This window comes from Martes martes, assembly GCF_963455335.1.
Source record: "Martes martes genome assembly, chromosome: 11".
NCBI classification, from domain to species: domain Eukaryota; kingdom Metazoa; phylum Chordata; class Mammalia; order Carnivora; family Mustelidae; genus Martes; species Martes martes.
In genome coordinates this window covers 54,387,230-54,531,408 of record NC_137899.1, presented here as the reverse complement: position 1 = coordinate 54,531,408, position 144,179 = coordinate 54,387,230, and positions in this window count along the sequence as shown.

Here is a 144,179-nt window from a genome sequence, read left to right as displayed (position 1 = left end):
TTCTAATGCACATGATCCACTAACCACACTTTGAGAAACAAATCTAAAAGTTATCTGCCAGTCAATCAAAAAGAAATCCCAAAAAGATATAACTGAATCACAAAACACAATTTTAAAACTTGGAGGGTAATACCACATATACGCACACACTCCTATGCTTCTAACTTTGGAAGCGAGAACCATGATTGCTAAATACCGAAAACCACTCTAGCATTCTTTCTCCACAGAGGGGAAGTAAAATCAATTATTGTGGACTGAATGGTGTCCCGTCAAATTAATATGTTCAGGACCCAACTCTGAACATGACTACATTGGAGACATGGCTTTTGAAGAGGTAATTAAGGTTAAATGAGGTCATAAGCATGGGCCCTAACCCAGTAGGATAGACATACTTATTAGAAGAGGCAGACACAGCCCACATAGAGGAAAGGCCAAGTGAGCTCACACAGAAAAGGGGGCCATCTGCAAGCCAACAGGAGAGTCTTTACAGAAACTAACCTTGGTGGCACCTTGATCTTGGACTTCCAGCCTCCAGAAATGTGAAAAAATAAATTTCTGTTGTTTAAGCCACCCACCCAATCTATAGTAGTCTATTATGGCAGCTGACTTAATACATCTATCACTTTTTTTTTTTTTTTAGAGTTTGACTTACTTTGTTTTATATTAACATATATTGTTTGTTTCAGGGGTACAGGTCTGTGATTCATCAGTCTTACACAATTCACAACACTCACCATAGCACTTAAAACCATAAGAGACTCTTAATCTCAGGAAACAAACCGAGGGTTACCTCTATCATTCTTAAAAATAGAATATATCTATGGCCTAAATATTTTGTCTATTAACTGGAAATTATTGATGAGAACATAACCATTTGTCTCTGAAAGAAAATTTCTAAGAAAAAAAAGGTTTTCACACTTATAGATAATTTTTTTCTTTTAATAATGCTTTGGTTTTGGTATGGTATTACATACATTAAAAGTTCTTGATAAAAATGTATTATTTTAAAAAAGGTGAACAGACTAAAAAAAAAAAAAACTCTTCTTAGATTCTTCAGAGAAATGATGTCACAGGACAAACTACTGCCCCAAACATTAGATAGATAAACAAGTGGATACCAAGAATCACAAGTTACTCAAGTAGAAATCCACAAGCAGAAACCACTTGTAAAAACCAGTGCTGCTGTAGGAAAACCTGAACTGTGATTGACAAATTGCTGAAGCTTTGGTGTGGATAAGTCTGAGAGTTAAAAACTCCAGTCATATGGCAACCCCACACTTTCATGACTTTTACCTCTAGGAGTTCTACTAAGTTCTCATAGTAAATATTAAAGGGAAAAAAAAACCCTTCTTGCTTCAGCCAGGGGGAGGGAAAATGATCATTTTGAAATACTCTTCTCAACAAGTACTATCCTCAAGAGAAACTATTTTAGGAGAACATAACCTGTCAAGGTTGTTTCAGAGTCTAACCAAGCTGAAGGAGGGGAAACACCCAACTCCAGCCCCCTCTAGCCATCCTGTCCTTCGTAACCAGGAGGGAAATTGAGAAGCCCTCGTGGAGTTCACAGCCCAGAGACACAGCCTGACTACAAAACTAAGCTCTAATCACAGGACTATAGACCGCTCCCCCTCCCTGACATACTTCACCACCACCTCACTCCATACCTATTTAGTTTAGTTTAGTCTTTTTGTGATGTAATATATTGTGCTTGCCCTTCAACGAAAAATTACAAGGTATAATAAAAAGCAAAATGCAGTTGACAGAGACAGAATAAGCATTAGATCCAGATTCAGATATGGCAAGGATATTGGAATTATCAGATTGGGAATTTAAATCAACTATGGTAATATGCTAAGGGCTCTAATAGATAAAGTAGACAGTATGCAAGAACAGAGGGGCAATGTAAGCAGAGAGAAGGCAATTTTGAAGTGGAAGAATCAAGGAAATGCTCGAGACCAAAGCCACTGTACAAATATGAAGAATGCCTCTTTGATGGGCTCATGAGTAGTCTAGACATGGCTGAGGAAAGGATCTCTGAGCTTGAGGATATATCAATGGAAACTTCCCACAGTGAAAAACAAAAAGAAAAAAAGACTGAAAAAAAAAAGTAACTGAATATCCAAGAACTGTGGGACAACCATAAAAGGTTTAAAATACGGATAATGGGAATACCAAGAGAAGGAGAAAGAAAGAAAGAGAGAGACAGACAGAGAGAGAGAGAGAGAGAGAGGCAAAGAAAGAAACAGTGGGAGGAAGGGAGAGAGGGAGGAAGGGTGGAAGGAAAGGAGGGCAGAATGGAGGGAGGGAGGAGAGAGAAGAAATATCTGAAGAGTATTAACTGAGAATCTCTCTAAATTAATGTCAGATACCAATCCATAGATCTAAGAAGCTCAGAGAACACAAAGTGGGATAAATGCAGAAAAGGTGGGGGGGAAGACTTCTGGGCCTATCACGTTCAAACTGCAGAAAATCAAAGATAAAGAAAAAAATCCTGAAAAAAGATGGAGAAAAAAAAAAAAAAACACCTTAACTATAGAGAAGCAAAGTTTTAGAGAAGGAAGAAGTGAAGAAGAAACAAAAACTTTTATTTTTCTTATTCTTACTCTAACAGCTAACAGATATTCAAAATAATAATAACAACAATATGTCTGATGGTTATAGCTTATGTATAAGTGAAGTGAATGGCAACTATGTTAGAAATATTTTGCTATTGTAAGGTTCCTGTACTACCCTTGAAGCAGTGTAGCATTATTTGAAAGTAGACTCAGATCAGTTGTACACATATATTGTGAACTCAGGGTAATTACTAAAAAAGAAAAAAAAAAGTATAATTGATCTACTAATGAGAGAAAAATCATATCAAATGCTCAGTTAAAACCACAAAAGGCTGGAGCGCCTGTGTGGCTCAGTTGTTAAGTGTCTGCCCTCTGCTCAGGTCATGATCCCAGGGTCTGGGATTGAGCCCCTCATGAGGTTCCCAGATCAGCGGGAAGCCTGCTTCTCCCTCTTCCACTCCCCCTGCTTATATTCCCTCTCTCGCTGTCTCTCACTCAGCAAATAAATAAATTCTTTAAAAAATAAGAAATAAAAAATAAAATCAAGAAAGGCAAAAAAAGAGAGGAAGACTAAAACAGGAACAAAGTATAAGGGCAATGAACTGAAAACGGTAACAACTATGGTAAATGTGAATTCAACTAGGAGCTTTATTCATAATTGCCAAAACGTGGAAGCAACCAAGATTTCCCCAATAGGTGAGTGGATAAATAAACTATGGTAAAACCAGACAATGGAATATTATTTGGCCCCAAGAAGAAATAAGCTATCAAGCCATGAGAAGACATGGAAGAATAATAAATGCATATTATTAACTGAACCAAGCCAATCTGAAATGCATATTATTAACTGAACCAAGCCAATCTGAAAATGCTACCTTTTAATCATTTGAACTAGATGACATCCTGGAAAACACAAGAGTAAGGAGAGAGTAAAAAGATCACTGGTTGCCAAGGGGTAGGGGAAAGAGAGGGATGCATAGAGGAGTACAGAGGATTTTCAGAAGAACTGAGTTAGAGACAGTGATATGCCAGAGCCTGCTCCCAGCTTACTAGATTTGACTGTTCAATATTCAGGAATTTTGTGTGTTGGTTGGTAAAATACTATATTATACCTTGAAACCCCTGAAGTACAAGTATTTATACCAAAGAAGTTGGAAAAGTCTACAAATAAGGTTTGGGCTTCTTCCCCCCTCTTCAAAAAGTAGTCCACCAGCACACCACTGATCAGAGACAAAATTTGAGAGCTATAAAAAGGAAAGAAATGGGAATGATTACATTTTCTGCATAGTTATTTACTTTGAGGTCTATCAATATAAGCTAGGTATATATGTAAAATACCTTTAATCCTCACCCTAGGGGCAATTAGTTAGCATTTGAAGTAATCTAATCATGAATACACACTCTAGCAATCGTTCTAACTTGTATGTTAGGTATTATTATAGAAGTCTGCATCAGAGGTGTATTAGAATAAGAAATGTTAGAAATATTTTTTGTTGATGCTAGTGTGCTGAAATGAGTGGTGTTCATGATACACAGGGGTTAGAACAGGTAATAAAAACCCAGCAAGCTCTCTGGACAATATTCTTGACTCTGTCTTGGAGTGAATCTTCCATCAAGGTATTTGTTAAAATGTTTGAGGAGAGAAAGTAGAGACGTCATCCTCTTACAATAACCAGTTTTAAAAACTGTTTTTGTGCCTTCTTGATAATGAATGGATATATATTAGGCATTGCATTAAGCTCTGCTTTTACTGTACTATATACCTGGAAGCAGTGTATGAGGAAGACATCTTCTTTGAGACAATGGTAGCTACCAATTTTTGTCAGAAGAATCTGACAAGTTTTGGCCAGCCATTTTGACCGAGCTCAGTTTATGATGGAGGTGAATAAGAGTTGACAGAGAATTCAAAGCTTCAGTCCCTTACTCATATAAGTCCCCCCAAAAGATTTTTGTCTCCATGATGCCCTGTGTCTTACATATCACCTTAAGATTAATCTTTTAATTATGATATTCTTCCACTTTAAAACCTTCCATGATATTCTAGTAATTTAAAAAACTACATTTCTTAATCAAGTATTCAAAATTACTCATCTGGTTTTAACCTAAATTCCCAACTAAATGTCTCACTTCTTTCTTCATTCTAGCCAGACTGCTTTGAAACACACTCTGTGCTTTCCTTTGTAAGCAACTGTGCTCTTTAATAATGCTTTACCTTGGAGATTCTCAAAGTGTTGCCCCAGGACTAGCAGTATCAACATTGCCTGGGGAATTTCTTAGAAATGCAGATTCTTGGGTCCCATCTGAGACCTGCTAAATCCTAAACTGAGAGGGTAGTCCAGTAAACTGTATTTTAATGAGCCCTCTGGGTGATGTTGATGAGTATCTTGAGAACCACTGACCTGATCTGTTCTGCATAGTCTTTCGTTGAACATCAGTTGAGCCCTTTAGATCAAACTTTAAGATCCAGATCAGACCTAGCCCCTCTGTGAAGTCCCTATCATCAGAAAACCTGAATTATTCTTTGTTTTATACCACATATTACTGACCTGTTTAATTTTTTAAGACATCTATCTCATGTTCAGCTAGACTGTAAGTAATACAACCATGTCAAGACCATGAAGGTCATGACTTCAGTGTGAAATGAAATCCCCAGATCAGGAGGCAGGGAAGCCAGGATAGAAAAAGCAAGAGGAGAGAAAACAAAAAAGAGTCTAGGACTTGAAGAATGCTGGAGTTTCCCAGGTCTGTGTTCCATCAGAGGATGCTGAGGTGGCTTAAAGTACAGAAAAACAAAACCAAAAACAAACAAACAAACAAAACAGGTTAAATTGCTGGGTTAGATCCTGAAAGAGAGGATTCCAGGGTATAATATCTGTCCTTTTATCCCAAAGAAAGTCCTCTACACATTTCCACTGACCTAGACTAAAACTGCCCACTCAACAAGACAGAGGTACAATTTTTCTCCCCAAAATAACAAAATTATTTTTTCTGATTATAAAAATAATATCCAATCACTGCAAAAATTCAAATAACACAGAGAATCACAAAGGTTATCACTCCAAATTCTATCCATGACAGAGATCTATTGTTTGTATTTTGGTGGTCATCCTTCCAGATGATCTCAACAATATGCCATGACATCAATAATTATAGGGCACGATAAACACTGTAAACACATGTGTAACAACATTCATCTCATTGTCCCTCTCCATCGATGATCTTGGTGACCAAGTGCACTGTCAATGAGCAGTCCTATCTTGACAGGGATCTTTTTTCAGTGAGCAATGTGTTTCAAAATTAAGCTTAAAATATTTAGTAAACCATGTTCTGAACAGATAGTGTTATCAGCCAGGCTTTGATGTTCCACTTTTAGAGCACAGGCATTATGTGCTCTAATTATGTAGCATAATTTTTAAGGCCTCTAGAATTTTTGAAATGGGAAATGAGCATGAGTTTCAACTTCAAGTCACCAGCTGCATTAGTCCCTAATGGGAGAATTGACCTGTGAAGCCAGGCATTGGCTTCTCCTCTCCAGCTATGAAAGTCCTAGCTGGCATCTTCTCCAAAAGAAGGCTGTTTTGTCTACATTGAAAATCTGCTGTTTAGGGCAGCCACCTTCATTAATTATCTCAGCTAAATCTTTGGATAATTTGCTGTGGCTTCTACATCAGCACTGACCACTTCACCTTCTACTTTTAAGTTATGGAGACGGCTTCTTTCCTTAAACCTCAGGAACCAACCTCCTCTAGCTTTAAACTTTCCTTCTACAACTTCCTCCTCTCTCAGTTTTTAAAAAAATGTGAAGAGTTAAGACTTTGCTCTGGTTTAGGCTTTGGTTTAAGGGAATGTTGTGGCTGATTTGATCAGTTGTCCAGAGCACTAGAACTTTCTCCATACAGCAATAAATCTGCTTCCGCTTCTTGTCATTTGAGTATTCACGGAAATAGCACTTTTAATTCCTTCAAGAACTTTTTCTTTGCATTCACAACTTGGCATCCATAATTGTTTGGCACAAAGGCCTATCTTTCAGCCTAACTCTGATTTCAACATTCCTTCCTTGTTAAGCTTAATCATTTCTAGCTTTTGATTTAAAGTGAGACCTGTGACTCTTCTTTTCACTTGAACACTTACAGGACATTGTAGGGCTATTAAGTGGCCTGATTTCAATACTGCTGTGTCTGAGGGAAGAGGGAGGCCAGAGAAGAGGGAGACCCAGAATGGCTGATGGTTGGAACAGTCAAAAGACACACACACTTATCAATTAAATTCAGCGTCTTAGGTGACTGCAGGTCATGAGGCCCCGAAACAATTGTAGTAGTAACATCAAAGATCACTGCTCACAGATCACCACAGCAAAGAATAATGAAAAGTTTGAAATAGAGCAAGAATTCCTGAAATGTGACACAGAGACACAAAGTGACCATATGCTGTTGGGAAAATGGCGCCAGTGGAACTGCTCGACCCAGGATTGCCACAAACCTTCAATTTGTCAAGAACACATGTGCAAAGTACAGTGAAGTGAAGCACGATGAAATAAGGTATGCCAGGAGCTGTGTCAGGTGCGGCCACAAAAACACATTACTACTCATCTTCACAGCAATTCTGCATGGTAAGAATTATCTCATTTTTATAGATGAGAGAAGAGTGGGCTTCTTCAATAAATGATTTGCCTAAGGCCACCACCCAACCAGTAAAGGGAGAAGGAACTTTCATTATTAAAAACCCCACTATGTTCTAGTTGTTTTATATACTTCTTTTTCCATGTAATCCTTACAGCAACCCTGTGAGGTAGCTGTGATCTCTAATGTAGGTGGGAAAATGGGCTTATGGCACTTTCCACCCCCTCTATTTTCAGGCACATGGGAGGCCTAAGTGAATAAATACATGAGTAGCCGTGCCCCTCAGCAAAATACGGACTTCCCTACGGACACAAAATAGCCACTTAATTGTCTCATCAAACTTCTTACCTCCTTCAAGAAAGTCTAAGTGTACAGGTCTAAGAAACAAAAGGAAAAAAACACAAGTGATCCCTTTCAGTCATTTTCAGATGTCCCTCATCTCTTGTAAAGAATGATAAAGGTGTCATATCAAGGGTGGGAGGGAGGTGTACCTAGCAAATACATTACCTTAGTACATAGTTTTCTCTCAAATTTAATCCTAAAATAATTACACATTATTTACAAATTCCAAGATGTTATCTCACTGTATCATGTTCTCCATAATAAATAAAGACTAATGTTTAAAAGACGATGAATAAGACAAATAATTTCAAGGCCAAATATGTGTCACTTGTAGATTAAATTTGCAAATCTATTCATTTAGTATGCTCAATTGGGAAGACGGGAGATACAGAGTTAGTCCCCTAAGTGACCTTTTCCTGAGAAATAATTAATTGGCATGTGCTGTGCTTTGTTAAAGAAAGCAAACACCCTTCATGAATATGAATTTAATGCCTTTTGAAGCAAATAGAACTAGATTTTTTTTTTTAACCACCTCTCCTTTCTTTTTTAGGCTGTGTATATTTTGAGAAACCTAACAAAATTCTACATAGTCAAAATAGGTTTTCACAAACAAAAAGCTTCTAGAAACAGTCTTCTATTCATGAACACTTATTATTCCACGAACAATGATTGGACATGTGACCACAATGTGTAACTCATGTGCAAGGTATTCAGAATGCCTCAGAAATGAGCAATGTTTAAAAACACAGGATTTACCACCACCATTCATAGAAGCCAAAGACAGAGCTACAGACAAAACTAGATGTTCTGTTTCTACAGCAGAAGGAAACATAAAGTATTACAATGTTGATATTTAATGCAGAATACAAATAAGAGGGAGGGGATATCGCACCTGCCTTGTCCTCCCCTTCCTCTCTTCCTGAGGAGAAAAAGGCAAAACCTGCAAGACAGGGCATGTTTGGGAGTTTATGATGGCAAATGCAGCAAACAACCACGAAACCTCTAATTCTTAGATTCTCTGTGTGTGTGTGTGTGTGTGTGTGTGTGTATTAGGACACTTAGAAGAACTATGGTTTCTCAAAACATTGTGGGAAAACTTGATGTGCAAGAAGTTTTAAAACTGAGAAAGTCTACAGAGAATTTTAAAGTGTCCACAAAAAAATTAAGAAAAAGAAAGAGCGAGAGAGGGAGGAAGAAAGGGAGAGAGACAGAGAGAGAGAAGAAGGGGGAGGGGAGAAAGGGGAAAGAGGGAGGTGGAAGAGGAGGGTGAGAGAGAAAAAGGGAGAGAAGAAAATTAGTCTTCACAGAGTTTATTATGGAAGGAAAAATGCTTGATAGTTACCATTTGCCCAAACTCTTCAAGACAAATGAGTCTATCTTCTGATGAAGGAGACGGAGAGAGAGAGAGACAGAGAGATCGAGAGATTGAGAGACGGAGAGACAAAGAGAAGAAGAGAGAATGGCTCTGTCCATTTTAAAGTTAATCAGTATCCACGGTGATGTATTTCTCCAAAATAATAAAATAGATGAAGCAGGAGCTAAGGGAGAAAGGAGGGCAGCCATTTTACCTCCCCCCCAAACACCCCCATTCAGATGAAATATACATAACGTAAGGAAGGGCGGCTGGCAAGTAGCCACAGGAAGAGCACCTGGAAGATTAAAGCTGTGGCCATAACATTAACAAAGTACAGACCAAACTGAATTAATGAGCACTGGAGATAGACATTCAGTGGAGTCTTAATTTATTTTCCTTTTCTAGCTCATCCTTTAAGAAAATGACAGTGTCTTCTTATCGATTTTACACTCAGAGATCAATCAGAATTGCCCTGACTCAGACAAAATTTACAGCAGTCTCTGACACCGCCCCGAGCATGTGGGCCCAAACAGACATTACAAGGAAGCAATAGATCATGTTTGTATGTAGAGCTTGACATGCTTAAAAATAAGCTAATCTGTAGTGGAATTTCCTTCTTTTTGACAAGTTGTTCTGCCCAGCTCTTCGGCCCCTTGTTATGAATTTCTCTCCCAGCTCCACTATTAATTATAACATGCGAAAAGGATTCATGCATTTAGGCCCTGAGGGAGGTCATCTGATCTGCAGTTTTAGATAAAATATAAACTAACAGATCACTCCTACTTAAACAATATGAAATGTCACTCTGAGGCACTCCATAAAAAAAAAAAAGCTAGAGGTGTTCCGTCAAGAGCTATGATCAATTCTGACAACCCAACAATATCAGGGCTAAATGATGGGCCTGTACATTCCTAAACAGCCCCCAGTGGAAATTGCTGTATCCGGAAGCTCTTTTGTGCAAGTAACTAGCTGTATTAAATGCAATAATTACAGAAAAGACACTGACTGTGGCGCTCAGGCAGTTGTTGGCTAAGCTGACTTGTTTCCACACCACCATTTATCTCGTAACTGGGGCTGCACACTGACTTGACACAGTGGAGGGCAAGTCTAGGGAGCTTCCCCTTCCAAGTGCACAAGAGGCTCTGGCTCACAGCGGACCAGTGGAGACAATTTGCTCAACAGGGACAGAGGAGAAACATGAAAACAGTTGCTTGGGGGAAATGCATTTAGTGTGTGGCTCTGACTGGAATGGGGCTGTGTCTGCCAACAGCTCAGCTACAGGGAAAGCCCTGGCTGGAGAGATGAAAGACCTGCTTCTATGCAAAGCACATGGATCCAACCCCCGGGGGCTGGGGTGGGGGGACAGGCGCTGAGCAAACCTCAGTGGAATCCACCCAGGGAGGTTTGGAATCCAAACCTCAGTGGAATCCATCCATCAAACTAGTTGACACATGTGAAGACGATGTTGCTCTACGTTGGTGTCTGGAAGGAAATGAAGCCATTGAGGTATGGGAATATCCACCTTAGCCAAGAAAGTGATCTGGAGCAGTTTGGGAGATGTCTGTGAAATCACTGAGGGAGGCGTTTGACCGTACTGCAAAGGAATTCACACTAACTTTAAAGCACACATAGTTATTCTCTTGTATAGGGAGCAACGTTGCAATCCTCAGAATTTTATTCTTAAAGTTATCTTAAAAAAAAAAAAGTCTACCCACTCAAACATATCAATCTTAGAAATATTCATTTATTTATTTTTAATTTATATATACATATATATATATTTAAAGATTTTATTTATGTATTTGACAGAGAGAACGAGAGAGCACAAGCATGGGGGAGTGACAGGCAGAGAGAGAAGCAGGCTCCCCACTGAGCAAGGAACCCAATGTGGGACTTGATCCCAGGACCCTGGGATCATGACCTGAGCTGAAGGCAGATGCTTAACAGACTGAGTCACCCAGGTGTCCCCAATCTTAGAAATATTTAAATTGTTAGGAAGGTAAGTCTACAAAGGACTTCTTAAGTTCCTATAAAAGAAAACACCATTGATTTACACTCCAGATATTTCAAGGAAAAGGTTTTTGTTTTGCTTTGTTTTGTTATAAAAACAGCCACACTTGGACTCTGAAATTTTATTTTGCCAGGAGATAATAAATTTCCAATAGCAACAAATGTAATTTAAAACTACTTACTGAAAAACCCCTCAGTGCCAGCCTCTGATAGACCCCGAGGATACATGTGAAGAAGTTATAGCTACTTTCCTAGGCTGAATGCAGTGGGGAAAAGGGACAGGTCAACAGTGATCTTAATTCATTGTGATAAGTGTTCCATAGAAGTGTGCAGTGCTATAGAAACACAGCTGAGAGGGAACAAAACTGCCTGGAGAAGAAAGAGGCTTTCAAGAAAAAGAACCAAGAGAAAATACAAGTTCATCCGGACCTTGAAGGATGAGCAGGAATTTTCCAAGGTGACCTGGGAGAAAGGGGAGGAAAGGTGTCCTTGTTGGTAGGAACAACATGAGCAAAGACAGGCACGGAGATGTGAGAATGTGTGCTAAGGTCCTGCAGTGGGAAGAACTTAGGGAGACCAACAGAACAAGGGATAGTAGGGTACAAGCATAGGTACACACACACAGGAACTTGTCTAGCTGTGGCTTGGGATGACTGTTTCCCAGAATGCAAAAGTGTCAGAGCCAGAAGGGTCCATTAGGCAACTCACTGCAGAGGTGATGAGGACACAGGTGTGATAGTTCAGTCAAGGGATGACTTGGGATAAGCTCTCATCTCCAGGAGGGCTGCTACATTTATATGCCCGCCCCCCCCAAAGCTCTTTCTCTATCTGGGCTCACTAGTTTCTCCTGCTCAGAATTTTACAAATACCCGTTTTCTCCCTGTGAGTGATTTTGCTGTGCTTGTTCTAGACAAAGAGAAGAGATCCATGATCCCTGAGAGCAGTGAGGATGTGCAGTGGCTGAGAGCCTAGACTCTGGAACCATGATGATTCAATGCTGGGCTCTGCCTCTTATTCATGGTTTGACTTGGGGTAAGTTATTTACTTTGCTATTCCAGGGTGTCATCCAATATAAAATGACAATATCAGCACCTACCTTTTAAGACTGTTTGAGGATCCAATTAATGAATGCATTAATGTTTAGGATAGCATCTCAATTGCCAGATCTCTTTTGTCAAATCTGAGAAGGGATTTCAAAACTAGCATAATGGAAAAATGATCTAGATCTAAATATTATAATATGGTCAAATATGTTGACCAGTGATTTCAGGGACGTCTCTCAAACTGTTCCAAATCCTGTTCTTTCTTAAGATGAATATTCTGGTACCTAGCTAGTATCCTTCCAGGTATATCTAAATATCTTGATGTAAATATTGCTCTACATGATGACTCAGATCCATTTTAATACATATCAGAGGTGTTAGAAAATAACATGGTCTCAAAAGTGAGGTTGCTGAGTCATGGCAGGTGAAACCCAAAGGAAACAAAAGGGGTAATTAAAAACTGTCAGGGCAGACACAGTGCTGTTATTTGCCTCCCCCACATCTGAGCCGGAGGAAACCCAGCAAAGTCGCTGCCATAGAGAACTGGAGACTCTCCAGAGAGGACATATTCTAGAAGACAAGACACTGACAGAGTCACAGTAGATCAATTCTGAAAGGCAAAAAAGAGAGCTGGTTTCACCGTATCAGTATGAACGTATGAACATGGCGTTTAAATATAGGACTTTGTCTTAATTGATGACAAATAAGATGAAGTACCAAGGACCCTGTAGTAGAAACGCTAAAAGGTTTCCATAGACAATAGTGTTAAGAAGTAGCCCTACCAACCCTTTGTCCTTCTAAGTTATCTTTTTCTTCTCTGGATTTAGAACTATGGCTTCCCCAGGTGTGCTATTTGACATTGTTAATCTGACTGGGAATTCTGCAAAGTGTACCAGACCTTTATCATCTCCACCCTCTGCTCCCTGTGTAATGCTACGTTTCCAACTCTACACGCACACTGTCCTTATCATATGACCTACTCCTATTCCCAGCCCCTTCTTTAGCTCCCGCCACCACCACAAAAAAGGCAAGAGCAGTTACCTAGTTTCGACAAGGGTCTGTGAAAGCAAAGCTTGGAGGAGGAATTCACATTCTTTGCCTGTAGCAGAGTTATTCATTTCTCTTGTTCTCTAGAATATTACAAATTCTTCTCCCTGGATGTAAGTGAATTCAGATTTAGTTCCCAGGTAAGAATTTAGATAATTTGAAAACTTCAAATTCTATCATATATATGTGACTGAGAAAAGTGATTTATGAACTTGCAAACTGGAAATAAGCAGATGTGAGTCATGTGACACCTATGAGGAAAGTTAAGTTGAAATCAAGAGACTTGCTTTCTAAATTCTGTCTTATTTTGAAAACCAGCTGAACTAGTGGATTTCACATTTTGAAGTTTGATTTTAAAATGAAACTAAGACATAGTAATTGCCTACATTTAACACATGCTATGGATTCAATAAACATATATTGAATGAGTGCTTCTGGTTTCTAAAATAGCAAGTGATTCTATTATGAATTTTTAGTTGTTTTACTTTTTATCAAAGTAGAAGGTCTCCAATAGTATACTTGAACACAAGTCAAATATATAACTAATTCAATGTCTACTATCATTTATAATAAAATTAATGTTGACAAAATGGAGGGCAAGCAACATGAGTATCAATTATTTTTAGATTTTGTGAGGCGCGGAGACCCAGTCTTCCTTCTACAAGTGCTCAGTTCCAAAAAATCAAATATTAATTTATGTTACCATTGAAGCATGGCTAGGTAACCAGTACTTATGTGATGACATAATTGTCAGGCTTGCAACTCACGAGCCTTGAACCAGTTTCTTCTTACATAGGAGCATATTTATACTCTCCTCGGTATATATTTTACCTTGGTGGTTTTCTTACCTTCATTCATTCATTTCTAATTGTGGTAAAAAAAAAACATAATGAGCATCTAACCATTCTTAAGTACACAGTTCAGCACTATTAGGTGTATTCACGTTGTTGCACGACGATTACCACCACCCATCCACAAAACTCTTTTTCATCTATAAAACTGAAACTCTCTACCCACTAAACAATGACTACCCGTCTTCCCCTCTTCTCAGCTTCTGGCAAGTACCGTTCTACCTTCTGTCTCCATAATTTTGACAACTCTTAATTGCCTCATCGAAGTGGAGTCATACAGTATTTGGTTTGGTCTGTATGTGCCTGGCTTGTTTTCATTTAGCAGAATGAGATTCTATTTCATACACATTAGGATGGCTACTACCAAAAACCACAAGGGGCATCTGGATGGGTCAGTTGCTGGAGCGTATGATTCTTGATCCCCTATGAATTTGAGCCCCATGCTGGGCTTAGAGATTACTTTAAAAAAATAAAATCTTAAAAAAATTACTTCTAGGGGCACCTGGGTGGCTCGGTCTGTTGAGCGTCTGCCTTCAGCTCGGGTCACAATCCCAGGGTCCTGGGACCGCGCCCTGCATTGGGTTCCCTGTTCAGTGCGGAGCCTGCTTCTCCGTCTCCCTCTGCCTGATTTCCCTCTCCTTCTGCCTCCTGCTTCCCCTGCTTGTGCTCTGTCAAACAAAATAAATAAAATCTTTTTTAAAAATTACTTCTTGGGTTGTCTCGGTGGCTCAGCCAGTTAAGCATCTGTCTCCGGCTCAGGGCATGATCTCAGGGTCCTAGGATTGAGTCCCCATGTCCCTGCTGAGAGGGAAGCCTGCTTTCCCCTCTCCCTTTCCCCTTTCCGCCGCTTGTACTCTCTCTCTCTCTCTCTCTAATAAACAAATCAAATCTTAAAAAGAAAATGCCTCTACAAAACCCAGCAAATAGCAAGTGTTGGCAGGGATGCAGGGAAACTGGACCACTTGTGCCCTGCCGGTGGAATGCGAAATGGTGCAGCTGCTGTGGAAAACAGTATGATGGTCCCTCAAAAATTCAAAATAGAACTACCATATAATACAACAATTTCACTTCCAGGCATTTACTCTACAGAATTGAAAGCAGGGACTCAAACAGGTATTTATATATCTGTGCTCATAGCGGCACTATTTACAGTAGCTGAAACATGGAAGCAGTCCCAGGGTCCACCGATGGAGGGATGACTGCACACGCACAATGTGGTTTATGACTAAAAGGGAATGTTATTCAGCCTTTAAAAAAGAATGAAATTCTGACATGTGCCATGACATGGACACACCTTGAGGACGAGAACTGATTTCTGCAGCTTGAGATCACAGCCATCTCCCCCACCCTTCAGGCTGTTGTGGATACCAAGTGAACTATACCCTCCTGAACTAGTGATAGCGGACAAGGAAGGCAAAGGAGTCAAGCGCTTATTTTCCCTCTCACCTCTTCATCTGTGTAAAAGGAATACACAGATGTTTTCATTTTCCCAGCCAAATGATGAAAAAGTCACTCTTTTTTCCTCATCTAGCCTCGTGAGAAATATTAAGGAGCATTTCCTTTGTTAGACTCAATGAACCCTATACTCATGAAAACCACGTGGTTTGTGGTGAGTACTCTGAAGTAATGGATGTTGGATAGTTTCTTCTTCATTCTAACTTTATGACTTTTGGGTTTTATCTTATATATTTATATATTCTATCAATACAAGTTCAATTTTTTAACTTCTGAGTTAAATGTTGTGAAGTTCCAAAGGAGAAAGAACTATGCAACAGAGAGACTAACATACTTAATTAAACATAACTTGTCCCCCAGTCACAAAATTCAATAATGTTTGGCTGTGTACCATGTAACCATACCCGGTTTAATTTAACTCAGTGCTACTACATACGAATCGTAAGGGTCTGGTCCAGAAGGTGATGAGATGAAGTTATATTCATTAATTCATTCTTTTTGAAAATTTAACCACCAATATATGTTGATAACTTCATGTGTTCTCAATTTGAGTCGGCTGGTAGAGCCTGATCTTACCCTTGTCCTAAGAGATATTTCCATATGGTCATTACACTTCCCATAAAATTCTATTTCCATTCATTTGTCCTATTATGTTCATTTGTCTTATGAAATCATTATTTTATCTTGTCTCTTCCGAATGAAGTTCTATTATTTTAGTCTCTCCGTTGACTATATAAAGCATCCTTTCTGTTGCAAGAGATAACAAAAAAATGATGTTTCTGAAATATTTCATATGTTAATTTCAACTAATCCTACTTGATTTTCTCTCATGTAAAATGTTTCCTGTTTACCAATTAAGTTTGTTCGCCTTCTTTAGTAACCTAATTGATACTCACTAGCAGAACGTAAACAATCCCAAATTTAAAAAGCACAAGGGATGTAGAAAATTATTTAAATTCACTAATTTGCCACAAGTCCCTTCCCAGAGGTTTCCTTTCTCTCTGCCCCTTTTGCCATTTGTTCTCCTGGTGATTCAGACTCTTCTGGAACTTCAAGTGAAACTCCCATATGGCTATTGTTCCATTTTATTTTCTCTATGCTAATGTTTGCCCAAGATGCAAATACTTGGGAAGTGCCTTAAGTTATGAGTTGGATGTTCTTAAAAAATGAGTGAAATGATAAACTCTAACTTACTTTATTTTACTATTTTTCTCCTATCAAGCAATCAATACATATTCATTGTAGAAAATGCAGAAAAAGAGAAATAAGGATCCAAATCATCCATAATCTTAAAAAATTACACCCAGAAATGATCACTGACAATAGTGTATGCAATTCTGGTCTTTTTATGCATTATGTTTATGGATGTTTAAATAGATCTATGTTAATGTTTTTAATGAGATAATAATGTAAAGCTGTTTTGCATCCTTTTTTAAAAAGTAAATACTTTTTCACTAATATCTTTCTTATTTGACAAACATGTTCATTTATTTTTATCATGGAAGGGGTATACTTTATTTAACTAAATTCCTATTATTGGTTTTGTAGGTTATATTGAAGTCTTTGATATTATAAACTATTGACATCATCGATTAAGTTTTGCACATTATCTTCACTATTTCTCAAGTGCACTATTCTACAGAGTGAAAATATTTAACAAAAGAAAATGTCAGCAATTTTTTAGGGGACTCTCTCTATCCTTTCTTGAAGAATAATCAAGGCAATGATAAACTGAGCCCCTAAGTATCTTTCTGAGTATTTTTCCTTCCTATGAAGTCAGAGTAAAATCGATTGAGACCTTTTTGACTCCCCGTTTTCTTCCAATGCATGGCAGTCCCAACTTTGGGAAATCATAATGGCAGAGGAAGCAACAGGTGCTTAGAAATGTAGACTGAACTATATAAAATTGACATTGTTGGAGGCCAAAAATGGCCGGAGATAGGCAATTTTATTTTGTTTGAAGTTAAGTCATTTAATCTAATAGTACAAAGGCTTTTTCTCCAGTCCACCTCATTGAGAGAATTTTGCTGCTATCCTGTGTTTTGGTGTCCTGAGCAATTTTTATTTGGGGGCCTGTGATAGAAAACATTGTTTATCATGTCAACAGTAGGCAACTGGCTTTTTACAGTATATGCAGTAAGTCAGATAAAATACACTCCCCAACCGCAAATAGGTTCTGGGTACGTTCTGAGTGATTCTAAGTTGTAGCAAAGGAGAATAAACTTAGTTTGAAGATGTACATGCTAGTTGAGAGGATGTTCTGATTTTATTTTAAGGAAGAAACTGCCTCAAAGTAGTCTTGGGCATTCTGAGCCTTCTATACAGATAGATGCCAGCAGTTACACTGTTGGCTCAGAATTTACAATTATGGAAATTCCACATTGGCATGCTCTGCGGGCCAACATAAAGGTACTGCAACGTATGCCTATGAAAGAAAATACAGAACTTTCATGCATTGAATGAGCAAGGCTTGACAGGCAGCTCCATTTTGATATGGGTCATGCCGCTGATAACTACCGCGCTTTTTAAAGGTTACATTTTAAAGGTTACATTAATGTTGAAGTTGTGCATGAAGATGAGTACCCTGTGTAACCATAAGCTTTATATTTCATTCATCTCTTGTCATCTTAAAAATATAGTTAGTGATACAAATGGGACATAACATTTTGAAGAGCTCACTTGGTATGATAAAGACTTACCCAACCAAAGCACCATTTTTTTCTGAGTAGTAATTCCATTAAGGGGAAAAAAAAAATCCATATGACCTTATTTCTTTCGTGTCTGCTTTCAATCATACCACAATATTATGAAACAAATTGCTACTAACAGTGAGACTGTCATATTCAGGAATGAAATGGGTAAGCCCATGGAGGCAAGTGATTGGCACAGTGCAAGTTTCCTTTTATCAATCACACCACTCAACAAAATACCAATGTTTTAAAGGGCTCTACAAAGTCATGAACTCAGAGGTACCCAATTATTGAACACTAGGATGTCTTCATGGAGGTTCATTCTGGAGCTCACCAATAACCAGATTAGAAATTCGATAGCTATAGATCATAATTCTTGCCCACAAAAGCTAGCTCACTTTCAAGGAGACACTGAATTTCATAGGGTACCGGTATTCTATAAAATGGAGAGGAGAGTTTCCAGTTTCACTATAAAAATATGTAGTAATAAAATCAACCTGATAAGGCATGAACCCAGAGTCTTCAAACCTGCATTGATTAATAATATAAGAATTTTCATAAATCTCTCCACATACATACTTTTTAAATTTTTTAAAAAGATTTTATTTATTTATTTGATAGCGAGAGATCACAAGTAGGCAGAGAGGTAGGCGGGGCGGGGGGAAGCAGGCTCCCACTGAGCAGAGAGCCCGATGAGGGGCTTGATCCCAGGACCCTGAGATCATGACCTGAGCTGAAGGCAGAGGCTTAACCCACTGAGCCACGCAGGCACCCCAACACACTTTTTACTTCGATAAGTTTTTAAAGTGATTCATCCATTCAACAAATATTTATGGAGCACCTCTTGTGTACTAGGCACTATGCTAGATGTTGAAGATAAAACAGGGAGCTGAACAGACATAACCTCCTTCTGATTATGAAAACAGAAAAACACCGAACTGGGAGTAAAACTGCGAAACACATGGAGTCTTTGGTTTCATTTCTGATCCCCATTGCTCACCAGTAGTCCCCAGATCAAAGTTTAAGATTCTTTTAGTGAGCTAGGTGGTTTTCAAGCTCTGTTCACTGCGGTCCTACAGCACTTTGGGTAAGAAATGTGGGAGGAGTGAAGGGTGCTGAGCAGGGTCTATGGGAACCCTGACTATCCACCTCAGATTCCAACGTCACAATTCCACTTTTAATTGTTTTTACATACCACGAAGATTTTAGTTGGGCGATGACTGTACTTCGCTATTTGTTAGGAAAAAGAAGAAACTCTCCAGATTTAAAAAAAAACAAAAACAAAAACCTTTTATCTTTCAGATAGGGCTACTGAGAAAGTGAGTAATAAATAGGCTTATTAAAGGTGTTGAAATAGTAACACACCAAGGGTTTGAACCCAGGCGTCCAAAGAATCAGTGTAAGGCTTTCTGTACTTTGCTCTCCAGTTGCTTAGGCAACTGCCTGTGGAGTAACTTGCAATTTTTAGCTTTTGAAAATTATAATCTTAGAGCTAGAAAAATGTTAAGAGTTATCTAATGCAAGCCCCCTTATGCTAAGTAACAGTGTTTTTCCAACTGTGGACTATGATCATTAGTTGGTCAAGAAGTTGATTTAGCAGGCAGTAACTAGCATATGTATCTTTTAAAATGAGAGAGAATAGAACAGAAAATACCAGAACGCACACTGTTGTGGGATAAGACTAAGAGTTATTTCACAAAGCCTGTGTATAAATGTGTAAAAGATATATACACACATATGCACATATAGAAAAATTTATGCACAGGTAAATACATATATGTGTGTATGTATATATTAGTATATATAAGGTCATGAATAAAATAAATAAAATGTATTTTTTTGCTGTGGGTCATGGTCAAAAAGGTTCAAATACCACTGACACCTAGAAACCCCTTTCCCATTACTGTTAAGACAAAGACTCCGGTAACAGAGCCGTGGAGCTCTCATTCCTTCTTCAGCAACTGTTTCTAGTTCTACTAAACCAAGACAGCCATAAAACATTATCCCTTCATGATATTATTATTATTATTATTACTATTTTGCCAATTAACCATTCCTCATTTCTTCAGTAGGTCCCCCTATGATAATTTCCAGATCTTTCTCCATCCTAGATGTTGTTAATGGCCTTCTCAGAAGGAGATGTCCTTAATTTCCAATGAAGCTCTTGTTAGAATCAGCTACATAATGAAAACAGGGAGGCTCCTGTTCAAAAATTATTAAGACTTTCAGAACAGGGACTGCAGGACATTAAGCCGAGCATGGAGTACTTATAGGCACTGGACCTATAAGGACCCAGTTTGACCACACAGGCAACGTGCCCATGAAGCGGGCCCTGCCTCGAGGTCCAGTCTGCCTCTCAGAAGGTACCCTGGGTTTTTGTTGCTGGTGTTTCAAGAATACTTCCTCTATTACCACAGCTCAGACCCCCGGAGCTGGTTATTTCCAGGGTGAGCTGAGGCTGTAAAAGGTCTTTACCTACAGAAAATGCAGCTAGTCTCCTAGCACACTGGGAAGAATTCAGCCTGCTTTGTACATTCTCATTTGCCCTGGCCATACCACCCCCTTGCATCTCTGCTCCTCAGACATGGAGGTCTTTGATGTGAAATTTCATGCTCAGTCTCATGGTAGCCAGACTCATGAGTTATGCCATGCTCAGGGTTCCAGGGACAGCAGTGTTCAGCTCGCCTGGCTACCAAGTTCATTTCTAAAATGCTATGTTCAAGCAATGAGTTGCTCATTAAAACACCCCAAGTTGCTAAGATATCCCTAAGACAGATGTTTTGTAAAAGGTCCCAGCAAATCCGTGAAAACCCAACACTTCATCAAGACTAAATGGGATATTACTTAGAAAGATGGCTATGACAAGTCTATCTCACACTAACAAATAAACCAAGATAAGGTCATTTCATCCTAACATGACGAAAGCAATCAGGTCTTTATCTTAGAAGGATATCATGAGTAAGAGGTCTCAATCTTTTATTTTAGGAATATTATTCTAAATTGCAAATATTTTAAAACACAGGCCAGTTGAAATTTAGGATAAATATTCACTGAATATCAAAATGCAGGATAGGGACCAAAGTCAAATGAACTATATTCTTTAAAAAAATCATTATTATGAAATTTACCTTACATCTACTAAAGCAAGTAGAAAAAAGTATTGGTGTATGAAATTTAATGTATTCAATTTATTGGTACACTTTTTATAATGGACTGTTCTAGGTAATATAAATTATGTTCTTGGGTCTGCACTTGTTTGCTGTTTTCCCACTGTCATTTAAACATAGATTGTTCTAGGGATGACTGAGTGGCTCAGTTTGTTGAGCATCCAACTCTTGATCTTGGCTCAGGTCATAATCTTGTAGTCCTGGGGTAGAGCCCTGCAGGGGCCCTGTGCTCACCTGGGATTCTCCTCGAGGACTCTTTCCCCCTCCCTCTGCCCACCCCCCCACACCCTTTCTCTCTCTCTAAAATAAATAAATAAATCTTTTAAAAAATAAACATAGATTATTATCACAGTACCATATTTAATTAAAAGAAAATTATTTTAATGCTGCATTCTAAAAGAAGTCTCTGTTGTAGTTGGCCCCAATGCCTGCCACGAGACTATGAGGCTCTAGAGAGGAGCTGTGGCTCTCACGATGAGTCCCCACAGTGTTGGACTCACAAAAAGTCCTTGGCAGGTATTTCCTGAATGACTGAATGGATTCCTCCACCCAGGCCTCCACGATTTGGAGATTCTCCTTGCTGAGAAATCATCATTCTGGTTCACACACATTTTTTGGTATAAGAAAAGTAATTATGCATTTTGGGTTTTGGAACAGCCTCCCAAATAACTAAACATAAATGGCAGGCATCTCCAATATTTCTCTCCTTCATGATCCTCTTAAATGTGTTAAATAGAATGGGAGACTGCATCATTCAAGACTTAGAAGTAGTAGGTTAAATTTGTTTTAGGGTCCATCTCCCTGGATCTTAACACCCTTCTCCCTCCTGAGTCTTGCCAGTTAGCTGCTCAGCTAACTGAAGATAAGCCCTTGAGAAATCCACCTTAAGGGAGAGAAAGGCAGCATTTCTATGTACAGGTCTCCATCAATAGCCTCTTGTCGGGTGGAAATCTGCTTATATGGAGATACCAGGGCCATCTACTACACCATTATGTCCATGATGTTTGCCACCCAGAAGGTGAAATGTAAGGAATCCTTCACGGACGAAGAGCCAACTGAAAAAAAAAAAAAATTGTGTGTGAAGACAAGGACTATACTGATTCCCAGGCAGGGACATACTTGTGTAAGAAGTAATCTCACAGAAACTGCTGGAGAATTCTGGGGCACCTGGCTGGCTCAGTTGGAAAAGCATGGGACTCTTGATCTGAGTCATGAGTTCAAGCCCCACATTGGGTGTAGAGATTACTTTTAAATAAATAAATAATATTTAAAAAGAAAGATAGAAACCCATGGAGAATTCTAAATCCTTTTGTGCATGATCAGGCACTTGGGCTTTCCCTTCCCTTCTCTTTTCTTCCCTTCTTTCTCTCCCTATGTCTCTCCCTCTTCTTCCCCATCCGCTTCCTCGTTCAGTGGGAAGGCAGTAATGACTTGCAGACTACCGAAGTTAGAACCCCACATCTACCACTGACAAACCATCTGATTTCAGAAATTTTGCTTAATCTCTCTGAACCTCAGATTCCTTGTTTATTAAGTGAGGTGACAAAAGTACCTAGCTCATACAGTTATTGGGACTAGCAAACAGATTAATACCACCAAATACTTAGTGCAGTGCTTGACTCATGATAAACCCTACATAAATGTTAAACCCTGTTTATTATTATTACCAGCATACCAAACAGTTACATTCGCCCTAAAACAAAGAGAGCCAATGAACTAACTGTTTTTCTCAGAACTGTCTATCCTATTCCACCAATTTTATTAAATCTTCTCTATGGCAAACTATTTCCATCTGTCCTTAAATTACACAACCATTCTGAGGGTGAACCACAGTGAAAAAATCATTCATTCATTGGACATAAGAGATGTGAGCTGTTTTTTGTGGCAGTGTTTCACAGTTTATCTTCTTATAGAGAAGGCATGAAGGCCAAGTGACCTCAGAGAATTTCTGCTTCCTTAGCAGTATTATCTGTGGTGAAAGTGCACTGCATCATACAGGCTATAAAACAAACAAACAAACAAAAAAACCCACAACAACTTAGTGTCTATGAGAGGTCAGTTGGTACCTGCATGGTCAGTCTAGTTTATTTCTTATTTCTTATTTCTAATGGATGCCGTTAGTTATCAGGAGTCTGTGATGAGAGAGGAGGAACAACCCTCGCCATTCACGCCCCAAAGGAGCACTAGGAATGGTAGCAGGTCCTGCAGCACAAAGGACACATCACAAGAGCTAGGGGTCTAAAACTGCGGGCAGCATGAAAACTTTAAATACACTCTTTTTTGTTGGTCAGTGAAAGAAACATATTGAGCCTGCTCAGGATACTTATTAAAAAAAGATGCCAGAAATTCTCAGAGAAATGATCCTTTTCTAAGCTGATAGTCCCACCCTACCCACACCTCAAACCCAGTATCTGTCTGTCTTTGTGGTAAATCCAGAAATTGGTATATGAGTCTATATAAAGGGGAATCTAAGCCTCTTGCTTTTTTCCTAGTTTTCCCTATATTTTGGTTACTGGGCCTTATCTATGAACCCTCAGGGATAGAACACACAGTGAACAGTCATTTAAAAGAATAGAGAAGACGGACAAGTGTGCACTGGTTGCCCATGGCAGAGTGAGGATTAGGATATTGAGCAGGAAAACACCTAGGTTTTGCTTAAATCAGTGTGGCAAATGTCTCACGTACAATCTCCAAGAACATTTCATTGGTGCTGTAATTTATCTGCAGATCACTTGAAGTAGAACCAACAACTCCTAATCCCCCAACCTTATTCTAGCCATGTCCCACCCCCCCCACCACCACCCCCCTTCCCCCACCCTGCTCATTACAAGAAAGGAGTCTATTCATTATTCTTACTGCAATTACTTTGAAAGATCTTTGGACCAGAATGAGGTGGTTCCAACGATCAACAAACAAACTCCAACAACAAACCCTAGAGTGTTTCATTTCATAGAGGGATGAGATGGACTGGATAGATATTTACTATACTCAACAGCATTCAAGAGCCTTTCTGAAGGAAGGAAGGAAAGAAGAAAAAGAATTTGAACATCTGAGTTTCTTAGAGTTTTGCATGTAAAACATGAGCATCAGTGCCAGATCCTAATCATATATAAAGAGATGAAAGAGTGAAAGATACAGGGACTGCTGGGCACTCTCCATCTCTTTCCTCCATAACTACTTAAAATATTCTGGAAAATGCAGAGTATGTGCCAGCCAACCAGCTTTGCCTCCATAGCTCGAGAAAGAAAAAGCAGAAACTGGGAAACAAAGCTCTTTAGGTGGCAGGTCCCAGGTTCTGGAGCTGGATGGCCCAGGTTCATATCCCAGATGCATCACTAATTCGCTGCGTGCCCTTGCGTCAGCTTCTAGGTCTCCTCGGCCTCAGTTGCTTCATCTATAAAATGGGAATAATAATCATACCTTCTCCATAGGACTGTTAGGAGGAATCAAAGAGACGAGCCAGTTAAAGCAATTAGCATAATGCCTGGCATTTCATAAACCTGGACCATCTTCGCTGTCGTAATCACCATCCACCTGACCATCACGGGAGTCGGTACTGCTCTAGAAAGATGAACGATGAGAGTGATAGTTCATGACCAACCCCTGACTGTAACGTTCCCAGTAATAACTGCAGTCTGTGCTAGCCCATGAGTTTTTCCCCTCTCATAATCCTCCACTGCCCACCATCCAACAAAAGAAAAATTGTCTTACAAGTCTTCCACAATAGTTATTTAACAAAGTCCCTCCACAAGGTGAGAATTTTTCTGAGTCCTGCTCCCAGTTAACGGGACACTTATTTTTAAGTCTATGGTTTGAAAAACCAATTAAACACCCAAGAAAATGTCATTCTGTCATCTATAAATATGTGACCACATTTAAAGTTAGGAAATCGAATCAGGGGTCTAATTGTTCCAGAAGAATATACGTTGCTGACAGAAAATAATAACTGTATTAGACCTCAATATCACAGTGAAATTGGTTGTTATGAACACTTGCAGAAGCAGCAGATAATAAACACATTTCTTTGCTTTCAAAGAATAAGATGCTGCGCTGTAAATAAATCATTACATTACATCAAAGGTACTAAAATCAACAATCACCTGATCATCATTGGCAAGCCTTGTCTGAACTCCATTTTTTTCCTAATTAAATGAGAAAAGAGAGTAAAAGAAATCTTTGCACAATGTCCCTCACACAAAAGAGTTTCTAACTGTAGGGGGTAGAATGATGCATCCATTTCCACTTACTGTATTAGGGAACGACTAAATTACTTGGAGCTCCCTTTCTGCACGTACACTTATGAGTAATGATATAATTTTCTAAATCACATAAAAATACATAAACAGGATTCACGACAGTTCCATGCCCTATCTTTATGAGAATCCATGTGGGCGTTAATTTTATAAACTGGTTCTTAAGGGAATTTTAAAAAGAGGCTACCTTTAGTTCTGTTGCAAGCCAGGCTACACGTCTGTATTGTACATATGTTAAGCTTTGGACGTGCAGAATGGTCATGTTTTGCTGTGTTTTGGCACCTGCGTGCAGAACCTGAGATCTTAAAAATTCACTATTTCTCAGCGCTCACAACTTTTCTTACAAAATTAAGCTTTCATTGCCAGTCTTAATATTTGAGTCATTGAAAGCTCCTTTTTAAATGGTGAGTGACCATAAAACCAGCAACGCGAGTTTCATTTTAATTGATTTTTGTATCTTCATCACCACTCCTTAAAAAGAATCTTGTCTTATTACTAGAGATAATGTATGTGTCAAAAAAGAAGCCTCAAATGCACTTCCTGTGCACTTGACAGGGTGACAAAATATTTCTCCTATCCTTTCCTAATTGAGCTGCAGTACAAAGGAGGACATTATAATAATATTAATAATAGTTACATGGATATTTGTAGGTACTGTGTAACCCTTCAGTCCATTTTCCCAGACAATAGTGGCTACAAAGAGGCTTCAAAATAGAACATCGCACAATATGAATGCCACTTTTTTCTATCTTACATTTTAAAAACATCATTGAAATCAGAAAGTTCATTTACAAAGGACTGGCAGTTGCAATCACAGCAATAATGTAGTGCTGAGAAAAAAAGGGTAATTGGTTTGGTAAAGATCGCTTTCCATTACACCATAAAGCACTACACAATAGGAAAGGTCGCCAATTAAGCAATCATGAATACCAAGTACTGAAGCTGATGAAAATAGGGCAGTGGTTTAAATAGATTTGCAAGCAATTTACCTTTTCACAATGTTGGCAATCTGATGCAATTTGCTTGCAATTTTGTCTGCTTTCAGTAGCACTCGAAGCTGACACTACACAGACCAAATGGCAAAGAGGCCCTGCATAGAAAATGTAAAACTATCTTGGCTGCATCAGGAAACCAGAATGGTGGTTCATCAGGAAAATTACAACAATTAACATAAGTGCTGCAAAAATCAACACTTTAAATGTCACACTCACTAGTCTGTCCAAAGACTGTGAAAGTACCATCCCCATTGCCGGACTAACAGTAAATATGAAGCAATCACCACCAAACCTTGGGGCTGATGGCTTTACAATTGATGTGACATTCTCTGAGTGATAAAATAGCCTCTCATTTTACAAAAGTAAGTATTTTTCTTTTTTAGACTTAACCTGGATTATGTCAACACAAAATTTACGTTTAATTTTTTTCAACTTTTTCGACAAAGCCATCTTGGGCCTGGGTGGGTGTAGTTGGTCTTGACATTTAAAAAATAACTTTATATTTCAGAGAATTAGAGCCAAGTTGATAAAAAATAATCCCTCCTCAAATATTGATCTGGTGCTTTCAAATGTAAATCATGTTCCAGATTTATGTCGAAAGCTGTTATACTGTGTGAGGTACAGTGTGTCTGACCAGAGCCTGTTTTATTATCTTACAGAGGGCTCCAAAAAAGCGTCTGTGGATATTCCCGGGAGGACTGGCTGGAATTACAGATGCCATCACATATCTATATCAATGTATTCCCAGCTAAAAGTTAGACACCTTGAAAATAATTGATAACTTCTTCTTTGGCATCCATGGTTTGAGAAGCTATAAATTTGTCGGGCTTTGAGGGGAATTGGCTTATAGTGTAAACCTAATGATTTCTCAGTGAACTGGGAGGATCCAGCAGGGAGAGAACAAGAGTGGAGTGTCAGAAAATCTAAGTTTAATTTTCATCTCTATATGGGCTGACTGGGGGAGTTATTTTAGGTCTGTGTCTACGGAGGGCCCACCTTCCATTTTTGAGGGAATTGGCTGATTTTTTCAGCTTACGAACAAAGTTGGACTTCCCCCCCATGAACTTCTCTGCCTTGCTTGAGCTTGGACACCATGATTTCCATGCCAGAAGAGAAAGGACAGTATCCCACATGCATTGGTGTGACACACACGCCAAGAAGAGTGAACGATTTTATTAGGAGCTGAATGAAAAGGCCCCTTGTAATCACAGGCACCCTGTCCCCTGTTCACTCTCACTGCACAACAGGGCTCGTCTTCCACTTCTTCTTAGTCTATAAAAAGTCATTTCTTACGAGGGAATTCAGAGTTGGCCTGTAGAAGCCAGGTTTGTCCAAAACGATGGGATCTAATATAATGTGGTGACACATATCTCCCTAGATGACTCCTCTTGTCATCACTAATGAATTGTCTCATTCTGTCAAGAGTTACATCCCCCAAGACACCTTCCTCCCTACTACTCTGTACTAAGCAACAGTGTCAACTCTGGGGAAAGGTTTCATCAGCTGCCTCTTGCCGTGATCATCTTAACGAACGTCAAAAAGCAGTACTCTGCTGACAGGGTCTCTGTCACCCATGCTGCCAACGAAGGCCAGCCCCAGACACTGAGGGCATCGTCCAGACGACGGGGGTTCAAGGTTGCAATGCTAGCTCTTCAGGAAGCTGTTCGTTGTGTGGCTGAAAGTGGAGGGAGGAGCTGTGCAATCCTCTCAGAAGGGTTTACATTTCCGTGAGGGGAAGCCAGCACAAGTATGGAATGGTTTCTTCCCCAGTTTCAGGTGGCCTGTTTGCAGCCATTTCCTGAAGCTATGCCTGCATCTGATGCCTATTCTCTGACAGATTCTCGGAGAATAAGTCACTACAGGAAGGGAGTGACCTTCTGTTGCCACCTGCAACGCGACAGGGATGATTCTATGGAAGGGTGGCATCAGTAGCCTCAGCAGTAAATTACAGGCTGGGAATAGCAGTAAGATGTTTGCTATCTCACCAACACAAAATACTCTAAAGTTTGTAAGATTGCTTCCAGAGAAACAGACATTGACAAGAATTAGCTTTTTTCCTGTGTGTGTGTGTGTGTGTGTGTGTGTGTGTGTGTGTGTGTGTAATGCAGCATGGTCAAGAGAGGGGTATACAGGAGGGTGAGGAGAAACTATAGCTAATTTTGATAAATATAATGACCTGTGGGTTTTTTTTTCTCAGCTGTTGATTGGTGCCATGAAAACAATTATTACTGGTTAATTTAGTTGCTGGCATAGTGCACAGTAAATATTTTTGTTGTATCACTCTTTATTAACTGCAGAAAAAGCATTTGGATTTTATTTATCAAGTTAGTCAAAAATCACACACAGCAACTCTATGAGCATAAAGCAGATAGTGTCAGAATTATCAAAGCTATTTCCAAATCACTATTCTAGTCTCCATGGTCCATCTCAGAGAAAGATCCGAATTTAGTTGTAATCCCGTTGTCAGAGTCTTGGATCTAAAAGATAGGATTTGCCAAAGAGGAGGTTCAGAATCTTTACTAGTTTGGGTTGAACTAAATATATACACTGGTTAGACTAGCCCAATAAATCACATAAATTCTTATAAAAGTAGTCAGTGGGACTTGCCACAACAAGCAAGCAAAATACATAAAAACCATAGCCCCTTCCGGGGCAGAATGCCATTTATCCAAATAAATATTTTTAGTCCTCAAAGTATTTTAGGAGACAAAGAAATGAAACTATTTCTAAATTTAAGAAAGTACTTAAACTATGAAAAAAGATTCCCTTGAATGAGAGCTATACAGTCATTTTAAGGTCAGCTATGGATTGAATTTTGGCACTGGTATTTATTAGCTGTGCAGCCTTAAGCAAATCACATAATCTCTCTGAGTCCAAATTTTGTCAACCATAAAACGGGAAAAAAAAAATCTTAGAGTCTGTGAAGAGTCAGAATACAGGATGAGAGGGGGACATACTAGATATTTAAATAAAGCTTTTCTGCTATTATGTTTGTGGTTTCTGTTTTTGTTGTGAATGCTACGGCTGCTGGTTGGGAATCCAACCTGGTAAGCATTTAAGAGCTTCTGTTTTAATGTGGGTTTTTTTCCCCCCATGTATTTCAAATGCAGACGGTGTATCCTTAGACATATATGGAAATAGCTACTACATTCAAATGAGACAACCTATATTAAAAATGTTTAAATGTGCAATAAAATTTGAGCGACATTGTACTATTTCTTTTTCAAAGAGAGAAAAGGGCTTCAAGAGGTATTTTTCAAGGCAGAGTGAAATCACATTTTAATTCTTTGTCTTTTAGTGAATTGCTACAGAGTAGTTTACAAGATAGAAGGAACAAAATTCCAAAACCTTGGCCTACGTTCGAAAAACATAAATAGTTTAGTTTCTCCAAAATCCACAATATTAAGCAGAAAGTTTGTGTTCCTATAGCATTTCTTATCCTCTTGGTTCTTGATAAACTGAGGAACCCATGCGGAGGACTCTGTGGAATGTCATTGTGAAGCCCCTTGGAGAGAGAGGAACATTGTGTTCCCGAGCATTCAGAGTCTCCAAGCGAGGCTGCCACGGAATCCCAATTCGCAAGAGCTGGTCCAAGCCTAGACAAGCAGGACCCACAGTACCTTCCAGGTATTACCACTTTAGGGCAGTCAGAGGATTCTGAATACTTTGGGAACTCTGGTTATCTCTGTTCAGAGAAGTCTGGCCATTCCTTTTTTTTTTTCTAAAGATTTAGTTAGTTATTTTAGAGGTGGGGGGAAGGGCAGAGGGAGAGACTCTTCAAGCAGACTCCCTGCTGAGCGCAGAGCCCAATGCAAGGCTCTATCTCACCACCCTGAGATCATGACCTGAGCCAAAACCAAGAGTCAGATGCTTACCTGAGTGAGCTCCCCAGGCATCCCTGGCCATTCTTAACTTCGGTGGAATACTACTGGTAGATGTTTCCAACACTACCCCATACCCACAAGACGCCTTCAGTCTCTGAATCCAGCCACTCTGGGTTCTCACTTGGCCTGTGGGGGCTGTCATCATTCATGGAGCTTGTTAGTTCCAGTGGACAGTTCCACGTAGAGACCTACCACTATTTTTGAATACCAGTCATCTGATCCAGCTAGTATGCACTCAAGAAACATTTACTGAGACCTAGTATGAACTATAGTTTATGGGACACAGAAATAATTCATTGCCCCTGTCTCCAAGGAGATGAGAGGTAGTTTATGGCATATAAATATTTAAATAAAAGATAAAGAAATGGCGAGTACCATAAAAGAAATGCAAAATGCCAGCTGTTGAGAAGAGGTAGATGATGCAAGTAAAGCCATAGTATAGGATGTAGTTATTTCATAAAACCTTGCCCTTTCCTTTAAACTAGATTGACACTATTATAAAATAGTTGGTACTTGAGATCATACTTAAATTCTTTACTAGGTAAGCTTTGGATAGATAGGGAAAGTATTCCAAGGTAAAAGAAAGAGCAGAGGAAGGAAGGAAGGAAGGAAGGAAGGAAGGAAGGAAGGAAGGAAGGAAGGAAAGGAAGGAGGGAGAGAAGGGAGGAAAGGAGGTGGGAAGGAAGGGGGGGGAAGGAGGGAGGGAGGGAAGGAAGAAAGAAAGGGAGGGACCTCGCTTAGGCCAGACAATTCTAGTCCAGTTTGGCTAAAGTGCTGTAACAAGAGCATTCAGAATTCTATGTGTGATCCTGTTTGAGTTCACCTGAAAAATCCTGAATGCCCTGGGTAAATGAGTTTTCCCATTTATAATTTACACATCAAGCCTTTTATAAAGCATGTCCTCAATTACAGAATTTCCGTGTACATTGTAATTATACTTCACGTAAGCCTGGGAATAATAATCCTGTACTTGAATTATCTTGAAAGGATGATACCAAGTCAGAAAAAGGCTGATTTTTCATTCTTCCTAGGTCAAATGATACTCTAATAAAGCATGATGTTGTAATCTTATATATTCTTAATCTTTCAGGTTGAATCCGAACTTGGCCCCAGGCAAGCCAGCTCTTATATAAAAGGTTGTTACAGAGCAAATGAGGATTTCACCAGCTCAGGAACAAACTGCACTTTCCAGTTTACTGCCAGTTTGAACAGAAAGTTACGATTTGTGCCCATCCACAGGTCAATGAAAGTTTTTATTGACATTGGAAAACTCTGTGTACACTGAACTAATAAACCCGATAAAATCAGGCCTTCTGATTTCAAGTGCCTCCTATAGCTGACTATAGCCACAGGATATTATTCAGTTATGAAAATTCCACTTTCAGAACATTCAGTTCCTTTTTCTTTGATTCCTCTTTAACGCCTGGTCCTGCGGTACTGCCATACTTGGACAGGACCCTGCCGTGTTCCCAGATCAGCTGGGAGCTACCCCGACTTCAAACAAACAAGACAGAGATCAGTTCTTCAGAAGCTGTACGTTGCCTTTCAGTCACCCCAGATGGATTTGAAGAGCCTTTCCAATGAAGATCTCGGGGCCAGGATGATCAAATGTCACAGAGCTAACAGGTCTAACAGCCTCGCTGCTGTTGAACTACTTCATCTCTCCGCTCCCAAGTTTGGTGGGAATAAATATATTGCACAGATGGGACTATAACTGACCGTGGCCTGCTCCATTGTATGTCCAACCATCTCTAATTACAGCAACACATGAGAGGAAGGGATTTGAAAGGGCAGGTGACGGGAGAGGAGAGGAACCTGGTCGGACTTAAACAGCACAGGATCCCTCACCATCAGGCCTGATGTACATCAGCCTGACAGCTAATTAGGGTAGACATGAATTTTTCCAATGTAACAGATGTTCGCTAATCAGGCCAGATTTGGAGCCCTTGCGCCAGCAACATTTCATGCACAATTTAACTATCTAAAAGGAATAAACTACTTAATGCATTGTACTGAAGGCACAGCTGTTTCACAATCAGAAAATTTGCTGTCAAAGATGTTCTCTTTAAAACTGACATGTTTTTATATAACTCTGATGGGGTGTTTATAATGTATTAATAGTTGTCAGCAAGAGCTGCTGTCATCATCAGAAGTAAAATATTTCTGAAGGTATATTAAAATGAACAGACTCCTTTCTCTTCCCCCAAAATCCATTCAGATAATTTAACTAGGTTGAATGTGGTCTGCTGGGTTCCAAAATGTATTTGAGACAAAGAACATCAACGTATTCTTTCAGTTTATTTTAAATTTAAGACAAAACCATGCCTGCGCCTTGCTTTTGGTTTAAAGGTTTAAAACAATCATAGGTCCACATTGGTTTACAAAGCTGGATTTTTTGAATTGTTTTAGTTTTATGGAAATACACCAGGGGAACATCATTACTACACCAAAAATGTTTTATTAGGTAAAGTGAAGGTTTGACATCTTCATAAGCACAAACTAATTTGGTTAAGAATGAAATGGGATTTTTCTCTCTCTCTCTCCCCCTGTTTGCTCCTCCTGCACTGACCCTCTATTCTAAGAAAGGACTCCTAAATATAAATGGGAAACTTTTTTCTTTGGACAGTTTGGTTTTGTAACTCATTGTTTGTATTTTTTAAAACAGTAAAGCAGAAAAATCTTTCACACCCTAAGAATACTGAAAAGTTCACATCATTTATGGATTGTCTTAGGAATCTGTATTTGAAGTAGACATTAAATATATGCTGGTGACTTCAAATTCTACAATAAAGACAAGCTGTAGGGGTTTAGTAATCTCTTTGTATTATATGCATAATTTAGCAGTTTGTTCATTTTTGTAACATTTTTAGCAGTTTCCCCCACCATATTATGATTCATAACTTGTGTGCATTATTTTCAACCAATAACGTTAACAGTATCCTCAATTATGCTTTACCTATCAAGAGAGCAATGAAAGGTAGTGTAGTTTCTATGGTGACTAGGTTACTACTGACCCTCATTTTCATGCACTAGCCCCAGTAGATCTGTGACTCCTGAAAGGTACGATATTGAATTAATAGCACCCGTAGCTCAGATCTTCTGGCAAAGTCAAGGATGGGATCTTTAAAACCCAGTCTCAATTAAAGAACTGTTTTCAGGACTGATAAAGGAGTCTAAGATTCTCTGCTAGGACCTGAGTATCCTATTTTTAGGATATGTTTTTCTGATGTGATGACTTATCCGCTGGAAACTGACTATAGACCAGATATTTAAAGAGTTACATTTCCAGAGGATGACAAATGAGGCCACACCTAGAAAACAGAGTTTTCATATCTGTGTTCCAAATCAAATTAGCCCTCAGAGATACTAAAAGTTAACTTTACACAAGGTGAAAAATGAAATGCCTTGATTTTGTCAGTCTCCCTTTGGATATTCTGTGTAAGTAGGGTGTTTGCCATCTTCAATTCCAGTATCTTGAGGACTTGAATCTTTTCATCTTTATGCCAGTTTCAGAACCACCAGCAGTTCTTTTATATGGGGCAGTTTTTTACCAAATTACAGATATAGCTTCTAAAAATGATAAAGATCTGGGGCTCCTGGGTGGCTCAGTGGGTTAAGCCTCTGCTTTAGGCTCAGGTCATGATCTCGGCGTCCTGGGATCAAGCCCCATGTCTGGCTCCCTGCTCAGTGAGGGGTCTGCTTCTCCCTCTCCTTCTGCCCCTCCCCCCCGTTCATGTGCCCTCTCTTGGTTAAATAAATAAATTATCTTTAACAAATAAATAAAAAGTAAAAATGATAAAGCTCCAGATTATTACCTACTTCATCTTTAAATACTTTAACTTTTGCACATAAGTATTTTATAGGATAAATTCTTACAAGACTATCTATAGATTTAGATTTCACTTAGAATAAAATCCATATGCTTTACCACAACCTACAAAATTCTGCATTATCCAGGGCCTCCTATCTACCAACATCGTTGCCTGTCACTTGCTCCTTGCTCACTGTGATCTCACTGTGTCCTTTCCCCTCCTCTTGGCATGTCTGACTCCTTATCTTCACTCAGGAGTCAGTTTAACTGGAACCTATTCAATGAAAACTTCCCTGATGATCCTAATTAATGTTGCCACTCATCCAAACTCTACCATATCACCCCACTTATTTTTCCATACCACTCATCAAAATAAAAAAAAAATTAATTTGCTTGTTTACGTTTCCCCACATCCTTAAACCCTCCAGAACTGTGAGATCCAATACAGTAACCAGCAGCCACATATGGCTACTTAAATCAGTTCAACTTAAATAAAATTGAAAATTCCATTCCTCAATTGGTCTCAATAGTACAGATAGAGAACATTTGCAACTCACAGAAAGTTATATTAGACAGTGCTAATCTAGAATACAATCTTTGAGAGCAAGAGAAAGCTCTGACCAGTGTCCACAGTAGCAATTGATCCATTATAGTTCTCAATTAGTTAAATGGATGGATGGGTACAAGGATGGGTGGATGGATAGGTAGATGGCTGGATAGGTGGGTGGTTGGGTGAACTGCCATTTATACATAATCATTGAGAAGTATGATATTCCAGCTAATGTAATACTACAACTTTTATTCAATCTTCTATTCCTAATATTATTTTATTCATTTTTAAAAGATTTTATTTATTTATTTATTTATTTTAGAGAGAGGGTGTGTGAGTTGGGCAAGGGGCAAAGGGAGAGGGGAAAGGAAAGAATCTCAAGCAGACTCCATGCCCAACATAGGGCTCAATCTCATGACCTTGAGATCATGAACAGAGCCAAAACCAAGAGTTGGATATTCAACCCATTGAGCCATCCAGGTGCCCCACATTCCTATTATGATTTTAATAGGGTGAGATGAAGTATACTGACCTGAAAATGTATCTAATATGATTTCCTCTTTTCTGAAAGTACTCTTGAAAGAAATGTCCATGACCCGAACTAGAACCAAGGACCATAAAGATCCCTTTACAAAGAAGCCTTATGCTTTAGATCACAGCTATGGTAAGAGCAGAAAGAGTAGGAGTTTGTGCTCTGGTAAATACAATCTCAAATCCTAACTCTGATATTTACTAGTTGAGTTTTCTGTGTGTTTTGCTGTTGTTGTTGTTTTGGAGAATTTACCTAGTCTCGCTGAACCCTATTTTCCTCATACATAAAATGGAGAGAGAGTACCAACTTTATAGGGTTATTCTGAGATTAGATGGTTGGCTTATAGTAGGCTCATACTAAATGGTAAATGCCATCATCAATTTTCTTGAATTAATGGCATGAAGGTAATTAGAACTTTGGAAATCTTGGTCTACCTTGTATCACTCCTTCTCTGGTATTGTTCTTTGACTCAGAAATTTTAGAACGGAAGCCCTGCCCACAGAAACTGTTATCAATTCTTAGACACTTGTCATAAGCATAGTGCTCAGGAGCGGGGGTAGAAAGCATTAGGATGGTGGGTGAAGGTTGTGGGCAGAGGGGAACATGGTAAATACTGACTAGCTACTTACCAAACAGCTCTTGAAATGAACTGTCTCATGTTTTAAATTGTATTAAAATCCCTGAAAGTACAAAAGATTTCTCAGGCTCAGTAAGTACATAAATATGTGCAGTAGCCACAGCATCACTTCATTTCAAGAGTCAAGAAGCTCCTCTTAAGCTTAGGAAGCATACCGGATGGACCCTAAGAGATCAGCTGGGAAGAGGTTCTAGTAGTATGTGTTTTTCTGTTGATAAAAACAAAAGGGTAATTTTATAATGTCGTCAGAGACAATGAAAGTCCACCACCCTTATTACAGTGTCCCACAGGGAGAGGGTTTAGAGAGGAAGAGGATCAGTCTGAAGGTATAGGAATGAAGTGTCCTCCTAAGCCTATAAGAAAAAAAAAATGTACATGGTGCAAACTTAGTATTAAATTTTAAATCAGAATAGGAGTATAAAATGCGAGCTTTCACTACTAGTGTATTTAGCTGATTTTCTACATTTCCAAAAGGGGAGGAGGGATGTTTCTTTATAATTTCCATGTTACCTTAGAGCATGATCTTCTTCAAAGAAAAGAGCAGGAGTGAATTCTGCCTTAAAAACTCTACAAGTGATCACTCCTAACCACCCTGGATTCTTGGGGGATATTTGGAAGTTATTTAGTTTAGAATAAAACTATAAAATATTAAGTATTTTCTTGAGTGACAAGTGAGAATTCCTGTACTTTCATGGTGATGCATCTTTTGGTTTTGGTTTGCTTGCTTTTTTTCTGAGACTTAAGCCCAAAATAAACAGAATGGTCTACATTGCAACTATTTGGAATTGGTCAGTGTCATTAGGAAATCAGTTTTATTGTTAAGTCACACATGAAGGTTGGGAATACTTTTGATGTAAACCTTTGTGTGGTCTGGGTCCCAGTTCCTGGAATAGAGAACATATTTTTTTAAAAATATTTTATTCATTTACCTTAGAGAGACAGAGAGTGTGCAAGTGGTGGGAGGTGCAAAAGGAGACTGAGAAGCAGACAGCTCAGAGCACAGAGCCAGATGAGACGATCGATCCCATGACCTAGAGATCACAACCTTGAGATCACAATCTGAGCCAAAAACCAAGAGTCGGACACTCAATTGAGCCACCCAGGCACCGGGAGAACTTATTTTTGTACTAACTGGCAGGAAGAAAGAATTTATACTTGTGTAGTGTTCTCCTATTTCTGGAGTAAAATATCAAACACTTCGTAGCCAACCACAGAGAAAAACACATATGAAGAACAAACTGACTGATTAAACAGCAATTTGGGGGAAGAACTCTGCCTTGAAAAGAATACATTGAGGAATATTCTGGAAGAGAGTTTTTGTTTTTGTTTTTTCTTTTTTGGTAAGACACCTGTAGTAAAATATACATATTATATTTTACTTGTATGTATAATATACATACAAGACCTAAAGACCCTGAGACTCTGTGACACTGTATGTTGCCTACACTGGAATCAAAATAAAATACAAAGGAAACAAAAATAAAGACCCTGAGGGAAAAATTCTTTCCTTTATGGTTTATAGACAATAAGAGATGATGACTTTTTAAAAATGTCTTGCCACAGTCTTACAGAAAAGCCTTGCAATGAGAAGGGCGTAGAGCTGCGGTCACGCAACTTTTGACCTTCGCTTCTCAGAACAAGCTTTCCTGGGTCCACTTTCAGCACACATGATATTTTGTGTGTTTGCTCATTTCACAGGCATGCCCATTGCTTGCTGTTATCACTTTACTTTCATTTACAAGATTAATCTCTCTCCCCAACCCCTCTTCCTTACCTTCCTCCTGTTTTGTGGAAATAGTCACCAATAATTACTTGTGTTAAAATGAGAGACTCCAAATGAAATAAAATGGAGAATTAGAAGGAGATACTAAATGAAAATAAACAAGCAAGTAAAGATCAAAACGAAATGTAACAAAATGCTAGGCTGGAAATCTCAGACATGTTTTCTGTGATCCTAGATGAATCTCTTCATGGTGTAAGTGACTGTCTTCCTTTCCTATAAAACAAGGACACCCCAATACGGCAGCTCTAAGGCTTCAGCTCTACCTCTTGGGGATCTTTGGAATATTTCTCAGTCATGACTGCTAGAGAAATCAGTGTTAACAGTCTCCTGTTATATGTATTTCCCTGATTATGAGTTTCTTCCCTTTTTTCTCCATTAGCCTCTGAGAGGGTAGTTTCTTTGGACTTTTCTGGATCCTGTCTCTCTTCATATGGCTGCTGATTTTGGCATCTCATTCTACCAACTAACTCCCTTCAAGTTTCTCTTTCACTTTCCTTCTCTTTTTCAATGTTATTTCCCTATCTATCTTCTAGGAATACTTAACACCATTTTAGAGTGAAAGCATGTTGATCCTGAATAGGAACTCAAACATTTTCTTGTCCTGGAACTTTCTCCACTCCAGCAACTGTCAGGTTACCAAAAAGTGTTGGCCATAGTGCAGAGCCCATCAAATACATCATTCCTCCGGTAATTTCCAATCCCCGTTGGATTGCAATGCATGGAAAATGCTATGTGTAGAGTCTTTCTTAGTGATTTTATTCTAGAACTAAAGCTTACAAAGTAAACCACTGGTTAAAAACAAAACCAAAAACAAACATTGGTTAAAAATAACAGAAACCAGTAAATGCAAAACCCCAATGATGAAATGAATAAATAGATAACAATTAAACTGTCACCCGCAAAGCTGAATGAGGTAGAGGCAAACCCTTTAAAAAATTCTTGGATGGTTAATATATCTTCATAATTTAAAAATCAGCAAATGTTAAGACATACACAGTATAAGCATTTGCTTCTACCACTGTTCCCATTCAGCAGTTCCTACAACCTTCCAAACAGTACAAATTTCTAATAGTTCTTTGTATAATTATTTATATAAGTAATGTTTTATGCAAGATGAATATACATTCATCTTCTCTCTCCTAAAACAAAGGGTAGCATATTTACATACTGTTCAGCACATTGATTTTTTTTCTTCATATTACTTAGAACTCTGTCTATATTGACAGAGAGATTGCTCAGTTTTTGCATTTATTGCATAGACAGACCATGGTTATCTTAACCAGTCCCTTACTGGTAGATATCTGGGTTCACAGAGTCTTTTGCTATGAAAAACAATGCTCCAGTACATAAGTTGAACATATGTGACTTTGCATGTGTACATGGATATCTGTAGGAAAAAAAAACCCTAGAAGCGGGATTGCTAAGTCAAAGGACATATGCATTTGTTACTCTGAAAGACAATGCCAAACTTTCTCCCATACATTCTACCTCAGTTTACACTGCTATCAGCAATGTATGAAATGACCTGTTTCCCCACAGCCTTGAAAACAAAAAGTTAATAAATTTCTCATTTTGGAAAATCTGGAATTTTGATTACACACTCTGGTAAATTATGGTACCTTGGTGGGTTTTTACTTTGCTTTTCTTTTATACTGAGGGAGGCTGTGCATTTTTTCATGTTTAAGAGCCATTCCTTTTCTATAAAATGCAGTTCAAGGGGCTCCTGGGTGGCTCAGTGGGTTAAGGCCTCCACCTTCGGCTCAGGTCATGATCCCAGGGTCCTGGGATTGAGCCCCACATCAGGCTTTCTTCTCAGTGGGGAGCCTGCTTCTCCCTCTCTCTCTCTGCCTGCCTCTCTGCCTACTTGTGAACTCTGTCAAATAAATAAATAAATAAAATCTTTAAAAATAAATAAAATAAAATAAAATGCTGTTCAAATCCTTTGCTTACTTTTTTATTGGGTTTTTACCACTTCTAGGAATCTTTTTTCATATTAAGGCAATTAGCTATTTGGATCACATGCAATCATTTCCCTGTTTTGTTATTTTTCTCCAGATTTGCTTAGTCTTTTTGTTTTGTTTCCATTCAGAAGTTTAAAATTTATTTTTCCATAAATTTATCTATTTTTTTTGTTCCAGTCTTTAGACTTTAGTCATAGATACAAAGGCCTTTCTCACTCCAAAGTCATAAAAGGATTCTCTCATGTCATTCTCTCCACTATCATAGTTTCATTTTTTAAATCTTTGAAACCTTTAGAGATGTTCCTGGAGTAGGATTAAAAAAAAAAAAAAAAAAGGAACTAAACTTAACTTTTTAGATGGCCTTACCATTGCCTCAGCTTTACATGTTGAATAATACATCTTTTCTCTCACCAATTTGAGATTCTGCCCTTAGCAAATGATAAGATCCTTATACACACAACTTTGTTTTATTGGTCTATACATTCACTTTGGATTTAACTAGAGAGAGCTTTCTTACTTTTCCTGTAATCATCTGTGCTTTAGCCATTCAGAACTACTCACTCTTCCTTTCCGAGGTCTTCAACAATGGAGGATCCCGCTTACATTTATGGCTTTGCACAGGCTGTTCACCCTGCATGGAATGCCAGCCTTGCCCTTCTCTGTCTAGCAAACCTTTTGTCTGCTAAGACCCAGATAAGCTACCACAGTTCCAAAGAAATGAGGAGCAGAAAATACCACTGTAATTACCAGGCTGGGGAGAGGATATTGTGTACATATGTATGTAAACAAGAAGTGATGAGAATAGTTGCCTCTGGGAAGAAAAGCTGTGATATTAGTATGGAAAGGAGAAAAATGTTTCACTGAGTTTCTTCTGTACTGTTTGAATTTTTATCACACGATTGTATTAAGTTTTTAAACATACGGTATTTTTTAAAGAACAATTTCAAGTTCAAGGAATGGCATGTAGACAATTTAATGTCCAATGAAATCAACAGCATAACAGTGTAATAAATAAAAGACCACAAGGAAATTTTTTATATCAATAATACATCATCTCCACTGTGAAGCACCCCTCACCATTACTCTATTCTCTACAGCAATTAAGGGTTCCATTAGCTATGTTCCCGCAGCACCTCATACAAACTTCCAAACGGAAGCATATTGTGCATTTTAATTTTGGTGTCATCATTTGCCTGTCACCCAAACAACATTTGGCTTGTTGTTCATGTTTGGAGCTCAGTTACTGAACACCAACTTCTGACTCTTAGTAAGCATACATGTCTGAAGAAGGAAAGAAGGAGAAAGAGGAGGGAGGGAGGAAGATATTGAGGGATTTTACATTAGAGGTGCCTACTGGAAAGAGAGGAATGAGAAAGGAAATAGGAGTATAAATAAATAAAGCAAGGAAGTGGTATTACATGGACCAAAGATGAGTATGCCATGATTTGAAGTGTAACCTTTGAAGATCTTTCTCTCACACTCCACTCCCAATATTTCTAGTCTACACATGGCAGCTTGAGTCATCTTGGTTAAAGGTATGTCAGATCATGTCTATTTGGACAAACCCTCAGCCCCTGCCTCTAGTCAATGGCATCCAACTTTTACAGAGTATCAATCAACATTACAAAGGTCAGTGTGGCCCCACATAATCTGACTCCTTGTCACTTCTCTGACCTCTTTTACTATTCTTACCCTAAATACTCCTCACCCCCAACATTGTCCTCTTGGTTATTCCTCCAACACTCTAGATACACTCCTATTGTAGAGGCTTTGCATTTGCTTCTTCTGCCTGGAATATTCCTTCCATAGGCAGCTCTACGACTCCTTTACCCCCTTCAAGCCAAAGACAGCAACTTTCCTGCCCTCATTTAAGCTGCCCTTGAGCCCTGATCTGGCATCCTCCATCTACTTCCCTTGCTTTATTTTTCTTCGTGGTACGTAACAGCCTTTAATATACTACACACTGTGCCAAATGACTTTGTCTATCCCTACTAGAATATAAGTTCATGAAGGAAGGGGGTGCCTGGCACAGATTAGGTATCCAGTAAATACTCACTGAATGATAGAACAAAGGCATCTTAAGTTCCATCAAGTAAAAACGACTTTGCAAGAAGCAACAGTAGACTTACCTTGTGTTTTACAAACTGCCGCCCACCCCCTCATCTCCCGCCAAACAGTGTGTCCTGAAATCTAGTGGATATGGGCTATGATCCTCTTTTCTTTTCATGTTCTTACCTGATAGTCTTATCTACTGCCCCAAATTCAATTTTCATCCGTAAGATGATGTCTATTTTCAAATGATATCTAAGTGAAACTCTAGTCCAGAGCTGTCCCCTGAATTTCAGGTACCTCTGGACCTTTCCCTCTGATGATTTACATGCCTTTCACATTCAACATGTCCCTGCTCAATTCATCCTCTACTCCTCTAAACCCACTGTTCCAGTTTCCTTTCTCAGAGAAGAACATAATCTTCTTGCCAGTTACCCCAATCATAATCTGGATGTCACTCTTGACTTCTTTCTCACCCAAACTTACCCAGCAAACCACAAGGGGCTACCAATACTAGTATGTCAGTATTTCTTTGAACCATTCACTTTTACAAGGATCCATTCCACCATCCCCCTGTAATCCACTCGTGTTTTCCATCTGAATATTGCAATTTGGCCTCACTTCTCCCCTTAGTTATTCAAATCTAATAAAAATAGTTAATTTTATTGGTCATGCTCTAAGCACTTTACATCCATTTAAACCCCCAGGAACCCTATACAACAGGTTCTATTATTATTACTACCATTTTATAAGTAAAAAAACAAAGTCACCAAGTGTCTCCAAGTCCTACAACTACAAAGCAGTGGATCGAAAATTTAACCCAAGTAGTCTGGCTCCAGAGCCCACACTCTTTGCCACTATCTTACTTAGCTTCTTTGGATTAAGTCACACTCTTGCTGAAACATTTTAATGGTTCCTAAGGAGTCTGGCTGGCTCAGTCAAAAGAGTGTGTGACTCTTGATCTTGGGTTTGTGAGTTCAAGCTCCACATTGGGTGTAGAGATTACTTAAAAATAAAATCTCAAAAAAAAAAAAAAAAACCAACTCCACACTTTAATGGTTCCCCATACCTTTAGGATGATGGTCAAATTTCTTCTTATTCCCACCCAAATCTGAATCTTGTTCATCTCTCCATCTCTGTCTTCAACTTCAACAGCCACTCACCCTCACTCCCTTTCCCCCTATATATCCTTCACCTTACCCTTTGCTCCATCACTAATGAATATCTTGCAGTCAGTTCCCTGAATGGTTTCATGTGCTTGCACATGTTACTCTCCGTGCCTGGGGTTTTCGTTATTACCCTGTGCCCAATGGCTTGACTTCCCCTCACTCACCCTGCATATCTCACCATAGGCTTTTCTCAGGGAAGCTTCTCTGATCACTCCTTCTTATAACCCCACATCTAGCTCTTGGGACACTCCATTTTGCTCCTGTGCCTCAAGGCTGTGCTCTGGGAGTCCTTTTTTCTCACTATGCATGGTCCTACCATGAGTTGGTACAGCTATGTTTCAATGGCTCCTAATCTCTATCTGACCTCTCTCTCAGATATCCAACTACTGATTTGACATCTCTGCCTAGAGGCCAAATAGATCCTCATCACCATCTATTCACTTGCCCAAATCTAGGAGTTACCTTTACTCCTTTTGCTCCTCTAATCTAAACCTACAGCAAGTCTGATTAACTGTCTCTAAAAGATATCCCAAATCTGTGGACTTCCCTCAGTCTCTCTTTCCTAGGCTGTGTCAACAGTCTTATAACTTAGACTCCATGCTTCACACTTGGCACATGGCAGCAAGGTAGATGTTTAAGATATAATTCAGATCATGCCCTCTCCTACTCAAAACATGGCTCCCCAAAATGGTTTTCCATCACACTCTAAATAGAACTCTGCCCTTTATATGGCTCAATCACCTCCCTGACTTCAACTTCTACTCTCTCCTTGCTACTACCTTCCAATCATAATGCTCTTCTTTCCATTCCCTGCATGTGCATCTTGCATCTGCTATGTTTGGATTCATGAGCAAGAGACAGAAAACCCAAAATACCCATATTGGTTATAACACACTCAACACACTCAAATAAAAGAGATTCAGGGTTGGTGTGGTAGTTCTGTCATCCTTAGGTTCCTAGGCTTCCTCTATCATATAGCTCTGTTATCCTCTATACATGGTTTAAACGACATGGTCCAAGATGTTAGCTTATTAATTTTTTTCTTTTTTGCATCATGCTTTTGGAAGTATCAAGTCTAAGATTCCCTTCCCCTGTCCCAGGTCCCAAAGATTTCTTTTTCCTATGTTTTTGTTGTCATTGTTTCCTGAAAGTTTTATAGCTTTGCATTTTACATTTAAGTCTATGATCCATTTTGAATCAACTTTTGTATTAAGTTGTGAAATTAGATCAAGATTTTTTTTTTTTTTGCCTGTGGATGTCTAATTGCTTCAGCAAGAAAATATTTTAAAAGAAATCATTAAACAGATGGTTATCCACACATAAAAAAGAAAGTAATGAATAACAACAAAGAAAATGGGTTCACTAAAACCCAGTTAGGCCAAACTAACTTCTTTTTTTTAAAACAATAAGATTTCTATGAATGGTAATTTGGAGAATGCTGGCAAAATAAAATAAACAACACATATAGCCCTAGACAGATATATAGTGCTCAGCAAGAGAGAGATCATTGTCCCACTATATTTGATACTTGTCAGAGCATTTCTGCAGTGGAGCTCTGCCCGTCAATAATATATTTTAAAAGCACATCAAGATGTGTGGGAAGAAAGTCCAAATGATGACAGGTCTGCAGCCATGACTTTTGAGGATTGTTGAAGGACCATGTACTGCTTACTTCACTTTTGATGGATAGTGCAATAGTGGGTAATGAGCCTAGAAAACAGTAAGGATAAAGAAGACATGAGGCAAATTTGAAAGTTCAGCAAGCCATCTCACAAAAGGAGTGGAGGGTTATGCACAGCTTTGGGGAAAACCAGCCAGGACAAGAGTGTGGAAGTTACAGGAAGCTTGACTTCAGTTCAATGGGAGGAAAATCTTCCTAATTATTTGTGCTAATCAATCACAAGTTATGCTCTAGCTCAAAATATATACATGGAATATACTTCAAAATAAAGTGAATTCCCTGTCAATAAAACTGCATGACCTGTAATGAGAGGCTGACCCACATGACCTCACAAGTCTATAGCCAGCTGAGAAACTTTGAATTTGGTGGAAGAAGATTTTCTTACAGGCTGGAGAGGTCAGGCAAGATTTCAGAGTGGAGAGTGTCTCTTAGGTTTGTTTCATTGTTCTTTTTTAAAGATTTATGTATTCATTTTAGAGAGAGACAGAGAGAATATGTGTGTGCAAGCAGAGAAAAGGACTGAGGGAGACGGAGAGAGAAAATTCTTAAGCAGACTCCCTGCTGAACATGGAGTCTGACATTGGCTCAATCCCAGGACCCTGAGATCATGACCAGAGCTGAAATCAAGAGTCAGATGCTTAACTGACTGAGCCACCCAGGCTCCCCACCTTTTAGTTTTCTTAAATTGTTAGTGGCTTTGTGTTTTAAAGACATGAAGGTAGAGATCTTGGCCAAGGAAGAGATAGTAAGCTGTTCTTTCTGGTTGAAGTAGAGACTTTTTTTTTTATGGGGAAGGATCACCTAAAGATATCTCCTAGCTCTGAACCAACTCTTAGGTCACATCTAGACTGTGATTGTCTGAAGGAATGTTTTTCCAGACATAGACTCAATCAAATGGCTGTAATAAGGACATATATGGTAGACTGACAACCCAACTTGAGATTTATTGCATGCAATTGACATTCATGCACTCTTCCAACTACATTTTAAATGGAATAACAAAATGTTAGAAGTAAACATACAGATACAATCCCTTCTAATCTACCCCTTTTATAAAGGCGAAAAAAAAAGAATAAAGTAGACTCAGAGAAGTTCAAATTTTTCACTCAAGGAACTCTTTTCATATGTAATTAGCGATAGGTAGTCAAGACTCCCTGTTCCAAAGAGTTGATGTCTATTGGGTACTTTCCATATGCAGAGCACTTTATATGGATTATATATCAACCTTTGTAATAATTCTATAATTTGAGTATTATCAATGTCATTTTGCAAATGAGGAAACTAAGGTTCAGTGGGAAAAAAAGATTACTAGTCCTAAATTATACAGCTAGAGAGCAGAGGAGCCAGGATTTAAAGCTAAATCCTACCAGTGGCCCACTGATAGGAATGTAAATTGGTATAGCTACTGTGGAAAACAGTACAGAGGTTCCTCAAAAAATTAAAAATGGAAATACCATATGATCCAGTAATTCTATTACTGGGTATTTATCCAAAGAAAATGAAAACACAAGTTCAAAAAGATATATGCACCTCTGTTTACTGCAGTATTACTTACAATAGCTATGATATGAAAGCAACCCAAGTACCCACTGATAGATGAATGGATTAAGAAAATGTGTATATCTACAATGGAATATTACTCAGTCATAAAAAAAGAATGAGGTCTTGCCATTTGTGACAACGTCAATGGACCTAGAGGGTATAATGCCAAGTGAAGTAAGTCAAACAGAGAAGGATGAATACTATATGAGTTCACTTATAAGTGGAATTTTAAAAATAAAACAAAAAGCAGAAACAGACCCATAATTACAGAGAACAAACTGGTGGTTACCAGAAGGGAAGAGGTATGGGGGAGATGAACAAAAGAGATGATGGGGAATGGGAGATGTGGGCTTCCAGTAATGGAATGAGTAAGCCACAGGCATAAAAGGTACCATATAGAGAATATAGTCAATGGTATTGGAATAGCATTGTATAGTGACAGATGGTAGCTACCCTTGGGGTGAGCAGAGCCTAAGGTAGAGAGTTGTCAAATCACTATGTTGTACCTCTGAAACTAATGTCATATTGTGTGCCAATGATATTTCAATAGATATAATAAATTATTCAAGCTATCAATTTCTAAGATTCTATTTCTTGAACATATCTATATTATCATTACTTTCTAGTTACAAAGGTAATTCAAGTCCAACAATACGGAGATGTTTAAGAAAAAGTTAATAATCTGCCTCTCTCCTCTCCCCAGCCACTCTCCTTGGAGGAAACAATGTTTCCAGTTGGGCGCATAGGCTCTTAGACTCTTCTCTGAATACCCAAATGCTTGGCCTTTGCGTTTTGTGGCCTCCCTAATTTAGTCTCATTTCTAGCACAGAAAACTACCTCTAAATGAAAAAAAAATGAGAAGGGAAATTTTAGAAATGACATGGTAAGTAAGCACCAACTGCTCTTAGTAAATCGATAGCTAACAAAGTATACTAAACTCCCCAGAATAGGAGGCTTCATGAGGGGCTGAACAGTTTCTGGTAAGATTTACTCTGATGAATATGTGTAATTAAACTGAAATGGGAAGGTCTAACTGTGTATGTGACTGTGCTATGGACAATCATTACTTTGTCCCAATAGCAAACAATTATTCCTTGTATGAGAGCCAGATTTGGATGCTAAATTTCACTCTGGAAGATAAACGATCATAGATAATTGCAGGAAACTCTGAAAATAAGTATTTTCTAGTGGGGATGTAAGGGGGCCTTATCTAATGTGGTAAGATCACAGTGTTGAGCTCTCTTTCATCCTATCAAGAGGCAAGGTATACCTTTTACTTTTCAGGGAAAACAAATCTCCATTTTTCAATGGAACAACTGTATTGAAATACCTGTTTTTCCTCTGAAGAAGTAACAGCCTAAAAAGGGACAGAATTCATTAATTCTGTATAATCTGATGTTTAGGAAATAGTGCACAATATAATCTCACAAATAAAAACACATATTTATCCAGATCTATCCTATTTTGATTGATCACCTTCTGTTGCTTTGAAAATCTGGGGGGAAAAAATTCTGTCACAAAATTATTCTGACTAAATAGCACAACACCTCTGAAACATCCTTTTGTCCCTCTTTTTAACTGAAAAGTTTTTCTGTAAAACTTTCTGTGCAATAATGGCTCCCTTCACGGTTTCAAACAGCTTAACAGCAGATCAAAATACAGGCTTAACCATCAGCATATTGAGATGTATCCAAAATAGGAACATTTTTCTTGTATCTAAAAATAAACCACGACTATTTCAATTTGTGGAACAAATAAAAACGGATCAGGAAGGGCAAGCCTGGAGCACTACCTACAGCGTGACTGACGATTCCTGTCATTTCCTTCCTCATACATTTAACAATGCAAATTTAGCCATGGCTTGGCCCCACAGTTGCCAATTTGGGCACCAACTTTCTCGAAGAAATAGCCTGATTAGAAAATAATTGTACTTCTTTCCCGCTACTGTTACCACACCTGCACTTTTCATTTCCTATAAGGTACGGTGGCAAAACTGCATCTTTCAACTCGGCCTCTTTTATCTGATGTAGTGGATGACAGGTAATCTAGCTGAAAGTTCCGACAATTGCACCACCAGAAAAACACTGGCTGATGAAATCTGAGCAGTTATCACACTAACCATCACCTGTCAAGCCTCTTGCTTCAATTTAAGGGCGCATCAATTTTCTGAAGAGGAAATCAAGGGCAAAGAATAAAAGCGCTTCAGATAAACACTGACAAAGGCCCTTTCTGCCTTTTTTTTTTTTTTAATTTATGATGGGATGTACTATCATAGGTTGCTCCGTGAGGTTTTATCAACTGTCCTGATACATCCCAGATAGCTCAGAATTCTTTGGCCATTGATGAAGTGCTATACTTGCACTTACTGAAAGGGCAGAAGATTTCCAACTGAAAATTACTTTCACTAAATACCACAAAGATATTGAAGGCAGAGAGAGCCGGGAGATGGGACAAATGACAGCTGCATATAACAATGAACCTCTCCATTCTCGAGGCTGGCAGACAAGACTGATTAGAGCAAGAACATGAAATAATGTTTTCTTAAAGCCAGGGAGCATATTGTGTAAAGTGTCAGGCACAAAGAGTCCATGTGTTCCTTGTGGCAAGTTGGGAGCTGGGCGCGGGCTGCCAACTGTACTTAGGGTATGTCCTGTCACAGCTTCCCGACCGAAATTTTTTTTTCTAGATTTCTTACAGTGTATCAGGTTACCCCATTCAGAAGACACGGGCGAATAACAGAATTTGGAGGGAGGAAAGTTGGAGGCTAGGGAAGTAAAAGGTATGGTGAAGGCAATTTGCGGAGGCACGTGGAACTAGACCCCTACCAAAACTGATCTGGTCTTCTTATGGGGTTGAAAGCCATAGATAGGGCTGAGGTGCTGAGCCTTCATTATAATTCTCTTGGGACATCCGTGGAGAGCATTTCCAAGAGGGAAACAACATGGAGGGCAAAGACTGCTGTTGATCCGTCTTAGAGCCTGAGAGTCCATGTGAGGCTAACTGGGACATTTTCGCACTCCTGACATATCTGGCTACTCCCTGCCCAGGGGAAAGTGGCCTTGGTGTCTCACTGGAGGCTGCTGGAATTTTTGAAGGAAGGGCCAGTTACTCACTCTTTTAGTTTCTTCAAGTTGTGAACCATTTGGAAGACAGACAAGGCAGTCAGAGCTGAAAGCACCAGCTTTATCCCTGTGAAAGCAAGACTAGAGAACGTGGGTGGGACGTACCTGCCCCCATGGGCATAACAAGCAAAAGAGAGGTGAATGGGCGCAACCCGCTGTCAGGCAAGTTCTGAGCAAAATTGCCAAAGGGAGTGTACACCACCTACGTGCAAGGGATCCTCTTTCCAATGTTTCCAATCAAGTTAGCAGCCTCTCCTTTGGGGTGGGGGGTGGAAATGAGCACACGGCAGAAACATGAGGATAATATACTCTGACAGTATGGAAATTTGAATTTTGTGAACCAAAGCCATCTACTCCTCAGTGTTTTTATTTGTTTGCTGATTTTTTAGTGAGCCTATTTGGGTAGTAACAAAGGAGAGTATGAAGAAGCCTCTTTTGCCTTTGGGGGCAAGCGATGTTCTCCCAACCCAGTTTTATCAGTAGGAAAGCTGATCCTTCGTCTGATGCCCATATTTCTGCTCTCAAATCTCAGAGTAGAAAGCAATGTCATTAATATGCTCAACAGCTCAGACTTCTCCAGATATCAACTGGACAGTTTCCCAGTGGCCTATGAGAGCAAGTCTATGCAGTAAGGGTTGAATCTGTTAATGAGAAATTTCTATTTCAGAACAGTGGCGTTTCAGGTCTGGTTCAACTCGAAGTTTCCTCAGGACAAAAGAGTGAAAAGGGATCTATTCTAAACTCTGGTTTACCAGGAGAAAAACAATTGCTTGTTTTTGACCTCTTCATACAATGGATTTCTCATTTGCATTTTTTCATGAAAATCTGAATCCAAACCACAAATATACTTCGCTGGATTCTCTTAAATGAGACAGTTTTCCTTATTATTCACATGTAAAAGGAAAGCGTGGACTTCCTAGGACCTCACAATTATAATTGCAGAGCATCCCTCCTTCTTTCTCACACCTTCCCAAAGTAGCGTTCTTTTTTAAAAAATATATTTATTTATTTATTTATTGGAGAGGGAGGGAGAGAGAGAGCACACACAAGCAGGGGAGAGGGAGAAGCAGACTCCTGGCTGAGCAGAGAGTTGGACAACACAGGGCTCAATTCCAGGACCCTAGGATCATAACCTGAGCAGAAGGCAGAGATTTAACTGACTGAGCTACCCAGGTGCCCCCAAAGTAGGGGGTCTGTCTAAGATGCCACTTTTTGTATTTGTTCCTCCTAAGAGGCTCAGAGCACTTATAGACAGCTCCTCGATTTGTGCAATATTCCTGTGACTAATGAATGAGAGAGGAAGAATAAAGTTGAAATTAAAATGAGGTATGCAGGGGCGCTTGGGTGGCTCAGTCATTAAGCGTCTGCCTTCAGCTCAGGTTATGATCCCAGGACCCTGGGATCCAGCCCTGCATTGGGCTCCCTGTTGGGTGGGAAGCCTGCTTCTCCCTCTCCTACTTCCCCTGCTTGTGTTCCCTCTCTCGGTGTCTCTCTCTCTATCAAATAAATAAATAAAATCTTTTTAAAAATAAAAAATAAATAAAATGAGATGTGTGAACAGTTGACGGTGCCCAAGTTACTCAGTGAGGCCATGTCGAGGTGGGACACCTACCAGGTCATTGAGAAATGAGCACAAGACATACCCCCCAGCCCTCCCTCCTCCCCTCCACCCCCTGCCATTGCTGTGCTTTCTGCATTCACCCAAAGCGCGTGGCTCTGATTCTGATCTATCTCACAGTCCTTATGACGGAATTCCTCTCCTCTGTGCTTGTTACCCTCATCAGAGTGACCACGAGCACTGAAAGGCAGGAACCAATGGTACTTATTTCTAACCCCAGCACACCATTAGACTGGCTAGAAACGTCTGTTTGTTTTCACGTGATGAAGGAAGCAAATTCACAAATGTGCGAGTTATTGAAAAACGGGTTCATCACCTCTATGAGGGTAAACTATGAGGATTATATCTCTGTGAGGATTCTCGCCTTTTTTTAAAGGTGGAAAAGGGAGAAAGTTGTTTTAATTTTTCATTGTGGGGTCATTTTCTAAATATCTGATATGGCAATCTTGCATTTTCTGCTTATTTCCAGTGCCCCTTCTCCCAGAGGTACTAGACAAGCATCACTGGGGGAAGCAATTATATTCAAAGGAAATGGATTCAACTGCCACTTCCTAGGGTAACATTCTGAATAGTTTGAACATTCAGTCTCTTGCCTGAAACGTCATTGGGTTTGTTGGGGTGATTAAATAAGATGACATGATTCACGTGCACCCCCCAAAAATCTCTCATGAATGTTCCTTTCATCTGCTCATTTTCCCTTCTCTGGATATTCAGATTATCAGTGTTTACTACAATTGTATTCATGCTCGGATGACTCTGTCTGAAGGTAGCATTTCTGATTTTCTGTTTGTTTTGCAGGGGAGTCTATTTAAAGTGGCATTGCTTTCCTACGAAATCATGCAGCATGCCAGTGACCCAGGGGTTGAATCTACAAATGAGAAATACTTATTTTGGAACGGTGGCAGTTCAAAGCATGCTTTGACTCTACATGGTCTTCTGTGATAGTCATTATACTACTAATTTTCCATTAATTATTGACAAAAAATAGGAATCACTTTATTGGTGGGCATGAACCATCAGAGGCAGTACTATTCTTTTCCATCCTCAAGAAAAATTTTAATAGTGGTAAAGGACAGGGTGGCATAAGGTCTCTTGTCCTCTTTAATTTACACATTAATAAAGACTTGAGAATCGCTGTTTTATGGCAATGAATACATACTCTTGGTCAGAACTAGCAAAAATGAAGAACCAAGTACTTGAGTATTTCTGTGTGGTAAGAAAGCAAACTGACTAAATTCTTCCCCTGCACAATGTCTTCTTTGGGTAAGGAAGGTATTAGCAGTCCTAAAAGAAGGGCGGGGGTGAGGATTGCTCTTTTTATAAGGGACATAAAAGTAAGACAATTTTCTGTCCTCCATGGCTGGTGGGGGTGGGTGCTCTTTCCATCCAGTGGAAGTAGAAAACTGAAGATATTTCTCACAGTTTATTTCTAGCTCTAGGCAAAAGTCACTTGGTCAAGAGAATTGGTAACATAACCCAAGGCATTTCTTCCTATCACTTTAAATTTCATGGGCATGCATGCCAGGAAAAAAAAAATTATTCTGTATTTCCATTTTTAAAGTGCCTTTAGCTTAACATAGTTAATTCCTCCATCTTGAGGAACCATAATATCCCCATTGTTGAGGCAATTCCACATTCCCCTCCTACAAGTCATTTGGGGCTCAGGGTAGGCCAAGCACAAAATCTGGACGCAGAGACGTACTGGATTTCCTTTTCCCAATAAATGGAACTGCTCTCCTAGAAATAGGAAATGTACGACTTCTTTTTTCTTCCTTAATAACAGAGAGGCTTGGGTTACATTTGCACACGTGCCTGTCTCCTCCTGAGCCGGTGTTACACCTGCTTGCTCCTTATTTCTCTCCTCAGGTTGCATAATTAATTCTTTTTTTTTTATTCAGGGAAATTATTATATTTTTGTATTCTAAAGCCCCATTTCAAATAAGAGATGCTAATGGTGCTCAGAATTGCCTAAGCTGAGCTCTCATGCACTTTCACACAAGCTGTATAAAATGCATATATAAAAGAGGTTTCTTGGCTAGAGGTAATATTTGAATAATCATTGCCAAGTCATTATACTGAGTACTATTAAAATAAACTCTGTTAGCCATTATTAAATATTTTTAGATAAAAAAGGAACATATATTAATACATGTTTAGAAACTTGATTATCTTTTAAAACCTCATGTATTTTTAATGACATCATAGATCAAAAGTTTCAGTCTTGTTTCATCATAGAACCATAAGGTTTTTTATGAAGAGAACCTGAAATGAAATTAGTTACCTACAAATACATGTTGCAATGGATTGTGGAAAATCATTTTTTTCTAAGCCTTCAGCTAAAGATTCAGAAAGTTATAAGAAGGAATTCTTGCCACACTTATTTTTGATTGAATTATATTTTACTTAGTATCACAGCTTGCTGTCCAGCTAGAAGAAACCATCCACTGGCTTTTAAATGTACAACATTCTATGATGGAGACTTATTATTTCTGATTTCATTAAATCTCAAAACTATTGTGTTCCAGTCAAAATAAATTTTGAAATGAACACGTTAGGAAAAAGAGATTTCAAAACATAAACATCTTCCATAAATCCTTTAAGGGCAGAAACTAGATCTCCTGCTGTGTTACCTTCTATATACTCCATGACATTCAGCAGATACTCACTAAGTGTTTTATAAAAAATGGAAACAAAGAACATCATAGCTCCCGATTCCATGATTCTAAAATCTAATGAATTCATATTTTTAAAAGAACAGCATTAAATCATATGCTTATGATTTCCATTTGCCCGAATGGGAAATGATGCAGCTTCCTTTCACAACACAAAGAGTGAGTTGCCTTCTTCTGACTGAGCAGAACAATACATCTAAGTGACAATGCTGGAATTTATCATAACACTCATTTGCACTATTAAGATAAATGTTTACCTAACAGAAGCTCTTGTTAGGTTAATAATGATCATTTTGAATTCCAATATCCCACTTGGCAATTTATAAAATTCCTCTTCAGAGAGCAACTAGATACACAGAACATGCTACTGGGTGAGATTACAGTAGATATGCAATGAAAAAAGGACTAGACCAAGCACCCTATATGAAAAGACAAGAGATCGGGTTCAATTTTTGCTCAATGCTTTCTTTTCTTTTCTTTTCTTTTTTTTCATGCCTTTCTTTTTGTCTGAACATGTTCACGTTAGTCCTCCTCCCACACACAGTCACCAAAGTCACAGACAATGAGAAGTCGGTTTCACAGGAATTACTAACTAGTTTATTTTTCTGTGATGCTAGTTGTACATACTGAGTTGAGTGATGAACATGAAATTGCCAAAAAGCAAAAGAACCTTGGCAAATAGTCACAGAGTAGAGCACAATGCTTAAATACAACTAAATGATTTAATGACAAGTAGGGAATTACTGTAAAATATAATGCTGGAGAAAGGCAGCAAACAGCACCTGCTGGCTAGACTAAGAAATCCAAAATGGATTCCAGGAAGAGAGTACAATGCCCAGCTGCTGCGGCAGTTGCCTGTTCCCCTTATACTGTTATTACTGTTCAACAGTCCTGAAATCTGAATGACAGTGGCCTGAGCCCTTTCAAACAACAGAAAGAAGGTCAATTTTTGTAATGAGGAAATGGAAGTGGTGGCGCCGAAGATCACTGACCCTCACAGTTTCTTGTGCGTTGAAGGAGCAGTGAAGTGCACCAGGAAATTATGGTGTAGGAAAACAGTGACACCACCATCATAAAACACAGAACCAAGGAACAAGTAGCAAATGCACTAAAATGTGCATAAATCAAATATATGCTATCAACCCTGGGTTTATTCCTCTTCTCAAACTGTGAGAAATTGGGCCAATACTTCTGTGAAGAAAAGAAACGGCAGAGGGCCAAAAATGAAGTTCCAGAGTCTAAAATGATACTTTTAACCAGGGATAATATTTTAAATATTTAGCAACTGGATGGTCTATGTACTGACAGATCAGAACACAGGCTGATCAAGGTGCTAGAAGTGAGGCCAATTGCTGGGTCAGGGGCTCACTAGTGAATTCCCAGATCCTGGTAGGGCTCCAGAGAGAAGCAGAGCCAGCTCAGGAACAGACATGGGGTAGGAGCACTTAGGGCTGGGCCAGTGGTAGTTTACCAGCTGGTCCAAAATTATTTCCATATGTGAGCATCTCATACAGACCACCAGCTCATCAGCACTACTCTTAACCCTACCTCAGTCTATTGCTGTGCCTATTCACACAGTATTTTGTGGGGTAAAGCAGGGAAACAGTAGCTTGTCAGCAGAGCCAAATGAAAACTTGTCCTTGATATCTGACGGCCCTTTCCTAATTCATGTCCTTTGGCATTATGATACAAGACCATCCTCCTATTCATAATCCAGGAGTTTCTGAATGAGATGGGGGGTGTGCTCAACTCACTAACAGAATCCATGAAATTTATTTCACTGGATAATAATGATGTTTGATTATCTGATGATTCCAGGCATCCTTGATTTCCCTTTCAGCAATAAAGCAAGAATTGTAATTCTGAACAGGTTAGACCAGATGTGGCAACAACATTTATGGATTTGATGACTTTGCATTTATATTTAATTTTTATCAGTTTAGTAAGTACAGTAATTTTAAATAACAAAATCTGAAATATTAGCAAATGAGACATAGAATGAAGATTTGGAAGTATCAAAACTTCTAAACTTGGAACTTCGAAAGGACACAAAGGCTAAAAGTGAGTTATCGCTAATACAGAGTCAATGTAATCACTTAAAGATGATTCTACTGACAGCGCCTGAGATCTTAAGACACCTGGAAGACAAAGAAGCCATAACAAAAGCAGTCATGTCTCCAGATTTTCCTCCCCACGTGTGACAATGAAGGAAAAGCCCAACATAGTAAGAAATCTGCACAGCAAAGGAAACAGTCAACAAAAACAAAGATCAACCTATGTAATGGGAGAAGATATTCGCAAATGACACTACAGACAAAGGGCTGATATCCAAGATCTATTAAAAAACTCCTCAAACTCAACACACACAAAACAGATAATCACATCAAGAAATGGGCAGAAGACATGAACAGACACTTCTCCAAAGAAGACATACAAATGGCTAACAGGCACATGAAAAAATTTTCATCATGATTAGCCATCAGGGAGATTCAAATCAAACCCATATTGAGATACCAACTTACACCAGTTAGAAAGGCCAAAATTAACAAGACAGTAAACAACAAGTGTTGGAGAGGATGTGGAGAAAGGGGAACCCTTTTACACTGTTGGTGGGAATGCAAGTTAGTGCAGCCACTTTGGAAAACAGTGTGGAGATTCCTCAAGAAATTAAAAATAGAGCTACCCTATGACCCTGCAATTGCACTACTGGGTATTTACCCCAAAGATACAGATGTAGTGAAAAGAAGGGCCACCTGTATCCCAGTGTTCATAGCAGCAATGGCCACAGTTGCCAAACTGTGGAAAGAACCAAGATGCTCTTCAATGGACGAATGGATGAAGAAGATACGGTCCATATATACAATGGAGTATTATGCCTCCATCAGAAAGGATGAATACCCAACTTTTATATCAACATGGACGGGACTGGAGGAGATTATGCTGAGTGAAATAAGCCACGCAGAGAGAGTCAAGTATCATATGGTTTCACTGACTTGTGGAGCATAAGGAATAACATGGAGGACATTGGGAGATGGAGAAGAGAAGTGAGATGGGGGAAATCAGAGAGGGAGACAAACTATGAGAGACTGTGGATGCTGAGAAACAAGGTGAGGGTTTTGGAGGGGAAGGGGGTCTGAGGTTGGGTGAGCCTGGTGGTGGGTATTATGGAGGGCACATACTGCATGGAGCACTGGGTGTGGTGCATAAACAATGAATTTTGGAACACTGAAAAGAAATAAAATAAAATGAAATGAAAAAAAAAAAGAAAGAAAGAAAAGGAGATGCCTCACCATTAAGAGGAAGCCAAGATGGATGGTGGTAGAAGAACATGACATACTCCGTTTGCACAAGGCACAAGACTGGAATGCCACTCAGAAATATCTCAAAGAAATATTTAATAACATGAGCTGAGCTTCTGAGCAGGTAAGTTATCCCAGAAAAAGTTTCTCAGGCCACAAAGGGAAAAATATTTGATTCAAATTTTCAGATACAGTTAGTAAAGACTGAAAATGCCATCTCTGTGCTGGACACTTCAACTTCAGGTGCTATGGGGAAGGCAATAAGCAAATAAAGACTAAGTACAGGAAGTGGTGGGGACGATGGGTAATGAAATCATGTATATTTTTAATCTTCCTTGCAATGTACCAGAAGTTGAAGTTGGATTTGTTTTTTTTTTTTAATAGTCAGAAGAAAATAATCTGAATTCAAAACTTCTCTTAAGTGTCAGCCTTCAAGGGCCATCTTGTCTGAGGCTCCACATACAAGGAGGCGGGAGGAAAAGCCCATAAATTTGAAAAACTATGTGCCCCTCATACATTTCAAGTCGACATCTTAAATTAATCATAAGTGAAAATAGTTGTAAAGGATGTAATATTGACATTTTAAAATACAACTTTACTTCCCTCTTTTCAATGAATTCAATGGGACATAAATGCCATAGTGATTTTACACCCACCATCATCCACTGAAAAAGAGATTCAACCAAGTCTTCTCAAGTAGCTACAAATTTTATATGATTCCTTTGTCTCATTAAAATTGTTTCCATCCCTCTTTTCTCATACAATTTTATCTTACTATAATAAGTGTTTAATATTTGAAGGCACTCTATTGATTATGTTATCATACTTCTCTGCAACCACAAAAAAGGCATATAAGCTGAATTTTTTAACTTAAAAATATCCTGTTATCAGGTGGTAGTAAGTATTAAAAAACCTTCTTCCAGGTAGAGTTTTTTTTTTTAAAGTATTGGTAGTACACAATTTAACAAAACAATATACATATTTCAAAAATATTTGATAAGCATTAAATATAAAAATAACATTTTATTAGAAATTCATCTCATTATGAGGTGGGAGAATAATTATGGAGTCTTAGAGGAGGCTTCTTGCACACACAAATAAATTGTCCCTTTGCATAGCACTCTGGGAGTTTTTAAACCCTGGGGCTACTGGGGGACACTATAATGATGGGGTATAATGTAATCTCAACACTGCATGGCACTGAGCTTTCCACTGTTCAGGACAATTCCTAGCACCTAAAAGGTTCTCTGTGAACATTCATTTCCTTGGTCTCATTTCTCATTTCTCATTTCTCATCCTTCCAGCCTGCAACCTTCCTGGGACAACCACTGGCCTAACAAATCAAGCCACCCCAACACCAAAAGCTTCGTTAAATAGGGATCTTCCCCAATAAATGAAAGTACACAGAACCTTATGTCACCACATCCTCTTCATAGCAGGAAACAAAGAATTTTCAAAACACATTTATACCTGTACATGTACATTTAATGAAACGGGTTTAAGGTATAAAGCCCCAAACCCAATTTTACTGAAAAATTAAGAAGTTCTATGTAAGGGCATTTAAATGGTGACATTTATTGCAAAAATACACTAACTTAAAAAGCTCTGTTTCTTTTCCAGTACTAAATGCTTACAGTATGTCAAGCAAATGGAAACTGCACTTGGATACACAATACCTGGAACATTTGAGTCATTTTAAAAAACACAGATGGTATTTTAGAAAGAGCCTACCTTTCTATTAGCATAAGTAGGCTGTGGTTTTTTCAAACGTAATGACTTCTGTTTCTACCCCCTGCCTGAGTGTACTGCCTACTACTGAACAGTCTGAATCTAGGCTTCCCCACTGGTCTCCCCTACTCTTCTCACCCAGGGAAACATACTCCCCAGCAGGTACTTTTTATTTTAGCAGATACAAAAATATTAATGGCTCATTATCCTTTTTTTAACCATAGATTATTTTTCACTTTTTTTTTGGGGGGGGCCTAGGATATTTCTGCTTCTCTACCAAAGAAGTATGCCAAATATTTAAAACCTCTTTAAAAAATAAATAAAATCTTGTTTCAAAATAAAGATTTTAGAACTTCTTTGTAAAAAGCAAACCATTGCATTTTCAGTGTCTTTTTTGTTAGTAAGCCCTAATAGAGCAACTCAGCAGTAATTGCTATTTTATAATCTCCTGAGTATTGAACTATTTATTATGCAAATTAATACTCTTTGGAGTATGCACCCGACTAGCCACTGAGTTCTTTTTGTTTACATATTTTACTTTTGCAGCTTTTGCCCGTCAGTGTTAAGAGGCATCTTGATATTTACCAATTCAGCAGCAACAGATTTCTGCCAGACACGTAGCAGCTACACTTCGTTTCTTTGTTTTTCAATTAAAGAAAGACATATGGAAGATTTGCAAAATAGGAGGAAACCGTTTTTTGGTAACAGCTAGAAATTCCCTTTGGCAGACTTTCATCTCCTCGTGGTTACAGAGCCCTAGAACCAGAGTATGATGCCACAATCCACAGCAGAATGTGGTGGTTTAAGATGAATTAGGTTGAACCATGCAAAATTGTCATTTTGACCCAATCTTCGTGGATTAAAAATGGCCAAATATTGCAATTTGGTATGGTTCAACTGAACAGCTGCTGCATATAGGCTCCTTCCTCAGATGAAGTTCTACAGAATAGACCTCTTCAGGAAAATGCTCTACAGATGACCCCCAGGAGCTATTTCCTAAATTTGGTAAAGCTTCATAATACATTATTTAATTTCAATATAGTCTACACCAAATCATTTCATGAAGGGCAGACTTGATGAACCTGTGTTCCCTCTTAGAACAGATGTCTTTTAAATCCTTCATGGCTCTTCTTCTCCCAGGAGGAACTGGGCCCATCCTAGCCCCAGAAACATCAGTGAGGGGGTCAAGGAAGCCCCCCTCCTGGGCCAAAGTTTGAGTGAGTCAATAAGGAAAAATAGTCTGAACGTACAAAAATAGATTGACCATCTTAAAGATTGGTTCATGATCGCCACACTGGCCCCAAAATCATTCCACCATGCATTTGTAGGAATATACCCACAAGGTAAGCAGAGTAGATTATCATTTCTATTTTACAGATTAGGAAGCTAAAGCTCCAAGACAGCAAGCAATCAACTCAGGGTCACCAATGAGTTGGCAGTGGCATATCTAAACTAGAACTCTGTTCTTTCCCATGGTGGATTTCACTGTGAGATAATATTTGAACATGCAGGATACTAGGCAGAAGGTCCCTCCAACTTGTTCCCCTGGTACTCCTCTCCTTCCTTCCTCTCTTTAGTGCCCTGCCCACATGCTAAAGCAGTGAGAGGACTTGGTGTGGTGGGCTGGTGGTGACTTCACAAAGAGTCAAGCACTTCTCTGCTTCTGTGATGAGTCAATGGCAGAACAAATGGCAGAACAAGACAAAACAAAACAAAAACAAAAACATATTCCTTTGAAGAGAAAAGAGGGTGAGACAGAAATTAAGCACTTCATAGAGTTCATGAGAACGGACATCTAGAATCTTTGTGTCAGCGTGGGGTAAGAAGAGAGAGAAGGAAAGATCCATCCTCTTTGGCAGAGAGAGCTATAGGGTTATTTCTGGGCTTTATTTTCACTACAACAATGTGAGCTGAGCATGCCCTGTGGACAAAGCCCAGTGAGACAAAGGAAATCTTCCTCCCTCTGTCCCTCTCTCTGTCTCTCACTGACCTTAAGAAATGTACAATCTGGATAAGCTTAGACAAACAAAATGAAAAAAAAAAAAAATCATGGCAGAGAAACATGAGTGTTAATATGGATGTTCAAATGCTTGGAATGATAGTTGTCATAAGAGATCAGCTATAAAAACCTTGAGTAGAAATTGGCCCTCAAAAAGCTAGGAATTCTAAAGAGATGCTTAAAATTTCATATGAATGCCAAACACTGGAGCAGAATAAGATCAATACAGCACACTTCTCTTTGAGAAAAAGTGCTTACCTGTTGAGGTGCCAAGTGGCCTGGATATACCTAGCAATACTTGACTTTAAACTCTATTCATCTAGTTCCACCATAACCTAAGAGTCAATAAAAATAACCTGAATTTTTGTAACTTTCTTCTGCAGACTCAAAGAAGAACACGAGAAAATGGCAAAAATGTGTTTAAAAATAAAGTCCATCCTTTCTATCAAAAAAAATATGCTGAGACAAATATTTCTACCCCAAAGAACCTTTTATTTTTGCAATGTTGTATAAAATGCTCATCATATGTCATAGGTAATCAAATCAGTTTGAAACCAGTTAATCCTAGAGGCAAAATACAGTTGTCACAATGTGTAACTTCCTGTACATAAAATCATTTTTCTTAGAATACTCATTTTTTGTGTATCCTCTGTTCCAACTGTTCGGTTGAGCCATACCAAATTGCAAAAAGTTCCTGACTTTTTGCGCTAGATCAGTTTGTGGGGCTGTGTATATGTGGACATGGATACCTGAAACTAATCTTACAGAAAAGCAAGATGTGAGAGCTTAAGGTAGGTAAGAAATTTGTTTAGAAGATGGTCTTGTCCTGTCTGTAAAAACTCAGAAATCAGGCTTCCAAAGCCTGCAGAGAAAGCCACCCTTGACCTTTCCAGATTGATTTCGGAGTGGGCAAAGAGTAAACGGGGGTGGGGGGGGTAAAGGACGCCCATCCTGGGCCCAAGTTTGAGGGAGTCAATAAGGAAAAATGGTCTGAACATACAAAATCATATTGACCATCTTAAAGATTGGTCCAAGAACTTCATGTGGGTCTCCTTTTTGCAACCCGATATGCAGATAGCAGGAAATGTGGATTTTAAATATTCCAGACAAACTGAGACCAACTTCAGGTCTTGATAAACAGAGAATATCCAATAACTGAAAATATCAAATGTATGTAAAACAACTAGAAATATATTTATGCTTTAAATATTTTTAAATGATCCAGGTGTCACTTCTGATTTTCAGTGTGTGTGTCACCAACACTATTCCTGGCCAGAGTATTTGGAGTACTCTAAATCAGAGATGAAGCAATCAATCAGTATTCACCCTGAAAGGTTTGACACAAAGGCCATCAGAAGCCCAAACTTAGATTTTATCTTACCTTTAAGTCCTTTTCTCTCCGCAGTCACTAAAGCCTTCTAACATGACTTCATGAGCACCTCTCTATTTCTTTGTGTGTATATTTTTATCCAGGCACACACATCATTGTATTTTCCTTAGTCTTATCTATCTCCTAGCCTAGTGTATTAGTGTCCTAGTGCTGCCATACAAAGCACCACAAACTGGGTGGCTCAAAATAACAGAGATTTATTGCCTTGCGGTTCTTGAGATTAGAAGTCTGAACTCAAGGTGTCAGCAGGGCTATGGCTCTTCCCAACCCTGTAGGGGCATCCTCCCTCGCCTCCTCCTGTCTTCTGGGGGTTTGCTGGCGATCTTTGGCAACCTTGGCTTGTTAGATGCATCTCTCTAGTTATCTCTTCACATAGCATCCTCCCTGTGTGTGTGTATCTCTGTCCAATTTTCTCTTTTTCATAATGACACAAGTCATGTTTTGAGGTACTGGAGGTTAGGACTTTAGCACATCTTTTTGGGGATACACAACTCAACTCGTAACACCTAGAATCAAGTGTTCCACTTGAGAAGTAACTCATTAATAACCCATTGTGCCAGATAATGGAAACATTAGAAATAAGCAATTTGATGGCAGAGTTAATGCAACTGACCCTTGAACACCATGGGTTTAAACTGAAGAGGTCCGCTTATACACTGATTTTTTTTCTTTTTACTGTTATAAATGTATTTTCTCTTCCTCATGATTTCTCTTAATATTTTTTCTTTAGCTTACTTTATTATAATAATACAGTATATAATACACATCACATACAAAACACGTTATGTTTAATCAACTGTTTATGTTATCAGGAAGTCTTTCTGGTCAACAGTAGGCTATTAGTAGTAACGTTTCGGGGGTTCAAAAGTTAGACTACATGGGGGTCGATATCCAAACAACCATGCTACTCAAGGGTCAACTATATCTTCATATTTAATTCCCAAGTATAGTAAGTAGCACAAAGTTGGTGTATTAGAGAAGTTTACTGATTGCATTAAGAATGGGTAAAGGAAGGAATGAATAATTCCAATGTTGAGATCCTAAACTCAAACCCCACAAGATGCCTTCCCCTTCCTGAGTTTGGTACCAGTTCTCAAAGGGGTCAATGCCCAAAAGTGCTGAAGAAGCAGGGGAAGAATCATTGTCCTGGTTCCTTGCTCAGGATGACATCTGGTTCTGGTAGAGGCACCAGTGGTGACCATCTCACAGCACTAAATCATCATAGCTACTCATCATTATCAGAAGCTTATTGTGAGCCAAGCATTGTGCTAAGTACCTACCATTTATTATCTCATTTTATCCTTACAATAATTCTAGATAGGAGACAATATTATTATTATTATTATTTAATTATTATTATCTCCTTTCTTCTGATGAACTCCAAGGCAGGAATCTGGGGCAGCAGCAACTACATTCTTTGGAGCAGAAACACTGCCCCTCTCGCCTAGACCACTGGCACAGTAACTTGAACTGATCTGTTGTCATTTTTGACCCCAGCTCAGGCCTCACAACTTCATCTTTAAATCTTCAGCTGCCAACATGTCAATGGCCTGTGAACATCCTGACCCAATTTTTTGGACAACCTAAGCCCCTGCCAGAGGTGGCAGGCTGGAGACACTAATTTGTCTCTTCTTCCCCATAGTCACCATGTAACTTGGGAGCTAGTATCAACTGTTAGAACCTCACTGTGTCACCTAACTAGATAGTGGTTCTGGTGAAAGGGGCATAACCAGGTCCATCTTCACTTTTGAAAAGGAGGAAACCAAGATTTTCAGAGTTATGTAGCCAGACTGAGGTTGATAGTGCCAGGACTGGAATGTAAGTACCCTGAATATCTTGCCAAGTCCTCCCCAAAATGAAATGCTAAGACATCTCATGTTTCATCTAACTTGATCCACAAGCAGTATCAGAGGAGCTAGTATTGTTAAATCAGGGCAGCATGCCTTCCCATCAATGAATCAATCAATATCTTTTGATTGCCTATTTGTATAGGGCACTTTGTCAGATGTTGTAGAGCATGCCAACATCAATTAGACATTTCCATCCCTGGAAACTGACTCTCCCAATTACAGTCCTGGGCTGGAGGCTGGAGCAGTTCCCAGGATTAAATACGATCCATCATCATAGTCCGTATAATCCAGAATCTTTTCAGAGGATTGGCCTAAACTAGGCCACCCGTTGGGTGTCTTTCTGCTTGCCCCAGTCTGGGGTTTGTGCAGGCAATGAAAAAAGCACGGGCCTTGGGGCTGGGACTGGGTGTGATTTTAGAGAACCTTCACTTGTCGCATATATAAGGTAATCCTTTTCTCATCTCTGAAAGTAATGATGCAAGATGCTGGGGGCCCTGAGTGGGATAATGATGCAAAAGGGCTGGCACTCAAGAGGTATTCACCGAAGGGCAGCTGCAGGATCATTACTGTTATTTGCAATAGGGTCCAAACTGGATCATAGGTCCAGATCTGAAACATACAGGTCTTTGGAGGCCATCAGAATAAAAGGGAAATCCTCAGGGTTGCAGAAGCTTGAAAACAGACTAGTGGCTGCTTCTCTGGCTAGCAGGAGCAAGGAGCAAAATCTGTTTCCCTCTATGTTCACCACAGAGAGAACACTTTGGTGGCCTTAAACTTTGGTGGCAAGTTGTATTAGGAGGGATCTGCCCCCTCAAGGTTCAAAAAGAGACCTCCTTGCCTCTGGGGTGGGTCCAGCTGTCACTACATGCTGTGGCCAGTGTTTGTCTCCCCACTACGGAGGGGCACCTGACAGGCTCAGTAGGTAGAACGTGCCACTCGTGTGTTTGAGCCCTGTGTTGGTCCTAGAGCTTACTTAAAAAAAGAGAGAGAGAGAGAAAGAAGAGGAGGATCATGGAAATATTTGAGATTCAGAGAAAAAGAGCACGCTAGTTGAATTGTTGGAATGTGTCACTGTGATGGTTAAGTCTGTGTGTCAACTTGATGCGGCCAGATATTTGGTTAAATGTTATCTTTCTATATATCTCTGATGGTGTTTCTGGATGAAGTTAATACTTGAATCATCGTCTACGTAGAGCAGATTGCCCTCGCCAGTGTAAGTGGGCTTCATCCAATTCTTTGGAGGACTGAATAGAATAAAAGACTGAGTAAGAAAGAATTCTTTTTCTTGCTTGACTATCTTTGAGTTAGGACATTCGTCTTCTGTCTTCAGACTCAGACATGGACTAGAATTAATCACACCATCAGCTCTCCTGGATCTCCAGCTTCCCGACTTGGCACTTTTCAGCCTCCATAATCGTACAACATAATTCCTTATAGTCAGTCTTTCTCTCTTTCCCTTATCTCCCTCTAATTGTTCTGCTTCTCTGGAGAATTCAGACTAATACAGTCACCTGTGAAAAATGGTAGAAACAATACCTACCTACTGATAGGAAACAAACAACAGGTGGACTTGCCTATCAGGCAGAGAAGGGGAAAGGGTATGCGTAGTCAGTGATGCACCATGTGGCATGTGGTATACATGGGTATACATGTCACAGGCTAGCCAGAAGAAAGAGACCTGTCAGTAAGGGTGATTAAGACTGCAACCAGATAACAAGGGTGGATGAGGGACCCTGTTCTGGTAGAACTTGGATAAAAGGCTGAATAGCTACTTTTCTTGAAACCTGAGGAGATCTTGCCTGGAGGTAGAATTTGGGCCGAATCACTTCATAAATTTCCTTCTCATACCAAGATGAGTTTATCTGACTATTCAGAAGTCCTGAGGAATTTCTAGAAATTAGACCTAGGTGGAATTTAATATAATTAAATTCCAAAAGAAGGAAACAGTCATATAAATAACAATCTTGGGCTCGGACAAATTATTATTACTGACCATGATTCTTCTATGCTTATAAATGATTATGTGCATTGCTCAAACCACATAAATGCTCAGCTCTACTATTTTTAAAAAATATGCTGTTTGTGTCTTATGTTTCACTTTTTGGGATATCTCATGGGGGAAGAGAACTTATAGTGAATTAGTTTCCCTCGTGGAGAGGCAGGGTTAGCATTTCCCTTGGGTCTTCTAGAATTTGCATAGAATGACAAGGCTGAGGATAAGAAATACCCTTCGCATAGCAATTTTCAAGTTCTACTTGTAGGACAGTAGGGTTGTATTTTAAATTTTTCTAATAGACTGGCTCTCCTAACCACCTTTGTCCATTATTCTATTCATGCAATCCATCATCAATGAATATATGAATATTTATGTGTAGCTCTAATATGTATAGCACTTTAGCAGGCAAGGCAATCCCCTTAAAGACCACTGCAGTGCCCTGTGAATGAATTTCAGTGGGTTCTCATGATGCTCTTCCAGGCCAACTTTTAACCTGATTAATTGGAATTATAACATCACCTGGCAAGCAATAGTGGGGAAACAAAACATAAGACAGACTAACAAGACAGAGAGTTAGAGACGCAGGTAGGACCCAGAATTCCAACTGCCATAACCAAGTGATGTTTGCAGACCTGGCTCAGTGGAGAGGAGAGTCAAGAAGGGAGGCGTACAGTGAACTCAGCCTTGCTACTGACTGGCCATTCCAGGAAGTTCTCAGAACTTCTTTGTTTTCATTTCCTATGTGAATATACATGTACAAACTTAACCTTGCCACAACCCCCAAAGTCTAAGATTTGTGCTTCCTAACATTTTATGTACTTTTATTATGCTTCCCACAATTATCTGTTTTGTTAAGAGTTGCGTGAGTACACCACAAAGAGGTTATACATGTACCCTCTGTCCCACCTTGCCCCTCCAATGCTGAAGAACAAGACGGAAGTCCAGGTGACTTAATTAGGGTACGCTCAGTAAGGAGAGGGGGCCTAATGAATTATTCCCCTTTCCCATCCAAGGTCAGAATTAATGAAGAGATAAATGAGGGAGTCTGGCAGGTCAAGAACAGATAGTCAGCTTCATGCCTGATGAAGCTCTAGAGAACAATGCTTAGATATGTGAGCGCTGTTGGATTCTTAGAACATAGTCTAGAATTTAGCTAAACTCAACCCCAGTACCGGTATAGGAGCAGATGGCTTTGCTGTACTACAGAGAACGCTGACTGTACCCATCTTACAGAGGAAAAGAGTTCTAAAAAGGCCTCAACAGGGATGGAAACACAGGGGCCTTCTTCTCCACTATCGCTCACCAATCCTGCACGTTCTGGTTAGCTATGCTTCCTTCCCTTGAGAGGTGGAAATGAAAGGGTGAAGAGAGTCCAGGAGCGTATCTCTAAACTAGAGTTCTCAAGTGCGACCCAAACACCAGCAACATCAGCAGCATCTGAGAACCTATGAGAAAGGTGAATTCTGAGGCCAGTATAGAGGCCTAACAATCCATGTCTATGGGCTTTCCTGTAATTCTGATGCTCCTGAACGCTTGAGGACCACTACTCCATAGGGTCATTCTCAACACAGAGCCACCTGAGGCATTTTTTAAAAAGATTTATTTAAGGGCGGGGGGAATGAGAGAGCAGGGGAGAGAAGGGCAGAGGGAGAGAGAGAACCTTAAGCAGACTCTGTGATGAGTGGGGAGCCTGACACAAGGCTTGATCTCACAACCTTGCATTCACGACCTGAGCTGAAACCAAGAGTCAGATGCCCAACCGACTGCGCTACCCAGGCAACCCCTGAGGCATTTTTCAAATGTCGGGCTGTCCAGGCCTTCCCCCAGACCAAATAAACTAGAGTCTCTAAGGTGGGGCTAGGTATTAGTATTTTTAATACTTTTTGTGATGACTGAATATGAGGGCTTTGTGTACATAGCAGACATTTAAAACTTTCATGGGCACATTTGTGAATTTAGGGAGACCTTCCTCTACCCACCCACCCACATTGCTCAGGATCTCCCTCCTACAGTTCTCTAGAATGGTAGTCCTCAACTCAGGGCAATTTTGTCCCACAAGGAATATTTGGCAAAGTCTGGAAACAGTTTTGATTGACATGACTGGGAAAGGGCATGTAACTGGCATTTAGTGGGAAGAAGCCAGGGATGCCAATAATACCTCACAATGCACAGGAAACTCCTCACGAAAAAGAATTACCCTGCACTCATGGCAGTAGTGCCAAGGCTGAGAAACCCTGCTCGGTGGCATATATTTCTGAATCTACAATATAGCTGTATATACCAAGGTTTCTATGTAATAAAACTATATTTTAGAACCAATTATAAAACCCTCTCCTATAAATCAGACTGCTTTTTCTCCTCCCCATTTCAGGAGAATGAGGAAGATTATGGATTCTTGATCTACATTTCTTCAAGGTATTTCCTTTATGATTCCATTTGAGTATGGATGTCTACGCTACAGGCTGATGAAGGCAGTCTACCATAATTTGTTTTCTGAGAACACTCGGCACAGTGTCTCATGTAGACAGGCACTTGATGGATGCTATTTGATGATGACTGAATTAGCTTTTCCTAGTTGGGAAATGCAATTTCTTAAATTCAAGGGCCACTTTATCTCAAATTAGTATACTTTCAAAAGTATTTTATTATGTGCAACTTTTGTATCCTACAGCTCTATAGTTCTGTAGCTAACATTTCATGCCATATCTCTGGAATTCTAAAGCAGCTCTCTGTCAAGTATGCTCAATGATCCCAGAGTGCCAGGCCCCTATAGCATACTTTCTCCTCTCTTTCATTTAACATCTTCCATAGGATACTCATACATTTCCTGCTAACTATATTCTATTTAGTGTCACCACACAGATTACAGGGTTTCCAATTAAATCTGAGTATCAGATGGACAACAAATAATATATTAGCATAAGTACATCCCAAATATTTCCTGGGACATATTTACACTAAAAAAAGTATTTGTTGTTTATTTGATAGTCAAATTTCATGACTTTCCATCTAACATATATAACTATCAACTCTCTGAGGAAATATGTCTTTTTCAGTCTAACTACTAGATAATTTTCTATTAGAATAAGAGCTGAAAGTTGAACAGTATACCCAGAACAGTCACAGTATTTGCTAAAATATTAATATCTTCTAGACATGTTAGAAAATACACACTGCCCTGAGCCCCCTAAGTGACTTTCCCACCTCCTCCCACTTTGTCTTGAATTGGCAATGAAAGGGTTAACATCAGCCCCTGGGCAGGGTCTCTAAGACCTGGCTCCAGGTACCTCTACTCACATCTGTTCTGACTGGTCAGTGCCTGGACACACTGTTATTAAATATTTTTAATATCAGCCTAATTACGACTCTTATTTTAAAGCACACAAATGATTCCCCAAAGTATCCATACACAGATATAATTACATCCTGTGTATATATTTGAATAAACACATTTTGAAAGTCAAGTATGCTTTCATCTCATTTTCCAATCATGTCTTCTTCCATCTTTCTCCTTCCTAAGTAAACAGTGACGGTGCCTCCTTTTCTGAGGTTGCTTTTGCTACCATAACAATTCTCCAGCTTTCCCAAGGGATTAGCCATGGTGCGATTTACTTTTCAAGGAGGGCCCATTTATCTTCCCCCTGACAAATTTCAACACATGCACAGCTCTAGCATGAACATTTCTGCAGATTAATCCCTCACCCTTCTCAAAGAGAAGAATTATTCTTAAACAATCTATTTCAATACGGAGTTCCTGGTGTGAAGTTAATTTCCACAAACCTTGTGAGCATGCTACCAAAACACCATCTCTGTTATTCACTGAGAACAACAGAAGCTCTCTGGCTTGTAGTTTTTCATCCTTATTGTTTAAATGTAAACAGGAAAGAAAGACAGGCCAATGCATGCTTTTTTTTTTTTTTCTTTTCTTAAATCGGTGTTTCCTCCAAGCTCTGGGATTGGTTTCTGTGTGCAATAGTCTGTGGTCATTAACTATCGATAAATATTTATCTGGCGTCTACTCAACAAGCACTACCTATATATGACATGCTATGAATGGTGACATTTTACACATACATGTGATTGGACATTATGTGGTTTTGATAAAAAGCGATGCAAAATCAAGCTATGTGTTTAGATCAGTCTGCTGACAACCCAAAGAGATACTAGTGCTTTATAAAACATACACATATTTTTCTGTAAAAAGAAAATAACACTTGATTAGATTATGAGGAACAGCTAAAACTATTTAGGGGCAAGTACAGAGTAAAATACCTTGGAAAAATTACCAGGGACTAACAACATACATAACAGGGAAAAACAAGTATGAACAAATAAAGCAGAAAGAGAGCTAGGGGACAGCCACAAGCTGAATGTGAATCAGCAATTCAGGGCTATTGTGATAAAAGTCAATATGATACCAGCACAAATCAATAGCAGTAGAGTCGGCAAGGCTCAAACATAATTCTTCTTCTCTCCTCCCCATTAGTCAGAGGGAGGAAAGTATCCTGTTTTGGGCAGCACAGTCGAAAATCTGTGAAGAACCCAACAGCATTCAAAGAGAGAAAGCCGACTAGGTAAAGGGATGGGGAAAGGAGCCTGCAGAAAAGGTGAAAAAACACTTTGAGAAAGCGGCTCCAGGGAGACATGAAAGCTGTTTCTAACTATCTTCAGATTTTGAGAATTCTGGCCTGAGACTCTGATGATGGAGCTTCTAATAACAAAAAAAATATCATTCTAAAATGAACTTTAGGGGTATTTCTGCTGGACATGGACATAAGGAAACTCTTGCCTGCCCACCAGGACAATAAGATGAAAAAAGAGGTGTTGTCCTGAGACAAAGACTCCCAAGCCTTAGAGCCTAATTCTGCAAACAGTTTTTAATTCAATCTTCATGAGTTCACCACTCACATGAAGGTTAAGTGGAACCTCATAGTCATGTTCACCTATATCATAATTAATACAGAAACTGTAAGACTCATCCGTCTCTACTTTCAATGAACTTTTTAGTATAAAATGCCTGGAGTCCAGGGCCATGAGGGCCAGCTGGGAAAACCTATACAGCTACATCTCAATCAACACACATCACTTACTATGAAAGCAGACCACGCCCCTCTCTCACGAACACCTACATACACAAATTCCCTGTTTCCTTTTCTGACTCAGGCACACAGCCATACAATAATTGCATAAGAGCTAGGTACAGTCCAACTAACTTCTAGATCATCTTACATTGTTGCAAATTTATTGATCAAGGAAATCATTTGGGATAAATATTGATGTGTGGGGTGCATATTTTTTGTTACTGGATAATAGAAAAATTATACTCATTAATTTGACTAATTTTCTGGCTAACTACCTTTTTTTAACCTTCAATTCTACAGTTTGATGGATATAAAGACCACATTGGATTGGGTGATAAGGGTGTGGTCATTTATGATGTAGCTACAGTTTTCCTCTTCAAAAGTCCCTCGTAAGGAATTTTTTTTTAAGATTTTTTTTTCCATTTTTATTTTTAAGTAATCTCTACACACAATGTAAGGGCTCAAACTCACAATTCCAAGATCGGGAGTCACATGTTCTACCAAATGAGCCAGCCAGGTGCCCCTGTAAGGAAGTTTCTTAATCTTAAAAATAGCACTTTTGTCCTTATCACTTTTCACTCTTTCCTGAAATTGCCTTACTTTTCACATTTTTTAAAGACTTATTTATTCTTGGAAAGAAAGAGAGAGTGCGTGTGAACATGTGAGTGGGGGGAGGGGCAGAGGGAGAGAAGAGAATCTCAGCAGACTCCTCGCTGAACTTGGAGCCTGATGTGGGCTTGATCTCAGGACCCACGAGATCATGACCTGAGTCGAAATCAAGAGTGAGACGGTTGGGACCTCTGGGTGGCTCAGTTGGCTCAGTTGGTTAAGCGTCTGCCTTCAGCTCAGGTCATGATCTCAGGGACCTGGGGTCAGGCTCCCTGCTCAGCAAGTCGGCTTCTCCCTCTCCTTCTGCCCCTCCCCCTACTCATGCTCTCACTCTCTCTCAAATAAATAAATAAAATCATTTAAAAAAAAAAAAGAAGAGTTAGATGCTTAACTGACTAAGCTACCCAGGTACCTCACTTTTCACATTTCTATTATGCTCACCTGAATATTAAAATACTCATAGAAGGAATGGTCAGGCTCTGTGGTCTGGATTCTATTTTTTTTTTTTTTTTAAGATTTTATTTATTTGTCAGAGAGAGAGAGAGAGAGAGAGAGAGCACAGGCAGACAGAGTGGCAGAGGGAGAAGCAGGCTCCCTGCGGAGCAAGGAGCCCGATGTGGGACTCGATCCCAGGATGCTGGGATCATGACCTGAGCCGAAGGCAGCCGCTTAACCAACTGAGCCACCCAGGCATCCCTGGATTCTATTTTTAAGAGAAGGAAGGTTACCTTGGCACAGAAGATTGTAATGCTAAGTATGCACATAACTGCTTGCTAAGAAGTTTTAGCATGAATATACTACCTCACATTAAATGTTATTTTGCATTTAAGTATTGTTCCTAGCAGTGAATGAAATAATTGTCCATATTTCTTAAACTGTAGCTACATTGATGTTTCAGGACATACTTATTGGCTATTTTGTCACACAAGTCCTGTTCTTGCAGTGATCTCACCCATCCTCATGAAATGGTTCAAGTTAACCATCCCTCCTTAACCCACCGCCAGTGGGAAATAGAACAAGTGAGTGTGAAGAGGCAGAGGAGTGAGAGATGTTCCGTCCTCCAATTTATATTCCTACTCTTGTCTTCCTGGGACTTCCTGAGGAAACATCCTGGCAACTCCCATAAGTCAGCTACTCAGGAATCTCAGAGGACTCAGAAATAAAACCAGCAACTATGGCCATAGTGACTGCATATTTGGAGCAAATATGGAAAGCTTATCAGGGATCAGACATTGTATTAGACACTCTGTGGGGATGTAAAGATAAATCAGAAGCAGATTCTACATGGAAAACCCAAATTCTTGGGATTCACAAGAGTGATTTTTGAAATTAGCCTTTTTTCAACCAAATTTTCTATAGAATATTTGAGTCTTGAGATAGTTTTAATTCTCTTTACCCATTTTGTTCTTTTCTTTTTTTTAGAGGAGGGGGAGGGGCAGAGAGAGAGGGAGAGAGAGAATCTTAAGCAGACTCCACATCCAGTGCGGAGCCCAACACAGGGCTTGATCTCACAACCCTGAGATCATGACCTGAGCCAAAGTCAAGAGTTGGGTGCTCACCCAAGTGAGCCACCCAGGTGCCCCTTAACGAAGACATTTTCATATATTTCACGTTCAAGATCTACATAAATAAAAATATTTAGAAAACACTATGAGGAAATAATACTACATGATCTTCTGGTAGGTGGAAATATTGTTTATGTAGAATCATAGTGTGCAACTGTATTGATTGGAAAAGAGATTTACTTTTTCACCAACCTTTACCATTGAGAATCTTAATTCAGGATGTGTGTAGCCAGCAGTCAGGCTCATGTATCAGGATTTCCACCTGAAAAGCAGATAGTAAGTGCAGCTTAACATGTTTTTGCATCAATGTATAAAAATTGCCAGAGAGGCGTCTTGGTATGTCTGGTCTTATATCTTAAGGTAAAGTGGCTGATTATGGGGACAGACACTTATCACAACTAACAGTTACAGTATCTTGGGTCAATGACTAAAATGTGATTTCTTATGTCTCGACACTTTTATTTATTGTTGCATTTGTCTCATTTTGTGTCACTGGTACATACTTTAAAAATCAGGCACAAAGTCATATTTTGGGGCTTAGTTTCCTTAATTACCCTTTGTTATACCTGCTTTGGAAAACACTTTTCAACACTGAAGCATCCAAGATCGAAGTTCTGGTCAACAATTTAGTACATTTTGATTTTCAGGTAATAAAGGCACATGTTGTCATTAGGCAGCCAATGCTACGTTATATAACCCTGGATTTGTCCATCTAAATGCGTATGACACATTGGCATAGTCCTAAAATTGGTATTCTGTATGTACAAAATGGAAAGAATGACCTCCAAATGAGTTAGAAGAATCAGTGGTACTTCACAAATGCAAAGTTTTTAACAAATACTTCAACCTTTAAATAGATACTTCAATTTCTCAATCCCAGTACAAATCCCTTTCCTTGTTTTCTGGTGGTTCTGACTAATATCAGATCCCTATTTAAAACCACTTCTCGGGGCGCCTGGGTGGCTCAGTGGGTTAGGCCTCTGCCTTCGGCTCAGGTCATGATCCCAGGGTCCTGGGATCGAGCCCCGCATCGGGCTCTCTGCTCAGCAGGGAGCCTGCTTCCCCCTTCTCTCTCCGTCTGCCTCTCTGCTTACTTGTGATCTCTGTCTGTCAAATAAATGAATAAAAAAAAAAATAAATAAATAAATAAATAAATAAAACCACTTCTCCAGGGGCACCTGCATGGCTCAGTGGGTTAAGCCTCTGCCTTCGGCTCGGGTCATGGTCCCGGGCCAGGGTCCTGGGAGGGAGCGCTGCTTCAAGCTCTCTGCTCAGCAGGGAGCCTGCTTCCTCCCCTCTCTCTCTGCCTGCCTGTCTGCCTGCTTGTCATCTCTCTCTCTCTGTCAAATAAATAAATAAAACATTTTAAAAAAACCAAACCATTTCTCCAGAAGCCAATTTATCGAATCTCCATATATTAGTTTCGTATCAGTGCAGTGACAAATGACCAAAATCTTAGTGGCTTCAAACTGTACAAATGTATTATCTTAGAGTTGTGGAAGTCAAAAGACTGAAATGAGTGTTATGGAGCTAAACTCAGGGTGTTAGGAGTGCTGCCTTCTTCCCGGAGGCTCTGGGGAAGAATTCATTTCCTTATCTTTTCCCGCAAAAGGCTGCCTGCATTCCCTGATTTATGAACCGGTCTTCCATCTTCAAAGCTGATCACTTCAGCCTCTTCATTTAAATGGTGTTGCTCCAAATGTATTCATTTTTGCCTCTTCTAGGAAACACGGACTGTCTCAGCCTGGATCCCTTTCAACTATATTATCAGTCTGAGTTGTTTTTGTTTTTCCCTATGATAGTATAGTAGTATGAATTCTGGACCCAGACGCATAGGTGAACTGGCTTTGAGGATCAATCCACAAAGGAGTTTTGTTTTTTTTTTTAACTCTTTGCCCAGAGCTAAGGTCAATACGAACAAGTATCCGCACACTCTCACCCTCTGGGGGTGAGAGGCAGTTCCAGGGTGCTCTTGGTCATCTTTTTGATGCCCCTTCTTCACCAGTCTCCAGACAAACTCCCACACTATTCTGGCCACAGACTTTGCTTCCTGTCCCTCTGCAGATATAACCCATGTCCTAAGCTTTCAACACTTACTTAACTCCCCATTCTCACTTTCTCCTTGTTCCTGGTCTTCCAAGAATTTCCCTATGTTCCACTGGGTTCAGTTACGCATTTACATTTTTAAAATATTTTATTCAGAATTCTTGAAAGTTCTGTGTTGGGAAAATTTCTCTAAATTTTTAGCCCACCTTAAATAGACCCCCTTAAATTTAAACTTCGTAGAACTGGTCTTTGGACTTTAAAAATCTCCTAACATGTTGCAAAGCATAGTAGGTATTTTTTAAAATGAGATACCCATAATTGTATAAAATAATTCCATTATTCAAGTCATAAAGTTAAGCAGAATTACCTAAGTCAATAGGTTATATTTCTCTGTTTTTAATTCTAACAAGGCCATAGAGATGGAGAGAGAGCGAGCGAGAGAGAACACTCAATTAATTATAAAGCCACTCAACAAGGGATTCAGTTCTAAACTATTCAATAGATAAACTGATCCTAAGATAAACTTGTTTTAGATAATACGGCTGTTGCTGAAATGACACAGAGCTATTCTGTCCAAAGGTCTTTGCTACCTCTCTTTCTATATTAACTTTTATCTTAGTTTTTTTTTTTTTTAAATTTGTACAGTTAAGCTGGGTTGAATGACATGTAGGAGTGGCTCAGCTTTCTACTGAATAAAATATATCATTTTCTTCATCAGATATAATAGATTCTTGGGAAACTTCACAAGGAGATGATTAATAAAACAATTGGATTGAAATATTTTCCTTTTCTTTGGAGTATATATATCTGACATTACTGCCTAATAATATTTCAAACAAATTAGCTAACTTCTATAATATTTAATTTCATGATAGCATTGTTAGAAATATATGATTGCCAGCAACAGAGGCATATTAACTTTCTCAATAACCAGCATAATAAAACAACTGGCCAAGTACCTAGGCTGTTCAATGGCTCTGGCTCCTTCATTTTGAAATTGCATTTGAATACTCAATGTTGAAAGATGATTGACCACAAGAGACACTGAAATCTAAAAATACATAATGCAATTGATTCATAAAGCCAAGGTTGCTAATTGGGTAATACTGTGCCTGCCCATGAATTGGCTATCATAAATTTGACTAAGGTACCTTAGGATATTCCATGGGTTCTTTCACCCATAAAGTATATTTCATTAAATTGGACATCGCCTGGGTCCATTATGTATATTATAGTTTAAACAAAACTATTATACTACCACAAAACTGTTTCTTGAGTCACTTCACCAGACAGCACAAAATCCATGGACAGAAAACAGGAGTCATTACAATAGGAAATAAAAAACTAATTAAAATGCCATGGTTGTGTGTCAAAAATTTTTTTCCTAATGGCAATATTAGAGACCTAATATGATTTTCTCTAATTTGTTTCAAAAGACTTAAAAAAATAATTTCCCTCTTACCTACTTGGACATAAATGAAAAATCATTTGTAAGTAACATGCATAAATTATGTACTAGTTTAATGGGATATTCTGTTCTCTTTGTTCTTTCATTAGATATTGGTTTGTACACTAACTTATTCCTTTGTGCCAAAGGAAACAATGCACCAACAGCCTATGAACTGGTCACAGATACAGCATTTCCAAGTTACCAAGTTACTTCTATAGCAAGTGACTGTTCCAAACTGTATGTACCTCCAAAGAAGGAACACTATTCTTAGGATACAAATAACTTAATGTAACAACAAGAATAGACAGTATAAACCCAGTACACTATAAGATCCATGAGGGGAAGTTGAGAATGCTTCCCCAGCCACACTCAGCGGAGTGCCTTATACAGAGTGGACATGCAATGCATAGAATTTTAACAAATTATGTAATGTTTAGCAAAGAAGAACCAGTTCTCTAAAGCTCACCACATGCATGCCTGTGAGTGTGAATACACAGGCATGCACACTCACACACAAACATCTATGCCCCTCTTGAAGAGGAAATACAATTAGATCTAGTTATCTAGAAAACCTACTCCCTGCCTCAGTTTCAGCTAACCTTCCCTAACTAAACCAAGACCGAGGAACTTCTCAACAATTTCCCAGATAGTTAGCACCTCACATCCGTCCTTTAAAAAGTGAGTCTAAAATTCTCCTAACAACAAATCCCATTAAAACAATTTCAATGCCACAGAAATCTTAATGTGAAAAAAAGATGAACAGGATCCATGTTCTAGTGAACAGGATTTCTTATTGCTTCCTTAGGCAGCGTACCTGTGGCTGCTCTGTATTTTACTTTCCTGCTTTTCATCTGGAGAGGGGTATACAGCGATGACCAGAACCACAGGTCTAGGGACAAATGGAAGACATGTTATTTCTTCCTCACAGAAGACCTAGTCATGAAAGATTTTAGAATAGTGTTGTGAGAATCTACTTTGAAAATGAAAGAATGTTTATTGAATCTTCAATATAATAATTATGTTTTTTTCCACCAGCTCCTCAACGGTGAGGAGTGAGTACCTCTTAAATTCAATGCTTGTGTCCAAATGACTCATGAGTCTAGAGACAAGAATATCAGTATCTTAAGAACCACTTTTTGAAAGTCTCCCTGAGGCTACCCAAGTGTATTAATAGCCAAGACATGTGCTGGGATACTGTCAAATGAGAATTTAAGGTGAAAAGGACCCTATTTATCTTACCTGAAAAATGACTTTAGAAGACTAGTATTTAGCTTCGTTTATTGACTTTTTGAACTTTCTAACAGCTGGTAGACTTCTTGTGCCTAGTTTTGCAATCTTCTGCTCTTTCTTCCAACCTTCTAAACACTATATTTTTATAAGATTATTATTTCTCTGGACTGAGATTAGAAAATGTTTTATTGAGAAGCATTTTCAGTTGCCTACAACTTGGTGAAAAGATACTTACTCTTGTTGTTGAAATTGTGCACTGTTAAGGTATTTGGAGAAATATTGATTAATATGAGCATATTTTAAAACTGCTTATGGTTCACCAGTCAACTTTTAACCTTTCTTTAGGCTGCAGGCTCCTAGCAAGATGCACTAAGGAGTGATTTTGGTTACTATTTGTTCATCTTGCCTCCACCTTTTTTTTTTTTTTCAATCTTTCTAAATTTTTTTCACTTGGGAAAAAACTTTAACTTTATGCTTAGAGGCCCAAAGCAATTTGAAGCAACAACCACCAGAAGCACACACACACACACAAAACCCCACAGAAAAATAACAAGAAGTGTGGGTAGACGTGAATGTATTTCAAGCTTTCCAGGCACACTTACTTTCCTGAGGTTCACTCAAGTGAACTATATATGTGTAAGTCAGGATACTGAGAAGGGTCATTCTTATTTATTAAAATCCCTGGAAATCCCAATCACTACTATTGTCATTCATCAAGTAACTTCATTCTTATAATTCCCAAAGAAAATAGTTTTAATTTCTACCACTAAAAAATATCTTGTACAAAATACATTTGCATGAACCAAATGGACAAGTGAGGAATGATGTATGGACATTAATTTTGTAATTTTAAACATTGTACTGATTACACTATCTGTCATTGACTACTAAGTTACTCACATTACTCTACACCAGGGAATTCAGATCCTTCCCCAACACAAAAGGGTCTAGAAAAATAACGCGCCCCTGTTCTTTATCTTTTTATATGCTATCTCAACAATCCCTCTTGAGATGCTGTTTCACCACCTACCCTTTGCTGTGCAACAAATTACTGCAGACTTGGTGGATTGCTTTAATGAAACAACAGTTCCTATGCTGATTTTACAAGGCTCACTCACGTGGCCGAGTCAGTTGGAAGATGAGAGAGACCCTAAAACCTACGATGATTTTACTCCCAAGTTTGATATTTGTTCTGGTTGTCACTTGGGAAGCCTCAGTTCACCCAGTGGCTTCCCAACCTTCAATAAGCAAGTCTCTTCCTATGGAGGTCTCAGGGTAGCATTCCAGGAATGCAAAGGCAAAAACTCCAAGTCATTGGAAAAGAATTCACACAATGTCACTTCTGGCACATTCTGCTGGTCAAACAAATCACAAGATCAGCCCAGATTCAAGGTGTAGAGAAAAAGACTCCACTTCTGGATGGAGGGAACAGCAAAGTTATATTTCAAAGGGGGCTGGTACAGAGACTGGAGGAATCTGTGGTCATTAAACAAGCTACCACACCTGTTAGGAAGGCAAACTTCCCAGTTCATAGGGCAGGTGGACATCTCATCCCAGACAGTGTCTCCATGTGTCAAGCATTTGAAAAACACGTTGTGCAATACTATAAACATCAAATATTCCACACAGTTTTTAAGTAGAGGTATCTAGAACTATAATGAATAATTTTCCCCTGGTCAAACCAAGAACTTGCTGTCTAAGCCTCATGGTTCATGCTTCAGTCCAATATTCTCTGTTGTACATCTAATAAGAAAACTCGCTGGCTCAGAATTCAGCTCACCATAGGCCTACTGGGTCACCATTTCTAAACTGAACAGTGTTTTAAACATTCTTTTGAACAAGTACTATATGCCAAGAGATAAATGAGATAGGCTTTGGATGGCAAAGATTGGTAAGGGCATACTGAAATTGTAGAGACCTGCCCCGGGTGATTTGAGAGAACAGAGGAAAGGAGTCTCATCCACCTTAACCTGGAAGACAACTGAAAAAATGATTTGACCACTGTAAAGATACATCTCTTATCATCCTTTGTACTCTATTTTTCAAATGTCAGGTTCTCTCTACAGAATCTACAAGAAAAGCACAATACTTTTTTTTTTCAAAGCCATGTAAACAGAGAAGGTTGAGTAAAATTCAGATCTGCTTTATATTATTTAAATTCCAGTGACAGCATCTACATTATACAGCCTAGTAAGCTTTCACTAGCTATGCCTTGATGTATGGAAAGATAGATAAATAACATAATTAATAGTATTTATTCAAATTCAAAGATCCCCATCAATTGTACTATAAGTAATACTGGTCATTAATACTATAAATACTTTTTAATTTTATCTCATTATAGCAAGTGCCTACAAAACACAGCTTCCTTTACCTTTCCTTCTAGGTAAAGAATCTCTAGATTACAGAGAGGGTCACTTCCTACACATATGCATATGCCTTTGTGCACCGAAAGTGGAAGATTTCTTTCAATTTTAAACGTTTCCCTTGGACAATGATCAATTTTTTTGTGAGCAGTATTTTATCTTTTAATTTATTTTAACTGCTTGAAATGGACCAGCTGCAGAGTGGGAAGTGTGTTGACATTTATCTGAAGTCTTATCTTTATTAAATCACTTGTATTATTGCACTACATAAACAACTTAATAAACACAGCAAATACTTATCTAACTAGAGTCAGTAAGTCTATTGAGCCAGCCAATTTACTCTTAATTTTCTGAAAAAGATAAAACCTCCTGTATCAGTTGAGTCACTGGGGAAATTAAGTCTTCAGTTATCAAATCTGTTACCAATCCGAAGTACCCCCCATGAGTACTTGGAGGGCTTTTGATTCTTTCTTTCCTCTAGACATCCGATGGAAACGTTTAGTGACCTTTCTACTCATTCCACTTGACAAATGTAAATAGTCAGGAAGGTTTTTTTTTCCCCCTACCCTCCCCCAATACCCCAATAACTTTCAGATGCCCTTTGCCATAGTTGATATTAGCAAAAGATTATTGTTTTTCTTCAAATATGCACACCCACATTCATCACGAAGAACAGGACAGGGTTTTCCCAAAATGAAGTCAAATGTTAAGGCTTATAATGTTCCTTGTGGTCTGTGCTTTCCAATATGGTAGCCATTGACTGCATTAAAATTTAAATTAACTTAGGGGCGCCTGGGTGGCTCAGTGGGTAAAGCCTCTGTCTTCGGCTCGGGTCAAGATCCCAGGACCTGGGGATCGAGCCCCACATCGGGCTCTCTGCTCAGCAGGGTGCCTGCTTCCTCCTCTCTCTTTAAAAAAAAAAAAAAAAATTTAAATTAACAAAATCGAGATTAAAATTACATGAAATTTAAAATTCTGTTTCTCTGTCACACTTACCATATCTCAAGTGCTTAGTAGCCATACTTGTGACTACTTGATTGGACATCATAGAGATAGAACATTTCCCTCATCAAAGCAAGCTCTATGGGACAACGCTGGTCTAAATAACAGAAAAAATGATGAATACATCGTCTAGTCTGAACACCTCCACTTTTTTTTACTCTAGGACCATCACTTCAATCTTATTTTAAGATAATTTTTATTGTATTTCTTAAACGCAAAAAAAGTGTATTGAAGACTCTTTGTCCCATTTCTCAATACAATTCCCTTCATCCTCTATGGGAATCACTATACTGAAGTTGATGAGCATTCCTCCCACCCATTTTTAAAATATATTTTTCCTAAATTATAGTAGTATTTTTAAATTTTATATTAATAACTACCTGATTAAAATTTTCCACTAACAGTTGAATTTTTTTTAAGTTTTTTTTTTGTTTGTTTTGTTTTTTTTTGGCAGAGACACAGTGAGAGAGGGAACACACAAGCAGGAGGAGTGGGAGAGGGAGAAGCAGGCTTCCTGCTGAGCAGGGAACCCAATGTGAGGCTCGATCCTAGGACCCTGGGATCATGACCTGAGCCGAAGGCAGATGCTTAACAACTGAGCCACCCAGGCATCACAACAATTGAATTTAGAAATTGATGCATGTTAATAGCTTGTTAAGTATTCCATTGCAGGTAGGGCTCAGATCATTCTGTATTCCACTGCATGGATATACCTTATTTATTCAAGCACATATGACCTTATCTTTATTTTTTAAATACTTCCTTTCTTAAAAATAGCCATTGATGTAGTTAGTGATCAGGATAGAAAAAGATAATGGACTAAAAATTACATTTCATTTGACAAGTGTATCTCTTACTCCGCACAACCGAAGTCCCACTACTGTACAAAAGTGCGGGTAACCAGGTGCTATTAAACATAAAGGCTTCTATGCTTCTCTTCTCCAAAGACTATTTAAAAGACAGCAAACAGGGGCGCCTGGGTGGCTCAGTGGGTTAAAGCCGCTGCCTTCGGCTCAGGTCATGATCCCAGCGTCCTGGGATCGAGCCCCGCATCGGGCTCTCTGCTCAGCAGGGAGCCTGCTTCCTCCCTTCTCCTCTGCCTGCCTCTCTGCCTACTTGTGATCTGTCTGTCAAATAAATAAATAAAATCTTTAAAAAAAAAAAAAAATAAATAAAAAAAAATAAAAGACAGCAAACAATTGCAGAGATTAAAGGTCTAAGATAATGAAACTTTCCAGTGGAAAAAAAGAATAATATTGTCTTTTCATAGTTTCAAGCAATAACTTCTTACACTGTTTGCTCTACTAGGGGACAGGAATATGATCTCTGTCATGTGGTGAAAGCTGCTTGAATGAACCACAGATGGTAGGCTTAAGGAGTAATCATCCTGCAACCAGTATGATCCAACTCACCTTCACCTTTTAGAAGAGTTGCTCCCAAAATAAAACCACTCCTTGATCTTAGCTCTCCTTAACTGAATTGTGTGTCCTCTGTCCCATCATTCATTGGTCATGGTGGTCCTGTTTTCCTAATAACTTTATTTCTGTGCCATGAAAGACTGAAATTTCGGGCATGTGGTATATATATTGTGAATTAGTGGGACCTATAATGTAACAGCTAATCAATATTTGAAGATATTGGCACTTGATATCCTCTTCAAGAAGATCTGCCTATAAATTTTGAGCTGGAAAGTCACTGGAATAACTTATAGAGAAGAATCATAACTACAGGACTTTTTAAATTTTCAGCACAAATTTTAAAGAGTATAAATTAAAATATCTACATATTGATCCTCAAAATCTCAATAAAATCTCAGTTACAAAAGAAAATAAATAAATAAATATTAAATAAATAATGTAACATAATCATTTATATCTCTGTTCCCTGCCTCGTAAGGCCCTACACAGCAAGAAAACTAGTCAGTCAAAGTATAATTTACTGATACCAGTTTACAGAGGGGAAGAGATAGAGTTTACCATCTGTTCATCTACTAATACAAGGGAGACAGGAATATCTACTATGTTAGTCAGAGCTTCTGTATTTGGTTACAGCAGCCCGAGGAAACTAGTTCGGTAAGGTTTTGACACAGTGCTTGACACAGAGTAGGAGCTCAGTCTATTATTATTCAAGAGTGATGTGTATTTTGCTTTATACAAGGAACGACAAATCATGCATTATGTTATAAATCGTATCCTAAGCTTCAGGGTCTTCCTTTAGCAAAAACCCTCAGGGAAGTCATCTTTCCAACTTCCAGGGCTCTTAAGAGCTACCTTGTTCTACTAAGGAAGTCCTACCACCTGTCTTTTCACACAGTAGGAAAGTCTGTGGAATTCCTGCTGGTCCAAGTTCCAACCCAGGGTATTTATTTCTAGCTCATTCTCAAATCCTCACAACTGCCATTTCCCCCAGAATTACCAGTGGCATCCTATAAGAAGTGTTGGCTTCCCCTCAGTATGTGGAAAATCCACACATCCACTCATGGCCACAAGCACTCTGCTTACACAAACTGAAACACACCTTCCCCCCACCCCCGTCCACCTTTCAGAGTACCCTTGGACATTTTAAAATACAGAAAAGCCTTCAGAACTAAGCACGTGGATAAAGGTTCTTCAGATTATTAGTGACTCATAGACTCTCGAGGGATCATTCTTTTGTAAAGTTCAGGTTAAATTTGGATTTCCATAAATTGGGTTTTCTTTTTTGTTAAGATTGTATTTATTTTAGGTGGAGAAAGAGTGGGGAGAGGGAGAGGGAACGGGAGAAGCAGACTCCATGTTGAGCGCAGAGCCCCACCTGAGGCTCCAGCTCACAGCCTTGGCATCATGACCTGAGCTGAAACCAGGAGTCAGACACTCAACTGACTGAGCCACCCAGGCGCCCCTAAATTGGGTTTTCTTAAATCAGGTTACATCTGTGCAGCAGCTGTGAGGAGAAATGACTATGATGGGCCTAACTAGTTCTTTCAGCTTATTAAAGGAGCATGTTTGGATGCCATTAAAAAAATATCTAGGAAGGCATGTGCAGGCCAGGTGTTAAGTGTTTCTTCCTTTACTTTTCACAGTTTCGCATCACACAAGGCAGTCATCTTAGATTGGGGAGATCAAGTCAATTTTGGATGCAGTATTCCAGGGAGATTTCAGTCAATCATCAGAGTTCACCAGTTAACACAGCTACATCTTGACCACACAGTCCCAAAGGGAACTGTATGTGGGGAATTCAATACTTTTCTCAACACATTCTGCAAAAATCTTTGGAAACCTGCTAAATCATCTCCTGACAAACAAGTGGAAAATGGACTCACCAAAAAGCTTTATTTTATTGTGGGGGTGGGGGCAGGGGACATGTGGGAAGGGGAGGGAAGACAAGGATTTCAGCAGGATGTTTTTGGGTAGAACAGGTGTACAAAAAGGGTTGGAATAGTAATTTACGTTCATCCTAATCCCTCCTTATTCTACCACATCCACCGTGAAACTCACATTCACCTCACGCATAGAACTCACTTTTACTTCAAGGGGAATTCCACCTTTTCCAGGAATAAAAAGGCCATAAGGCACACTCATGATGAAAAACAATCCTAGAAACGATGTAGTCCCCAGAAGTAATGCAAACTTGACAGCACTGGTGCATGCATTCCCATTTTAGGTCAGAACACCAAGATGAAGTTCTAATAGTGTTCCAATTCATTTCGACCTGAAATAGATTAGCAACTGGATTTTGAAAGATGTGTGCCACACTACATTGTTATATCACTGTAAATCAACGGATGATGAACTAACCTGATGTTAATTGTGAATATTTCTTCCAGGCCTCATTTCTTTAACAATGTAGAACTATGCTTTATTTTCAATAGCTTTTCCAATATGCTTAATTGCATATTATAACTAAAGCTCTTTGTAAAATTCTAAAGCCTTATCTATTAAAGCCCTACCTATTAAACATTTTTCCATTATTATTTAACTACATTCAATTCTTACACAGAAAATCTTCCCATTTACTAGCCTCAAATAAAACTTTAGTAATTTTTAGTTTTCCTGATAAAATGATCTTTACAAAGTCCAATAAACTCCTCTCTTCTCCCCCTTGATTGATAGAGACTTTAATCTGATAACACAACTCAGCAAGTATCCACTTTAGTAAGTACTGAATATAAAACACAGAAACATTGATTATTAGAATACCTCTAAATCCTTTATTGAATAGCTCCTAATAGTAAAAGCATTTTCAAAGGAAAAGGGGAAAAGACACAATCCCATTATTATATTATTTTTTTTACACTGGGGGAAAAAATTCCATGACCCACTTTATTAGCAGTTTTCCAAGCCAACTTTATAATGATAACTGGCCTCTGGCCTTGGGTGCTTTCCAAGGGATTTAGAGGGACATATCACCTTGACTGATATGTGATGTAAATACTGAGTACAGCTATGAGATTAATTATTCACCCCTTAGCCTGGGGCTTAATGGGATCAAGGTTTGATATCATGAGCATTATTTAATAACTCAACATTCAAACTCTGCTTTATGAAGTTCAACACTAACAAACGCTGACCACTTGTTGCTTTTGCTGAGAATCTCATTAAGCTCACACACACAGAGCATTCTTCCTACTCATTCAACAAATATTTGTTGAGTACCTACTGTGGGCCAAGTCCTAGATTTTGATGGTGAACCAAATACACCCACTCCTCATGGAGCTTAGAGTGAGAGCCTTCCCAGAAAACTGCATAGCATTCATGCTCTTTTAAAGTTTCTGTATAGACTCCCTACCACATTTAGCTAGTTTCCAGTCATGTGAAATTCTGGGCTGTTTCTTTAGTCATCTCAAGTCCCTGTGTTTATAATACAGTATTATAGTTATGTGGGAGAAAGGCTGAAGAAGTCCAAATAATGGTTTGTTGTGAAGACGTTGTATTACATGTGAAACAATATTTCTAGAGCATGCTTTTCCCAGATAATCTAAATTTATGAGACAGCACTGAATTCCACATTACTACTGTAGTGTTTTAGAGCCATCATTTCGTTACCTGACTTTACTTCATTGTTTCTCATGAATTGGAGGTGGAAGGGAGGCGGGAGAGAATTAAGAAACTCAGCAACTTTGTTTTAAGGTATCACAAGCATTTTTTGCTATGTGTCCCCACAGTACTGAACACATACATCTATATATTGCATATTATTTTCTATAACCTGCCTTTTCCATTCCAATTTCCAATGTCTACCCTGTAATTTCTAAGTACACATAATTACTACTTCAGGTGTTAAATTCTACATTCGGAAGTATCTATACCCCAGCCTTCCAAAACAAAAGACACCCACTAGCTAGATACAATTACCACATTATAAAATGTGCAAATTTTAGCAATAATCATGGTCTAAGAATATTCAAACATAGACACTCTTCCTCAAGGAGCTTAATTAAAAGACCTAAGGGTGAAGTCTAGGCTTTGCTTCAACAATTTTGACTTCAGGGTGTATTTTCCATAAATGACCAATTTCAGGACACTTGGGTAGATCAGTTGGTTAAACGTCTGCCTTGGGCTCAGGTCATGATCCCAGGGTCCTGGGTTCAAGCCCCACATTGGGCTCCCTGCTCAGCGGGGAGCCTGTGTCTCCTTTTTGCTTTGTCCCTTCCCAGTGCTTGTGCTCTCTCTTGCTCTGCTATCTGTTTCTCTCAAAATAAAAACATAAAAACATTAAAAAAAAATAAGTGACCAATTTCCAAATGTGAAGAAAGAGAAAATGTATGACCAGAAAAGTGTCACTCTGTGAATATTCACAACCCTTCACTCTGCTTGTAGGGGAGAGTCTCTATCTCCCTGATTCTCAGTTCAATTTATTTAATCAATAGGGAAATACAGTTTTTACACCCTACCACCAGGCATTTTTCTAGGTGTTGAAGATAATGTCATAGGAAATAAAAACAACTTCCTGCCCCCAAGAAGCTTACCTTCCAATGGGAGAAGCTGATAGGCCCTTTGCTCTAGTCACCTACTCAGTCCCATTGGCAGGGACCTCTGTATGGCATTGACATTGACAGGCAATGCTTAATTTGTCTTTGTTATGAATAGTTTACTACATTTAGTATGTCGTTTGAATGTGGCAGTTTACCACTACAATCTACCAGTGGTCTCCAGGCAACATTTTGCTGGCAATAATATTCATATAAAGACCACTGAGATTTAGCAATTCTATAAGTGGAAATAATAATGGAAGAGCATGGAATCTATTCTCAGAAACATGATTTAAAGGAAACCAATCAATTACATCTTTGGAGGGCAGTTTGACAGAGTTCTCATCTGATATCCAGCCTTGACCAGTTGCCTTACAGCTGACATCCATTCTGATTGATCAGAGCCTGTGCTGTACCAACTGTTAAAGATTAAAACATCACTCTGGCAGTGCTTGCCAAAATTGTCCTTAAACATGCCCTTTGACCCAACAATTCCACTCATGAATACAACTTCTAGATATACCTGCATATGTAAGAAATAATCTATGTAAAAGGATATTTGTTAACAATGTTATTCAGTATAGCGAGGAACTGGAAAAGACCTAAATGTCCATCAACGGAGGTCTGGTTAAATAAATGATGGTACATCCACAGAATGAATTATTGTGCAGGTTTTTAAAAGTATAAGACAACTGTGTGTAATGATATGGAAAACACTTTTAAAAGCATTGTTAAATAAAAAAAAAAAACTCAGGGTAGAGAACACTATGCAAAGTGTTACCATTTGTGTATATGTCAAACATACATATACACACACATAGTTGTAAGTGCATGGAATGAGTCTCTAGAAGTATATTAAAAAAACAGGTAAATGGTTGCTTGCAGGGAGATGATTAGGTAGGTAACTAGCTACTGGATAATAGAAGGAAGGTTTACTTTTTTACCTAAAATCCCTTTGCTACCTTCTGAATTTTATAGTATGTGCTTGTATAGCCTACTTGTACTACTTTTTGAAAGACAGCCAAATAAACATAGTGCCCCTTATTTTCCTTACACGCGGGAAAAAATTTCACTTTATTGTGGACATTAAAATTAGGGACCAAAAAATCAACATTCTCAAGCACCTTCTAGTCTCACCCACAAATTGTACATGCATGTATCTGCTGTGTTTTTTTTTTCTTTTTCCCTCTTTGTCTTATAATTCTAATAAAATGTTACTAAACTATAAAATATATTCTACATTTTCCATGATGTCTAATTCAGAAGACTGATAACAGCTCACATGTAGTTTAGAACCTGTTCCCAAATTTTTTTCTTCAGGCTTAATTCTGTTAAATAGGGTGGAAAGTTACTTGCAAAGCCAACACACTCCATGATTAAAGCTAGTTCTTAGGGGCTCTGGCTGTGTCAAGATCAAGCTCATTATTCTTCCTTTAGCACATTACTTGTCCATTTCTACACATAGGCATACAGAAAAGACTCAAACCTGTCAAACTTGACCTTTTATTTTTAGAAAATTCAGAATTTCTTTAGAAACCACCAAGGTAGACACTTGTAATCTTTTGGAAGGAAGGAAGAAAGGAAGGAAAGAGAAGGGGAGGGAGGGAAGGGAGTGAGGGAGGGAAGGAAGGGAGGGAAGGAACACTGGAGGGAAGGGAGGGAAGGAGATAAAGGAGGGAGGGAAGAAGGAAGGAGAAGGGAAGGGAGGGAAGGAAGAGTAGAGGGAAGGGAGGGAGGGAGGTAAAAGAGGGAGGGAGGAAAGGGGAAGGAAAAAAGAAAGAAACTCAATTGAATTATTTAAGGGCAATGTCTTTAATTTTTCTCTTTACTTATTGTCAACCGTTGATGCATAGTGACATAAATACAAATAGATTATTTTCAAAGGCTGTCAGGGAATAATTTTAATCTATAATAAACAAAGAAAAGTTTGCAGCTCCAGAAAAGTAATGAAACTTTGTGTCAGGATAAATTTAGCCCTTAACATTTGCTGCAGATGTAAATCAATGCAGATAGTGCTAAATAAAACAAAACGAAATCAAAAAAATACAAGGGAAGATTCAGAAACATTGATCATGGCCAAAATACGCCCCAACACTGTTAAGAGGTTTACTTCAGTAATATCTGTGGTCATTGACTAGATCAATGAAACTCATTCTTTCAAGAGCATCCAATTACAGTTTACTGTAGAGTGAGCATTCTAATAAATCAGCATACTTTACATAGAATTAGACAAAGCCAACATGCAAGTTAATAACACAGCATGAAAAAGCTAGGATCAACTCCCCTTAGGCCCAGAAAAATAGTCTTATGATAAATTATTTCATTTAAGTTGATTCATAGATGCAAACATTCAAAGCCATGTCTTTCTGATGGTTTATGGCCAGCAGTATTAATAGAGTTTGATTAAGCACTTAAAAGACAAGATCAATATACCTCTGTCATATTTACACAGTTAAAAAACAGCATGTTCAGTGAGTATGAACCAACATGAATTGAGGTGCTATATTATTCAGAAAGTTAACAGTGATATTTTTCACAGCTACTTTGGTCATTCGGAAAATGGGCTTTCTTAACAGAATTCAACAGCTTAGATGCAATGGACTGAAGCATGAGTAAAGAAAGAGAAATATCAGAAACAAAATAAATCATGTCAGTTAATATTGGCTCGAGAATATTCCTCCAAAGAAATATACATTGATTACGGGTAAAGAATATTTGGTTGAAAGCCAAGCAAAATACTAATAATGACAAATGACTTAGGGCTGTTTGGCCACTGGTGGTGAAGGAAAGAATTCAGACCTTAGGTTCTCCTGCAAGATGCATTAACAGTTATAGTTCAGGGGCCCCTGGGTGGCTCATTTGGTTAAGAATCTGACTCTTGATTTCAGCTCAGGTCATGATCTCAAGGACATGAGATCGAGCCTCACATCAGGCTCCACACTCAGCACAGAGTCTGCTTGGAATTCTCTCCCTCCCTCACCTTCTGCCACTCTCCCTGCTTGCTCTCTCTCTCTTGCTCGCTCTAAAATAAATAAATAAAATATTTTTAAAAAATTAGTTACAGTTCATTATGAAAAATGTTTCACTAAAATTGACATGATTTTTATCCAGATGGCTGAGTGTAGATAGCTAATCCTGATCGATAACATCCCAAAAATGACTGAGACATAACGTGCAGATGAATTTAGTTCCTGATGATTCATAGCAAATGTTTGCACAGGTGGAAAGCAGCTTCTAAAAGTGCATTATCAAGCTCACTGCAATCTCTGTTGTTCCTCCAGGACTGGAGGCACTGGAAGGCTCCAAGGAATGGAAAGGTGTGGACTGCAGGACTTAGACTGATAGACCCAGTCTTGATCCCAAAATGGAGTCCAGTAGGGCTGGGTCATGACTGGACTGAATCTTAAATTTAAGAGCTGGAGCATTAGAGTGGAGAGTCGGAAATGCCCAGTTACTGTCTCGGATTTGTATTGGATAAGCAGAGAATAGGAACCAGCTATTGGGAAGTAAATGAAAAGAGAAAGCTTTCTTTGTTGTTGTTTAAATATTTATTTAACTAGTCTCTACACCCATCATGGAACTCAAACACACAACCCTGATATCAAGAGTCGCACACTTTTCTGACTGAGCCAGCCAGGGAGGGACCCCAGGAGAAATCTTTTGAAATGCAGCACAGTCGAGTAGAAAGAATATCAAGTTTGGAGCCCAAAATATCTGGATTTTACTCCACTGACTACCTCCCAGCCTAACCTCAATATTCTCATCTATAAAATGGGGATATTTTTCCATACTTTTCCACAGAGTTGTAAGAATTGAATTAGAGCATTTGGAAAATACCTATGATAGGACTCAAAAATGAATATTTAGGCAGGTTCCACATGTTTTCTAATTCTATACCTCAGAAATACAGGGGAGTTATAGTTGCCTTATTTTGTCTTTAAATAATCTTATATCAAAAAGTATGAAGGGGAATTAAATATGGTCAATTTGTTTTAAAATTTAGTGATTTCAAAAATTTAAACCAATGATTCTCATCCATAGCTTCTATTGAGCTTTTGCAAATATTAATATATAATAATATATATGATACATAATAAATATAAATACTAATGCTCTGTCTCACTCTGTTCACTCACTGGAGTCCATTCCAGGCTTCAGTATATTTGTAGCTCCTCAGTTAAATGTACACTGTCACCAAGTTGGACAAATGTTGATTTATATAGTCTCTTTTGGGCACTTTTCAATTATTTTAGACTACTATAGTTTACTTAAGCACTCAAGCTTCATCCCTTGAGGCTAACACAATGGCTGCCCCAACATCTGGATTCTGTCAGCAAGATAAGAAGTGGGGAACAGATGTTAGGTTGGCAATCCACACTGTCTAGATTTCCAGCATCTTCTAGTATCCAAACCTGGTTTTCAAGACTTCCTAATCCTGTTCTCTCCTGCTTTGGAACAATCAATCTCTTGACATAATCTTGGAGAGGTTTACAAATGTGAGTTCGGAAGTAAATTAAAGCATATCAATTTAATATTTGCAAAAGTTTATCCCTGTACAATGGTTTCAGAAATTGATGTCTTGACCAAAACCATGACAGCTGGAGCCCACGTGTTTGTATCCATGTGTAAATTTTGCTCCCCTATTTCCTCTGACATACCATGGGGGCAGTGTGCTGTATGTAGGTACAATAGTTGCTATACAGTAATATGCATTTAGAATGGGAGTTAAAATTACAGGGCATGAGACTCTAGTTGTTATTCTGTCAAGCATTAGGGAAGAATGCCAATTATTAAAAAACCTGAACAATCAATTAAAATTGATCCTGGTTTGCTCCCCATTGATTCTCTGGCTGAAACTTGGACAAGAGGGAGTGCCTCTAGGAGACAATAACTATAAAGCAGAGTTCTTCCTGTCCATATTCCTGGGAACTGTGGTATATCGAACTCCCTTTGTCAGTGCCAAGTACTTAAAGATACAGATCATTTAAATGTGAGAAATTCTTACGTGGAAAAAAGTGCAAGAAAAAGAGATGTTTCCTATTAGCCAATATTCCCTAATAGCCTACCCTATTAGTAATCTACCATTATTATTCATATTTTCAAAGAAAACTAGATGTAACCTTACTGATTAAGAAGATGTAAACTGATAGGAGCTGATAATTGACTAGCTCAATGTATAACTGACCTCCAGATTGTTATTCTGTAAAGAGGCAAATTTTGCTGCCAGTTAAGCTTCTTCCTCTAGAGGCTTCTTCTCTAGGCTTAGCTACTCATCTCCGACAGACAAATTCCACTGGGAACACCTTCCGCCATTACACTCTAACTTCCATATTCTGTATTGTACTACCTTAACTCTCCCGGGATTAGCCTCTGTAGACTTATCGATTGGCAGCCCTACCTGTAACTACTACCCTTTACCTCTCCTTATAAAAGCGACCTAACATCTTATGGCAAACTCACCTTTCATTCAAATGGAAGGAACCAGTGTAATTGCAATGAATTGTGCTTCAAATCCAGTAGGCCACTGATTCTCAAAATGTGGTCCTTGGACCAGCATTATTAGTCTATCTGGAAATTTGTAAGAAATAGAAATTCTTGGGCCCCATTCTAGACCCACTGAATCAAGCACTGGAGATAAGGTCCAGCCGTCTGTGTTGTAACACATGGTTCTCATTCATGCTAAAATTTGAGAATCACTGCAGTTTAAGAGTCTTTGTTCTGAGATCCTTCTGTCAGTGGCCATCCCTTTCCATTTGAGGGTGAGTGTGGATGGCTTGGTGAGTACTGCTCTTGTTCTTAAAAGAAATGTTGTTGGCAGTTCCCCAACGTATAGCCACATGGTAAATTGACTACAATTGCCACTCTGTAAATCTTTACTCCTTCACCTTAAGCTGAAGATCGGTGGCAAATTAATACTACATTCCTCTACCTCATGTTCCAAGGGACATTTCAACTTCTTATAGCAAATCTGCCTTTTTTCTACTAGGTATCGTTTGTCAGAGGATAGATGACAAGTAGTGGGCTTTTGTGGAGAGCTAACACTCCTGATCTGTCTATCTCCTTACATAGGCAGATGAAAGATCTGAGTTATTAGCAAGCAGAAACTTCCAGATAATTGCCTTTAGAAGTTTTCTTGAAGGGGTGCCTGCGTGGCTCAGTGGGTTAAGCCTCTGCCTTTGGCTCAGGTCATGATCTCAGGGTCCTGGGATCGAGCCCTGCATCCGGCTCTCTGCTCAGCAGGGAACCTGCTTCCCCCTCTGCCTCTGCCAGCCTCTCTGCCTACTTGTGATCTCTGTCAAATAAATAAATAAAATCTTAAAAAAAAAAAAGAAGAAGAGGTTTTCTTGAAGACTATGACATGTAAAGTGAAGAGTTTGCCAGAGGATAAGAGGCAGCCTCAAGCAGGACTGTCAGGTAACTCCATACTTCCTCAAGTAAACTGCATGAAATAGAACAATTAGGCCTGAGCCAAAGAACGAGTAAAAGCTGTGCTCTCCTCATTTGCTAATAAAGGATGGCTTTGATGGGACACCAACAACAGGAATCCAGCCGGCCACATCTTTAGACAGTAGCCTTTGGACCTGGATAGGTCACCTTAAACTTCCAAACATAAAATCAGGGAATCTGGGAACTAGCAGAAGCTTTAGTAAATATAGTACAATTCCCTCATTCTGTAGACTAGGAAACTAAGGCATAGAGGTGTTTATGGGGCTGAGGTCATACAAGTGGATTGTGGAAAAGCTGAGACTAGAACCCAGCAATCCTGTCCTCTCCTCAGTGTCCTTGCACTATTCTATACCAAGCCACCTGAGACCTGGTAGGACTCAAATCTACTCATGCTGAGGGATGCTCTTACTAACTAATGACAACTATTCCTGACAGGCATTCTATGTACCGTGATTGATATCAACACAAAAGTTCTATCTCTTATAGTTCCTGATGGACTTGATTATCTTGATTAAGAGTAGGGATAACAGACCAAATACTGAGCCAATCGGTCCTTAGTAATTTCACTTTTGGAGTACAGCCTGAGGAAATTACCTAATATGTAAACAATGGTTTATATTTTTAAAAACTGTAAGATGACAGAGGAATGACTGCATCAGTTTTGCAATTTCTGTATGATGGAATACTATGAAAATATTAAAATTATATTGCAAAAAATTTTTAATGATTTGGCTTAAACATGCTTAATAAACATAATGAGAAGTGAAGAAAAGCAGGATAGAAAAGACTACATGTAATATAATTTCAACAGCATTTTAAATTACATAAATTTCTATTTTATACTTAGAAAAATCCTGGAAAGAAATATATCAAAATATGAATAGTGTTTATTACAGTTGTTTAAGAAGAGAAAGATTTCATTCTTTTCTTTTTACTACATGTATGTATGATCTATAGCTTATAATCTGAGTCTGTATTACATTTATATCCAGAATAAAAAAGTTAGGAGGGAGAAAATCTGAGCAATTATTCATACATTGGTGATTCCTTAAATTCCCCTAAGCACAGGGAAATAAGTCAAATGTATTTTCACCTTTCGTGTCTCTATATCCACCACAAAAAAAAAAAAAACAAAACCAAAAAAACCAGCTTCTTTAGAAAAAACAAATTTCAGTTACTCTCAAGAATGTCTTTTATAAGTCCATTGGAGAATTTAGTTAAAGTTTAGCTTTTGAGATAATTCACATTCCCAAACCCAGATGGATTAGTGACCATGATAAGATAAACACAGCCTGCGAGGGCTTCTGAGTAACCTTAGGAATTACATTCCTGTAAAGAGGCATGTAAAATTTTAGAAACTGCATGCTATGATTATCTACACTCTTGAACACGATTTTTTTTCCTGAACATGACTTCTTAATTTGGCAATAACACACATAATATTTTAGCACTTATTTTAATATCAAGTGTAGAAGTTTTTATGCCCATAATTTAAAGTCTTTCTCCAAAGTTCTGGTCAGACACTAAATGACTGTAATATAGTCACAGCTAAGCACTTAGAATCCCCTCTAGAATGAAGTAGAATCTAAGTAAATACAAAAATAAATTTTTTTACAGATAGCTTCATGTTGTAACTGAGAATGGATGAGTTGAGAGGGGTGACTCTGGAGAAGTAAGAGAACCTGTAAGATAGAAAACTCTCCAAATCCTGAAATCTGTAGTTATCCAGGACTATGGGGAGGCAGGACCAGTATGTTAGCCCCATGAGGAGGGGAGATCAAAGAGAAAGTGGATTCAAAAAGAGGCAGATTTAGAGCAGGAAAAGATAAGATTATTTTAAGGTCATTCAGGCTGAAAAACAAGGGGCAAATCAAGAAAGAAAAGGTGGTCTTAACTTTAGGGATTCTCTGTGAGTAAAATGAAGGAAACCTCATTGCTGCACATACTCTAGCCACCCAACATTTAGCAAATACATATTCCAAGCAAGACCGAGTGCTGAAGCTTTGTCCCCAGTAAGGACAAGAGATGGGGAGGTGGGCCGGGAATCTGGACTTCTTCAGAGGCTGAGAGAACTGAATATGAGAAGTCACATTGGAACTGAAAAGGACTAGAAGAGCCCTCGCCTGCCAGGCTGCTTGAAACTCGGTTGCCGTCACGAACAACACAATAACTATCTAGACCAGGAAGTTCACAACGACCAGCTACTTCAGTGGAAATAAACGGTCATTGATGTTCTGCACTCCAGAAAGGCAACAGTATCTGAAACAGAAATTTGGGAAAAACTAGCCAAAATGAGGAGACCACACCAGATGTCATTTTTGTATTTGAATTCAGAACCCATTTGGTTGGGGCAAGACAACTGGCTTTGGCATGATTTAGGATTCCTTGGATTATGCAAAGAAGAATGAATCCAAACATAGGCTCACAAGACATGGCCTGTATGAGAAGAAAAAAAACTCAAGAAAGCAGTGAAAGGAATCCAAGAACAGAATGAAGAAACTCAGGGGGATTGCAAAAGTCAACATTGGTGCTGGCAAAAAGTGAGCTGGAGATTGGACAACAGAAGGGGTAAAAATTCTGCAGTTACTTGATCGGTGATGGCCGTGCGGATTCTTCATGAGAGGATTCATAAACTGAGAACTTGAAAAAAAAAAAAAAAAAGAACTAGGAGACCCAGCAGCCTGATGTAGCTACCCACACCATGCAACTATGACAAGTAACAATGCCGACCTCTAAACACTGTAGGCGAGCAAATGAGCCCCAGGGTGTATCATTAGGTAAACAAGCAGGAGACAGAGAAAATGCACACTGCAGGTTACTTCTGTGTAAGAAGAGTGGGGCACTCTATCGTGTGTGTGTGTGTGTGTGTGTGTGTGTGTGTGTGTATTTGCTAAAGAAGCTACAGAGGGATAACCCAAAAAACCAAAAATACTTACCTACCTGGGATAAGAAAGAAAAAGAAGAGGACTAAGACAAAAGTCAGATCTCTCTGAGTTGTTTTATGGTTTCAACTCAGGAACTATGTACTGTGTTACATAATGTAAAATGATTCTTTTTTTTTAAAGATTTTATTTTATTTATTTATTTATTTGACAGACGGGGATCACAGGTAGGCAGAGAAGCCGGCAGAGAGAGAAGGGAAGCAGGCTCCCTGCTGAGCAGAGAGCCCGATGCAGGGCTTGATTCCAGGACCCTGGGATCATGACCTGAGCTGAAGGCAGAGGCTTTAACCCACTGAGCCACCCAGGCGCCCCTGTAAAATGATTTTTTAAAAGGAGAATCCTTTAAAATTGGAAACATACTGAAAATAAATCTAGTCATTTATTAATATGGAGGCATAATCACATTATTTCAAATGACTTTAAAACAAAGAATCTGACTATACAGTTTTAACGGTATAGATCAAAAAAACAAAAGGAACCACAATGAAATATGAAGCTGTTTTCAATTTCAGGGTCTCTTAAAAAGAGCTGTTGGTAAAAATATCACATATATATATTCACATACATGTAAACATCCATATTCATATACAATTGGAGAGAAAGAGAGAAAGAGAAGCAAATAAATGATCGTGGATTATGTTAACACTATTAGGAAGCCAGATTTTCAGTTAAGAGAAAAGAGATACAAATATAAAATGAAGAGCATTAAGTTAAAATATGTGTGATTTTGTTTTGGGGCTGGAAACATGAGTGCATATGCATACTTTATTTCTCTCTTTCTTAAAACCATATGGTATCTGCCAAATAAAAAGATTCAGAGCCAGAGACAAGCCAGGAGCCATGAGCACCCATAAGGCCCAGATTAGGACCTATAAATACCATTTCCCACTAAAAAGGAGCCAGGGCTGATCCCGGGGCTTGTGAAGAAATTACATAGAATGTGCCAAGGCTATCTGATTGCTATCAATGTCTTCTAGAGTCCCGTCAAATGAACAGAGCAATCAACTTGAAGCAGTTCTTCCAAGTAAACATGGGACAACGTAAGTATCCAGAAGAATCACAACTACAATGGATTGGAAGCTGTAAATTTATAATGCTAACAACAAAGTGAGTTTCATTTAAAGATTATCAGGACACCAAATTCATTACTCTGAAAATGGATGGGCAAAAAATCAAGCGTTTTACTGTACAAATTGATATCATATTAAATAGTTGAGGAGCAAAAGTTCTATCTATAGGGGCGCCTGGGTGGCTCAGTGGGTTAAAGCCTCTGCCTTCGGCTCAGGTCACGATCCCAGGGTCCTGGGATCGAGCCCCGGAGCCTGCTTCCTCCTCTCTCTCTCTCTGCCTGCCTCTCTGCCTACTTGTGATCTCTGTCCGTCAAATAAATAAATAAAATCTTTTTTAAAAAAAGTTCTATCTATAGAAGAAATGTGGCTAATAAATGTAAAAAGAATGGCTGAATTAGGATATCACCGTTTTGCAACCTCTGATGAGATAACTGATCTTGCAACAATCTTCAGTGGCGAAAAGCCATTAGGTAAAAGGTTGATGGGAAACTTTGTAATGGAGGTTTCAGAGTGGGAACATTTGACTTCCCTGATCATTCTTATCACCCTTAAAAGCAGGACAACCAGGTATTATGCTCCTCCTGGTGTGCTGCAATAGAAAATACAAATATTTATGAAGTATGCTTGCAAATAATCAGAGTCCATATTTCGTCAAGAGTCTAGATCTTAAAAACCATTTACAGGAAATGCAAGGAATGGAAAGTATGCTAAACAACGAAACACACAGTCAAATCAAAAATGTAGATAATTCTGCGGGAGAAATGCTGAAATTACACCCATAGAGGAGCAAAGGAGGCATTCAGGAAGCCCTCTGTGTGCTCGTGTTGGGGCCAACCATTATCACAATTTGATCTATTTGCAAATGTAGAGACCTGGGATCTACTGAGTTTGACACTTTGGCACTGTGAATGGGTACCTGAGGAACGGCTTCCTGCCAAAGGACTGTTGGCATGCCTTCACAACCTTTAGAAACTGTGGGCAAAGCGCAGAAACAAGAGGTGAATGGAAAACGGCTCCCACTTTGGGGCATGGAAAAGGATTTATAAAGTTGATCGCATATCAGAATCACAGGGGGTGCATGTGGAAGGCGCCTGTGCCTAGCCCCGGCCCCCCAGAGATGAAGTTTTCTCTTACGATCCCCCTCCAGGGATTGTAATGAGAAGCCAGGATTGAGAACCGCAATGACCAAAGACAGAGGAATAAAAGCATTAGCCAGCCCCCTTCAGATACCACGGTTAAGAGCTCAGCTTTGGGGTCAGACCACTTCCCCCGAACCTCATCTCCACTACTCAGCAGTTATTTGATCTTAGGCCAGTTATATAACCTTCATGCCTCAGCTTCCTTGTCTATAGGATGGAGATAAATGAATAAATACATAATTTTTTTTTCCTCCTTTGATTTTTGGGAAGATTTACCAAGTTAAACATGTAAAGCATTTAGAACCATGCCTGGCATAAAATAAGGGCAATTATTATTATTATTATTATTCTCATGGTATTTTCTATTATTATTATTATTATTATTATTATTATTCTCATGGTATTTTCTAAGAAAGAACTGCCTTTGAAGCCTCTTTGGCTTATTTAGGTATTTAACTCAGGGATGAATTTTAATCATGCTGAATGAATTCTTTGCTGCAAGTGTGGAAACTGACTATTCCTCAACTTTCTAGGTGCTTTCACAGATCCTCAGATTGGCTTGCATGTCCTTACACTCTGAATCTACAAGCTGCCATTGCACTTGTCACAATATCCCAAAATATTTCTTTTCATGTCTAAATCCTCCCACTATACTAAGTTCTTTATGGCACTCTACAGTGAATAAAATATTGATAAAATCCAAAACAAGCAATGATGTGGGAAAATGAGCATATTAAAATCAACCACGGATTCCTTAGCCACCTGTCACTCTGGAAAACAGAGGATGGAGAGACTGAGGGATACATTGTAGAACATGTAACTTTTAATGGCAGAAAAAGAAAACACAGTAGGAGGAGAGAATGAATTAGGAAAGAGATTAGTACAGACTAGATTAGGATGTCACCAGAAAGGTGGGTGGGGGGTGAACCCAGAAAGGATGATCTGGGTAACAGGGAACCAGAAATAAACCTATGATACTTCACAGTACTACAAAGGGGGCAGAGATTCCATTTGCCCCTCATTTCTTAGCCAGAAGGTTAGTTAGAATCTGCATCTTGCACAAAATACGACAGCCTAAATATGGCGGGAGATTAAGAAACGAATGAATCAAAACATACAAGCAGTAAATTAATAACTGTCTTTGATTATCTTAACTATGAATGCTGTCAGGGAACAGGGATATTTGGAGAAGGGAGCCGGCCATAAACAGAAATCTCAGAGACACTTGGTCCTAGGAAATGCAATTCATATCGCTTGCTTCTTAGCTAGCTAGCCTATCTCCCAAGTTTTCATTTACCCATCAGCATAGGTCCTGCCTAGAAAGTAGCATGTTTGCATGTAATTGGTACCCTAAGTTTCACTATATGCTGAATTGGAATATTTCTTTTTATTTAGGCAGCTGCATAAAGGTTCTGCTTTTCTTTTCAATCATACTCCAGTCTTCACCTCATCTCATGCATAAAAATACTGTGTGGAAACTGTGAGTTCATTGCATATACTTTTTTTTTTTTAATTTGACTTAAATCTGAGTGAAAACTGGACTATTCTAATATGAGGCAAAGATAACAGCCATCAATACAAATGATTGCCTGATAAGGATTGTACCGTTGATCATCTGCTGATCTCATATGTGGTTTGTTTGTATAATGCTCTGTGGCATGCCAGGAAAGTGTCTAAGCAATACCATGTTCCTATAAAGAAGGCTGGTTCCACTGAACGGAGGCACAGAGCACCTTGAGAGTTGCCTGCGCATCATTAGCAGAGAGCAGTGACTCTATAGAAGAATAACTAGGAAGAAGAAAATCAGATTAAATAATTAGTGTCAATTAGCTCCAGCAAAATCATTCTATAAACAATTGGTCTCCAGTGCCCTGCTTAATTATGTGAGACTTCCATGTTCCTTACCAAGACTGCTTTGATTCATGTTGACTCTTGAGCTTCCCAGAGGTATAATTAATTATTGTCTTGTAAATAAACCCTTGCCAATTAATGGGAGCAGAAAACAATCCGTACTTTTTTTTTTTTTTAAGTGTTCAAGAGGACCTTGACTATATGAATGACCTTAGCAGTATTTTTTTAGGGGAGAGCCATCTGATAGTTACTGGGACTTGTGAATAAAAGCTGGTGAGTGACAATGCATCCTTTCTACTTTACAGACCAGGAAGGAAAGCACTCTATGTTGTATTGCTTTTGAAAATATTTGGTATTCACTAGACACCATTCTAATTTGATCTTGGGCCTAATTAAAATACATTTTCAAACACCCAATTTAAATAATCAAATAGTTCACTTTGAGGATATTGTAGATATTGCGTTCAGAGCCCATCAAAAAAAAAAATGGACACGAAAATAACATTCCGTTATTCAGTTATGCCTTTTAAAGACAGCACTTGATTTCTCTAGCTCTTAAATATTATTCTAATCTCCTCCCAAGAATGGGAGATGCCAACAAGTTTATCACCCCCAACAAACAAAGCTCAATATTTTGCACATCAGTGCAAAATTTTTTTCATATGTGTATGTAGGTCTTAACTGTCAAAAAGCATTACAATATCATATGGGAGTCCATTTTTAAACAAACCCTGAAAGATTCCAATTTAATAGGACATTAACCAAGTTCAAGTCATAGTCATCAGTATACAATTGTCATACTGGGATATTTTAGGAAGTTTTAGGACTCTGCCCATTTTACCAATTGGCATATGCACTCACAGGATTCTAAAAGACGCACTACATGGAACCTACTCTCTAAATTCCTGCTCAAGAAGTTTAATATTAAGACTCCATTGAATGTGATCATATTTCCCATGCTATATCCTTCCTCACAACAACCACTGATGTTAAGGCTGAGATCTTGGCCTCTAGTTCATTCCGTCTCATAAATCTTCAGTGACTGGGAGAGACTACTTTTAAGTGAGAGTGATAAAGCATGATTATATTGAATTCCATGTATTAGATAACAAATAAATAATGTGGAATGATAAATCATAATTTTTTATTCTTTCACAAAATTTTTTTCTTTAATAAGCTGTCAAATTCCATTCAATATTAATAACACTGGCAACTTTAATTTTGTAAAGTAAAGAAAAAAATTAAAACTAGAAGCCAAAATCACAGTACCTGTAGTTTTAGATAAAGTCCTCCTCGCATCTAGACAAAATTAAGATCATCAAAAAATAAACCTCTGAAACGTGATATTTTACATAAATAAGAATATTTAAAAATAGCATGAGTTGAATTAATGATTTCAAAAGCTTTTTCCATGTCACGTCAGACTTTAAGGCACATATATAATTGAGGGAAAAGAAAGAATCAAAAGAAAAGAGTCTCCTAGTTGGTTTTTATTATATATAGTGTGAAGGGAACCCATCAAACAGCTAAGATACACTTTTGTCCCTAAACATATTACGTAATGTAAACAAAATGCTTAGCACATCTAAAAAAAAAAGCATGCATAATAAAAAACGTACAGCAAAAGAAGAGGAATGATTCTGTGTAGAACTCAGTGATATCAGAGATACAACTTTGAAACTCAGGGCCGTGCACACTCAAAGCAGACAGCAAGCACAATGACATGTGAAATTACCCACATGATGTATAGCTTAATGAACCCCCTTGTGTTGATCACGCTTGGCATTAATCAAGAGCCATGAACAGATTCCCTTATTTTCTCAATGCTGCTCTGATAAACTGCAATTTCATTTAACCTTGGACAGCAACTTTAATAGCTTCCACGGGACAACTGTCGATACTTTCCTGGGTATACAGTGATTAAACCACAAGCCAAGATGCATGTCATGAATTTTCTTCATTTGAAATTAGAATTTTTATTCTTAACAACTATTTGCATAAAATATGCTGAAGACACTGAGATGTGTAGAGATCTGCATTTATATGAAGTCAGGATTTGCCAAGCTAAGTTAGAAAATATTAATTAATATCATATTCACGAGCATGTTTACTGGTGTGTTTGTTTTACTCCTTCCACATAAACCCTGCCTGGGACAGAAGCAGCAGAAGGAAGAAATTCAGAGTCAAAGTCACTTTGAAGCAAACCCCCTCAACTGCCTAGTGCATATACCTGAGATACAGCCTCCAGGTATGTGGGAGCAAATGGGCAGATCTTCCCGCTGGGTCCCACTGGGTCTCACTAGGAAGTGAGTGATGTCTTCCCTTCATTAAAACTGCACATATAATGGATACATAATAGGACGAAATCTGACTAAGATGGATTGCTAAATGTAACAAAATCATCTAGTTTCAATTTCATTCCTTGACCCTAAATGTATTTGTTTGCTAAACATATCTGATGGTTGGTCCATTCCCTAAATTTTAAAAACAACAGCCAGATGAAAAATATGATGAAGCCCTTTTCATGAGGACCCATAAGGCTAAGACCCTTCTGCACAGCCAATTCTCTTGAAATTAGATTATGTGGAGTTTTTCTGGTTTTGTTTTTTAAAGATTTTATTTATTTATTTGACAGAGAAAGATCACAAGTAGGCAGAGAGGCAGGCAAAGAGAGAGAAGCAGGCTCCCTGCTGAGCAAAGAGCCCAATGCGGGGTTCGATCCCAGGACCCTGAGATCATGACCCAAGCTGAAGGCAGAGGCTTAACCTACTGAGCCACCCAGGCGCCCTGATTATGTGGAGTTTTCAGACGTGGGTTTTATTTCAAGAGTTCATAGCATCTCTAAAATCAGTAAAAGGCTGAATTACAAATCCAAAATTCATCACAGGATAAGCAATGATAGAATTCCTTTCCTTCTGAAAGGAGAAAATCAATGAGACCAGAGGCATAAGAGGGAGCATGATGAGAAGTGAAGGGCCGGGCACAGTGCATAAGAAAGGTACAGATGCAGTCACAGAACATATGCAATCCTCTATTTTATGAGAACGGCAATCAGTGTGATATGGCCAAGTGTTTTCAAAATTTGGACACTGGCATCAGTGGCTACAAACTGCATTGCAGGTATTCAAAATGATAACTTTTTAATAAGGTAGCTGAGATTAGATATAATCTTATGAATCATTTTGTTCTGTATTAAATAATTTTTTCTTTTTTAATTTTGATATAAGAATTTATTTATTGGGGGAGGTCAGTAAGGCCTAGTGGGAAAGATACTGGATTAGAAATTAGGATACCTGAAGGGCACCTGGGTGGCTCATTCGGTTAAGTGTCTGCCTTCCGCTCAGGATCTCAAGATCATGGGATCAAGCCCCATGTCTGGACTCCCAGCTTAGCTGGCAACCTGCTTTTCCCTCTGCCTCTCTCCACCCCACTTGTATGCTCACGCTCTCTCTCTCTCAAATAAATAAAATCTTAAAAAAAAAAAAAAAGAAGAAGAAGAAGAAAAAAGAAAGAAAGAAATTAGGGCACTTGATTCTAGACCTAGTTCATCTCTGACTATCTGTGTGATGTTAAGCAAGTCATTCCATGTCTATCCATAGATAGAGTCACTTACCTTTCTGGGACTCTGTATCTATAAAATGAGGGGATTTGGGCTTTGCCATCTTTGAGCTCTTTTCTGGGATTCACAGTTTCTGATGTATGACTAACTTCTGTGACAGTATTTGGGTTTGGGCTGGGAGTTACATTTCCTTATTGTGAAACAGATGAATGCCCTATAATAGAGCCCTAACTTCCTCCTGGGGCCATGTGATTTCCTTTGTTCAGTGTTTGATTTCCCAGATACGCTCAAAACCTAGATCACCTGTGCCTCTGTTTAAGGCTGTGGCTGGTTGGTTGGCAATATTTAGAAGACAACAAAGAACCGAACACAAGTTTCCTCTCAATCTCAACTGCTATTCCAAAGAGGGATTTTTTTCCTATCATTCTTTATGCAAATGGAAGGAAGCCTAGAGTTGGATCAATGTCCTCTTCATAGTACTCTAACTTTTCATTCTGTGCCTCAAATTCCCATGCCGCTATAGAGAAAATGCATCACTGGTGGAACCCAGGAAGTTTTTATTAGGATAACGAAATCATTCTGTTATAATGTGATCAGCACATATGCCAGTCAGATTCCAATCAAAAATCCCTTAAGAAATTGGAAGGGGAGGTGAACCATGAGAGACTATGGACTCTGAAAAACAACCTGAGGGTTTTGAAGGGGCGGGGTGGGAGGGTGGGGGAACCAGGTGGTGGGTATTAGGGAGGGCACAGATTGCATGGAGCACTGGGTGTGGTGAAAAAACAATGAATACTGTTACGCTGAAAATAAATAAAAAATTTAATTAAAAAAAAAATCCCTTAAGAGCAGGGGCGCCTGGGTGGCTGAGTGGGTTAAAGCCTCTGCCTTTGACTCGGGTCATGATCCCAAGGTCTTGGGATAGAGCCCTGCATCGGGCTCTCTGCTCAGCGGGGAGTCTGCTTCCTCCTCTCTCTGCCTACTTGTGATCTCTGTCAAATAAATAAATAAAATCTTTAAAAAAAAGAAAATCCCTTAAAAGCAGAAGTCCCTGAGTCAAATGCAATGGAACAGAGCATATATCAACCGTCTTCCAAACACACAAATCTTCCTCTGCCAATCAGGTTCACATATAAGTCAAAACATGGCTTTCAGGGGACAGGCAAATAGCCTACCATGAACCAGTAGCTTATAACATGGCCTGGCCAAAGAGGCCAATATTTCTGGCTGTCATCGTTGAATATGCCAATCTTTTTCTGCCTCAGGGCCTTAACACATGCTATTCTCTCTGCCTGAAATGCTCTTTTCCTCATTCTTGGACTAATTACTTTCTTCTCAATTTTTACATCACAGTTTCAACTGTCATGTTCCTAAAGAGGTCTCACCGCACCAGAGTCCTCCTCTTCCTCAACCAATGAAATCTGAATTTATATCACAAAACAAGAAAGATGTATTTTAAAGAAACACATCAATGAAGTGTCTTCATAGACCCATTGAACAACGTATGATAGACTAGTATCCTAAGGTCATTCATTCATAAAGGAGTGATATGAAACCAACTCAAGAAATATTCACTGAGTTTGTGGTCAGTGATAGTGGAAGGTGTGAATAAGTCCTGCCTCTAGGTCCATATATTATTATAAGTAGGACATCAATATGTTTTGTGGTACAGGGGTATACTTTATTTCCAACATTAAAAAAAAGTCTCAATATGGTGTCAAAATTAACATAGCAATTTTTGTCACTTAGACCAGGGCTTTCTGTTTGACTCCAATATTTTAAATAATTAATAAAAGTTGTGGCATATTTTACTTGAATCATAATTTTGATTTTTACCTGGAGCCAATCAAGCGGCAAGTTACACAAGTTATAATATATACGTTCTAAAATGTGGATGCTTCTACAAGTACTCAAGTTAAAATGTTAATTATTCCAAGATAATGAGAAAACAAAGACACTTTTTCCAATACAAAAACTTAGATTCCTTGAATATAATACTAGAAGCACAAAAGTGGTTTTTTTTCCAAAAAGATGAAACCTCAAAAACTACACTTAAGTGAAAAAGCTAGAGAAGACATTTTATTAAATTAAGACTAAAAATAACCAGAAAATACATATTTAAACACTTTAAAATCCTACTGTTGGAGGAATCTATGATCTATAAAACAAGAAGAACAACTTTCTACCTTAGTTAGTATTTGGTCTTATCGCCACAAAAAACTCTTATTATGTAGGTATCATATGATGTAGATGTAGAGCTCACTCTTTCTATCTTTCTTTCTTTCCTTCTCTCTCTCTCTCTTTTTTAACTGATCAGAGAGATTTAAGTGATCTTCCCAAGATCACACTCAGTAAATTACCAAGTCATGATTTCAGCCTGTATTTGTATCTCCAAAACCAGGTCTCTTAATCATAAGCCCTATACCAAAACACCTCCATTCTACCATTGGGGAGTGGGACTAAAAGAAAGAAAATGAAATAGAATATATAGTGTTACCTAAGTTGTTATACATTATGATTTAATAATGTACTATCATACCAATTTGCAACATAACTAAAATCAACAAGGGAAAGTATATAAGGCAAAACAGTTTATAAGGCAAAACACAATATCCCAAGAGTTAAAACACAGAATTTCTGTTCTCACATATTTGTATTGATTTATAAATTAACCTCAAAGAGTTTGGCATACAGTCTGTGTATATGTATTTCCACTGACCCAGTAGGAGTTGTGATAAATATCTCCAACTTACCCTATAAGAAAGTTCTCAAAATAAGCAAGGTCTGAAAAGCCTTCATGTCTCTTGAGAGGCTACGAAAGACTTCTTTTTTAAATTCAAGACAAAATGAGTGCCAATGAAAATTAACTTTAAAGGATTAGAATTGTCACTGGTTTAAAGCATGCTCAATTAAGAATCAAAAATTAGGGGCGCCTGGGTGGCTCAGTGGGTTAAAGCATCTGCCTTCGGCTCAGGTCATGATCCCAGGGTCCTGGGATCGGCCCACATCGGGTTCTCTGCTCAGCGGGGAGCCTGCTTCCCCCTCTCTCTGCCTGCCTCTCTGCCTACTTGTGATCTCTGTCTGTCAAATAAATAAATAAAATCTTAAAAAAAAAAGAATCAAAATTAAAGGATTAAATTCATAATCTATCAGTAAAAGTTGCTTGATGCTAGGCTAGCAAAGCTTAAATATCAACCACACCCATAAAAAATCTGGAAAAAAAAATCTGCTTGAAGAGCTGTCTGCTGCTATAATTAAATATCCTCAAGATAAAGATTTTTTTGTACTATGATATTTCCCCATAACCTATATTTACATTATTAGATGTCTTAACTTTTACTTGTTATTTCCTCATTGACTCTATTGAGATTTTACATTTCCTTAACTTTGTTAACAAAGGAAAAACATCCCACAAAACAATACTTACATTTATGTATCCTTCCATACTTAATTATAAGAATATGACTATTCTCTCATACCTTATTGTAAAAAATAACTTAAAATAATATTTTAACTTATTTTTCCTTCTCTGGTTTTAAATCTTTTCATTTAAAATCTCTATTAAGTTTTGAGCTCTAGGGGCACCTGGGTGGCTGTTGGTTAAGTGTTCAATTCTTGGTTGCAGCTCAGGTCATGATCTCCCAGTCTTGGGACACAGCCTCCGTGGGGCTCAGTGCTAGGCATGAGTTCTGCTTCAGATTCTCTCTCCCTCTTCCTCCCCTCTGCTTCTCCCCCTCCCAAGCCCCCTTCACTTGTGTGTTCTCTCTCTCTAAAAATAAATAAATAAGTAAAATCTTTTTTAAAAAAAGCTTTGAGGGGCACCTGGCTGGCTTGGTCATTAAGTGTCTGCCTTCAGCTCAAGCCATGATTCCAGGGTCCTGGGATCAGGCCCCGCATTGGGCTCCCTGCTCAGCAGAAAGCCTGCTTCTCCCTCTTCCACTCCCCCTGCTTGTGTTCTCTCTTTCATTGTGTCTCTCTCTGTCAAATAAATGAATAAAATCTTTAAAAAATAAAAATAAATTTTAAAAGTTTTGAACTCTAAAAAAGGAACTTTACACCCAGACAATGGAATACAGTTAAGTGCTAAAAAGAAATGACCTATCAGCCATGTAAAGACATGGAGTTGCCATAAATGTACAGTGCTAAGGGAAAGAAGCAAATCCGAAAAGGCTGCATACTATATGATTCTAACTATATGTCATTGTAGGAAAGGCAAAATCATGGAGGCAATAAAAAGGTCAGTAGAGGCCGGTAGTTATGGGAGAGGGGGGGATGAATAGGCAGAGCACAGAGGACTTTTAGGGCAGTGAAACTATTAGGTATATTCTAACGGTGGGTATATGCAATCACACATTTGCCAAAACCTATACCCTATACAGTACCAAGGGAGAACCTAAGGTAAACTCTGGACCTAGAGTGACAATCATGTCAATGTAGGTTCATCGACAGTAACAAATGCATGACTCTGGCATGAGATGTTGGTTGGTGGGGGGCTGGAGGAAGGGGCAGAGTCTACGGAAAATCTCTGTACCTTCCCCTCAATTGTGCTGTGAACCTTAAACTGCTCTATAAAATAAAATCTATTTTGAAAATTTTTAAAAGTAATCTAAAACAAGTCTTGTGTTCCTTGTTTAGAAGATTTATCTTACCTTTGATTTCTATATCTATTATATTATTTTGTTGAAAGTGAATTTTAAAAAGGGGGGGGGCACCTGACTGGCTCCGTCTGTAGAGCACGTGACTCTTGATCTCAGGGTTATAAGTTCAAGCCTCACATCGAGTGATGAGCTTACTTAAAAATAATAATAGGAGCACGTGGGTGGCTCTTGAGTTCGGCTCAGGTCATGGTCTCAGCGTTATGGGATTGAGCCCAGTGTTGGGCTCCGTGCTCAGCAAGGAGTCTGCTTCAGATTCCCTCTCTCCCTCTGTCTCTCGCCTTCTCAATCTCTCTCTAAAATAAATGAATAAATCATAAAAATAATAAACATTAAAAAATTAAAAATAAAAGTGAATAAAAAATGCTTCTGGCTCTAAAAACTGTCCTCAGAAGTAGTGAAACAAAATGGATTCCTCTAATTCTTTTTATATTTAGCAAAAAAAATAAATAAAGGAAAGAAAACACACCATCCATCAAAGTGTATGTGTTGCTCACCTTTTAAGGTGTAATAATTTGGCCCGGTCACTAGGGCTCCACTTAGTGTCCTGGAAGAAGTAATTAAATAAATGGGCCCTTGTGGCCCAAAGAAGCTAATAGAGCTGCCTTTTCAATAATAAAACATACCATTTCATCCTGACAACATAGCAGTTAATTTCTAATCTGAAAAATAGGAGCTGCCAGGCTGGGCTGTGTTGCTCCTTTCAGATATGCTGCTGATGACTCAGAATTATAGTTTTTTAGCCAACTTACCCATATTCGATTTTAAACTCTTCACTGAGTTTAGATGAAATGGAAAATGTGAAGATGCAAGAGACCTGTTTTTTTAAGCTTCCCACTCCATTCCCTTAATATCCTACATGATCATTTTCTGCTTTTATGTCTCCACGCATTTAATTGGCTCTGTTTTAAGGAGTGGCAGTCATCCCTGTGTTCTGGGCTTGGCTACTGCAACTTCGGGCAAGTAGCCCGAGATTTGGGGGACTCGGGTAGACTAGATGAGCTACTTGTTATTTTCAAATTTAAAATCATCGTAAAAGTCATATTAAACTCTGAAGGCGGTTTCTGGAATAACATTCCATGCCTTTTTTACAGGTTTGATTTCTTCTCATTCTTCACGCCTGTATCATGCCCCCACGGAGGACTCCCCTGACTACTCAGTCTATAGTGTCACATACCTAAACACACATACACACACACACAAACATACACACATATACAGAGACACAAACACACAGCGGCACAAGCAAACACACTTAACTGCCAAGAACGATGAGTGGGCACTTTTCCTTCATGACACTACAAAATATCTAATTATGTTGTTTACTTCCTTTCTATCTTTCCCACAAAAATATAAGCTCCTTGGAGGCTGAGAATCTACCCCTTTTATCCATCGATGTATTTCTGGAGCCTGGTACAGTGCCCAGCTCACAGAACACCCTCAAGTATTTATTAAATGCATGACAGAGGGCCATCTGAGTGGCTCAGTTAAGCGTCTGCCTTTGGCTCAGGTCATGATCCCAAGGTGCTGGGATTGAGGCCTGTATCGGGCTCCCTGCTCAGTGGGAAGTCTGCTTCTCCCTCTTCCACTCGCCCTGCTAATGTTTCCTCTCTCGCTGTATCTCTCTCTGTCAAATAAATAAAAATAAAAATAAATAAATGCATGACATAAACATGAAATCATACTGCATATATTATAAAACCAAAATTTAAACCTCAGTCTATGAGGAGTCCATGTTAGCAGTATGTATGTGTGGATATGTATAGATATATATGAATCATTTAAAACAGGGGCACCTGGGTAGCTCATTTGGGTAAGTAAATGTCCAACACTTGATTTTGGCTCAGGTCATGATCGCAGGGTCATGAGATCCAGCCTAGCATCAGGCTCTGCACTCAGTGCAAAGTCTACTTGAGATTCTTTCCCTCTCCCTCTCCTTCTGCCCCTTCCTACTCCACCCCGCCTCTCCCTGCTCCACTCTCTCTCTAAAAAAACATTAAAAACATTATAATGTCTGTTAACTGAACAATCTCCATGTGCCAGCACTAAATAAATGTTCTAGATGAATGAATGAATGAATTCTAGAATTTCAGTGCACCACCATAATCAGGCAAACTAAACCAGAATTCCAAAGACTAAGCTATAACCAAACCATGCCATCCTAATCTTAACTGAAGTTTCTTAACAGGAAGTCATCAATTATTATTGTTTTTTTTTTCATGTATATTATGGTATACATATGAAGAAAAATTTATAAGATATCTAACATTTTATATTGACTGTAGTCTGTATGGTCCATTCTGTTTGGTTGCATTTTTTTTTGCATATTTTTAAGGCCAAAATTCCATACTCATTTAAATTAGCTAATAAAATTACTAAAATTAAAAATGTACTCATAAATGAGGAAGCTTAAAATGTCAAGAGGCTGAAAATAATCTCAGAAATTGTATGGAAACAATATTAAACCATCAACAACATTATATAACTTTATACTCTGGGTTACTCTGACAAAAATACAAACAAAAAGGAAAAAATACACCATGGTGAAATAATGAATAAAGCAGAGGGCACTCATTAATTCACTGATTTTTCAGCCCATCACTAAACTGATCAATAGCTGAATACACAGATTCACTGGTTACTTTATGTGCACTTTAAAAAAATCATTAAAAATATTTTTATTGCCTTATATATCAGCGCCATTTTGTAAAGAGAAGACATCTAGGTTCTCATACTTTTCATATCATCCTTCACAGAAACAAATCTCTTTCTATCCTATTTTTGCCTCCAATGAGAACGCAGCTGTCTTTTATTAGAGATGTTTAACTTACTGACTCTCTATATGTACAGTTTTACATGCTTAACAGAAGATTTTAATACAGTTTTAGCTGCTGCTTGAGATAAATCAAACTCTAGCTGACAAATAAGCAACTGTGTCTGCAGGAAGTGGGGGGTTGTCTGATTTAAAACTCCAAGAAGCTTAGAAAGCCTTCAATCTCACGTTGCACAAAATACACATTTTATTCAGCAAGACATGATAGATACTTTATTGCGGGGTTGTTCTTTTTTAAATTCACTAGATACAACTAAGAATAATCGGAAGCTGTAGTATATTAATAAAATTAGCCAGATATGGAGAAAGAAAAACTAGTAATATGAGTAGCATAATTTATCAGTTGCTTTAAAAATTTTACATAAACATTTTCTAATCTTATGCCTCACCTGGTTCCCTTGTTTTCATATTTCTCTTCTATTATACTTGGTGCCAAGATTTTTTGTGTGTGTGCATTCCAAACACTGTGCGTGATTGTATATAAATGCAAAGCAGTTTATGATTATGCAGGGGAAAATGGTTGATGCGTGCAGTTTACTTCATATACTTAACTTATTACCATCCCACTGCTTGATGAAAAATGCAGAGCATTTGTTGCAGTATCTTTGCTCTTCAGTGGGATTAGTCTCTACTCTTGCCTTTTCAGATTAATTACCTACAATAATATTGCACCCTTCTATTTGTCTACAGATGTATTAATCCCCTATGATAATCCCCTTTATTACACTACAAAAATAAAATGATAAAAATATCTGCTTGACCAAAATTAAAAAAAAAAAAATACTTGGTAGCTAGGCATCTGAATCGGCAAAGAAGACATCAAACTCTCACTCTCTGCAGACGATATGATACTTTATGTGGAAAACCCAAAGACTCCACTCCAAAACTGCTAAAACTCATACAGGAATTCAGTAAAGTGTCAGGATATAAAATCAATGCGCAGAAATCAGTTGCATTTCTATACACCAACAGCAAGACAGAAGAAAGAGAAATTAAGGAGTCAATCCATTTACAATTCCACCCAAAACCATAAGATATCCAGGAATAAATCTAATCAAAGAGGCAAAGAATCTGTACTCAGAAAACTATAAAGTACCCATGAAAGAAATGGAGGAAGACACAAAGAAATGGAAAAACGTTCCATGCTCATAGATTGGAAGAACAAATATTGTGAAAATGTCTATGCTACCTAAAGCAATCTACACATTTAATCCAATTCCTATCAAAATGCCATCAATTTTTTTTCAAAGAAATGTAACAAATAATCCTAAAATTTATATGGAACCAGAAAAGACCCCAAATAACCAGAGGAATGTTGAAAAAGAAAAGCAAAGCTGGCAGCATCACAATTCCAGACTGAAAGCTCTATTACAAAGCTGTCATCATCAAGACAGTATGGTACCGGCACAAAAACAGACACATAGATCAATGGAACAGAACAGAGAGCCCAGGACTGGACCCACAACTCTATGGTCAACTAATCTTCGACAAAGCAGAAAAGAATGTCCAATGGAAAAAAGATGGTCTCTTCAACAAATGGTGTTGGGAAAATTGGACAGCCACATGCAGAAAAATGAAACTGAACCATTTCCTTACACCACACAAAAAAATAGACTCAAAATGGATGAAGGACCTCAATGAGAGAAAGGAATCCATCAAAATCCTTGAGGAGAACACAGGCAGCAACCTCCTCGACCTCAGCCACAGCAACTTCTTCCTAGGAACATCGCCAAAGGCAAGGGAAGCAAGGGCAAAAATGAATTATTGGGATTTCATCAAGATCAAAAGCTTTTGCACAGCAAGGAAACAGTTAACAAAACCAAAAGACAACTGACAGAATGGGAGAAGATATTTGCAAATGACATATCAGATAAGGGCTAGTATCCAAAATCCATAAAGAACTCATCAAACTCAACACCCAAAGAACAAATAATCCAATCAAGAAATGGGCAGAGGATATTAACAGACATTTCTGCAAAGAAGATGTCCAGATGAAAAACTGCTCAACTTCACTCAGCATCAGGGAATGTCGAAAATTAACAAATCAGGAAATGACAGATGCTGGCAAGGATGCGGAGAAAGGAGAACCCTCGTACACTGTTGGTAGGAATTCAAGCTGGTGCAGCCACTCTGGAATACAGTATGGAGGATCCTCAAAAGGTTGAATATAGAGTTACCCTACAACGTAGCAATCGTACTACTGGGTATTTACTGGGTAAAGGGGCATGTGCACCCGAATGTTTATAGCAGCAATGTCCACAATAGCCAAACTATGGAAAGAGCCTAGATGTCCATCAACAGATGAATGGATAAAGAAGATGTAGCATATATATACAATGGAATATCATGTAGCCATCAAAGAACTCCAGTATCTTGCCATTTGCAACGATGTGGATGGAACTAGAGGGTATTATGTTAAGTGAAATAAGTCAGTCAGAGAAAGACAGTTATCATATGATCTCACTGATGTGAGGAAATTGAGAAACAAGACAGAGAGAGGTTCATAGGAGAAGGGAGGAAAAAATGAAAGAAGACAAAACCAGAGAGGGAGACAGACCATAAGAGACTCTTAATCAGGAAACAAACAGGGTTGCTGGAGGGGAGGGGTGTGGGAGGGATGGGGTGGCTGGGTGATAGACAATGGGGAGGGTATGTGTTATGGTGAGTGTTGTGAATTCTGTAGGACTTATGAATCACAGACCTGTATCCCTGAAACAAATAATACATTATATGTTAATTTTTAAAAATCCTTTTGATATCACAGAGGAAAGTACTGCTTCCAAAATAATGAATTTAAATATAAAAATAAAGTTTGATTATCAATTTTATGTCTTTGCAGAATCTTCTTTCACCCCCACCCATCATCTCTCAATCCCGATTGTACATGTGTGTGTGCACGTGTGTGTGTGCGTGTGTGTGTGTGTGTGTGTGTGTGTCAGAAAGTTTTAACATTATTATTTTCTATACATTTAGAGGGAAGCCACTGACATATTCCTGGTCCTCCTCATTCTTCTACCTTATAGTCTTCACTTTGACCTAAGATTTTGAAGAAAAACACCTTTAATAATTTTACTTTCTGACTCTTGTCCTCAAGTCTAACTATTGTCATTTCTTTGCTAACTTGCCTGTGAATTCTTATAATTGGTCGTAACTATGAAAAGCAAATCTTTTATTCTAGGAAAATCTCGTTTTTTTCCTTCTTTTGAGTTTTGGGGTCAATAAAGAACAGATGAGAAATATGTAAAGGGAATCAAACTATGCTCTTTTTTCCCGAGAGCCAATTATTATACTAGGCTGTTCTACTTGCAGAGACAAGGGGAAAAGACTTCAGTTTGAGCTGTAATCATTACAAAGATGGGAACTATGAAACTGCCCCAAACAATTATATTTATGCAATTAGGAAACTAGACACATGACCAATAGACCCTAAAGTCTACACTATACTATAAACCCCACCCTCCAATCAGCAATATTTGAAAAGAGATCACTTCATCCTTAGCAATACTACATTGCAAAGCTTTTGCATTATACAGAGCAGGCCACGCTCCCTAGATCTAAACAGTAAAATTTCTAGATTCCCTTATGCTAATTTTTCTGGTTTTGGTTTTTTTTTCCTAATTTTTCTGTTTTTAAAGGAGATAATAGCATAATCCATGACAAACCACTAGCATGTGTCCAGTACATAATCAACACCCTCTTAATGTTAGATATTAAATTTTGTTATTTTCTACTCTGTGTTTACCTACCAGCAGAACCATTGTTTTTTCTCCATCACATGCATTTTTGATGCTCAGGCCTGAAAGCACATTTCAGAAATCTAGGTAGTCATGATATTGGGCAAGTTCCACTTCCAAAGTTAGAGCCATAACTTGGATTTTCCCTGTTTGTGTCAGCTAGCTGCATAATCAGTCACTCAAAACTTCCAGTTTGTTCAAACTCGGTGACCTTTTTTTTTTTAGCAAGTGGGCAGGCCTTTTGTTAGTGTGACTCCTCTAGAAACTTGGTGGGCTTTCTGTGTGTTAGATTTCAGCCTACTCTATTTAGCATAAGACTAGCAGATTGTTGCAATAATAGCCCCAAATTCGTTCACACCTTCCTGAATTCATCACCTCTTGCAACCTAAACTTTTGGATAATTCCGTCCCACATTCACTCTGGTGTGGACTTGGCCCTATGACTTGCTGTCTATGAAGTGACAACAGTAAGCGTGACAGAAGAGAGACTTTAAAAGGGCTTGCACATTGGAGCTAGCCTTCTCTGGCTGATCTTGGGGCCCCCGCCAGCACCTCCATGTGAGCAAGCCCAGACTAGCCAGCTTGATTGTGAGAGACTGTGGCCCTGTCTCCTGGGGCCCTCTCAGGAGCCAGCCAACATCGGAAGTCAGGCCTCTGCTCTAATTGTCAGACCACAAAAGCATGAGTGAGCCCATCCAAGACCAGGGACTCTCTGCCCTGAGCTCAGCTCAAATTTCCCAACACACATGTCTCGTATGTCAGAAGTGACACAAATGATTGTTTTAAGCCACTAAGTTCTGCCATGCTTTAGTTTGCAACAACTGTAACTGATCAAGAAGTTGATATCCAGAAGTGGGGTGTTTCTGTAACAAAAACCAAAAATATGAGGCATTGGCTTTGGAACTGGTGGCTGGTGGAGGCTGGAAAAGCTGTAAGGAAACTCTGACGAGTGGAAAAATGGACTTTACTGTTAGCAGATGCTACAAAATGATAAACTGCTCTGGCAGGCTGGAAAAATAGTGTGTTAGGCAGCTCTGAAATAATTAGTAAATATGTTTAGTAAATTATTTAAATACATTGCTTCTAACTAATAAACTGGACTTGGATATAGACAGTGCCTCACAGAAAATTACACTTGTCAATTAGCTTCTTTTAGCTGTCGATGATAAGGTACTGGAAAGGAAAGATGAAAAAAATTGTTTGTAAGCAGAACTTAGGGGGAATACAGAGGACCCCCGACATGCTGGGAAGTAAACTGTGCCTTATCTCCAATCTGCCCAGTCAGCAAAAGATTGTCAAAGTAATAAATGGCTTCAGGGTAAAGAGTAAATCAAAGTGTGACTGTTAAGTCCCTTTGTTAGGAACTTTAAAAAGTTGAAGGACATGCGGAGTAGACACACTCAAACAAAAAATGGCTTTTAAAATTCTTAAGGATATTTCCCCAGCAGCCTGACACACTCAAGTAAAAAGAAGCTTGTTTCACGAAGAATTGTGGATATAGTTTCTGGACCAGAATCAGATTCATAGAAAGCTCTCCACATGTTGGAGTTAACTGTACTGAGAAAGGGACTGCCATCTTGGATTGAAAGAGACCGTGTCAGCTCAAAACGAATAAAGGCTTCTGGGCTCCCAACCCTCCATAGGAATGAAGAAGGCTGAGGAAGATGTTTGGTCGCACACACAAGCAGTATCTTACAAGGAAGAATGACACCTTAGAGGGCCAAGCCAAAAACTGCGATGAATAACCGACTGGGGTACCATTCCCAGAGAACTGTGGAAAACAATACACTGGACAAATGCTCCCAGGGAGCAGATTCTCAGCTTCATCAAGGAGTAGGACCCTGGAGTACAGGAATGTGCCAACAGATGCCTGGCGGGGTTTCAAAATTTACGTGGTCAAGTGACTGCTAAGTGTCCCCCATTCTTCCCCTTTCAAATGATTCTCTCTACTATAATTATCATATTCTTATTACTGAACGTTGCAACTTATCTTTTTAGTGCAAATGGAACTAGAGAAGCTGCACCCAAAAAGTCACTTCCAGACATGATTATACAACAAGAAATCCTAGGCTTTGAACCTGGTGTTGTGACTAGATGGAATTTAGGGTGCCTCGGGAGGGAGAGAATAGATTTTATGTGTGGAGGGATAGAAATCATCAGGGCAGAGGCCTTCTGTGGTAGGCTGTAGCAGTAATAAACTCTAATTATTCACAGTTGCCTGTATCTAGACCTTAATCCTCTACCATACTAGACTTGGCCATGGGACTTGTTTGAGAAAAGAACAAAATGGAATCAGCAGAACCTTGTAAAGTACTCATACAATGCAACTTGCATGTTTTGGCTGCTCTTAGAACCACCATGTGAATGAGCACAGACTAGGCTGCGGGATGATGAAAGACACTTGCCCAGTCAGCTTGCTTACCACAACCAATAGCCAGTAACCCCTACAAGAAGAGCCAACTAGATGACCAACGGCTGACCACAGGTACATGTATGAAACTAGTCAAGAGGGATAGCTGGGTGGTTCAGTCAGTTAAGCATCTGCCTTGGGTTCAGATCAGGATCTCATCATCCTGGGATCGAGCCCCCTACCTCTCCCTCTGCAGCTCCCCCTGCTTGTGCTCTCTCTCTCTTTCTAATATATAAATATAATCTTTTAAAAAACTAGTCAAGAACCACCCAGCTGATGACTTGCTGAATCCCTATATTGTATAACTGAAACAGATATAACGCTCTATATGTTAGCTACACTGGGATTGCAATTTTAAAAAGATAAAAACTTTTAAAAAGACAACAAAACAACAACAGCAGCAACAAAACAGATGACTGGCTTTTCCAATGTGGTCATAAAATAAGCTTAAGCTAAAAACAAACAAACAAACAAAAAAAAAAAACAGAACCACCCAGCTGAGCGCATCCCAAACTGCCAACAAATGAATGGTAAGCGAAATAAATAGTTATTTTAAGCCACTAAATTTGTGGCACACCCTAGCAGAGAGAGCAATAACGTTCTGTTCACATCCAGCAGATTACAATCTGCAGGTGAAATCCAGCCCACCCCCTGTTTTTGTACAACCTACAAACCAAGAATGGTTTTTATACTTGTAAATGGTTGGGAAAAAAAAAAAAAAACAGAAAAACAATTTGTGAGATGTGAAGTTTATATAAAATTCAAATTTCAGTGTCCATAAATAAATTTTATTGGGACACAGCCACAGACATTCATTTCTGTATTACCCAGAGCTGCCTTTGCCTTCAACAGCAAAGTTGAATAGTTCCAACAGAGACTATATTGCTTGCAAAACCTAAAATATTTCCTATCGGGCCTTTCAAAAAGGTCTGATGGCCCCTGTTCTAGCTATAGCTCATGATTATCCACATGTGATCAAAAGTAGCACGGCGGAAGTTAAGCATTCAGAAGGAAAGCGGCTTGATCCACATATGGGCAGCCCAGGCATAAGCTTCAGGTGACTGTCCACACCCACGTGAGGCCATCCATCTAGGAGTTCAGTGAGATCCTATTGGAAAAGCGAAAGTGTACTACTAATGACCAGGACCCTTAGCAGTGGGTCTCACGGACTCATCAGCAGTGAATGAGAAAGTGGTATCAAGGCACACGTGACCCAGGAGTCCACGAGAAGAAGTTGTTGACTGTCCCTAGCTCTTTTCACCTCCTGATAGTATTGAGGCTGAGCATTAGTGTCAGCAGACATCCTGCTGCAACAATTCAGTGTTCTACTGCAGGAGGAAATCTAAGTTTGCTTGGAAACCAACAAGCGGCTGTGATTTCTAATCTTGTTATAAATATTCCACAAGCGTAGACAGGGTGAGAGAAGGCACAGGATTAGAAACAAAAGATGCATGTTAACTTTCACAGCCTTACTCTCATTATTTCCGTAGTAGTGTCTTTGCTTACTCATTCTCCCTTATGTGCTCTTTTTTTCCTGACTCTTCCTTTTGGTGACCCCAATGAAACAAAACAGATCATTCAAACTCATTAAACTTGAGTCTGACCAGCAATGAAGAGGAAAGAAACCAGAATATTTATCAGTCTGTGCTCTCTGTCCTTCATAATTTCACTGGTCCCTAACAATCCACTCCTGGGGCTCTGGGAAGAACCAGCAAGAAAGGACAGGTAGAGAGAAAATGAGAGAAAGAAAAAGAGGAGGGAGACAAGAAAGGAAAGACAAAAACTGAAACAAAACAAAACCAAAAACCTATTCTGACCTCTTGACACACGATCAGAAATAGGAGAAAGGTACTTCGACTATCAGAAGAGGGCAGGAATGTTACTCCCTAACATCCCCATTTTGGGAAATGCCTTTCACCTGTAAGTACCATCAAATGGCCACAAATCAGGACCAAAATTACCAGGGATTCTGAGGTGTATTGGTCACCCAGCTACCTAAGGGGTCTTCTTAGAACACCTGGAAGAAATGGTGGTAGCCTTCTGTTGCAAATTCCTATGACATTCACCTGACTTTAAACTAGAGCTCTTTGCTTCTTTCCAATGACAGAGCAAGGTAGGAGGAGAGGAGAAGCAGTCTGCCTGGGTGTCTGCAATCAGGGGGCATATTCATAGCAAATTTAAAAAAACAATAAAATTTAATAAAAACTAGGGCATCTGGGTGGCTCAGTCGGTTAAGCATCTGCCTTCGGCTCAGGTCATGATCCCAGGGTCCTGGGATTGAGTCCTGCATTGGGCTCCCTGCTCAGCAGAGAGCCTGTTTCTCCCTCTGCCTCTGCCTCTCTCTTGCTCTGTCTCTCATGAATAAGTAAACAAAATCTTTTAAAATTTTAAGAGAAACTAGGCTGCTTTTATTATCACCATGCACAGAAAATTCTAAATGTCCATGATAAAATACTCCTTTCTATCTGGACAAACCACCCGGCCACACTCGGCCTCTTAGTACATCCCCAATTATTTTAATCAAAACTCTGCTTTCAGGGTGCTGGGTGGCTCAGTCGGTTAAGCATCTGCCTTCAGCTCAGGTCATGATCCAGGGTCCTGGGACAGAATCCCAGGTGGGACTCCCTGCTCGGCAGGGAAGCCAGCTTCTCCTTCTCCCTCTGTCCCTCTCCCACTTATGCTCTCTTTCACTCACTCTCTGTCTCAAATAAATGACATCTTAAAAAAAAAAAAAAAAATATATATATATATATATATATATATATATGTATGTATATTGGAGCTCCTGGGTGGCTTGGTGGGTTAAAGCCTCTGCCTTTGGCTCAGGTCATGATCCCAGGGTCCTGGGATTGAGCCCCGCATTGGGCTCTCTGCTCAGCAGGGAGCCTGCTTCCTCCTCTCTCTCTGCCTGCCTCTCTGCCTACTTGTGATCTCTCTCTCTGTCAAATAAATACATAAATAAAAATGTTTAAAATATATATATATATATGTATATATATTTTAAAAACTCTGGTTTCCACTCTTTCATATCCATTGACACTTTAAAGCCAATCTCACACATACATCCAGATTCATAAACAAATACAAACATCCCAAGAGCACAGACTGACAACTGAATTTTACTTGAGATTCTGTGGGGTGGCTGGGAAATTATGTAATAGATGACACAACAGATCTTTAAAGTTCTTTCCCTACTACCCATACCCCCCACCTCTTTTCTCTTTTTGAAATCCCTCAGACTCTCTTCCCTCTTCTTGTCACCTGAACCTTATTCCTTTTCTCCTCAAATTCTGATCCTGCCTTTAGCATCTCTGTCTCTTCCTTATTTAAGGAAATTTCTCCAATTTACATCTTCACCCATTACCCCCTCCACGAAGCAAATAATACATACGTTCCTGGGATGATCTATCGCCTTTGGCCTAAAAAAGCCAGAGGTGAGGCACCTGGGTGGCTCAGTGGGTTAAAGCCTCTGCCTTTGGCTCAGGTCATGATTCCAGGGTCCGGGGATCAAGCCCCGAATCGGGCTCCCTGCTCAGCGGGGAGCCTGCTTCCTCCTCTCTATCTCTGCCTGCCGCTCTGCCTACTTGTGATCTCTGTCAAATAAAGTCTTAAAAAAAAAAAGCCAGAGGTAAGAGGAGGGTATAAGTAATTATAAATAATATTATAAATTATATAAATAAGTATTATAAGTAATAAACACTAACACATCTAGTTAATACAATGACAATGTGGGTGATTATAATAAAATATAATTTAAAATATACGTAGGATGAGCAATAACACCTATTTAAACATAATATAAAAACCACAAAGTTTGGGGCGCCTGGGTGGTTCAGTGGGTTAAGCCTCTGCCTTTGGCTCAGGTCATGATCTCAGGGTCCTGGGATCTATCCCCACATCAGGCTCTCTGCTCGGCAGGGAGCCTTCTTCCCCTTCTCTCTGCCTGCCTCTCTGCCTACTTGGGATCTCTGTCTGCCAAATAAATAAATATTTTTTTTAAAAAACACGAAGCTCATAAACTGTGAGAGGGAAGTATTTCCTAAGGTATTTCTTTTTATTTGCATTACATCTACTATGAAGTTAACATAGATCTCACATATATTAATGTAGCATTTGTGGTTTTCAATTTTATAGTATTTGTAATATCAAGAAAAAATTCCGGATAAATTAATATAAAGCAGGCTTACATTTGGAGATCACATACACCATCTAAAGTGCTTACCACAGAGGGTGTTTTCCTATGGTGTCCCACTTTGCAAAGTTGCTTATAGTGAAATTCTCCAATAGTGAAGTGGAATAAAAGGCCTAAATTGCCCAGCACAATCCAGCAGGGCTTCATTCCACTCACTGAAGTATGTTCTTCCCCACAAGCACATGCCAGCGCTGCTAAGTGATGCACTTATCCACGCTGCATGGGTGAAAAGCGCTTATATTGAAATGCTCCCTGTCTGCTTTCCCAGAAAGCCAGAATGAGAAACAGAAGTACGTTCCCTTCCTGAAGGCTGAAAGGACCAGAAAACTCCCCTGGATGAAGTTCAGCTTCTCAGCAATAATGCCTCCCCCAGCATCAGGCTAAAACAAGGCGGGGGGGGGGGGGGTGGTGGCAGGAGGAGGAGGGAGGAGAATACAGAAAGATTTGGTTTTGTCAGGTATTCATTGTCCCTTGGTCTATTTTCAAGACAGAGAACTGAACATCAATTCTAGACTACAGAAGAAATAACGGACCTACCCAGAAGTGTGTTATACTTCATGGTGTATGATACATAGAATTCTCCTAAGTTGCTATATATGCATATCTATATCATTTTAGAATAGACTCTGAAAGCATCAAATGCAAGTGATCTACTAACAATAAATCTAAGCCAGGGCCCCATTCTCTAGTGTATGAAGGACCAAAACTATGTTCCTGCTCTATAGACTTTTCATCAATGACCCATCAGATATATGTTATTTTCCACAGTAACATGCATGGATGATATTATAAAATAGCCTTGATATTCCAGAATGTCAGTTTCCTTTTTTTTTTTTTTTTAAGATTCTATTTGTTTGTTTGACAGAGAGACAGCAAGAGAAGGAACACAAGCACAGGAAGTGGGAGAGGGAGAAGCAGGCCTCCTGCTGAGCAGGGAGCCCGATGTGGGGCTCCATCTCAGGACCCTGGGATCATGACCTGAGCCAAAGGCAGATGCTTAATGACTGAGCAACCAAGCACCCCTAGAATGTCAGTTTCTGAACTTGTTTTAGATAGTACACTCCAGTAATAAAAAAATGTTCAAGCATGAACTGCAAATAGTCATATATTAATTTGCTTTGAAAAGTATACTATATTATGTACATCTAAAACACCAAAATAGAAGAATTTACAGAAAGAGATAATGAAGCATACAGTATTTTTAAATATTTTATTGGTCAACAGTGTTTTTTAAAAACATGATTCTCACTAAAAACATAATATTAATTAAGTTCTTGGCATAATAATATGCTTCAACCGTTTCACACATTTTGGTTTAACACCTTCTGACAGGATTCGAAAATCTACCTCTAAGTTTAGGTTCTTTTGAGACTTTTTTTTTTTAAGATTTTATTTATTTATTTGACAGAGAGAGAGAGGGAACACAAGCAGGGGGAGTGGGAGAGGGAGAAGCAGGCTTCCCGCTGAGCAGGGAGCCACATGTGGGGCTCAATCCCAGGACCCTGGGATCACGACCTGAGCCGAAGGCAGAGGCTTAATGACTGAGCCACCCAGGTGTCCCTGAGACATGTTTTTATAGGCAAAAAAATTTTTCTCATAAAATATGAACTTCCCAAATGGAAGAGGTGCACCATTTGGTTGCACTTGCTAATTCGTGATGCTCATTTTTCAATCCCACCCAAAAATTATAGGAAGGTTTTTGGTAAAATTTAGCTAGTAAATATCCACCTTCTCTAGTGCCCAACAGTCATTACAAACCAATTACAAACATCTTCCAACACATGGAAATTTAAGTTGGAAGATTTTTAAATGGATTTTTCATTTGTTTCCAATTTAAGTGCGCCCAAATCAGCATTTTTTAGGAGACATAATCCTTTTCTGCAATACCATCTAACAGCGGAGCTATTTCCCAATATCTATTTTTTAAATACTTCCTTAAAAAAAAAGAGAGATTTCTTGCTAATTGTGAAAACTGCCTCTATTTTGTGGTACAGAGCAACTGAGTGTGTGTGTCTGTTTTAATTTCTACTTGGTAGCATTCTCCTTACAGTTACTTACCACAGAAAGGTCAGAAAACTTGGAAACCTGAATTTTGTAAAAGAAAAATGCACTCTTCATCTCGAAATCTGACAATTCCTCCAAGTGTTCTGTCTCAAAAGAAACACTGAACTTCTGTAAGACGTAAGAGATGTCCATGGTCCTCCCTATCTTACTACACATTGCCAAGATTCTGTCATGTAGGAGAAGACACTATGATCCATAAATCTGCTTAGAAGGGACACACATAAACCACAGTGCTCTGAAAGAAAGGAAAGAAGACAAGTGGTAGCTCCTCCTTGTGTTAGAAGTTCCTCTTGTTTGAAGAAGAGAGTGCCCTGTGACCACATATACAGGATATTAATAGTCAGGCTTCGTTTCTTTATGAGTTTTTAGACCAAGGAAATACATAAATTAAAATTTGAGCACTTTCTTCATGCTTGATGATAAATTTCTTGAGCATTCCCTGGGTGTGCTTTCAGAGTCATAATCCCAACAGGTGGCTCTGAAAAACGCTACCTGGCATTTGAATTATTCCAGGCTCTTGTTAAAGCGGTGATCCCTGGGCCTCGTCCAAACCTACTGAGCCTGAAAATTTATGGAGGATGCCAAGTCGTTAGCAATTAGGAGCAAACAGTTTCTTTATTGTTTATTGTTGGTAACTGGCCATTCTAAAACACAGTGGCTTAAAATGATGACTGATTTCTTTTTCTTCGAATTCTGTAGACTGGCTGATGTGTGCACCGCACGGTATCTGCAGATCTCACTTCTATCACTGCATTCAGCTGGGAGCGCTACTGGTCTAACTTATGCCCCAAGGTCCCATGCAGTTTGGGCACATAGTGCTGACCATGGATGGAGCATCCCAGTCCTCCCTCATGTGGCACATCTTCTCCCACAGTCCTTCACTAGGCAGTAGCCTAGTCTGAGTTTGTTGACATGGCAGCTGGTTTCCAAGACAGGAGCAGAAATTGCTGGGTCTCTTAAAGCCTAATCCCAGAACTCAGAGACTCTTCTGCTGCATCCTATTGGTCACATGGACTACCCGAAGTCAAGGGGAAGGGAAGTAAGAGTCCCCCTTTTGACAGAAGGAGCAGCATGCATGTACAGAGACAGGAAGAACTGTTGATGGCACCCTTGGAGACAAGTTTTTATGACAGATCTTACAGTTAAAATTTGAGAACCACTCTTATAAAATGATAAAGCCAGGCAAGACTGTTGAATTTAACCTAAGAGCAGTTTTCAACATTCATCATAAGTTGTCACATAGTTTTTGCATCAAACTAGCTATTACTGGTAATAGTACCAGATCAAAATATATGTACACACAAAATATTCTAAAAAAGGAATTTCTCAGGATGCTAAATTATATTATTTCCTAAGACACTGATTTTATCCTTGCAAAAAAAAAAAAAACCCTAAAAATAAATGCACTATTTGAGTAAAAGAAAAAGTTTATTAATGAAAGAAAATACAAACTATTTCAATGCTGTGGTTTTACCTAAAGCAAAACTGCCATGTATAGTGGCAAAGTTGGCAGTGGCTGCCCTCAGTGCCAAACTCTGCTATTTATGGCCAAATAGTCCCTGAAATTCTACCATGAGAAGATTAATCTCTTCATTTGGTTTTTAGAGGCAGGCCCTGTTGGTGCTGGACAAAAACAGAAAGGACTAGAGTGGGTCACAAATATAGAAGATACTTGGCTTCAAAGAACTGATTCAAAGTTTCTGTTAGAGATCTTAAGACTCATGGCTTATAGGAACATGTCATTTTCCTAAATCGTGAATTTGAATTACACAGTTATGCAGATGAGCATTAAAGAGCCTGGCTGATTGTCCAGCATATTTCTCATTTGGGTTTTGTTGCCATCTATTTGCCATGAATAAATTTTATAGGAGGGAACTAACTATATGCTTCAGATCAGATGTCAAAAACTGAAGACCCACAGGCCAGATATAATGACAGGTATGTTTAGTTTGGTCTGAACATTATTTTTTTAACTAGAATTAGTTAAATTAGTTAAAGCAACTTTAAATTTTAAAAACAGTAATTAAAAATAGCATCACTTAAATTCTTCTTTAAAAAAAAAAATCCTAGGAACTTGCAATATGGGACTCGTATTCTCCCACAGGAACACAGGACTGGAGCTGACTACAGACTGCCTCCTACACACAAGGCACGTGCTTTTCACTTTGTCCCAGTCCCAACCACCCTCTATTACATACTCCAAAATGCTTTCCTCATTTACATTACCTACCTGGCCTTTGTAAGTAATTTTGTTTTTTACCCCCATGCTGGTTTTTAGCTATTTGGGAATTTAAAAGTGACTGGAAGATACCATTAGTAAGGATTTATACATATAAAAGATTAACTGTATTTAAGACCAGACATTCTGGGGTGCCTGGGTGGCTCAGTTGGTTGGGCATCCAACCCTTGATTCCAGTTCAGGTCATGATCTCAGGATCTTGAGATTGAGCCCGGTGTTGGCTCAGTGCTGGGTGTAGAGCCTGCTTAAGTAAGATTCCCTCTCCCTCTCCCTCTCCCTCCACCCCTCTTCTCCTTCTTACTACCTCTCCAATCCCACCCCCACTTGCACACTCTTTTGAAAAAAGAAAAAAAAAGCTGACTACTCTGATATACATCCTAGTACATGTTTGATATACAGTATGTGTGCTACAAATTGAAACTCTTTATTTGTTCTTATCCACAAACAAACAAAAAAACTGAATATCACTTATTAGGAATAATAATGGAATTTTTAGAGAAATAAGAAGCTAATGAATCTTTACATGCAGCATTTTTTTTTCCAGTTGAAGAAAGAAAAGGGGGAGGATATCCTGAAATTATGCAAAAGGAAAAAAGAAACGTAAAGTATGTGAAATTTTTCTATAAAGTAACTATCTTACTTAGAGGTTGTTATCATCATGAGAAATCGTAAAAACCTGAGAACTTGTCCACTTCTGTGATGGTTAATTTAAATATCTGGGTACCTAAATATTTGGTTAGACATTATTCTGGGTGTGTCTGTGAGGATTTCTGAATGAGATCAGCATTTTAATTGGTAGAATGTGGTAGATAGTGCTCCTCAGTGTGGATGGGCCTCATACAATCCTCTGAAGGCCTGAATAGAACAAAAAGTAGAGTAAAAGGGAATTTGCACTCTGCCTGTTTTCAAACTGAGACACCAAAGTCATCTCTTGCCTTTGGTCTCAGACTTGAACTACAACTTTTACCATGGCTCTCTCCTGGTTCTTGGCTTTAGGCTCAGACTGGAACTCTACCAGCAGCTCTCCTCATCTCATCTCATCTCATCTCATCTCATCTCCTCTCATCCCACAGATATTTTATCATCTTCCATCATCATCCTAAGAAGTAGGAGTACAGTAAGATATTTTGAGAGAGGGAAAGACAGAGACCACATTCACATGACTTTTATTGAGTATATTGTTCTGATTGTTCTGTTGTTATTAGTTATTATCTCTTCCTGTGGCTAATTTATAAATTAAACTTTATCATAGGAATGTATTAATACTAAGAAACACAGCTCACCCAGAGGTTTCCCACTATCAGCAGTTTCAGGCATTGAGGAGGACTTAGAATGTATCCCCCCAAATAAGGAGGGGCTATTGCACATTTTTATCTAAGGGATAGTATCAGCAAATAAAGCAGTCAAATTAGAGTACTCAGAAGACGGGGATTCAAATTCCAATTCTCCCAGTTACTGTAAGACCTTGGGCAGATCAATTTTCCTCTATTGATCTCCTTCTTTATTAGTGATGGGACACAGCTGGGGACTCTATATTTAACATACAACAAATTCTTATGTTTTAAGATTATACAATTTATTATTCTAAATACAAACTTTCCCCCAGTCTGATTTGTATATGAATCTCCAAAATACAGTTTCTCACATTTGAGGAACTGAACGCTGTTCTTGATCTCTTTTTTTTTAAGATTTTATTTGATAGACAGATTTATTTATTTGACAGATAGATCACAAGTAGGCAGAGAGGCAGGCAGAGACAGAGGAAGGAAGCAGTCTCCCCGCTGAGCAGAGAGCCTGATGTGGGGCTCAATCCCAGGACCCTGAGATCATGACCTGAGCCGAAGGCAGAGGCTTTAACCCACTGAGCCACCCAGGCACCCCTGTTCTTGATCTCTTTTGACTTCCTCAAAGAGAGCTCTCTCTGTAAGTTAGTGTTTTCTGTTATAAAGGGGGGGGGGGCAGGATATTTTAAAGATATGGCTATGGGGAACATAGCCCAATAATGCTATTTTATTAGCATAAAATAACATTAAGCTCAAGAATGAGATTTGAAAAGCATGGTCTGGATAGAGTTTCCAGGGAATCTTAGCTTTATCAGCATTATCAGCTTTGTACTGACTGAGGAGTCATTCAGCTACATGTGACTTTTACGCATCTGTCAACTAAATCAGAGCTCCAAATGAAAAACCTGGCACCTAGAAACATTACCGGGATTTGTGAGTCCCCCTGGAGAATTTTGGGTCCATAAACCAATGAATAGATTACTATGACACATAAATAGAGTATTTTCGTCTGTGACAGATATAATCTTGCTCTGGCACTCTTTGTGTCACGTTGCAGGAAACTACTTGCTACTCTCAAACCAGGTTTAGAAAAGGTTAAAAGAAGAGCAGAAACATCAAACATAGAACAAATCTGCAGGATAAAGAACTGAACCACATTTGGGAAGACCTATATGCTATCTCTGTTAATGCCACTAACTTCAGTCTTTGAGCTAGTCCACTAACTCCAGTCCTAATGAGAATACTTTACACTTGAAATCACTTCAACAGTTAAGATCTCATTCACCCTTCCAAAAAATTTGTGACAAAGTTTTACTGGCAAGAAAACCAAGACCCTCTGAGTTTGTAAATCACCAAAAGTCACAGAAATAATAAACATGCTCTATCTAAACCCAGGTACTCTTCCACTCTGTCATCAGTGTCTTTCATCAGGACGCCTGGGTGGTTCAGTCGGTTAAGTGTCTGCCTTCGGCTCAGGTCATGATCCCAGGGTCCTGGGATCGAATCTGACATGGAGTTCCCTGCTCAGTGGGGAGTCTGCTTCTCCCTCTGCCTGCTGCTCCCCCTGCTTGTGCGCTCTCTCTCTCTCTCTCTGACAAATAAATAAAACCTTCAAAAAAAAAAAATCTCTTCAACCTATAAAATGAGAACATAGTAACTCTTATTAAGTTTTTTTTATTTTTATCCATTCAGAAAATACGTTATTGTAACTTGGATAGATCAAAACATGGGTATATAGAGAAGAAGAATGTATGTATGTGTAGAAGACAAAGGAAAGAGTGTGAGGGAAATACTTCCTGTTCTTCGGGAAGTACATTGAGTGTCTGGCACCGCAGAAGCATATTCCTGAGTGTGCTAGTACAGAAGGAATGTGCACCTCGAATTTTGGGAACACTTTTGAGGGAATGTTTTGAAATCCGGGTCTAGAGAACTCTGATTGCATTGTGCAGAGGAGGGTTTAACATTCACACATTGAGAACGTTGACATCTCTTTAGAAAGTCTCTATTAATAAGCCCAGGGCTCCTTGAAGATGGGTGAAGTCTCTGTACAAGTTTGGATATTCTGAAGGGGCAAATTGCTAGCATTTTTATTTATTTATTTTTAAAGATTTTATTTATTTATTTGACAGAGAGAGAGAGCACGAGCAGGGGGAGTGGCAGGCAGAGGAAGAAGCAGACTCCCCGTTGAGCAGGGAGCCAGAGGTGGGGCTTGATCCCAGGATTCTGGGATCATGACCTGAGCTGAAGGCAGATGTTTAACTGGCTGAGCCACCCAGGTGCCCCAATTACTAGCATTTTTTTTTTTTTTATTGCAGAGTAGTAGTCTATAATGTGGATATGACACACTTTGTTTCACCATTCACTTATCCATTGAAAGATCTAGAACCCCTTTCTAATTTTTGGCTATTACAAATAAAGCTGCTAGGATCATTTATGTAGTCATTTTGGTGGGAACCTAAGTTTTCTTATCTCTGAGATAATTGCCTAGGAGTATCATTTCTGGGTTGTGTGGTAAAAGTATGTTTAGATTTTTAAGGAATTGACAAAATATTTCCCAGAGTGGCTGTACCATTTTTCACTCCCACCAGCTATATCTGAGTGATTTTGTTTATCTGCATCTTTGTCAGCATTTGATGTTATTACTATTTTCTTATTTTAGCCATTATGATTCTAACAGGATTGTTTACCTTTTTTTTGTTTTTTTTTTTTTTTGTTTTACTGTTGAGTTTTGAGAGTTCTTTATCAGATGTACGGTTTGCGGGTCTTTTACGAACATTTTCTTTCAGTCCATAACCTGCCTGTTCATCTTTTTAACAGGGTCTTTCTTTTTTTCTTTTTTCTTTTTTTTTAAGATTTTGTTTATTTATTTCTCAGAGAGAGAGAGCACAAGCAGGGGAAGTGGCGGGGAGAGGGAAAAGCAGACTCCCCACCTAGCAGGGAGTCCAATGCGGGACTTGATCCCAGGACTCTGGGATCATAACCTAAGCCGAAGGCAGACGCTAAACCAACTGAGCCACCCAGATGCCCTTAACAAGGTCTTTCACTGAGCAAAAGTTTTCAAGGAGCCCAGTTTCTTTGCTTTCAGTGTCATGTCTAAAAACACTTCATCTAGTCCTAATCCTGGAGACTATCTCCTATGTTTTCTTCTATTGTTTATACATACACTATACCCAATGTACTAACATTTTAAGATTTTTTTTTTTTTTAAGTAATCTCTACACCTAATATGGGGTTCAAACTCACAAGCCGGAGATCAAGAGTTGCATGCTCTACTGACTGAGCCAGCCAGGCACCCCCCAATGAACTAATACTTTTATCCTAATTCATATCCCATGTACCTAGGGTCTCTGCAGAATCAAATGACACACTTGAACAGATAATTGGAAAATCTTAATAAAGCAATCATTTACAAAGAAGTAGGAAGAGAAAAGAGAAAACAAGGGTGAAGCACTCCAGAGGGTAGCAACTGGGGCACTATTACCACTCCTAGACCTGACAGGACAAGAGGGAGAGCAGGTATTAAAACACAAAAGGGGCAGCTACAGCTGTGGAGTCCTCCTTGAAGGAGCTGTGGCCTGCCTAGCAGGGAGGGAGCTAGGAGAATATGTACCTGAACTTCACTCTCTGCCCTCCTACCTGCCAGAACTAGAGCCATGGTAGTAGTCCCTAAAGGGCATGGTATCAACTCAAGTTGGATTTTAGGAAAGGTATCAGAATTCCTACATTTAGATTCTTAAGGTGCAAGAATGAATAAAAAGTAAGCAAGGGAAAGAGAGAAATGAGAAATTCCAATGTCAACTAGACTTTTCTCATCAGATCAATGTTACATGTATTCGGTGCATTTAAAGTAAAGTATATGCAGGGGTGCCCGAGTGGCTCAGTCAGTTAAGTGTCTGCCTTCAGCAGGTCATGACCTTCAGGTCATGATCTCAGGGTCCTGGGATCGAGCCCCACATCAGTCAGGCCCCTGGCTTAGCAGGAAGCCTGCTTCTCCCTCTCCTCCTGCTTGTGCTCTCTCTATCAGATAAATAAATAAAATCTTTCAAAAAATAAATATATAAAATAAACTATATGCAATACAAGAAATTCTTACTCCAGAAGCAAAGCAAGAACTTCAAGTTGTACTGAAACTATTCACTATCTACGGTTTTTCTTCTCTCCAAAGGCAAACAATTCTGACCAGGGTTGAGTAATGGCACTGTTTTCCCCAGCCTACAGGCACTTTCTGGACTGCCAAGCAGTAATTACCTTGAGAAAGGGTGGGAGGGCAAAACTTGGTAGAAAGCGGAGAGAGCCAGAGCATGGCAGACAGTTGTCATCTAGGGATTCTGTCCATGTGGAATGGAATCTTCACCAAGGATCACACTAGATCTCATGCTACAGAGATTGGGGGGTCTGGGGTGGGTAGGGAGGAAGGTTAGAAAAACAATAGTTGTACTCATGAAAACTGGGACCAATGGAGGAAGGCATAACTGACCTAGGACCACTGCAGAGTCTCAAGATCATTTGGAGACACAGCAGTCCCTATCTCAGAGCAGCCACCAAGACTCTCTATCCTTATCAGCAGTGGGGTCTACAGAACCCAGGGCTAAGCTGGTGACCACAGCATCCTCCTTCTGAAGGGTAATCTGAATGCATTTATATTATACCCATTTAAGTTTAGATTGGTCTGGAAACTGGATGGCTTAAGCATGTAAGCTCCAATATGACAGCTGAGAAAAACAAGAATGTGACATAGCCCTGGAGTTCAAGAGGGTTATTCTGGATGGGAATTCTTTTCATCCACTCATTAAACACATATTGACCTGGTTCTTACCAAGTGCCAGTTACAGTTTGGGGTGTGAGGGATACAATGGTAAGTAAGTAGCAAGGTCCAGCTTTCATGGAGCTTACATCCTAGTAGGGAATGCCATCAAAGAAAAAAAGATAATAGAGATCATTGGCAAAGAGCGACTAATGCGATGGAAAAAACAGAAGAGTGTTTTGATCATAACTGACAGTGAGAGATAGAGGACTGCCATGCTAGCTGCGGAAGACCTCTCTGAAAAGGTGACCTTCGAGCTGAGCCATATTGATGGGATGGTGTGAGTGACGCACGAGGAGCAGGGAGGAATGCAAACAGCTGGTGCAAAGTAGCTGCAGCAGGACTAATGTTGGCCAATTTAAGAAACAGAAAGTGGTAAGGTTGGAGCAGTGTGAACCAGGAGGAAATCACACGAACTGAAAGGAGGAATGAAAGGGGTGGCACCAGATCTTACTCTAGGAAGGGCTAAAAGTGCTCCCTGCTCCATTTCAAACTTTAGCTGCAATGTGCACCCTGGGTGCTGATTAGATGCAACTCATTGATAATAATGTCCTGTTGCTTCTGATAATCACTGCAACCAAACTGATGAACCTGTAGTCAAGAGCCTCTGAACCAACACCACCAAGCCTTATTACCTTTGAGCCAATCGCCACTGCAGACCATGAAGGAAGAGCCAACACAGGTTTGCGAGGAGAATGCTCAAGATTTACCAGGCCCTGTTCCTCCATGCCCACCCACAGGAGCCTGTCCCTTTGGATAATTACAGGAGCTCTAACTTAAAAGTTTGCCTCCATCCTAACCCAATTTATCAAGAGCCAGGACTCCACAAGAATATACTCTGAATACTGCTGTTAAGACATTTTACCTTAAGACTTAGCTTTTGCTGGGGCCTTATCTCATTATGATTAGAGGGCATGAGACTCACCAGCTGTGGACAGCAGAGGTACCAGCATCAAGCTGCCCTGGTAATCCCCTCTCCAGGCATTCATTCCAGGGACACACAGAATCACCTGACGCACTATCTCCAGAGTTCTCAGGCAAGGGTTTGGCTTGGTTTGGTTTTTTGGGTTTTTTGTCCAGACTTCCTGAGGACTGCATAGCAGCAGAAGGAGGAGGAAGAAATAGGTCTTCTTTGACCACCACAGCACTACTTAATGTACTCACAGGACTTTTACAACCACTGGGTAGTTTCTCAACCAGGTACTCTTCTAATCTGCTAAAAAATCTAGGAGAGTTCTGGTTTTGCATGTAACTTCTGAGGGAAAGCTGCCATGTAAAACAAGTAAAAAAAACCTGAACAGACTGAAAATTCAACAACTCGTCTTAGATCCATACGAGAAGGGAGGACACAGACAAAATGTTGCCTCCCAGGTCAGACAAGGAGTCCCACCTTCCTGGAGCAGAGATACACAAGCAGAAACTAAGGTGGGAACCAGTGCTGGGGCAGGAAAATCAGAACTGTAAATGACAAATTGCTAGAGGCTCAATATAGACAAGACTGAGATTTAAAAAGTTCAGGGGGATTCAATCATAAACAGGGTCCCACAATATTCTAAGACTTACCTCCAGGAGCTCTACCAGATTCCCACAAAAAGTACTGGAGAAAAACACCCCCATGCTTCTGGCAAAGGAAGGGGAAAAGGTACCATTTTGAAATAAGCAGAGCACTCTCTTCTTAACTAGACCTGCTCTCAGGGGAAACTAATTAACCAGAGCCTGATCAGTTGGAGAATTACCAGAGCTTAACTGACCTGGGGAAGGGAAATACCCAACTCCAGCCCACTCTAGTTATCCTGTTCCACCTAAGGGGAGAGAAAAAAAACTCTGAAACTCTTGTAGAGTTCACAGTCCAGAGGCCTAGCCTCACTAAAAGACTGAGATTTAATCACAAGAATACAGAATCTTTCCCTTCCCCAAATATCTCACTACCACATTACTAAATACCTATTTATAACAGCTCCTTTTACCTGGTAAATCATGTCAGGCTATCAGGAAAAAATTATAAGGCATACCAAAAGATGAAAAACACAATTTTTAATTTTTTTTCTATTTTTAAGATTTATTTTAGAGAGACAGTAGGGTGGGAGTGGGGAGGGGGTACAGGGAGGGATAGGGAAGAGGGAGAGAGAAACTCAAGCCGATGCTACCCTCAGTGTGAAGCCCCAGGCTCCTAGGCCTGATCCAGGTACCCCAAAAACATTATTTTATTTTTTTAAGATTTATTTCTTTAATTGACAGACCAAGAGAGCACAAGCAAGAGGAGAAGTAGAGGCAGAAGGAGAAGCAGGCTTCCCCGCTGAGCAGGGAGCCCAAAGTGGGACTCGATCCTGGGACTCTGGGATCATGACCTCACCAAAAGGCAGACACTTAACCAACTGAGCCACCCAGGTGCCCCAGAAAACACAATTATAAAGACACAGAGCAAGCATCTGAACCAGACATGGTGATGGTGTTGCGCTTACCAGACTGGGAACTCAAACAACTGTGATTAATATACCTAAGTGTCCTGATGGATAAAGAAGACGGCATGCAAAAACAAACAGGCAATGTAAGCATAGAGAGGGAAATCCTAGGAAAGAAAATACCTTGCTAAAGATAAGAACACTGTAACAGAAATGAACACCTTTGATGGGCTTATTAGTAGACAAGATGCAGCTGAGGAATGAATCTCTGAACTTGAGGATGTATCAGTAGAATCTTCAAAAACCGAAGCAAAGAGAACAAAGACTACAAACAAAAAACAGAACAGAATATCCAAGGACCACGGGACAACTTTAAAAGGTGTAACATATGTGAAATGGGAATGCCTCAAGGAGAAGAAAGAGAGAAAGGAATGGAAGAAATATTTGGAATGGTAACTGAGAATTTCCCAATATCTAACACCATACCACACAGCTCCAGGGAGTTCAGAATAAATGTCCAAAAAACCATACCTAGTCATATCATTTTCAAACTACAGAAAACCAAATATAAGGAAAAAAATCCTGAAAAGGAGCCAGAACTTACCTCTAAGTATTACGTCTGACTTCTCCTGAGAAATCATCAAGCAAAAAGACAGTGGAGTGGAATACTTAAAGTATTAAGAGAAAAAAAAAAAAAACACTAACCCAGAACTCTGTACCCTTCAATTATCCTTCAAAAGTGAGGGAGAAATACTTTCTCAGACAAACAGAAATGGAAGGAATTTGTTATCAGTGGACCTGCCTTTCAAGAAATATTAAAATAAGTTCCTTAGAGAGAAGGAAAAAAAAAATACAAGTCACCAACTGGGATCTACAGAAAGAAAGGGATAGCATCGAAGAAAGAATAAACAAAGGTAAAATAAAAATGCCTATTTTTCTTATTCTTAATTGATCCAACAGATAACAGTTTGTTCAGAATAATAATTACAACAATGTATCCAGTTATGCATGCTTATGTATATATCCTCATGCAAAAAAATGAATCTTGACACATTCCTTACACCCTTCACAAAAATTAACTCATACTGGATTGCAGACCTAAAACTATAAACTCCTATGCTATAAACTATAAGCAGATGCAAAACTATCACACTCCTAAAAGATAACATAGGAGAAAACCCAAATGACCTTAAGTATGGTAATGAGTTTTTAAATACAATACCAAAGGCACAATCCATGAAAGAAGTAATTGATACACTGACTTCATTAAAACTAAAAACTCCTCCTCCATGGAAGACAATGTCAAGAGAATGAGAAGACAGCTGCAGACTGGGAGAAAGTATTTACAAAAGACACAACTGGTAAAGGACTATAATCCAAAATACACATGCAATCTTAAAACTCTACAATAAGAAAGAAAAACAAAAATCCTATTTAAGAAAATAGTCAAAGACCTTAACAGACACCTGACCAAATAAGATGTATAGATGGCAAAAAAGCATATGAGAAATGTTCCACATCATATGTCATCGGGGAATTACAAATTAAAACACCAGTGAAATACCACTATACTCCCATTAAAATGGCCCAAATCCAGAAAACTGATGAGACCACATGCTGGCAAGAATATAGAGCAAAAGAAACTCTCATTCATTGCTGGTAGGAAGGCAAAATAATAAAGCTCCTTGGTTGCTTACAAAACTAAACTTACTCTTATCATACAATCCAGCAATAGCACTCTTGGTATTTACCCAAAGGAGTTGAAAATTTATGTCCACACAAAAACCTGTACATGAATGTTTTGGCAGCTTTATTCATAATGCCAAAATTTGGAAGCAACCAAGATGTCCTTCAGAAGGTGAATGAGTAAACAGTGGTATGCCCAGACAATGGACTAGTATTCAGCGCTAAAAAGAAATGAATTATCAAGCCATGAAGACACGGAGGAACACTAAATGTGTGTAAACTAAGTGGAAGAAGCCAGTCTGAAAATGCTATATACTTTATATGTATACTATATATATACTTTATGATTCCAACTATACGACATTCTTAAAAAAAACAATATATTGGAAACAGTAACAAGTTCAGTGGTTGCCAGGGGTTGATGGGAAGGGGAGGAAGGGATGAGTAGAAGAAGAAAGCATTTTTAGGCAGTGAAAGTACTCTGTATGATACTATAATGATGGATACATATCATTATACATTTGTCCAAACCCAGAAATTGTACACCGGCAAGGCTGAATCATAATGTGAACTATGCACTTGGAGTGATTACCATGTGTTAATATAGGTTCATCAATTGTAACAAACACGCCACTGGTGGGGGATGCTGACAATGGGAAGGGCTCGGGTGAGCAGGGGGTAGATAGGAAATCCCTGTACCTTTCTATCGGTCTTGCTGAAAACCTAAAAAATTGCTCTAAAAAATAGTCTCTGTTAAAAAAAAAAAAGTCTAGGAAAAATAGTCATATATAGAGACATAATTGTCTATTGGCGTTAAGGGTCCCAAATAAAGATTTTTGTCTATAGAGTCCTTTAGTTGGTGACTACCAACAGAATTGCTCTTGTCCCTACCCCAAAGCTCCACTGTTATTGAAGGACTATGTTTAACACTTACCTCTTTGCTGCTGTCTCAGTCCCTCAAAATGATTTTGTAGGACATCAAAATACCATAAGTATTAATGAATTGGCTTCCATTAAAGTATTCTTAAGCAAATTCTTAGTAAATTTCTCATGTCGTTTAAAAAAGGAATTGAGTTCTTGCCTCAACAATCAGCAATTACACATAATTAGAATTTTGAATATTTTTGACAATATGTTATCTAAATTATAAGCACTAGAAATAGGCTCATGATTGAAAATTATGTGATTAGTAGCAAGCCTGTTAATATTTTTTAAAATTCAAAACTACAGGATTCTCTAGCACTGAATATTTTTACATGCTCATGAAAAAAAAAGATATACAATCTAATATGATCAAAACACACTTCAAGATTAAAATCCTTATTCAAATGATCCATGTTTCCTGACCTTCCTTCAGAAAGTTCAAGGCTTTTTGTGGAAAAGCCCTTCTTAGAACGCCCTAAATTGAATGGCCATAGCTGAATAGCAATTTTCTACATTCCATGAGAAGTCATGTTGCCCTGCTTTTTTCAGACGTCATCAGCTTATCTGGCTAAAACTCATGGCTCTTCTCACTGCCCCTTCTTACCCCATGAAAATGTCAAGTCAAAGCCATCTTTTCAAGAAGCTTCCTTCTTTGGAGAAGCTGGCCTGGTCCCTTCTTTCCTGACATACAGGCTCATCAGTTCTCAGAAAGAAAGATGGAACAAGATAGAGTGTGAAAAAGAAAATTCCCTGCCCAAGGCCCTACATGAGGACGGGAAATTTTTCTTTTCTTAGCCATTCAGAGATCCTGACTGGCATCACCTCCCAGGACTCCAAATGCTTCCTTTCTTGTTATAATCCTCTTAAGTTCTTTTTTTCCATTCCCCCTGCGATTCTGTCAGTGTTTCTCACTCATTCTCCCCGGGTTTGGTGCCCCTCCTCCACCCTGCAAGCCTCACCCAGAGACAGGGAAAGAGACCGAGGAGGCTTTCAAGTTTATGGCCCATTATAGGTGAATGCTGGGAGGTGTTCAGCAGGCCTGCGGAACTAATCAGTTATCTTAACACTAAGGACAGTAGGGCCAGGGTTTGTAGACGGCTAAATGTCACTGCTTATTTTAATTGTAAGGAAAAAAAGAAAATCAGTTTTATGAATCACTGATCAGTGCTTTGAACCCCCCCCCCAAAAAAATCCACAAAATCACTCACTAGTGCAGACCAATTAAGAAAGAAAGAAGTTGGGGGGGGGTGCAGACTCAAAAGAAAATTCTTTGCTTAGTGAACAAAACTAAAGCAAGGTAAATCAATGCTACTGCAGAAATTTTAAATGAAACAATGAGACATGCTTTATGTTCAGATGAGGCTTATATGAAACCGACACTAAGATTCCATATTCAGAGTTAATCACAAAACCATAGAATGTGGGTTAAACTACTGTGAAAGGTAAAATACAAGGCGACAGGACACAGAAATTTTAATCAGCAAAAAGATTACCATAATCCCCAAGTGGGCTTACTTTTGAAAGAAGAGACATTTGTAGAGGACAAACATTCTTAAAACAATAGGAATGGTGTATAAAATTAACCTGAGTAGGATCTAAACTAATGTTTTGGTGAGTCAGTAGACGTACTTTCTAAAAGCAGTATGTTTTTCCATAAGGGACAAAATGAACTTTTTCTGGTCAGCATGGTCCAATTTTTCTAAGATTAGAATGTGAGCTTTTTGAAGGCAAGGGTTTCTTTATGCTTCATGGCTTCTAATATGTGGGGATTACCCAATTAATAAAAAAATAAATAAATCAGTAATTAAATAATATGATCATATTCTTGGGTACTCTCAAGGAATGATTATTACTGTAAAGCTCCTCTCCCATTGGGTTTTTGGACAAAATACCACATAAAAAGTACAAAAATGTAAATCATTGGTGATTATAAGAAGTCATTGTTGTTTGACAACAATCACACCATTCAACAATGATAACAGAGCACATTACAAGAAAAAATAAATTGGTTATTTTTAAAAAAAGAACTACTTTTTTCTCTTTTCCTAAGAAGAGGTAAGATGTTTACAGGTTTCTTCTTACCTACCAGAAAAGACACCCAGCCACAGGACAATCAAGCTCCTTTTGTTGAGAGACCAGTCCAAGGAATGGTTGTAGGAAAATTAAGGGTTACTTCTTCAAAGAACATTCTAAACAATTATGAGACTCTTAGGTGGAAAAGCCAGCATCACAGTAAAGAAAGGTAAATTTTGATGAAGCCTTTTCTGAAAAAGTAAGAGTAAATTACAAGAAATAAACTTAATTTGTGGGAAACAGTATATTAACAATACTGAAATTTTATGAGTTCAGACCAAGAAGGTAAATTTGCATAAATATGCAGATTATGATCAGGAAAACAAGAGTTTCACTATATTATTCATCTCTGTGACCAAGTCTGTTCTATTTATCATCACATTTTGGTCACCTTTGCTGAGTACACAGAACTCTGGAGGACAGACTAGTCAAGTGAACACAGAAGGGAAGGTAAAAAACAAAGCGTTTTTATATGGAGTTCAGCTCTGTAGTGACCCAATACACATAATAAGCCATAAAGAAGAGACCACTAACATTTAACGATAATAAAATTATAATAATAACAATCTTTACATTTATGCAAGGTGTTACATTTTCCAAAGTGCTTTTGCATTTATTCTAGCTGCTTTAATATCCCCAAATAGTAAGTATTCATTTTTGGCCCCTGAGGAAAATGTATCATTTAGAAGATTTCTGGCCTATCTGGCTTTCTTTGAGGAAATTCAACCCAAATTGAAAAGTACTTTCCTCCCAAGCGTAAGTTCTGCTCTCCACATAGCATGATAAAATAGCAGTCCAGGATAATATGAAAGCAGGTTTAAATTGCTATGAATCAGCCAAAGAAAAAGTTTACTGAAATAACAAATTATTTGTCTTGGAGATATAATTCTGCAGATCAACAAAATAATATATTCAGTAGAAACTACTAGTGGTCTACCAAAATCCTTTTCCTTCTTTTTCTGGGCACATGACTATTGCTAGACTACATTTCCCAGCATCCCTTGTGATTAGGTGTAGCCATAGAGTGTGAAGACAAGTGACAAAGGCCACTACTTGGCCTGAGCCTTAGGACACTAGGCATGTTTCATCATGTCTTCTTTTCCCTTTCCATTTGAAGGAACCTGGATAGAAGGCAATCTCACTTTGACCAAACAGATGGCAATAAGCCCTAGGGGATGCTTCTGTAAGCTGAAGGAAGGTACCTGGGTTGTTAAATGATCTCATGTTTTCATGCACACTATTAAATGGAATCTTCATAGCTTCATGAGGTAGAAAATATATCTCTTTCACAGATTAGAAAATATTTGAAAAATTCTATCACTTGCCCAGCATTGCCCAATAAGAGATTGACAGACTGTGGGCATAGGACATGAACCTAAATTTTCTAATCCTACTTCACCTTCTTATTTCAACAAGTTATCAGAATTTTATTCATCCAAAATATAAACAAGGTCTCCTAATAACTATTTGTTGCTGTCATTGTTTCCTGATGCATTCCCAGCACATAGCACAGTGCCTGCCACATAGTGGGATTGAGCAAATATTTATGCATAATGTATAAAGTGAATGCATAAATAAATGTAGTGGACCTTGAAGGTTGAGTAGAATTTTGGCTTTACCTGTCAGGTCTGGAGTCAGGATTTCATACAGATAACCCTCAGAACTTACAGAAGGACCTTGGCTTATATGTGTGATAGCTATTTGACCGCTGAGCATCTGGAGAAAAAAGGCCTAGGTATATATATCCAAGATAAATGAAAACATAGGTCATCACCTAAAGTTGTACCTGAATCTTCAGAGTAACATTATTCACAATAGCCAAAAGGTAGAAACAACCTATTGCTCAACTGATACATGGATAAACAAAATGTCATCTATCTATTCAATGGAATATTATTCATTCATGAAAAAGGATGACATACTGGAATAAGCTACTCCCAGACGATGGAAGAACAGCATGAGAGAAGAATGAGACAAGTTGAGGAGGGTGTCAACAAGCAGGGCCTTTTTTTTCTTTTTACTATTTTATTTATTTGAGAGAAAGACAGAGAGAGAGTATGTGTGAGAAGGGTAGAGGGAGAAAATCTTCAAGCAGACTTCCCACTGAGCATGGAGCTGGAAACCAGGCTCCACTGGGGCTGATTCCACAACCCATGAGATCATGACCTGAGCCAAAACCAAGAGTTGGGCAATTGACCAACAGCCACCCAAGCACCCCAACAAGCAGACTGTTAAAAGATATACAGGTTTCCACTAAGCAAGAGAAGAAGTGAGGCATTCCAACACGAGAGGAACATAAGCCAGGGCCTGGGGTTGTTGGCATGTTGTATTATAAAATGACATAGATTATCAACAGTCTAATGACTTCAAAACACCCTCTTCCATGGGTATTTATCTTGTCCATGTTCTACTCTTGTCCTTCACCCCGTATCAAACAACTCAAAAAGGGAGCTCAATGAATGACTCCCTGCTCTACTTCATGCACTCCTCATTTTCAGGTACCCACAGTTCCACTTAAGAGGAATTCCATTCATGCCATCTGTCCAGCTCCAGTGTAGGGGAATCAGAGATGGCAAAACTTAACCAATGGTGAAGCCTTGCCACTCAGCTCTTAGGCTTTATAAGGGTCCTTAAAATTTCATTGCCAGATAGGCTTTTGATATGGGGAACAAGTTGGCCTAAAATGGTGGTTGGAAACCTGTAAAGGCAGGGCTGAGGCACTCTAAGTTCATGCTAGAGCAGGGATAGGGCTATAGCCTCTGCTTGTAATTCAGTGTACTGTTCAAGTAGTGATGGTATATGCTGACCTTAATTCTGCAGCAGCCAGGCTCTTCACAAACATTCTTTAACATCAAGACAATGAAATTCTGGTACCTAAGACCCTGAAGTCACCATCTTTGTTTCTTTGGCGAACTTGCTGGCACTAATTCCAATTGCACTCCTCCAAAGATTCTTGCTTAAACAAAAGCACTTCTGTGTTCACTTTGTTTGGTAAAGTTGGGGATGCCTAGGTTCGACCCTGTATCTGAGCACCTTCTTATTAGCTACACTACAGGATCAGGTGGTAGGTCCTTAACCACTAATTAAACTCACCTATTTAAGATTCTTAAAATTTAACAGTGATTGAATATTAATACAAAATCAATAATTATAAGTATAAATATTAAATTAACATCTTGATAGATTCTTTAATTTATTAATTTTTCTTATACTCTGTTGAAATGAACTTGATTCAAACATGCAAAATGCAAAATAATTCTTTTTCCAATCAGAAAATTCTACACCCCAATCACGTTATTTATCATTCCTTCTACAGAAATCATCACATGTAGAAGTCAAAGATTTATGGAATCCTTTTAAAAGATAAATAATTCATTGAATATATTTGCTGAAGTATTGTAAACTTCATGAAAATCAGCTATACCATTATTTCCTCTTGCTCATATGATTTGAGATGCTTTTTGTCCTTTAACAGTTTTATGGAGTTATGCTTCTTCATCAATGGGGGGATAATGGGGCAAAAATAGAAGATATAAAAATACATTTAAGGGTGCCTCGGTGGCTCAGTCAGTTAAGCTTCTGCCTTCCACTCAAGTCATGATCCCAGCATCCTGGGATCGAGTCCCATGTCGTTGTCGGGCTCCCTGTGCTCCTCTGCCCCTCCCCTCACTCAATCTCTCTTGGTCTCATGCTCTCTCTCTCTCAAATAAATAAATTCTTTAAAAAATACATTTAAGAGGTGGAAAATGACTTATTGTGCCAAGCTGATAATGAGATTGATATTTAAATGATATTTAATCAAAGACTAAATTAGTTAATAAATTTGTTATTTTAAATTTTAAAATGAACAATTGCAGAATAAATTCTTCTCAGTTTTTTAAATGTCCTGAATTGGTTTTCAAGATATTTCAAGTTCAATGATCAGAGCATGACGTAAAGTATGTAAGTCAAGGGACGCCTGGGTGGCTCACTTGGTTAAGCAGCTGCCTTCGGCTCAGGTCATGATCCCAGCGTCCTGGAATCGAGTCCCACATCGGGCTCCTTGCTTGGCGGGGAGCCTGCTTCTCTCTCTGCCTCTGCCTGTGCTCGCTCTCTCTCTCTCTCTGACAAATAAATAAATAAAATCTTAAAAAAAAAAAAGTATGTAAGTCAAAGTCAAAAGCCATTTAACTGACCACATAAACTGGCTTCCAGCCACTGTGAGAACACAAAAGGGTTAAAATGGATTGTGATGAACTTGTACCTTCCACCTGAAATGACAATATTGTGGTTAATGTGAAACCACAATGTTCATTGACTTCTATAGGTCACTTTATAAATTCAAACTATTGGTTTCTCAGCAAAAGATAGATGGTATAGTGAAAAGAGATCAACACTCCCTCTGTGTCACTGGATGAGACAGGAAGTTCCGATATTCTCCTCCAAAGGTCTTATGAATTATTTGGTTGAGATTGCAAAATCATAGCCAGGAATCTGGCAGTAATTCAAAATAGCTTTAAGAAGGATTATACATTGGGACCAGGCTGAATTTTTGAAAGATTGTTTTTTGATCCTGGGATATGCTCAGTCACTTTAATCTAGTATCTATGTCTTGGAATTTGATTGTTGTAGTTGTTGCCACATCATTATAAATGAGAAAGGTATTCAGTCATGCTGAATGAGGATATTTATATGTAAATAGAAGATGTTTTGCTTTGGCAATACCACTATTCCTGGGATTGAAGTGTATATGATTTTCCAAGAGCTACAGTAGCCACTAAAAAAAAAAAAAAAAGAAAAGAAAAAGAAAAGGAAAGAAAGAAAGACACTATGTATTTTGAATTTTAATTTCTTTCTACTTTATGTCCAATATTTAATGTTCAAAAAAACCCCCACAGGGACGCCTGGGTGGCTCAGTTGGTTAAGCAGCTGCCTTCGGCT